Source organism: Larus michahellis, chromosome 1, assembly GCF_964199755.1.
Source record: "Larus michahellis chromosome 1, bLarMic1.1, whole genome shotgun sequence".
Taxonomy (NCBI): Eukaryota; Metazoa; Chordata; class Aves; order Charadriiformes; family Laridae; genus Larus; species Larus michahellis.
This window is the reverse complement of record NC_133896.1, coordinates 136,588,922-136,699,324: the sequence shown is the minus strand read 5'-3', so window position 1 is coordinate 136,699,324 and position 110,403 is coordinate 136,588,922. Positions and strand designations below refer to the sequence as shown.

The window sequence follows — 110,403 nt, the reverse complement described above, 5'->3', positions numbered from 1 at the left end:
GACCTTATAGCGGCCTTCCAGTACTTAAAGGAGGCCTACTGGAAAGATATGGAGGGAATCCTTATCAGGGAGTGTAGCGATAGGAGCAGGGGTAATGGTTTTAAACTGAAAGAGGGTAGATTTAGATTAGATATTAGGAAGAAATTATTTCCTGTGAAGATGGTGAGACACTGGAACAGGTTGCCCAGGGAAGTTGTGGATGCCCCATCCCTGGAAGTGTTCAAGGCCAGGCTGGATGGGGCTTTGAGCAGCCTGGTCTAGTGGGAGGTGTCCCTGCCCATGGCAGGGGGGTTGGGACTAGATGGTCTTTAAGGTCCCTTCCAACCTGAACCATTCTATGAAATACTATTCTAACTTGCTGGTGGTATGCTGCTATGCAATCTTTTGTGATATAAAGCTTTAGCCAGAGGGGACAGGAAATTAATCAATTCTAGCATGTGAGTGTTGGTAATTTTTTTTGCTAATATGAATTTGAAACGAAATGTGCTGCAAAGAATGTTTCAGTTATGGGAAAGATCAATCCACTTGTGAGGCCCCCATCCTTGTTAATAAGTTGCTTCCCTGCGAATAGCATTTCACTGATCCTTAAAAAATCCAGAGGCTTGTATTTTAAAAACATTGATGCTGCTGCAGGCAAGGTGATTGCAGCCATTATTTCCCCTTTATGTCAGGGGAGGATCTAGCATCAAAAAACACAGGATTCCTAAACTGCTTCACCAATGCCTTAAAAACAGAAAGTCCTTATTGTGTTCACAGGAGGAAAATCACTAAAGTGGGAAACTTCCCCTTCATTGATCTGTCTGATGAATTGGAAAATCAAAGCAATTGTAAATGAGAAATATTGCCTAGTTTTCTTATTTTTTTGAAATGCTTTACAGCCTGCGTGCTTGGTTCACGTTTCATACATTCTTCTTGGTGGCCATGAAGAATAAGCCGGGAGACTGCTAAACTGCATGATCACCATGCAACTTTATGGTTTCTTTCTTAGTCATCTGACGTTTTATGTGGTATCAAAGATGTTTATGAAATGGATGTCTAGCCTTTCTGAATCAGAGCCAGCCTTTTCAAACCAAACAGATGTGCTATTAGTACTAACCATAATTATTAAATAGTAATTGCATTGCCTTAAGGTTTAATAATGTTTAAAATACAAATCGTCAGGAAAACTACTAACAACAAAGAATACTTCTCACATAGTGAAACATTCTTTAATGCTGAAGTTACAATGCAGAAAACGGGATCTCCGGCTGATTCTCACTTAGGGAAGTAAAAAATGCACAGCTGATTTTCTGCTAATTTGCCCTAGTTTATTTGAGCTGAAACAATGGAAAAGGTCACTCAGGTGAATTCAGGACCTGTCACCTGTGTTAACAGTTTTAAAGCAATTCTTGAGAGAAAACCTCATCAGGGATGTGGAAGAAAATAGAAATGAGCATGAATTGCAACATGTGTTTCTCAGAGAGAGACTATTGCTCACTGCTCCTGCTGTTTGTCTGAGAACAGACAGTACCATGTAGGAAAATTACTAAAGATGGAGAAATTGAGTCAAGAATAAAAATTCTTCCTTTGCAAAGAAGAATGTGTTTTATTCAGAGCAACTCCAGTTCAGTAAACTTTTGCTGAATTTAGAGGGGAATACCGGACAGCTCTGCTGACATTCTTGGTGGATCTGCCTGGATCTGGAAGAACTGGAGTTTCCCAGCCCTGTGGCTCTGGGAGCAGTTCATGTGGCAGGAGAATGCAGGGACTGAAGATCCCATACGTGTGTGGGAACTGCTCATTTACTTGGTTTCTTATGAGATTCTTAGCTTTTGCAGGTGGTGGTGAAACTGACTGCCAAAATGTTATGTTTGCTGTTTCACATTGCCGGCTTTAACAGATTTTAAGTGTTTGCTTCCAGAACTGCAGTGAGAGACTTGGGTAATGAGGATATACCCCCATCACCAGTTCTGTTTTGATACATTCCTCTTCTCCCCTGCCTCCCTACAGCCTTTATTACTTGCTGAAGGCAGTGTCTTTCTTTCCTGCCCTTCATCTTCTCTTCCAGCTGCTTAGAGTCGTGACCTCACTTTCCTCTTCCTCAGAGGCTCCTCTGGCTGCTGGATGTTGGTGATAGGGGTTATAAGTGGCTGGAGAAAGCTGGAAGAGCCATGGAGTGGGGAAGGGGCAGATGGCTGTGGTAGTGAAGGCAGCAGCAGGTGCTTTGCAGTGATTCTCCCTGTGGTGCAGAACCCCTCCTCCCGTGGTAGAGGAACCTCTTGCCATGGCTGAAGCTGCATCCTTTTGTCAAGAAATAAATGCAAGCTACAAGGCCTCTCTCTCACTTACAGCTTTGCTGCCCAGATCGTCATAGCGTGCCACCTTGCAGAAGGGAGTTTTACAGATGAATTCAGAGCACTGGCAGTAGGCTGCATCCTGACCCCTCTTCATCAGTAGAGACATATCTCCATGGGCAGATGAGAACAAGCTTAAGCATTTTCTTACTGCTCTGTCGAGGAGCTATGTAGTTTTATGACCATGTGCTGTGCCCAAGCAAATGTTTACTGGCCTGTTGACAGCATGGTCTGTAGGCAAAGTGAATTTGGATTGTCTGCCATCTTTCTTTGTAGAATGCTCAACTATAGTCACATTCATTTTCCTTCTAATTTAGCTAAGAGGGTAAAGAAGAAAGCAATAGGAACTGCCGGACCCCGGTCTACATGAAGAATCTTTTTGGCATTAACACCAGTGCAGCTCAAGCAAGAGATTAACTCTAAGTGTTCGAGAAGATATGTTCAGGGTCAGAGAGATGGGCGTGTTCATCACTCATAATGTGATGTGTTGAGAGGAGATAGAAATACTGTATTCCACACAACAATTTTGCCTGGTACATGAAAGGGTTCTGTTCCAACATGGGGGAAACAGAACATCTCTGCACAAAATGAAGTGCCTGGAGAGCAGGTGTTCACATAAAACAGAGCTCTGTGTCTGTCCATGCCCACAAGTAGGAATCTTCGCAGACTGGTGTGTCAAGAACGATGTTAGCAAGGCAAACTACAACTTGCCTTTGCATGTGCAATGTCTTAAAGTGTTGTCAGACTTATTTCTAGCTTGGAAGAATAGATGTGATTTAGTATCTTCCATGGGGGTGAGCTGCTGAGTGTAATGGATGCCTTGGGAGTACTGCTTCCCTGTGTAACAAGTGGTACACCAGCCCCAGTATTGATTATCTTAGGCAGAGCTTTCTGAGCAAGCAAAAATGCAGAAGATGTTACATTAACAATATATCTAAAATTCAATGACATTTAACAACTGTTGTCATGATCACAAGTCTTTGGTTGTTGTTTATGTCTGTCTTGCTAGTGTCTTAGATTTTCTTGCTTTGATTAATTAGGATTTGTCAGAATATTAAAGGTGAAGTTGCCTACTGCTTGTACTCCTTGCAACCCTACTGGATTATCTTGTCAGATACATCTTCTTCCCCATCCTCCCCAACAGCCTGAGACGGTTCACCGGGTTTGGAGTGAGGCTACTTACAAAATATGTTTCTCATGTTGATACTGCCCTGAGAGCAGGACCATGGAAACATGAGTATGTGTGGCTATTGGTAGCAATTAATTAGTAATCTATACCCAATTTGGAGCTCAGTTTAATGTGTCCATCATTGGTTTCCCCACAGTGTTACCTAAACTTCTTCAAAGAAATGCCAAATGAGTAGGTAGGTTTCAGCAGAGTGCATCTGGGACACAGCTGGGCCTGACCTCCAGGCTTGAAGTTGAACAGGCTTTCTGTTTAGAGTAAATGATGAGTGCTGTGTGCTTTGCGCTTCCTAGAAGACCAAACTCATTCTCTTTCAGTGAAACTTTCCCACCCCGTCTGCATAACTAAACATTCATTGAATGGGGAATGGACTCAGCTGTCCTGCGTTCTGTCGTGAGCGCCCTAAAAACCAAACTGAGGAATTTAGCTTGCTGTCTTGAGACCATATTTTTAGGGTAAGTGAAACAGTGTTGATAGAAGACACTGACAAACCCCACTACAAAGACCCTGTAGCTGGGAGCAAGGATCATTCAACACACGTAGGGGACACCAGACTGGTAGTCCTTCCCCCATTACAGTTTAATTATTTGTGTAGCTTCAACAAAAGGGACTGCCATATAAGTTGCTTTGTTTCAGAGGAGAGATTTCTATGTTTTTATAAAAGGAAGTGATTCCAATCGTTTTGATGAATAATCTAGTTTTCTAATTTCTTTTCAAATTCAAACAATTACCTGAAACAAAATGTACAATATGTCCTGGTCTTGGATATATTGTTTTTCTAACTTTTCTGTCCAGAAGGCAGCGTCCGTACTTACTGGCAGGTCTGTGAACTGATGTATGTGCTAGAAAGTGGTTCAAGTGACAGCCTAAACATGACTATCTTGATGTAAAATGTCATGCAGTACAATATTGAGATCCTGAATCTGAATAATCCATTTACAGATTTCGTGTAGCTGTAGTACCTAAATGTTCTAGTAGCTTTACATAGTTCCCAAATAAATGTAGATTTTAAAACTCATATTAGTGCACATGTAGTTAGTGCAGATTTTTTTTTAACCAAAAAACTATCTGGAGAAGGAATCAACATTTCTTTCTAATATCGTTTGTAGAGGAGCTACCAACTTTTTTCTAGTTTAAACCAAACCTGACCAAATTCTGGTCAGACTTTGAGCCCAGTAATTTTTCTACAGCAATCTACCATTGTACCTGAAAATATGAAACTAATCTCTGATATCTATCCTAGAAAATTCCTTAGGGGAAAGATCCTTTGTGTCTCCATGAGAAACAAAAAATATGAACTAGCCAGGTTCCTTCCATCTGGAAATGATACAAAGTTCCTAAGGATTAAGCATTGTAGGGCAAACTTTTGCAAAGGTTGCTGTATCCTTACTTACAATGGGCTTTCATTCCTTATCTTGATTTTATGCAGGAACAAGTAAAGACAGTGCCAAATATATTTAGTTTTCAAATAAACTGATGGAATAGAGCTGTGTTTAGGACTTGGTTAAAGAGAGTAATTTCATCTGAACTGAGAGTGCGTCCTAGCAGAGATGACAAACTGTTACTTATGACTTCAGACAGAGTTATTGAAGCCAGGCTGAGCAAGTGTATTGATGAGGAAAGTTCCCTCTCAATAAATATGTAAATGTGCGTGTGTGTAGTTGAAGAAGATGGGCAGAGATAGTGTCTAAGCTAATAGATGGTTGATTTTTACAGGTAGCGTTTCCAACTCAAGCATAACGTTTTCCTTTTGGCTAGCATGCTAGAGAGTTTGTGTGCTCTGACCTTTACCTGATCTAACTTTATGGCTGTGCGTGCCCCACTGGTGTTAGTGGGAAGAAGCACTGCTAATGGTCTCTGTCAGTGTGTTTGCACTGGAGAGACAGCCAAGCTAGCTGTAATTAAGATAGAGTAGCAGAAGCAATCTAGCTGTGGCCATAAAGAAACTCCGTGCTTTTGTGGGAATAGTGCTTCCATTAGGCTGTCCTGCTGGTTTAGGAATATCTTTTATGCTTTGCTCCACCAGTGCTTTCCACCTGGTGATCCAAAGATGCTCCTCGAGACATAGACTGTGGTCTATGAAATGACTGGAATTGCTTTATTTTCTTAACATAAGTATGCACTACAAAGCAGTGAGAGAAAATAAAAGGAATGAATGAACACTCAAAGTTTGCTCTAATTTTTGCTTGGTTATAAAGGAGCAATTGCAACAATACAGTGAGTCGCTGTGGCACAAGATGGGCAGTGTTTTATGAGGTTAAAGGAGAAACGCTATTCAGCTCTATGCTGTTGCAAATAGTTTGTATCATGTATCCTGCCTGAAGGAAAATGTATTTTTAAGCCTGGCTGTGAGAGAGGAGGAGTGACTGATAGTGGAAAAAACCTCTTTGTACAGTTATAACAAGGAAGAGCACTCCTTGGAAAACTTCTCAGAGATTTTATTTTTGCGTTAAGGACCATACAAATCTAAATGCAGAGTGGCAGGTTGGAGTGGGAACAGTGACACGTTGTGAGCCATTTCCGGCTGTCCATAGTCCTCTTATCATTCTCCACTGAGATGTCAGCTCCTGCGGCATTGAACTATCATTTCCAGGACCTCTGATTTGGTGGAAGGGTAGCCGTTCCTTTGAAGGAGAGTAGGACTTATGCCAATAGTTCAGAAAGGACCACAGAAAATTGCTGCCTACCTCAATCTAATTTGCTGCCATGGCTTTTTTCCCTAGCTATTTTTCAATGGGGTGTGTGATTAGTGGGAAAACAAAGTTGCCTTACATTTACAGCTTGCATCATCTCTGCTGAATACCAGGAATCCCCAAGGCTCTGGCAGTGCTCTCGGTGAAACAGCAGGCTTTTCTGAATGGCTTGCATTTCTCCTGCCATTAATTCTCTTTTAGCTTTTTCTGCTTGTCTGTTTCCCTTTGCTCGCCTAGTAACCTAAACTAACATTATTTACCTCCCTCAGGTCTTTTTGATTTTAGATTTTTCCCTGCGATTAGTCATCTGTGTCAAGAGAAAACTGAAGCAGGTTTACCGCATTGCTAGTGCAAAGGTTGCTCATGTAAAAAAGAAAGATCTAACTTTCCAATTCACTGACAGCATTACGGAAATTTGCCTTTTGAGGAGGTTACTTAGAAGGCTTTTTGTTATATTACTCTCTTTGTGCACCTTCTCTCTTAGTTTTAACCTGAATATGTCGTTTGGTGCTGTATCAGGTGGGTTAGTGCAACCCATTGCAGAATATGTTGCACATTAAATCCGGAACAGAGTGACATTTAGGCACACTTGTGTGCAGGTCCTGCAAAAGGTTAAGAGGTCTAAGCAGCTCAGTGTTTTTAATTTTGAGCCAGTAAATGGCATTTCTATTTATTGTTTGTCTGCTCTCAAATTTAAAAGGCAGAGAGCTTTTCCTCTAAATTTAACCCTAAGTAATGAACTATGGGAGACTGAAAGATCCACCATTCCATGGTGGATCAGACTGTTTTGGCATTGTCTGTAATATCATAACACTGTCAGTGACTAGTAACAGAAAGGTCAAGTAGAAAAGGGGGGACGTGACTTATTTTATAGTAACTTTTAAGAGTAACTTTATGGTGACCTGTACAAAGCAATCTTGGTTCATGTCTGGAGCTTCCAGACATTATAATAATAACAGCTTTTAGAGATAATATGATTTTTCTTTTCATTTAATAAAATTCAAATGCATAAAATTTTCCCCTTGATCCACATCCATGCCATTAATCTTAGAGGTGATGGGAAAGTGAAAGCACAGAAATGGTGCTAGGCTTGATGACTCCTATGTTTAGCACACGACTAAGCCACTCACAGTACACGTACCACAGCTGACACGAAACAGTCCAAATCAGGGTATTTGAGATTGTGCCTGATAATTGGCATCTATCCTTCATGATGTTAAAATGGTTGAACACAGCTCATGTTTTATCGTTTTCAAGAACAGCCTCTGCCCTTGCTGTGTTCAGGCTCTCAGTCTTCTCCTTGGTGTAGCAGCAGGAGGCTGCTCTCAGCCTCTCAGCTGTCTGAGAGGTCCTGCACAGCCTGATTGTGCTAAGTTTGGCCAAGATGCCATTGAGCCATGTAAACCCATGGGTATGGGGATTTTCTTGTTTTCCTTTGTCCCCTTTTTTCTGAATATTCTTCAAGAGGCGGTGCAGTGGGTTTCCTCCACCCAGTCTTGTTAGCTTTAAAAGTCCAGAGTGGGAGGCCTTGAGAAAGCCTTCGTTAAAGGTCCTGGCTATGGCAAAGTCATGGGTGGCCAGCAGTACTGTGCTCACAGTCTTAGCTGGAGGGCTAGATGTGACTGTGGGTGAATGATGAGAAGGATGATTGAGGAGGAGGTTCTGCAGGGCACAGGACCTCAGTAGAACAGATACCTCTTTGTATAAGCTTCACGATCCATCTTTTAAGCTCTTTTTTGCTATTACATGCTTGAAGACAGCTGCCCCATCCCCATCAACTCCCTAGTGGGCTCCTAACCCCAGGAGAGTACTGTGTTGTTATTGCAAAATAAATACAATTTATTACTATTTGCATCACTTTTTAGTTTGTATGTAAAATTTTTAGTGTACTGTGCAAAACTGTCCAATTATTTCATAATCACTTGACGTTGCCAGCTTTCTTGCCTTAAACTGAGGAGCCTATGCAACATAATTTCAGCCTAATGAATCCCATAATATTCTGTGCCTTGATCCAAAAGTTCCTCTTACCCTACTTTGCCCTGAATTCCCATCTCCTCTGATGTCCAGAACAGAATGTCAGTTTGGAATAAAGAGATAGCACAAAATATATGGAAACTGGAGGAGGTGATGAATCCAAGGGCATGTCAGCCTTCTATTTCTGTACTTACTGAAAAAGGAAGTAAGCAAGCCAAACCAAAAGTCCTCGTGTTTGAAAGGCTAACACCAAAAATTGCACAGCATATAGGGGTGGTATTGCAGTCTAGTGATGCTCAGGGCAGACAGAATCAGATGTTGTAGGAAATAGAAAGTCCACAGAAGATGCTGGTGTTGTATCAGGCTCTACTGCTTTCTTGCTGAGGTGGGTGTGTTAGAAGATGGCAGCTGAAATTTCCTGCAAGATGGTTCAGCTTATGGCTGCAGCTGGCAATGTCATAGTGCCAAAGATGATAAAAGATTTAATCTAGAGGATGGTTTGGCACAATAACAAATGGGTGCAAAACTGGCAAAAAGGAAAAAGATTAGCGGTGTCATTAACCATTAGTGGTGTCAGGTTCTGGAGCAATGCTCAAGGTGAGCACTGAGGAGGGGAAAGAGGATGTCAGCATTTCTGAGTGGGGTGTTGTTGCCATTTGATGGGCACTCTAAGGTATTAACAGCGGGGTTAGTAAGGGACAAGACTCTGAGGCAGGGGCTGGCTTCCCAACCCCTCTTCTGTGTTCTTGTCTGTTTTTCTGGTTTTGACCCTTTCCCAGTCAGGATGGCAATAATGATCAACCTTTTCTAATTTTTAACAGGGAAGGATACCTGAATTGTGAACCAGCCTCTGTGTCTCTGTCTTAGGCATCCAATGCGGTAATCTGTCTTAGGCATCCAATGCGGTAATAGTATAATGCCCAAGACACCTTAATAAGCCCCTGTTTCCTGTCTGACTCTGAATCATGATGGTCAATCCTATTGTTTAATAAGTCTTGGAACGAGACCATTTCCTTTCTATCTGCTTACCCAGCTTTCCTGACGGACAGGGCAACAGGTCTAAGCGGCCAAAAACGGGGCTTGTGTCTGACGTTTATTGTGATAAAATGTGACATTCTGAAATTTGCCATTCAGATCTTGTAGAAATGCAAAATGATTTGGGTCTGGCCACCCTGGAGACTCAAAGTACAAGTAAATATACCCATACTTGGCTGGGTTGTTAACAGCTCAGTAAAAATTCAGGTGGAAAAACACTTCGGTTTTCACCATGAATTCATATGTTCTTGCATTTCTGAAATGCTTATTTTTCAGTTGTAAAGAAAAAAGTTGTCTGTATCCTTAGTCTCTTCTCAGAGAAGTCTCATCCACTTTAAGTCAAATTTTGCTTAAGCCGGGGAGACTCAGTGGCCTCCAGTATGGCATTCAAATGCTGCACTTTCAGATAAAGAGCAAGACTTCTATTAACTCAGTAAAAGTCAGTATTCAACAATAGCTCTTTTTTGGAACCACAATGAAATATGCCTACTGTGTCTAAAAAATGGGTTATTTTAGCTCCAAATTGCCACTTGCCTCCTACTCAGTATTCTGACACTTGGGATTATTTCTGCTTCATCCTTGAAAGCTTTCCCAGTACATATTAAGCAAACTGAAACTCATAACCAAAGTCCTGTCCTTACATGACTTTCTTCTGTCATTTAAAAAAAGCCAAACAAAAACACACCAATGAATTTGTTCCTCTTTCCTGCCCAAGGTCTATGTAGGTAGCGCCTTAATGAGTCATCAGACTTTTCAACTGATAGATTATAAATTAAATTTGTCTCTCCCCACCTTTTTTACACATAAAGTACAAGTGATCTCTGCTGGAATGTTAAACATTTTATTTTGAATTTATGCCACTCCACAGTAAGTCATCTTAATACCAGTTACTTTATAAAGTCCAACTGCTTTAATGCATGTACTTCTGGTGGTGTTCTGGTAAATATTTTGTTTGTTATGTGTCTGGTAAATATGGTAAATATATGTATGGTCAGTGCACCATATAATGTTTTCTTTTTTTAAGATCTCTAGACCTGTGCCTATACTCAGACTTGTTTTCTCATCCAGTTTAAAACTTGGGTTTGCCTTTATCTCTTTGTGACTTTACAGGGAGAGTTTCCAGAGCTGTAGTTATGTCAGTTCTTTAGGTCTGGTGCCTCAAGCCAAGGCAATCTTAATGCTTCCCGTATAAGAACAGAGATGGGAGAGTTTTACACATCAGAGCAAAGTCCCACTTTATTTGTTGCCTAGCATGCCCATTCATTTTCAAAGGTCCTTGTAGCTGACTGCTCTGCTATCAAGACTGTAAACCTAAAAGGGTTGTGGCTCTGAATTCAGAGAAGCTTAGAAATACTTGAATAATTTCGTTGACAGTCATATGAAGACACTTAAAAAATTATGGTTTTGGAAGAGCTGTTCAGTTTGCTCTAGGGTAGTGTTGCTGGTCTCCAGGAGAACACAGAGGAAGGCTGTCTCAATCTGACATAGCAGATGATAAAGATCTTCCTGAAAATTAAAAATTTTCAAAATCTTAAAATTTCAACATTAAGGAAATGTTTAAAAATATCCATACTGCTATTTTTCATCCTGCCCTCTCAAATTTGAGTGAAACAGTCTCATAAACATTAATATGCTAATTCTCAGAGTGATACAGCTGGTAAGAGATGAGAAGGAGTGGAGTCCCATCCTTGCCCTCATAGAATTGAAAGACTTTTTCTTAGATAAAAATAGAAACCATTAGGTAGTGTTTGGGAGTTTCTTTTTTCAGATTGGACTTGCATTGGAGTGTAAGAGAACTAGGCAGCCACCTCTCACTGAAATTCAGTGTGAACTGACAACACAATTTTTTTAGCCTCCTCTGAAAAGCCTAGCTTTAAGTCTTCATTTTTTTCCCCTTTCTTTTATTTTCATTTGCTGGGTTCAGAAAGTCCAAATAATTATTGTCTTCCTCCTCCTATACCCCTCCTGATTTTTTGAAGAAACTATGATTCATACTGTCATGGAAGTGCTACATGTTTATGAGTTATGTTCTCTCTCTCTGCGTGTGTGGAAAGGAAGGAAGATCATCTGGGAGGATGCATAACTTGTTTTATCACAGTTGCTGCATTTCGCTTGGGCTTGGGCTGCACTTTCTTACTGTGTGTTATCATCCAAAGTAAATTTCATAGCAATCATTTTTGTCTAAAGTAAAGGTTCTGAAGAAATGTGCAGAAGTTTAACATAATTTCTGTTTTCTTGCAGCTTAGATAACACACCTGAGGAAACCGACCCTGGAAGCCTCCGTATTTGATTGAGAGGCTGGGTTCCTTTTTTCTGTTCCCTGGCTGTCATTTCAGGCAGTAAAAGTCTCCCTACAAGCAGAATACAAGAGCCAAAATTCCCTATAGCAGAGACAGACAACTTCATACAGTTGGATAACTGAGGTTGCTTAGCTGACTGTCTGTTATTTACCTCTTCCTCTAGTCAAAATAAAGAATGAAAGGATTTTCAAGATGAAATTCTGCCTTCATTTGAAGGCCACTGTGAGGGTCCCATTGCCTTTAGCTGGGCTAAGATATCTCTCTAAGCATTTTTAATCATTTATTTTCTTTCTGATGGTTTCAAGCAGGAGAATATCACAGTCAGTAAAAATGTTCCACAAGACTAGGAAATGGCCTCGGAGCAATTTGATCACAGAGAGGCAAGTGTTGATGTTCCAGACCTACTACAGGCAGACTCTGAGAGTGCTTTTTAACCCGCATTTGTACACATTTATACTCTTAAAAAATCTTAATTCTATTGAAATAATGATATGACTGCTAACGACATGCACAGAGATGTATGTGGTCCTCCACTATACTCCCCTACTCTTACCGCTAGTCATTTATACCTGCTTTCCTCTGTCACAGGATGATGACGTTAGGACCAGTCACGTGATGTGACTTAAGGTTTGGAATAGTGGTCTTTCGTAAAAGGACTACTGCCTTGTTGTTCCTTGCAGATCCTTTTGCTATAGAGCAGTGGGGACTTGAAGGGAAGGTCTGAATAGTCTGTAGTCACAAGGTGATGTCCTGCAGCAAAGATTCTTGGCAAGTAAAGATAGCTGCTGTGGGTGACAGATCCTTGAGATCATGCTCTGAGAAAAAAAAAGTAAGTGGCAGAAATTATCTTTAAAATAAGAATTTTGCTGTTCTCTAGCTTACTGTGAATCTTGTTATAGCCTAAAAAATTCAGCCGGTGCCTGTAGCTGTTATTTCCCAAGTGCCCTAGAAATTCTAGCCCTCTGTGAGCAGGATTCAAATTAAAAAAGAATACACACAGGTTGCGAAAGAATTCTAGTGTGGGTGGAAACTATTGTTGTTTACCTTTTGGAGTCATATTGACATTTTTCCTTAATTAACAAAAGATTAATAGGAGAAGTTTTTTGGTTTCAGGGACTACTAATAGAGAGATTTTTCTGGAGAATAAAAGATGCTTTCTGCTTTAACCAATTGAAGCGTCGGTGCAGGGATAACAGGCTTGTCAGAGAGAACTGGAATTACAGAGCATGCATGCTGCCGTGCTCATGGTTGTGACCTGAACTCAAACCAGACAAAGGAGGCTGATTCTACTAGTGCAGGTTTTCTTCTTATGAAATTTTATTGGTCTGAAAGTCTACGTGTGCTTCATGGCCATAAGGAGGGTAATTGATGGAGGTCAGGGAGTTCAGTCAGTAATTCCTTTGGGATAGTGCAGCTCATTAAGCTTAAAAAGAGTAGGGGAGTTCCAGGCATGACAGTTTCTGGCAGTCCCACTTGTGTTTGTCACTTGAAGAGCGCTGGATGTGTTCGCAGTTGAGCTTTCAGTAGTAGCTAATTCAGTGCTGAATCAATCACTAAAGCTTTCAGAGCAGTTGGGCTTTTGGAAAAGAGGAAACTGAGGAGGGAAGGACCCTGAAAAATAAAATAAAGGAGGAGGGAATTCTCAGTGTCTAGTCCCTGGCAGAATTAAGATTTCTCTATGTGTGTGGCAGTTTGAAACAAAGTGGACTAAACCAATTCTTTTCTTGAAAACTCCTTAAAGTGAATCCCAACCATGTGTTTAAGACTTACTGTTCTCACTGGAAATGAAGCATCAGGCAAGGTCAAAAAATCTGCTTGCAGAGAAGTGTTCTAATTAGTCACTTTCTGCATCCCCATGGCACTACTTTTGCAATGACATTGAGGCAGGAGTCAGGTCTGTCCAGCAGCATCTTGAACCATCTGCTTTCGTATGGCTGGTTCTGCTTCATTTATTTTGACTCCTCTGCATTCCATCTGACTTCCAAATTTGTCTTTGGCTCTGGCTATCCAAGCGCTTGTCTAGACATGTGAATGTGCTCTGGTAATGACGCATACCTTTCCTGGGTGATGATGTAATTTTTCCCATCAATCCTAGTTTTGGTGTAGAATTTAGTACTACCGATCATTCAGATGAAGCATTGATAACATCTGCTCATCCTCTTTTTTCCTAGTCTTGTCTCTATTTCCAAGGACCATCTGTTCCAGAATACTTGCAACTCTTCTGAAATGGCCCTTTTCCTTTTAATTTTTGTTTCTGAGTTTTATTCCTGTCTTTCCATCAAGCTCTGTAAAGCTATACATTATTCTGGTTCTGATGACTGTCTACCAGATTTGGATATTTCTAAAATGTCACGTTCCTGTGATTCTGTTGTGCCTTTCTTTCAGTGCCTTGCATCTACTTAGCCTTTCTTACTCTGCTCCCAGAAACTCTATTCAACACTGTTCTTGGGGCAACTGATTATGATGTTTGGGTCTAAAAGTGGCACTTGCAAAGTCTGTATGCTGACAGATATCCCCAGGGTAAACTATATATGTGGTTATATTCAATGAACTACAGCGTTGTTTTGTTTCTTTTTTGCAGCTCTCCTATCTTAAACTAAATACATCTTTGTCTAATCACTACTTAAAGAATTAGTGCCATTCCACAGGATGCAGAGGCTTTTTGGAAAAAAAAAAAATAAATTTAAAAAAATCTGTTCTTCAGAAATATTTTCAGAACTGGCTGACTATTGAAATTTGCTAGACATGTTCTAATATAGCCTTGATTAGGCCAAGATATAATGCTTAAAAATTTTAAATTTACCAGGAAGGGTTGTTTTTTTTTCTGCTAAAAGCTTTGTGTTAAAGGCTCTTAATTTACCCATGAATCTTTTGATAGAGAGAAAAGCATATGTTATCTGTTTCACATTTCACATTTCACATTCATTTGCTCATCAGAGAGAAACTAGGCTTCATACCCAAATAGCATGTTTGGAATTCAGGAGAATCAGGGCTCATTCTCAGGGTAGCCTGAAATGTGCTTTATGATCTTTGGCTTACCATGCCAATACTGGTCAACAATAATACTGTCTTCAACCATCAAATGTTCAAATGTTTGTTCCCTAAACACTTGGAAGATTCTGCAGTGGAATGTCCTCCATGAAGCTCATGGTTAATGATGTCCAGCACAAAGAAAAGATACTGTAAGTCTACATCATGTTTGTTTCAGCTGTTCTTGCAGGTAGTGTCCTGGTTGCATCCCAGTGCAAAATCCTGTTTGGATTTCTCGTGTTCATTTCAATTGGAATAAATGCTGTGAGTTTAGTTACAGAGAGGAAGTACTCAGAGTGTTCTTTTTCAGGCAATTCATTCAGATGATTAAGTTACGAAACTGGTCTCCTTGAACTCCCCTATAATCAGTCAGTGGATTGGGAGGCTCCTCCAGATGACAACTGGTAGCAGGAGCTTAACTAATGTGTCTGTAGCTATAACTGTACTGATAAAAACAGGGAAGTAGAATAGATTGCAGGGAAGTAGAATAGATTGCATCCACGTTGCTTGTGGCAGATTTTTTGTAGCACCAACTAGGCCTCTTCTGATTGCATTGACCATGGCTGGATTGTCTCTGGCCAGCATATAAGGGCTAGATGGTCTTAAGACATAAAAATTTTTACCCCCGGTTCAAATTGTTTCTGATTGGCTGTGACTGACTTCCTTACTGGTACTTACATGGGCACGTAGAGTTTGATGAATGTTTGGTGGTGAACCAAAGTGGTACAAAATATTATGCATACTGTCCAGACAGAGTGGCCCCTAGCTAGAGTGAACCAACACTGGACTGCAACTTGGAGGGGTCTAGTAAGCTCACTCCAGAACAAGCCTGAGAGAAAACTGAAATACATGAAATAAGAAGGAACAGAACACTAGGGTGCAGGGGTAAACACCCAATGTGGATTTTCTGTGGGTTTTTTGACTTTTTTCAGGGAAGCAACAACTGAATTAAGCTGTGATCTTTCTATTATTGCTAAGCCATGGCCAAGTCACCAGTCCCCCTGGCTCTTTTGGCTTCTCCACTGGAGCGCTGAACACGGGACTTCAGGTCTGAGGTACAGCATTGCCCTGTTCTGAGTGGAATGATTTATGTGGAAAAAATTACAAAATAGTAAGGAAGACAGATGGAAACATTACAGGATGCTTTTTATGTAGTTAAACCAAGGTTTTGTTTCCTGTCTGCCAGCTTCCCTTTCTGTGGACTCTTGGCTCTGTCTCACCTCTCTTCCCATCTGGCCATGTCCTGATTTCCCTCTGGAGCTGCCAAGTTTCAGCCTAAGACTGGTCTGAGACTTGAAGCTCTTCAACATTTCCAGACTGCCATGTGCAGTCGTATTGGTGGGAGGAGGCTTTCTGTGGGTTAGTGTCTACCTGCTGGAAAGTTAATCATCTCTTTAATCCTTCATCTTCCTCCTATGTCTTTCTCAGAAGTGCCTTGCTGTGCAGTGCCAGGGCTTGCATGACACTCCACAGTGAAGGCTTTATACCAAGTAGCACGGAGGAATTAATTAGCATCTACAAACACACAATGACAGTTCTGAGCATGAATGTGATTATAATGACCAATCCTCAATACCCGTTTCCTATTTACATATACTGTAGCTCTTGACTATCACGACCATTATGGAGAGCGCTCCATTTTGCTAGGCAGGGAATGAAAATGGTTCCTCCCATGGAGAACTTACAATCAAATTACAAGACAGAGACAGCAAGTGGCTATTGCAAGCAGATAGTGAAAATACACGCTAAAAATAAAGATGTGCATTTGAGTGTTTTTCTTTCTCCTCTTCTCTTTTTAGCCAAGTACAAGACTGGCAGTGGAAGCATGAAGCAGCCCCAGCTCAGGGTCATTACAGTGTTTCCTTTAGGTAGCTGTGTTATTGGTGTTCTTAAAAAAGCTGGTTTGAACTGTACTATAGCAGGAACTTTGTTCTTCATGGTGTAACTTTGCAGTTGGTAACAGAAGGGAAAAAATGGGTATGGAAAAGCCAATTAGGTCTAAGCACTTTTGGAAACCCAGACAGGTTTTTTAATAGTGGTTCAATAGCTTCTTGACTCTTCAGTGTTACAAGTTCCAATTGCAGTATCATAACAGCAAATACAGATTGCGTTGAATTCTTTATTTTACTCTGTTTCCTCTCCTCCTCCAGAATTCAACTACTCACACACCCCTCCTATGCTGCTCCTTTTCTTTCCCTTTTCCCCTTTTCTTCCCTTCCCTGCTTCTTAGATCTAGTCTTAAAGTGCTTCTTTTGGTCAAAATTGATGTGGAAAGCAGAGTGCTTCTCCTCTCCATAATTATAATGATATAAGATATATTGACATGGATCCCCCTCACTCCCTAGAGTTTGCTTCATTGCATTTTGTGTGAAATATGTGAGTAAACATTCAATGAGTCAGAGAGAGGGTCTATCACTCCCTTGGTCTGTGAAAGTCACGCTGTATCCATTTGGCCAAGGATATGTCAACAGGCAGAAATTACATCTCCATTTATGCAGCAAAACAATAAACTGTTTACAAAGATCAACCTGTGGTAAATGATGTTCATTTATTTAAAATACACTCTGTCTTTCTGAGTAACTTAGATGTGAACGCTACCACGTTATAGACCAGATGGAGCACTCAGGTAAATAAAACTAAGTGTGTATAACTTTGAAGGGAGAGGAAATATGTTACCGCCTTTTCATAGAGATGAGAAGTGGGAACATGGAGAGTATATTCTTTGCCTAAAGCTACATTACTAAGTTTGCAACATTGCTGGGAAGTTTCAATGTTTTTCACTCCTAGTCTTGTACTTTAGCCACAGGATCATCCTCTTTCCCTTGTTGGTATTATGCCCTGATATGTAGCGATGCTAATGTGAAAGAGGGGCTCTAATTCTGGATCTTCCTAGATCCTCTTTTATGCCCTAGACTAAGTCACAAGTCCTGGGTCAAGCTCTCAAAGGTTAAAAACCTTAGCCTGCTGAATCAGTGATGCAAAGAAAACTTACCTGTCTGTGTGGTTTAATTGTTGTGGTATGGTTTTTTTTCTCTTCCCACTGCATTCCTTGTCTGTTTACAATTTATTTTCTGTCTCATGTAGTGTAGTGGTTTGTGCCTTATACTATACCAAAGCAGGAAAATTTAAATTTATTTGTATAAAATTAACAGTGACCTCATTGTCTTTTAGTGCTTTTGCACACTTTTCGGTTCCATAGTCGTAGTGTAAGCTTGCCTTCAAGAGCAGAGGAGAAACTGGTTTCATTCAGCTGGCTGACGTGAGGTACTGCATGAAGGCCTGTGATGCCACTGAGTTGAGTTTCCCATTCTTGTGGGGGAAAGTCTCTGGAGGAGGAACGGGGGTTGTCAGTTTGTAGAAGACTTCCCTCCACAATTTGCTTTTACAATTTTGGCTGATGAACGGGTGATGTACATCACTGACAGAGTGCGAGTCCTAGAGCTTCTTTGTTTGGAAGGCCTTTTTTACTCCAGCATCTCTGTATCTAGGTGTCTACAGGGTCTGTTTCATTGTAAATTTTCTGCATTTCTCTAAGGAACATTTCAAAGATACAGTGAATCCAGGACACACCAGGAATTCTGCTGTCCCCTCTATATGACCTTGCCTTGGAAACCTCAGGTATTTGGCATGATACCTAGCTCAGGAGAAAAGAAAGAGAGCAAACTTACCACCTGTGCCAAAGTGTAAAGGGAACCTCATGAACGGTAAAGATTTGTAAGCTGGATAATTCCCACCTTGAAGAGGAGCTGGTCCATGTTGAGTTAAATAAGACACAGCTTTTCCTGTTATTTTCTCCTATGACAAGTTAAGGAAATAGAAAGATTCGCTGAAACAGAAATGATGTTTTTCAAAAGGTTTAAACAAATTAAATTTTAAAATAAGATAATAAAATTTATATGAGATGTTTTGACATGTTTTATAATGCAATTGATACCTGCCTCCAGCAGATAAGCACATTCATCTTTTAGCTTGGAGGCTTCAGTTCATTCACAGTGTACATTAATAGCTTATAAAGCATGTACTTTCATGTTCTCATTAATATTGCTTAAACGGGCCTTTTTCAGGGAGTTTTGTCAATATTTTTCTCAGATAGCACCGATTTAATAAAGTTTACTCCTCTGGCTTACGGTTGAAGAAAATTGTCAAAAAAAGCATGGGCACAGGGTGGCATAATCAGGAATAATTTCAAAGGAGAAAAGGAATGTACCTTTAAGGAGACAATAGATAGACTAACGGATGAAAGGATAATGGTGGTTTAGTCAGGTTCTTCTGAGTATGAGGGAAGAATGAAGACTCCATCTGTTCTAAGTTAGATCCAGCTGCCCATTGCCCAGGGGCCTCTTCTAGCAGTTGAGAGTTACTGGGACACGGGAGTGCTTCAGGAGAAGCTTCCCAGCTGCCTTGCATTGCTATTTTGGTTTCTTGGTACCATTTGCTGAACAACTGGATATGCTGCTATTCCCATCACCCACTGGGTACAGTTTTATCAGGGCTGTTAAGACGGCTGGAGCTTCCTTGGCCAGGCATATGATGTAGGATCACCTTCATACTTCCTCATCCCTCCTCAGGTTTGTGGCTTTTCCGGGTTGTTTCCTGCTTGGTCTCAGCAGCAGACTCACCCCTTTGTAATGACTGGCCCTCCTGAAATGAGTCCTTCATAGCTCTGCTGTATTGTGAGCTCTCTGGGATCAGGGAAGTGGAAAAAGGGTTGTTTCACGTTTGTGTATCACCAATTACATTCTTGGATCTTCCTTAAGATCTACGAACCCTTAGAAAGCAAAACAAAGGAGACAAGCATTAAGGAGAAAGGAGGATGGTGAAAGGAAAATCAGAAAAGAAAGGAGAGGATTCTTGTGCCAGCAGAGTGAGTCAGACCCTCTGTCACTGCTCTCTACAGATACAGAAACAGTGGGCAAAGGGAAGGTAAGTTGGTCTTACCTATGGAAAAAACCACTTTGCTAGCTGTGGGTAATAAGGTTTGTAGTAGGGAGTTGTTAATATATCTATTAAAACACACACTGCTTCAATAATTACATGTTCACCAATAGCTCTGGAGCTAACATCAGGGCATACTCTTACAGCAGTGGACAAGAGCATTATTTTTTCTGAATGTAGCTATGAGGATTGTTTTTAACAGATATAGCATATTTCCCCATGCTCAAATACAGCTATACTTCACGTAAGTTCTGGGGAAAAAAACTGGTTTTTTAATCTGCTAGAAAAAGTGTTTGTGAAAAATCAACTGCTTTTGACCCAACAAATTACTTTTATGGGCATTCAAAATTGAACCTCCATAGTGAGACCTACTCTTGCCTGCCCCCACACACACTCAGGTTTTTAGTACTTCGCACTCCGTAGCACTCCAGTTTCTGTGAGAGATAACTGGTCTCTTTTTTATTCCTTCCATTGTCAGCAGAATGTCAATGAAATACGTCTTATAGAACCTTCCTTTTTATTAAACGTTAGGAATAACTTACTTCAGATGTGAGGTTGAATAATCATCAGATTATTCATCGAATACATCAAATACAAAAATTAGGAAATGTTCCTTCCTATATATTTTCATTAAAGTTCTTGCATGACTGAACTTAATAATCAAACTCCTAACGACTTCAGCAGGGAGAGGTTTGTACCTGGTCTGGAATGTATTAGAAGAATAAGCCTAGAGACTGTGACGGATGCACTGGACCCCTTAAGCAAAGTAGTGGTAGTTTGGTACAGGCTCCAAAGCAGGTAGAAGCCTGAGCCATAGATGGGCCAAGAACTCCTCTAGTTCCAACCTGTTCTCTGAAAACCCACAAAGGAAGAGACTGACGGTAAGTATTGATACATATGAGCTTGGAACACCAATCATGCAATTAACACATGAATAGCAGGTGGCTTTTCCAAGACTCATTTATCAAGGAACAAAGAAAGTTGTGGTTACAAGGAGTCTCATGCGTACCTTTCCCATCGCATGTAATTTGACTACAAGCCAACTACTTTATTCCATAAATACGATAGCCCAAGTGAGCCTTCTTTGAGCTCTCCCTGCTTGGCAGCATGTCTGCATGGCGGTGACCTTGAGCTGGGGCACTTCTCAAGGTTGGTCCTTGAGACAGAGACACCTCTTACCAATTGCAGATCTTTAGTAACTGACTGATATTGTGCATAGCCTTGTATTATAGTGCACGAAAACTTTGTCTTGGTAACTTTGATTATGTCTTGGTAGTTTTGAATCATTGTTAAATCCTTTGTGCGGTACAGTAATAAAGTGAACCTTGCCATCGAATGTTGTTAAGTTGCACTTTTATAACATGCTTCAATAAAACCACTTTTGCCAATACCTTTGGCAGTGGTTCTTTAAGTGGTATAAATTACCCATTTGCAGCAAATTGGCATAGTTGGCAGGATCCTAAATCAGGATTCGCGACAAAAAATTGCAAAGATGTTCTTAGAATCTCTTCTTCAGAACACCCAGACTTTAGGGATCACAGCTTCACTGTAGTCCTATGTATTTATCTTGTTTTTCTGTTGCCCAAAAGATTTGTAAGCAATAGACATTTTCTAGTCATGCAGAGTAAAAGTCATCAGATCACCGGGTTCGCTTCAAGAACTCTTTCCAGAATCATACTATGAATATATATAAGAATATATAATACATAATAATTTATATTGTAATAATAATATACAGTCACTAGTATGAAATATTATCTGAACCAAAAATGGAAACTTTCTAAAACTAGTAATTACTCTAGAGAAGACACTTTTTATGAGTCTCCAATTTCAATTCAATTGGAGATGCCTCAGTGACCTTGCTGTTAGGGCAGTGTTTAATTGGAGATTGGAGGGCCTTGTATCTATCCTTTTTATATAAGTTACTGTTACACTTTTTAGTTTTTCATGCACTAATTTCTGATTAGAAAAAATGTTAATGGTTTTGTAAAATGTTGAAGAACTTTTTATTTTGTGCTTTATGCCCTTAGTGTTTTCATATGGATTAGAAGGGCAATTATGGAATTGTTCTGTATGTTTTGTGATTTACTTTTGAAAGTCATTTCACTTGAGATGAGCGCTTTATTGATCAAAAGAGGCTGCAAGTTTGTGCGTGATGCTTGCACAGCAAACCGCAGCCAGTATTTTGCCTGTCTTTCCGCCCAGAACATGTTGCTCAACACCACGCTACTTTGGCTTTGAATAAGGCCTTAACCTGTGAAGAAAGGCACACATAACCTTTATTCATTCTTTCTATTTTCATTCACAGATCCTCCTTCTTGCATTTGCTCTTCATCTTCCATGCCCATTAAATCTCTGAAACTAAGGTGAAAGGTGCTGCTTACAGCTGAGCAGCACATCATCTCAGCCTTGTCTATACCTATGACCTCATTTCAGAATTGCTTTTTTCTTCATTGAAAATTTTTGAACCATTGGCTTTCTGACAGTTTCAAGCTCTAACCTGAAATACGCTGGGGCAGGCCTTGAATTATGATTCCTTTTTGCATTACAAATTTATTGTTTGTGGATGCTTGTCATGTTGTAATGCGTCTCCACACGGATGACAGGATTCAACTTTTGCCTGTTTTCATTGGCTTCCGGTGGTGGAATGAGCAGTGCTTTTTTTGTTTTCATGAAGGGCATGTGAAATATGCTGAGCAGAAACAAAACACATTACGCTGTAATTCACTGGAGTATCGTGTGCCCTTCATGCAAGTGGCGTGACAGCCACTGCCTTCTCTCTACTGAGGCATTGTTTGAATCTGTGCCTCCCCTCCATTCCCCTGGGCATTTCTTATTTTTTCTCATGAAATGCCAAATTTATTTGTAACTGCAAAACATTGTGCATTCTTGCTAACTGGGACATTTATTTTTCTTCCTTCTTTCCTCCCCAACCCAGTCAGGACACAAGTTTGTTGTACACTACGCTCTCCAGTGATATGTCTCATTCAATTTTAAATGCCTTATATAAAGGAGCTCTGCTTTGGAGACTACTTAATACTGTTTGAGGTCCAGATTGTGACTCGGATTTTACATACCTATAAATCACACAAGCTATCTGAATCTTGGTTTCAGGCATACAGAATTTTAGGTACCATATTCAAAGAGCGGGTACAAAAGAAGTGTCAGAAACCTGTGAACTTTTCACCTTGTTGTTTCGATTCAGATGCCAGAGCAGTGGTGCAAGTGCAAGGTAGTTGCTGCAGAATAGGTCAGCAGTAAATGTGAAAAGTATGCTGACAAAGAGACGAGCAGGACTTCTTTTACCCCCTGTGGCTTCTCTGAGGCTCTTGCTCATTTTTCATGCTCAGTCTGTGTTCAAACTGACAGCTGTGGTGATAAGTAGATGATGTCCCTACCTATTTATACTCTGAATATCATCCTCTGTATCCTGCAGAAAAAGTTTCCTCTAGTTATACGTTTTCATCTTAGCTGTGGCATTTGCTGAATAAACAAAGGCCTTGATTGCCTGTCCTGTGTTAAGTTGGGAATGAGACTCCTGCAATGTTTTAAGCAGTCATGTAACAAAATACAGATGGACTTTATATAACCATGATGTGGAAGCTAGTGCCAATTCATTTTTTCTTTTCCATTAAAATTTTGCCAACAGCTGTGGATAGGCTGTAAGCTAAGCTGTATCATCATGGTTCCTAGAATGATACTGAATTTTGTTATACGTGAGGCTGAGACTGATCAATTCTGTCAATATGCGGTCATCAAGGCTTTGTCTCCAGGGGCTGTGAGTGATGTGTTGCCTTGTGGAATGCAGTGTTTGAAACTGGACTGCAAGATCTCAACTAGACTTTATTTGTGATAGGCTTTAAAGCCTAGAGGCCAAAGTTCTTAGTTTATGGATCGTGACAAGTAAGACTAAAATCAAACATGGTATAAATTTATATGCTATTGGTCTGAAGGGGGCAATAGTGTGTTCACTGAGTCTCATCTGACTGTTCCTTCACCTTCTTCAAATTCCTGTGTGCAGGAAGCAAATAGGACTCACAACTTGTATTCTACTTGGGGCTACCCTTTGCTGGTTTACCTCATCATAAAACTTGCCTGTGTTGTTCTCATAGTGATTTGCTCAGGTGAAAAAAAAAATAATTAGCTTTTATTTTTCTTTAGCTATGAAAACAAGGCTATATGCGTTGACAGTTTCATTTGCTGTATGTAGTGTCAGCTTCCCTTCTTGTTAGATATTCAGCACAATCATAGAAAGTCAAACATCTCAGTAAAATCAATTTTTATGACTATGAATACTTCACACTGGTGAGATTTCAAACAAGCCCATAGGTAAACTTAATTTCTTCATATGGTCCATTACTTTTTTCCTTCTGCTATAGGAGGCTTTTGTGTATTTAAGGTCTCTTAAAGACTGATTTGTGACTGGTGTTTCTTTTTGCCAGTAGTAACTCCACAAAGCAGCAGATAAATGAATTCTTTCCAGGTGGAATGAGAAGTCAGTATGCTGATTATTGCCATTCTGGATGTGGATGAATGTAATGAGGTGTCAAGGACAAATTAGATTTGTGGCGTTTCTTCTCAAGTTGGATGTATTCAGTTCAAGCATAGCTTCTTCTGGAATGAAACAAAACTGATGATGATGTTTCATAAACAGTTAAAAACTGACTTACCTACTAGTTTTTACGTAGAAGGTCAACAAGCTTCCATATACAAAGGAATTGTGTTGGAAACCTATTTATAAGAAAGAAATAGTGTAGTGGTTGTGTTTTTATTGCTATGTTCCTTCCTCCCATTTAAGCCTATCTAATTTAGGATGTGAAGACTTCTGTCTTTAATGTAGTTAGGGGAGGCTTGTTTATCATCAGCCCAAATTACTGCCAAGAACTTTCCTGAGAACTAAAAGCTTTATTTTATGAGACTTTGAAAAATTATGTGACTGACTATAAGAATTAGAAAGGAAAGGTTTGATGACATTCAATTGCTGTTCCTAAGCTCGTTTGACTCATGAAAGTCCATTTGACTAAGGAGCACAAGCATTCAACAGAGGGTTTGTTCTTTGTAATGAAATTATAAGATGCTTTTTATCATAGCTCTTTTCCATCTGGCTTCCTATGACTAGACAAAGCGTGATGGCTGATTCTTTTTTGCTTTTTTTCTTAGGGTTTTGCTAAGTTCTAAAAAACTAATTGTTGGTAATAATAGAGTCAACTAGCCATGGTAGCTAACTCTAAGGACATAATGTAGTATCAATGAGCAGATCATCTGGCATTTTTTAATGCCTCCTAATCCACAAACTCTTTTCTTCCTTCTTTAAATACATTTCTTCTTTTCTAACAAGTGATGAGACAAGCAAATGATCATACTGGCCTGTTTCTTCTTTATTCTGTACTTGCTTCTTCTCAAGATGATAGTAAAACTGCTATTGAGTTCAAACGAACAGGTTCAGGATCTGTACAAACAGTGAACAAACCATCTGTGTATAATCAAGTCTTGTTGGTTTTGTATGCTAATACCAAAACCCAGAAGTGTTGTGTCTTCTTCTCTGGTTTGATTGGTTGGGGAAACACATTTTGGCCATGGGAAATGCTGTGATGAAGGCCCTGGCAGCACATAGAGGAATGTGAACAGTATGGATGCAACATCACAACCTTTTTCTGTCTGGTGAGATTAATCAGCCCCCAAGATGTATTAGAACACCAAGTGGACACACTGTGGCTGTGTGCTCTGTTGTATAGCTCAGGGTAATTCTGCTCTCGGAGAGGTTTATCAGTAAAGAGGACATTCTGTGAGCTGTTACTATAATCTTTTGATCTACCTCCATAAACTGTTTTTTATTTTTTTAACAAAGACCTCCCTTAATGAAAATATGAAATTTGAAATTTTTATTTCCCGGGGTTCCTGCACTCAGTTTTATTGGCTATGCCAAATGTTTTGTGCTAGTATGCCCTGATTTTGGCAAAGCTTCAATATATTGCACCTACCACACAGCGTAGCATGTCTGTTTCTCTTCCATTCTCTCTCTTTTTTTCCTATGCAAAATATTAGAAATTAATTCTATATTTGCTTGATCAGTGATAAACTGCCTTTATCCAATGAACTTTGAGTCTGTTGTGTTCAAATCCCTACAAAATTTAAACTCCAATCAGTACAGTAATTTGCATATATGATAACCTCCAGAACCCAAGGCAGAGTAAATTTCTCATTTGCATTTTAAAGTCAACTCTTTCTAGGACCATATTAAATGAATACATTGGGAATAAGAAAAGACTGTTAAAATGAAAATAAGCAAAGGCACTTGATTACTAGTAGAAGGCTGTCTCTGATAAGATTCTCGATAGGTAAAGGTTTAAAGTTCAAAGGCAGTATAAGTTGGATTGTGGCATGTGATGTGGTCCCTGCTCTTACTGACATGGTAAGCTAAAGTAGTCATCTTGAATTCAGCTTCAAATTTGGGAAGAAAGCTAGTAAGATGAAGGAAGATCAGGATTTGTGGAAGACCTCAAACAACAGCCAATTTTCAGAACTTATTCAGAATAAGAAATACATCTGTGCTAATTCCGCCAGATACAATAAAACAATCAGTGGAGTAAGGTAGGCTTCAATGTATGTAAAGATGGCCATTAAAATTGAACATCAAAACTTGATACAAACTTTATTGAAATCAGTGAGAAGGCTTACATTCTCTATTTTGATTCTTTCTCTCATTTGATATACAGTTATTCTTACAAATATTCTCCATTTTTCTTAAAACACGTCAACATGCACTTATTAAAATGCACCAGTTTTTGATAAATATTTTCAAGCTACTCTATTCGTGTGACCATGGGCATGCCTGGATCTTGGCAGTCTTGAGATCTGGATCTGAGTCTTCCTGCCTAGGGTATCTTTAGTATGTGCTGTAAGAGAAATAGGGGAAAAATCAATGGCCGATGAGGGATTTGCATATCATATGAATGATGTTAACAACTGTCTCAGCTCACTACAGTACACTGCTACAGGACAAACTCAGTCTAATGAGCTCTCCTTGTGAGTGTCTTGCCATTGTGTGCCAAATGCCTGGTAGGAAAAGGACGTAAGGAGACTTGGTGATACCTCTTGTTGCTTGTGATGATACCCTTGCATCCTCTGTGTCCATGCAGCAAAATTACAGATCTTTTAGGATCAGCATTTAAAATTCTCCCTATGTCTAGAAGTAATGCACACTTCTCACAGCACTATCTAATGACTGGGAGATATGGACACCAACCAAAACTGTGTGTCATATCTATTTTAAGGTGCGTGAATACATTCAGTAGTAGAACAGCCAGCAGATCTTGGCTTTTTAGAAGCATTTCAATTTTTTTCCCCAGATGCTATCAAACTTTTTTTTTCTTTAAGCTTAGATAAAGATACCAACTGACTACTGATCCTTGAATATAATGAATAATCTACATATGTGTTTCCTTGATTCTAATGGGAAAGAACAATGTATGATAGTGCAAGAAAGCACATTTATTTGCCATTGGTAAGGAAATATGAGTTTTCTGCAAATAACTGTATTTTCCTCACATGAGATTCCCCCCTTTCAGAGGCAGGATTCAGGAATTTCCCCTTTACTAAAAGCAGAATTAATACTGTAATGTGAAGTCATGTATTAGTGGGAATACATGTACAACTGCTTTTGTATCTGCATTATTATGCCCAGGCCAATGAGCACTTGCATAGATGATGGCACGTATATGTTCTTTAGTTAAAATGTCAGTTCCGAAAAATACTGCTGATTGGAAATGGTTACATACCTCCGCAATGTATAAGGAAAACTGCAATAACTCAGAGAACTGGAGGACATATTCACACGGAAAAGTTTTCTTGCCTGATATGACCTGTTGATAAAACATTAGAAACTCAGAAAATGTAAATATCCATCACTGCGGTTGACTTTTGAAAGAAATAACAAAAAGATTATACATTTGGAAGGGTTATGAAAAAGTTGTGTTTCTTCTAGAATTTTGGAAGAAGATTTTGTTTCTGTTTGGTATTACTGTGGAGACTATTATCATGTGGTGGTGGAGTAAGTTCATGCAGAGAATGACAAGTGGGGGCTAAGCTTCCTGGTTTATGTGCTTGGTTTGATTTCTTTAAGGTTGGCTTGAGTCAGAAAGATTGTAACAGAATAGCACCGATCTCCACAATCTCTGCCCAGGTATCATGTAACCTGCATTGCAAATTGTGTCCCAGCTAACTGAGACCCCACTCTAGAAGTGTCATATTTTGTTCATACTGTGGTAGACCCTAAAAGGGTTCAGCCCGTGGCTGTGTGAGGGCTGTGCATATGTAGAGCAAAAAAAAAGTTTATGGTCTGAAGAATCATAGAATCATAGGGTTGGAAGGGACCTCTGGAGATCATCTAGTCCAACCCCCCTGCCAGAGCAGGGTCACCTAGAGCAGGCTTTACAGGAACGCGTCCAGGCGGGTTTTGAATGTCTCCAGAGACGGAGACTCCACCACCTCTCTGGGCAGCCTGTGCCAGTGCTCTGCCACCCCCAAAGTAAAGAAGTTCCTCCTCATGTTTAGGTGGAACTTCCTATGCTCAAGTTTGTGCCCATTACCTCTTGTCCTGTCCCCGGGCACCACTGAAAAGAGCCTGGCCCCATCCTCCTGACACCCACCTTTTAAGTATTTATAAGTGTTGATAAGGTCCTCCCTCAGCCGTCTTTTTTCCAGACTGAAGAGACCCAAATCCCTCAGCCTTTCTTCATAACAGAGGTTCATAAGAATATGCAGTTCATCCCTCCTAAACCATGAAAGTTGACTGAGGCGCTTCCATTCAGAGCTGAGATGCCTCAGTCTCCCTCTGTAATTCCTGTGGGAAGAGAGAGGGGCAGCCCCGTGGGGAGAATCAGGTCTCAGATGTGTGGAAGTGGGATGGCAGACATCTGTTCATAACCCAAACAAGTGAAGGAACACAAGTGAGAAACCAAAAGGGACTGCACCACTGATGTAGTTTAATATGGTGATATTGTCAGGGTGTTTTTGTTTGAGTGTTTGTTTCAAGGATCTTTGGGATCTTTTCCAGTATATTTCCCTGCAACCTTGTGTCTTTGGCTGGTAGTAGAGCTTCCTCCTTACTTGCCCTTTGGTCTGCCATTAGTGATAGTGGGTAAGGAGCATCTGAATCAGTGGAAGATGTGTTGTGTGGGATCCCAGTAGTGAAAGTTGCAAGGTGAAGAGCTTCGTCAGCGAGCCCATTTTTGGGGCTAGCTATTTACCCTATACCTGATATATTCATCTTGCATCAGGAGAGTCAGGGAGTGCGTGAGATGTGACTTGATGTATTTAATTGGTCACCATGACAAAATTGCTGTTACACAGTATAGAAATTCCAAATACGGGACAGCAGGACAAAATTACCTTTTCTTCGAAGGAGGACAGAACTTTGCCTAAAAGATCTTGCAACTATATGATGTCCCATGCTGTGCTGCTTCTGCTGTCTTCAATTTCATCTCCTCATTTTCGTTTCCTGTGACCCAGAGACTGTTTCCTTAACACTGGTGCCGAAACTCTGTTCAGAGCACCACAGTCCCTGTTCTGCCTTTGTTGGTGTCCAAATGATGCAACTCGTTTTTCCATCTTGCTTTGTTGCAGTCTCTTATCTTTCCCTGCTGGCATTTGAACTTACTAAACAGCTTCCCAGGTCTGACCATCACATGTTTTAGTATAGCATCCTCATTAGCTTGTAGATTGCCTTTATCACCTCTCTGAGAGAAAGGATTGTTAACATGCTAGTGTGCATGTTCCACATTTCCAGGCAGACTAATTGCCACTTAAGAGAACATAAATAACACCATAACACACCGCTTAAGATTGCAGCAGCGCAAGCTATCATGGACAAACAAGGTCGTGTCACCACTCTGTGTTACATTCTGTTTTTTCTATTAAACCAGCCTGTACATTAGCAATCCGTAACAGAATTGAATCAATAGCAAACCTTTTGTTACTAGTACAGAAACAACTTAGGGATATTTTACAACTCCAGTGCTTAGTGCTTTCTCCTCACAGTCTGATGGAAATGTTAAAAATGCTGAGGTGGCTGTTGATCAGTAAACTTCTGGGGTTTTTCATTATTATTTTTATTCTATTGTTTGAAACAGTGTTTGGATTGGGAGCGTCGAAGGGGCACTGTGAGGAAAGTTTGTTTCTATAACAACATGGTGAACAAATGGAGTTCCCTTTCTTCTTTCTTGAAGTGGAAAACTACTGGAGTTTATTTCAGGTGCAAGGTACTGGCTAGCACTAGTGGTGTGTGAGACAGTAAGTAGAGACAGAAGGAGTTTAAAGCAATGCTTGTGCGTGTGGAATGTTGCTCTAGGGAGATAAAGCTGACATTTTTTTCCCTAACCTTTTTTAAAGCTGCATGTCTGTGTGCTCACCTGCAACCCTGTTGCTGGCTTTGCTTTCTAACCCCTCTTTCTGCTGTTAATGTTTTAGGAAGGAATCACGTTAGGGTATTGTACCTCAGTGAAGTAAATTCACTACCACCTTAGCATTTGAACATCACTGGAAGAGCACGTCCTAAAAGTGAAGGGGGCCACCTGTTTTCCCAGTGTCAAACAAAGAAGGAAACAGAATGGTTTGGGGGCTGCCAGGGTGAATGTCTCTGAGTCAGCTGAATTTATCACCTGCCGCGGTGCCCCTCACGGATAAACAGCTCTCATCTCCACATTTACCTCTCCCTCTGCATGCCTGGTACTACGTCTTCATTCTGTAACCTGCAGGACCAACCCCTCCCCCCCCGCCCCAGACTATTCAGCCAGAGGCTGGAATAGTCCTATTCCACTGTCACAAAACTACTAGTAGGGTTTAGGAAGATTCACAGTGTTGCTGATTTGATGTTACCTTTAATGCTGTCATCTCCACTTGCACACATACTGCCACGTGGGTGTCTAACTTCCATTGAAACGTACACAAAATACCAATTTAGAGAAGCCTTTTCCTGGCTGCTGAAAAGCTGTGGTTTGGTGACTAAGTTAGGCTTTGTTTTTTAGCTGTTTTTGCATGGTTACTCAAATTCATGGGAGATATTTTAGGTGATGTGCTCAAAGATTGCACTTCCAAACCAGAGACTCTGATATATTAACTTCCTGTCATTGCTCCCATTACATTTTAATTAGTTTCTTCTGATTTCAGCAAGGAACTGCCAAATTTATTTAAACTGTCAAAAATGCAAAATTAGAATATCCTAGCTGTGATTGCTACCTATGGATAGCTCTGTCCTCTTTCAGGTCTCCTCTAGTACCTCTTCTCTTTTTAAGTTATAGTTCTTGTGCCTTTACCTGTTGTGCATAAGACTGTAATTTTCACTCCTTGTAACTAGCCCCTGCGAGTCAAACCAGCTGCTCTAACTGGTTTGCAGCTTATCCCATCAGGATTCACTGGCCAGCGTAGATTTTAAAACCAAGTTGTGTTCAAGAGGAAACAGGGAACAACCCGCAGCGCAGAGGACAACAGCAGGCAGTAGTGGGTCAGTGGGGACGTGCGCTGGCGTGAAGTGTGCGGTGCTGGGCCTTCTACTGTCCAGATCAGCAGCCTGACCGGGTGAGTTGGGTCCTTGTTTCTCCTCGGCAGGGAAACCTGGGCAGGAGTGTTGTGTGGAGGAGGTGGTTGTTGAAGAAGAAGCTGATGTTCTTCGGGGCTTTGCCCCAAGATGCAGTGGGGCTGTGCCCCCAAAGCCTTGTGAGATGGAAAGACCCTTTGGTCGACAAACAGCCAGAACCATCTCCAGGGAGAAGCAGGTGCCCGTTTGGTCTTTTTCTCTTAATTGTCTCTCATCTTCTTTATGGTAATGGGTGTGCATTTTATCTAAGCGGTGAGGGAAAGAGGTGTGCAAAAGGTGGGAGCTCTGATCTTTGGTGTTGGTAGGCTGAACTCCATTTTCCTATCTGAAAAAGCATTAATATTATCTGCTCCATCAAAAAAGCATGTATTTGTTTTCTATAGGAGGAGACCTTAAGCTTAGCTTCACTTACTTAGGCACCATCTCCATAGAGAGAAGACTTATACTGGATCACAGAGAGAGCTCCTTGTGGGCAGGACGCAGTGAGCATGTCCTCAGGAAGAAATGGTCTTCTAACCCCTGTATCTTCTTCTCATGAGGAAGTGCAGACAGCAGTACCTCTGCTGAACTGAATGCAGGGCTCAGTACAAACAGAGGAGTCTTTTACAATGAGAGTCTTTTCCCTTCCACTGTGGGGAAAAGAAGAAAGGCCACGTATCTGGGAGGTTTGGGTGGGGTTTTTTTTTGCCACAGATGGGATGTACATCCCCTCTTTGGAATCCTAATTCTAGCTGAATGGTACGATAGGACTGCATGCAGTTGGAACAGTACAAGCTTGCACACTGACAGATCCGGCTTGCTCTTTCCAGATTGGTAAAGCTTATTTTAAAAGGTCTCAGTATTGGAGATCTTCCATTGTGTATTTTAAGCCTCTGATATCTTGCTGTCAATTAAATGAAAACAAACTGCTGTTACTTTGTAATTTAAGGGAGACCTCTCAATAAAAATATGTTTACTAACAGTTACACATAAGGAAGTGTTTTAAAAATATTTTAAGTACACTGAAATTAACTAAAGGTGTGAAACGAAGTTGCCTGTGTTCATTGCTTCACAAGCAAGGCCTTACGTTCAATGACTATCAAGGTTGCTGGGCTGCTTTTCCATATATATGGCCAATAGAATTAGAAGCCTTATCTCTAGGCAAAAGATGTTTATATTTGCCTTCTTTCAGCTAGGAAAGTTGTAGTGTGAGTAGCTTAAGCAAATACTTATCTCTTGCAGTGAAACACTATCTGAAACACCGATGCATTGTTCTATGCTTTTTAGCAATTACTTTATACAACGTACCAGTTTATAATGCAGGAAATTTTGAAAAATGGCTGTGGATTTCTGAGAAGTACCTTTACTTTTAGCTCAGAAAAATGTTATTGTGTTTTATGCAGTCAAATTATAAAGAAATAGATCTGGTTTTGGTGGAAAACGCGTTCACATTAGGACATGTGAGTCTATAATTATAAAAGTAAGCCTCCTGTGGTTCATGAAGCTAAAATACTCGTGGGTGCATAACTGCGATAGTTTTGTGCAGAAATAGAATGCTGAAGCACATGTACATTTCTGCATGTGAGTCTTAGGTTCATGTCAGAAAAGCTGGTTAACTTTTTTTGTAACACGTGTCTGTGTTGTGGTATTGTTATTCCTCTCCTGATACTTCACAGCACTTGGAGATGGCTGAGGTGATTCACTCGCAGAAAAAGCCCACATGGGACTTTAAGCATTTCTAATAATGGAAATAGTGACAAGGGAAAATGATTATTTCCAAATCGGTTTCGTTGCACAGCTCCTAAAGTTGTTTTGGTTTTTTTTTTTTAACATGCTGGAGCAAGATAATTTCACTAGAGGAGTCACTTCAGGTATGTGACATCTAGCATATAAATTACTTAAGTCTGTCAAAAGACAATTCAAGTCATATAAACGTGCATATTATTGGTGGTGTTATAGCCATGGGCTCTACTTGTCACGTCAGTCATCTCACTTCACCTGAAACTGACTTTTTTGTCTGAGAAGACTGAACAGATTCTGCTGCATTTGTACAATCATTTAAATACAAGTTAAAAGGGAAAGACTTTGCATTCATGATATTTCAGGTGTACTGGGAGCTCGAAGTGAGGCTACCAGAGACTTTGTTCCATAAGCACGACCAGATGTACACTAAGAGACCTCATGTATCTTGTAAAGTTTCACATGACCTACAGGTATAGTATTATTTAATATTTCTTAGGAAAGTAGCAATCATGGGAAGTTTCTTCCTTGCTGCTATTGATAACGTCAGCATGGTTCTATGGTTCTTTTTGCCTTGCTGCCAACTTGTTGCACATATATTTTTGTACATCTTCCTCCTCTTCTTGAGATCACTGGGACAGCTGAAGTCCCGTACATGGGGCCCCACTAACATCTGTCAATAGCTCGGTTCCAGCTTGCATTGACGTTGGCAGGTGACTTTGGCTAGTCGTGTGAAATATCATCCATCTCTAAGAGTTGCTTTTCAGATATCCCTCCTTGTGTCCTCGGCATAATTGGAACAGTGATCTGGAGGAACCCGATTCTTTCATGCAAATTCAGACCTTGCTCTTCTTTTCCTTCCCAGTGAACTCATTGCAGGTGCAGCCAGGAATTTCTTAAGTACATCTGGCAGAGACATGTGCTTAGAACGTACTGCTCGGAGTTGAGATAAAGACTCTCTGACACTTTTCTAAGTCTGTTTCTATTGTATTTCTAGTGAGAAATTATAAGATATCCAAGAACTTTGGGGCAGTTCGCTCTGCTGCTCTTCTCCCATACTCAAGGTCTCTTTTGTTATTTGTGTTGCCACACTGTGTCTATAGACCCCAGCTGTGATCAGGTTCTCGTTGTGTGAGACACCATAGAAATGGATTGTATGGCACAGTCACAATGTGCCATACATGCCACACAATGTGCCACAATGACAGCACAGTTTAGTGTGGGAAGACAAAAAGGGGTACTGAGGTAACAAAGACATGCTGTGACTTGTGTAAAGTCATCCGGAGAGCAGCAGGAAGGAGCAGGAATAGGACCATGGTCTCCAAGTCCCAGTTCCCCTGCAAAACTACTGACAGATGTTTCTTTTTAAAGGAGGACTCTCATTAGAAAAATAAAATGTGATTTTTTGAAATGTTCTTGCTGCAGGACCTTTAGAAATGCCAGATAGAAAAGGAGCTCAAAAATCCTAGATGAATAATTTGAAGAATTAGGTATAAATCTCCCTGAAACTGACTGGAAATAGGACTTGGACCACCTTTATGACTTTCTCCCAGTTATCAGAAGATTCAGTGGAAGCTTACCATTCTTTCCTTATATTTAGCTAACTTAACAAACACCCAGCCCTACCCTGATAAATAAGACATAGGAAATAGGCATAAATAAGGTATATTTACCTTGAATGAGGTATTGAAAAAAATTTCACTCACAATGACTTGTTTTTAATAAAATGATGTCAGTATTTTTATTAGAAACAGTGTTTTCTATTGGGCTGGGAAATGTATTCATTTATATCAAAGAGAATCTGACCCCATAGATTAAATTTTAGTCTGTTTACCATTCCTCTTGTGAATATGAGAATTTATTAGCAGATTGGTAGAACAAAAGGAGAATGAAACACAAGAAGCAGTCTTGTAAAACTCTTTTAGGTATGTGCTACAAGTCCACAGTTTATAATGACATTAAATAGACAAGACAGTGAAGAGAATGGACAGAGGGATGAGAACAGCGAGATGGTGAACAATGTGAATGAGTCTTCAGTAAGTCTTTATTGACTCCAAGCTCTGGTATGAATAAATGTCCAAAAATCTATATACTTTCCCAGTCACCTGATTTTTTTGCCTAACTAGATCTTCCAGCAGGGCTGGAAAGCCTGGCTCAAGAAACACTTCAGAGGTCCTGCTCATTATCTTCAAAAAGAGCAGCTATTTGACTCATTTGCAGGTAGTGTCTTTTTGAGGTATCCTGGTAAAACATTGGGTTCTGTTTTATAGCACTAATTCTAGAGAAATTCTATTGGATTTGAGTAAATCTATTGTTCCTTATACTTTAAACATGTAACTTACACATTATGTAAAATAGGTATGACATGTAATAATATTGTGCGTAATTTCTGTCGAAAGAATGAATCTTCCAGCCTCAGAATATTTCACGGAAGTGTGTTGACTGCCTTGGTAATTTAAACTAAAACTAAAAAGCCTGACCTGCTGCATTTTTTAGAATTATATTGTATCTTTATCCATACAAATCAAAGAAAAGTTAATAGAAAATTGCTATGAGTTACGAGTTCCAAACTTGTATTCCACTGGCTGCTATACCACCTGTCAATAACTAAACCAAGCACAGTTACCACATCACTGAGAATGACCTATTTCTATAATGATTACCAGTTAGGATATCAACATAACCAATGTTCTTATTCAATATTCTTGCTGTCCTTCGATATTGCTCTCTTATTGTAAACTCATTTTAAAGTCGTATGGCAAAAATGTTTATTTTGCAGAACAGAGAGAATGATATCACAAAACTATTTCTATCTTTTGAAAAAATAGATCCATGTCTTTGAAATGAAAGGGGTTGATGAAAAATATATATCTTTCCAGGGCAATATTAACATTCTGATTTATTTTTTCTTATTCAGAATGCATAAAAAGAGATAATTTCCTACCATATGGCAGTGCTGGCTTCTGAGTAGTGCTTGCGCTAGGCACTTTACTGCCTCACTTACTCTGTCCTGAAGATGTTACAGTTCAGCAGAACCCTACTTCCATTTGCTCCTCTAATTTTAGTTCAGACAAACAAGATAGGCGGGTAGCACAGAAGAGGGATAATAAAATCTTGATATGCAAAGGTGGGGAATATTCTGTGTATATTTTTTCACTTTCCCAGTTAGAGTCCTCATTAACATGTACGACTGTGGAAGAGAATAAACTAGGATAATACATCGGCCACAAGCCATGTTTCTTCAAGCTGTATAGCTTACGGTGCTCCTCCTGACTACTGGTGAGTAGGAAATGGACATTCTCCTCATGGTGACAGTAAAGTCTTCCATACCATGCAGTGTGGTGGCTTCTCTGCTAGGCTTCGTCTGTGCTAGAATGGATTTCACAGAAAGTGAGTCATGAGACCATAAGTCTCATCTCTATCAGAGCTCTGCTTAGGGCAAGATCTGGCCTACAGTATACGCGTAGTTATATACCTGGCAACAGTGTGTTTTCATTTTGGGTGCTGGGTCAGATCTTCCCTTTGCCTCCTTTCAGTTTGGCAGTTTTGACGTTGAAGATGAAGTGCATACTTGTTCCAGGGTTTGAACTTTGAATTTTTTCCCTTTTTTGGGGGAACCTGTTTTGAACATATTCTATGGTTGTGGTAATTTGTTTGATGGCAAACTTAAAAAAAATAAATAACAGAGAGAGAGTAGCATCATCTCAACATGTGAAACGGTTTAAATCCTGTGAATGGTGCCATGCATGTAGACAAGGAGTGCAAGGTTTCTAGTTAATGAGTAGAACAGGTTTGTCTTTAGAAAGCAGTAATACCACCTAGCCTAGCTGTCCGCTTTCCTTTACCACCTTCTCCCCAGAGGTCCCTGGTGAGATGATTGAGCTGCTCATGAATCACTTGCTGAATTGCTGCTATTGAGAGACAGAGGTATAAGGCACCATTTTGGTGCTCTGTAAGCGTACTAGGCTGTAAATCCTGGTCATTCAATAATGGCATTACAGACAGATTAGGAGCTTCAAGTCCTTCAGGCTTTTGAATCAGAGCTGTTAACCTGGCTGGTACACTGTTAGCAGTGGAGCTGAAGAAACCTGGAGCCCAGAGCAAGCCAGGAGTTGGAGCTCATGCTCAGGAAGGGTTCATAACTGCACTGCACTCTCTTGTTACTGCAAACACGCTGCTGGAAGTGCCTGAGCTACCAAGTTTGACTCCTGGTGAGCAGCAATGTAACCAGCATCTAACTTGCAGAAGAGCTGTTTCACAAGGCCGGGCTTTCCAAGGTGAAAAGAAATTAGTACTTCCATCTAAAAGGACTTGCCCTGATGAAGACTCTAACTTGTAGAAAGTAGAGATAGTTAGTTTTTATACCCTACAAATGCTTTTGGGAGGAGTGAGCCATTTCAGATTCATGTAGCAAACTGGAGAATATGTACCTCATGCAGGCTTTCTGACATACCGTAAAACTCTTGGTTCGTGCCAAATATTGTGGTGCTTTCCTAGCACATAAAAGGAAATATGATTCAACTTCACACTGAGTTTCTGAAGCTTCTACAGATCCTGAAATAAAGATCATCTTCACATTGCACACAACGCTGACATGTTTGTGTAATGAGTACTTACTGCAGCAGAGAGCTGTGTACAGATAAACTATGTCTAAACCTCTTAAACCGATGAAGGGTACTCAAAGCTGTCTGATAGCAGGCCTGTCATCCACGGTATTGCTTCAGGAGGAATCCCTACAGAGAACCAAAAGGAAATGGAGGTTGAATGTTGGGTAAGATGTGCTTACAAAATATGCCCTCTTTTATACAGCTTAGCAGAATATTGTGGCAGTATGAACTGCACAAAGGCCATTTATACAGCATTTATAGAGCACAAGAGCTGTAAAGTCAGGAAAATCCCCCCCAGCAAGGCCCCTGCTTGCCACACTGTGAGCCAAAGAGGCGAGAAAGGGCCTCCCAATCCAGAGAAGGGGAAAACAAAGGCTCTGTATGTTCCCAAATGCAAGATTCTTGGGGGATAAAGAAACCAGATCCCCTCTGTTGAGAAGGTATTATCTGCAAAACAGCTCACAGTTATGCACAGTCCCAGTCTCATGCAAACAGAGAACTTACTGCCCAAGAAGGTTTATTTATACTTAGAAAAGACAGAGTGTAAGTCCACAGTAAAAAGTAATATTTCTTCTGGGATACACAAATGATTTATGAAAATATTGTTAACTTACTGCTTACATGCTATACTGTAAACAGCAAATGTAGATTTTACATAGAAAATATGGGTGATATATTTATTATTTTTAAATACGTAAATGTAAACAAGGACATAAGAATGTCTGTTGTAAATATAAGCAAACTTTGTTTAAAGAATCCTGTGGGGTAAGTGATGTTCAAATAGAATTTTTTCTAAAGGAAGGAGAAAGGACGGGCTTGATAGTTGGGTAACGTAGATACTCCCTCCCCATAAGAGGCTTGAGGTGTCAAGAAAGCAAGTGCTGAGGTTCCTTAGTAATTCTTCCCTAAGTTAGACTTATCTCAGCAGGTGTACAAGTACTACTCTGCTGGATCTAGCAGTAGAGATGGATCCAGGAAAACAAGACATGTTGTGGTTTTGAACATCCTTAGCTTCCCTGCTATGCCAAGATGGAGTTTGAGTTGAGCAGTATTTCTACAGAGAAGTGCTCCAGGCACTTAAGAGGTGGAGAACTTCACTTACCCTTGAGCAGAGTGTCCCTAGAAGGCCTATCACAGAGAAGAGATCATTGAATTGGTGGTTGTTTCATTTGACAAGGATAAACTATTAGGGAATCTATATTTTTACTTGAGATGTAATTCAGTTTTATGTTCAGTCTCTAATTCAATCTCATTTTTTGCATAATAAGGATATTGTGATTAATGAAAAAGAAATGGCCAAATGAAAAGGCAGTGTGTTCTTCCTTTGTTCAAGGTTGAACATGATTGGAAATACTACTGATCTGACTGGACAGCAATAGTACAACAATCATAACATTGATTACTTCAGAATGAAATTTTGCATTCAGACTGTGATCTTACTGGTTTTGATTCAGTTGAACTACCCGAGCTTGGATCTGAAGTTGTCTGCAGCATAATTCAGCTATCTGATTGCCCCCCATGTGTGCGGTTAAGCTACTCGATCTTCTTGTGATCTTCTTTCTTTTTCTACTCTTAATTAGAGCAGCTTCCATCCTACGATTCCTTCTCTCATTCCTGTTTATGATTTCAAGTTTAGTAGGGTAATAATAAACACATTCTTTCATCGCTTCTCATTCCTTGACTGAAAATAATTCTTGAGATGCATTACTTCAAATAAAATTGATCAAAGCCCCTGTTCCACCTCCTTCACTCACAGGAGCACTAAATTCACTGTGAAACTTGTGTTAAAAACTCTTCCAGGACATAGTTGTTATGCTTGAGTTCTGGTTCATGCTCCTTCAGGCTTTGGTTTCAATTATTTTAGCGAGTGGGGTTTTTTTAAACTTTCCCATGTGCAAAGTGAATTTTATTTTGGTGAAATGTGGGATTTTATCACTGTGTCTGTGGCCTGGCATGATGCTGTTTTAGTGACATGCATTGATCAGCCCAGTTCTGCTACAGGTAACTCTTTCGCTCAGAGCATCTGCCGATGTTAGCAGTCCATCAAGCAGCTGATATTGCTAAAAGATCATTTGAGTTCAGCCTCTAGCATGACAAGAATTCTTGCAAAGAGACAAGGATTTGCTGTTAGTGCATTCTAGATCCCAGAGTTTTTTAGCTTTCAATTTTTTAATCCAGTAGAATTTTTTGTCAAAACTAGCTAGCTGTGAGTGTGCATTAGCAAAACTGTATCTAAAATGTAGATGATTTTTTAGGCTCCCTATGTATTTTATTAATACTTGAAAAAAAATGAATTCCATGTGCAAATAGTCTGAGTCATTTTCCAACGAACAAGCTGTTATTTATGTATTAACATTTCCTGAAGAGACAGTTTCTATAGAACATCAGGAAGCAGCCATAAAAGTGAATGTGGGAAAAAACTGGGACAGAAAAATGTAGATGCATTTTGCAATTGGCTATGCAGAAACATTCCATAGCAAAAGGTAGGATCACATGCAGTACAAATCGCTTGCTTTTGTGAGTTGGCAGAAAATACAATTAAAATAAAGAAGTGACATCTTATGTGACAGAACCTGAGTAGGCAGCACAGCATTTATCACCTCCTGTTCACTAGCTTTTCTTTTTTAAAATTAGTGAGATTTATCTTATATGACGCCTACTCATGGTCTTGTTGGCATGAACGAAAACAAAAAAAGAAATGTAGCGATGTAAAATAACACCATGAGTTACTGCAGCCAACAAGAAGGGACAAATTCGTCCCTTAAGCTGTGAAAACGAACTGTACAAGGGTGGATACAGGCCCCAAAGTGTAGTACTTCCTGGGGTTATTTTTGTTTGTTTTTTTGGCTTTGTGTTCATAAATTCTACTTCTATCGAGGGAAAGCTATATATTGAGCTATTTTCTACAAAATGAGGATTGGACTGTGATCTTGATTTCAACTGTGTGAATCTGAAGTTATTCTGCCAGAGTCAATGAAGTCATTCTGGGTTTATATTTGTAAGCCTTTAATCAGAGTATGTCAGTGAGCAGGAAGATGTGACACATGAAAATCAATGGTTGATGCTGCTGTTTTTCTTTCAGGCTGAGCATTTTGACATCTTGCTTGCTTGGTTTTCTGCACTATGCACTGAGACCAATAATATTCTCTATTAGGAGACATGGAATCTGGGAGGTTTCTGAAAACAAAACCAAACAATATCAAACCAAACCAAACCTAACTTAACACATCATTTTAGAAGACTCAACAATCAAATATTTGGAATGCTGAATGACATTACTTTAGCAGAGAAATGAAGGAGTGCCATCACAGAAATCTGCACATAAGAGGAGGAGCAGAGCAGGGAGGAAGATGAATTATTTTATGAATGTATTTATTAAACCAGAATTTGTAAAAGAGCTCAAGTAAAACTTGAGTGGGTGGAAGGAGTGGGCACAATCCATAGAGTAACTATATACATGATATATCCTACTTTTAGGAAGGGGGTGAGATGAGAGAAAAGTGTGACCAATATTTATATTTAAATTTTTTATGTTGTTTCAGATGAGTCACTTTCCGATACTCACACTTGAAGAATGTCTGTAAATGTACCCTTGGGGTGCCTGGAAGCACACACTTAATTACAACCTGGTGTTGATGCAGCGGTGCCCTCCTGAGCAAATGGGATGGAGGCCAATGTCCCTTTCCCTCCTACTGGCCTTAAGTTGCCAGTTACCCCAAAAAGTAGAGGCAACCATTACCTGCAGTCCAGAGAGAGCAAGAACGGCTGTTCTCCCTTTCTCCTCTCCTGCCTGCTGCACCCGCAGCGTCTGACCTGCAGTCATTTGGAAACAAATACACCGAATCTGTCCTTGTGTGAGCTTTGCAGGGCCCTTACATGGAAAGCAATGGCTTGGGCAGTATGTGGGTTGTTCTTTTTCAAGCCCTTTTATTCCAGCAACAAGTACCTGTGGTGTGAGTGTACACAGTTTGTCTGTGTACAGTATCGTGTACTGCACATTGCGTTCTTTGATATTTTAAGTAAAGAGTTAGCATCGCACAGGCCTAGAAGAAAGGAAGGTACCTGAATACAGCAATGTACCTGTACAGCACCTCAGTGCACATTTCACTGGGAAAAAGGAAAGCAGCTCAGGTGACAGTCTGGGTGTTGAGCAGTTCACTGTGTGATTTCATTCTGCACTGGGTGCAACGAGAGTTTTGGATGACTGATGACAGTTCTGCTGTACAATTCAATTACCTTTTACTCGTTATCTTGCCTGTCTTTTCTACTTATAAAGCAAGCCATCCTCTGATCATCTGTGGTTTTGTAGTGGCCCTTGCAGCCTTGAAAGTAAACCTCATAAAGGCATAGTAAAACACCTGTGGTTGTTCGCTAGCTATCAAGATATTTTAGAACATTAAACACCAAATTGGGCGGATATTGCAAGGTCGTGAAATGTACAGGATGCTTATCACAAAGTTCAAGGTGGCTGAATGTCCGGTAAGATGGGTTGTGTAGCGGTGTGCTCTTTTAATGGGTCTCCCCAGCAGTGGTCTTACTGCTTTACATAGAGATCCATGACATGCAGCACTGCTGCATTCCTGCAGGTTACCAGTCTTATAGTCATTCACATTCATTCATGTTTTCATGATCAGGGTATTGGCAACAACGATGAATTTCCCCAAAGAAATAAAAGGAAAAAAGAAAGAAAAGAAAAAGCATTTGCAACTGCAAGTTATTAACTGACAGTTCTCATTTAAGCAGTGTCACTTACAGCCAAATATTTGGACTCCAAATCAGGATAATGAAAAAACATTTTCAGAAGTGTGATGGAGCTTCTGTCTAATTGACACTTGTACTTCCCTGCAGCTGAGGAAGATAAAGTTTCACAGAAGTATGAGCAAGTTAACAGCCCGAGTTCCTGCAGCCTTGTTGTGCTTTGTGTGGACATATTTAAACAAGTAATGTCCTTTACTCTAACTTCTTGCTAAATTCTCTGCTTTTGCTAATACGGAGATAGGTGAATACATAGTTTGTCACCTAGCAACCTCAGATGAGTGCTCTGAACAGTTGAATGAATAGTTGCTGACGGGTTCTTAAAAATAGCTAATTTTTTTCTTTGTTTTGTTTGTGCAAGTGGAAGGTGTGGTCCCCCATATGTGCTTGTGTGAAACGGCAAGGAGGCAACTGAAGGGAGAGCGACACAGAAGAGGAAACAAAAATGGAATCATACGGTGTAATTGGCATGCATATATATAGAAATTCTGTTTCTATTCTTTTAAGTCGACTCTGCATAAATTTGCATGACATACCTCAAGTTCCCTGTCTGTTCCATGGCATGCTAGTCAAATTCTTTCCTACAGAAGAAATGGGAACATAGATCCTTTGGTATGTTAAACAAACCCCTCCTCATCCCACTAGGTAGAAAAATTAGTGCAGGGACTCATTATTTGCTTACGGTAGGTTGTAAGATTGTTAATTCTTGCCTTGCATTAGACTTCACCCTTGGATCTTAGACTTAAATAGCAACTGGCAGCAATAATTGAAATTGCATTAATGGCAGCAGCTGGGTGGATGGCTCAAGGGTAGATGTGGCCAGCTGCAATCAGGATGAAGGGGGGCAGCTGTGGCCAAGGACATGTATCATGTTCTCTGAACAGTGCTCGTGGGGAGGAGGCTAGAGCCCCTTCAGCTTGTCTAGTAAAATTGCACCTGGACAGGGCAGAGTCACTGTTAGCCCAGAGGAGGTTGACATCCTGCAGCAATTTAAAATTCTGTTAGTCTTTGGTGACTGGATTTCCTTAATACTCTCCGTACAGTGGCCAGCCCAATGATGCAAAGCACCTACATGACCACTTTGTCTGACCCCCAGCGAGTCTCTTTCCAAAGAGTAGTCTCTTGGTGACAAAACTAATCGAGCAGCTTTACATGGCCCTGCTGTCACGAGATGTTCCTATGAGAAAAGGAGTGTGGTCATACCATAACCAACTTCTGTTTGTACCCGACTACTAGAAAGGTTTGTCTGGGACAGCGTACCCCACCTCAACATCTTGACAGACTGCATTAATAAATTAGTGTGAGGTCTTAGGTTAAGTCTGCCCCATGCTGTGGGCATAATTATGGATGATTGTGCCCAGCAATGAAGCGAAAGGTTGATTTCTTTAGAAACCAAATGTATCTGATTTCCTCAAACTTAAAAGCCAGAAGTAGTGCAACAGCTATTTATTTTTGTAAGTGGAGGCACTTCTTTCATTCATGTGATAATTTAAAGCACGTTATTTTTGTTCAGTGTAGGCACTTGAAGAATAAAGACAGCACTAGTGAATGCTTCTGAGGTCTTCAGAAGCTTTCTTGGCTTTTTCTTTCAGCTTCTGATGTTTTGTTTAAAAAATAAGAAACATTATCATGGTGAAGCCCATAGTATGAAGCCTAAACTGGAGGACAAAGGAAGTTTTTACAGAAAGTGTGAGAGAGGTCAGGTGGGCTGGTTAACAATAAGCTGTCATTAATAGTTTTAGCTCACTGTCTCTGGGATTATCCTTATTGGCTCTTATAACGGTGATGCCGCCTGTGCACGTGTGTGAGATGTGTGTGGCTGTGCCCGCACAGGCCTGTTGGGGTCCCTGAGCACAGAGGCAGGAGCACCCACCCGACGCAGGAGTGAGCTCGGGCAAGGCTCGTTGCGAGGCGCAGGCAGGGTCTCCCCAGAGCTCAGACAGGGCTTTGAGGCTGCTGGGACACTGGCCACAGCGTGGTGGCAGGCTAAGAATGGCTGAGGTTCGGGACAAACCGTGAGATGAAACCCAATGACCCCTTACGGCACGTTTGCTACCATCAGGAGCTTGCACGAGAAAAGGGAATGTGGCCCCCTCCAACCTCATTTTCACTGGAGGGGAAAAAAAAGTTTGGCTAGTTTGTGGCAACTAATGGGAAGGAAAATCTCAGCAAGGTTTAGGCAGTTTGCAGAACTCTCTTAGCAAAATTATCAAAATAAAAATAAACTTCCTGTAGAGGCAGAAAATGCTTACGTCAAAGTGTATCTCTGAAGTTGCTGACTGGGTCCTTTCATATGCTGGGGACTGGCAGTTTCTTCTGAAAATTATGCTGGACCTTCCTAACGTAAATTTTGAGGCCTAATCAATTACTATCCTGTAGCACAGTGTGTGCCTGGCAGTACTGAGATGTTACATTTCATCTACAAAGCTAGTAGCAGACCACCTGTAACTGATTGGTATGAAGAGTGGAAAAAGTTAATGGCAAGTAAGTTCATGTGGTTATTTAAACCTTGACTTTATGCTGAAATATATTTGTATTTCCATGCAAATGTGAAAATAAGCAAAGATGTAACAGTGACAAGCTAAATATTTCAAGATGTTTGGTATAATAATTTTGTGCTGTCTTTTGGGTCGGGAAAGAATGATGGATCATCTTCATTCTTCTTTTCTTTTGCATATTTTTAACACCCACTTTGCCTTGCATTTTTAATTCCCCCTCCCCCCCAAATATTTATGTTGTTATTATTCATTCTTCTTTTGTAAGTGATAGATTTCAGATTTCCTCTCAGATTCTTCTAGTTATTTTACATTTTTCTCTTCATTTTCCTCCTCCTCCAATACTTTCAGAAGAAAACTGGACTTCCATAAGCTAACAGGTCTCAGTGCAGGGTCAGAAGTTTTTCTACATGATTTTCCTCCTTGTTTATCCATGCAGGCTGCAATCAGACTTTCCCTCAGAGTTACTTAACAGTATGTTGTCAGAGATACTGTATTGATAGTATATTGTACTTGTGTGTGTGTGGATGTGGGTATACAATACTTCACTCAAGACAGGTACTTCAGTCCTCTGAGTTGAGAGGACCCCCAGTAGCAGCCAGCGAAAGCATTGCCAGATGTCTTATGCCGGTATGACATCGTATGTCATTTTCCTGTGTGAAATTCGTATGGAACATCACATTTTTTCACCCAAGCTCAACTTTTACTGCTTGGATACTGAGCTGCTCAGGCTGCCTGGATGTTGGAGAACTGCTGGTTATGTATCCTAACGTATCATGCCTGTGCAGTTCGTTTGCTGTTGTGCAGTGTTTTTCTGTGACTTTGCCGTGCATCTGACTGTCCTCACTTGCTGAGCAAGGAATGTGAAGACTCTTCTGGGGGGCAGTTTCTTGCTGTATGGCTGGGGGCTGCCCCTACATGGAAGTGTGCTTATGGCCTCCAAAATCCTTACCATGGCTGTGGTAATGGTGTAATATTTCTGAATCTTGTCTGTGTCCCCCTTATCCTAGCTATGGCTGATGCTTATCTTGTCTTTCCTGCATGCCAATTAATTCATCTCTGAAATCTGTCTCCTCAACATGTGAAAATCCCTCAGTTGCTAATCCACCAAAGGAGCTAAGTGTATTTTTAGAAATCCTAGGATCTTACTTGTTCCACCAGTGGATTTAAATTTTTTAAATCTAGCTGATGTCTATATTGAATGGTGCAACTAGGTCTTCCTCTCCATAAAAGACAATACTGAATATTCATTTTTTTATCGATATAACGTGGAAATAGTGTTAATCCAATATTTTGACAGTTATACAATGATAAAACCTGTAGAAAATAAGAGCTGAGTATTCAAGTCTGAACAACAAGCAGTAAGGTAAGCATTTAGTTCTTTGAAGCATGAAGTGCATGAAGTCATTTGAGTCCAAGATTGGCCTTACTGACTCAGACCAGAGGTCCACCTAGCCAAGTACTCTGTCTTTAACAGCGACCAATAGAAAATGGAGAAAGAGCAAAAGACAGGCATGTTCCCCTGGGTATGCCTGCTGAACTTCCAGACACCCATGTGTCCTGGTTTGAGGTAAAACAGAACCAATTTTCTGATTTGTAATTTTACTTTTTAGCTGGGCCTCTTCTAACTGACTAAACTCTGAAATTAACAGCGTATTGTTCAGAAACTGTTCACTCTCAGAGTGATAAGACCTGATTATACCAAGAAACGCTATGCGCAGAGGCTCTTGCTTAGACTTATTGCTGTAACAACCAAGGTCAGGTAACTTCGCTGTTTGCCCCATTAGAGGGTCAGAAGCAGAGAAGCGTAGAGGGGTCCCACCTGCAGGGAGGAGCGGACGAGACAGGTGACCCAAAATGGACCAACAGGGGATTCCATCCCATCTGCATCACGCTCAGTATAAAAGCTGAGGGATCAAAGGGGCAAGGCTGCTCTGGCTCGCTTTTTCTTCAACGGCCAAAGTCTGAGGAGGGCCCTGTCTGTTCGTCTGCCTTTGATCCGAGCACTCCTGACTCTAGTTCCAGAATCCAGCTCCTGTCCGTCGCTGACTCCAGTCTGGGACTTTCCCTGTGCCTGCTGGTGACGCGATCATCATCCTGAGAGCTGGATACAGTTTTGTATATATTGTATACTTTTTTAAAATTTTATTATTCTATTATTATTTACTATTTTCTTATTTATTATTATTTTCATTAACGTAGTTTAGTTATTTTTCTAAACTTGTAAATCTCCTTCTCTCTTCCTCTCCTCTGGGAGGGGGTGGGGGGGGAGGGCCATCTGTTGTTCTGATTGGCCAATCCGGCCAAAACCACAACACCATGGTTTAGGCACTTCTTGAGCTAGAGTATCTCTTCATGTCTAGTAACCCTTCGTGGATTTTTTTTCCATCCAAAAATGTGTCTAAAAGTTTCTTGAATTCATGTAAACTGTCCTGTACACAATACCCAGACACAATGAATTCTGAAGTTGAACTACATATCATTCCAAAAACTACCTCCTTTTTCTTGGACCTGTCCTCTGGACATTTTATTTGATGTTCCTACTTTTTAAATTATGATTTTGTACACCTCTATCATATCCTCCCTTGATTTTGTCCTTCCAGGCTGAAGACTTCTGGTCTATATACTGTTTTCTTGTCCAGATGCTGTATCTGCCGTGAGTGGTGTTGCTCTTCTCTGCATCCTTCTCTGTACCTGGTTCTACTGTATCCTTCTGGAAACAGCATGTAGTTGTGATGAGTGATTGCTACTTGAACAAGGATTTCTCATTCATACATGAAGTGATTCCACTTCCTTCTAATGAGTGCTTTTCCCTCTCTCTTTGTGGCTGTCACGCATTTTGCATGAAAACGCTTGACTCTTAATCTTTCCTACCATTTATAACTGTATTTATTTTCTGTTGGGTTTATGTGTGCCTATAATAGTTCTTGGCAGATTACCATGGCATTTGTGAGAAAGGGAATCTTCTCCCTTTTCTGTGTCTCTTTTTCAAGCTGTTTGTGTGTCTGAATCCACCAATGCTGAGCCACAGTTTAGTATTACTTTCAGAGTGTGTGTGAGCTATAATCAACAACTTTGAGCTGCAATTAAGAATGGTCCATTGAGTCCATTAGAAAGAAACAAATACAAAATGGAAGATAGAAATACTATGAAATTGGATTGCTTCACTGAGTGAGCAAGGAAGCTAATGGCTGTACATTAGCAAACAGGTAAGTGTCCAGGAAATAACGAATAAAGAATTTTAGACTCTTCTTGTCAGTGCGGATTTCCTTTGTAATGGATGGTAGTGATCACTTCTTAGTATGGGGAAGGAATTAGCAGCAATATTTGACTTCAGTTCTGTTTTGTGGTTTGCAAGGGTTGTTACAGAATAATCATAATTCAGACTGGATCAAAGATAAGTTTAATAAACCAGGGACTTCATTAGCATTTTGCATTCTATATCTCACCACTGGATTAAAAGGACTTTCATGTTCTTTAAGAAGAAAATGTGTCGGCCCTCCAAAGGACAGCCTCAGAATCCCAGTTGGGCTTGGTACCATAGGGCCAAGATTATACAGAGCAACAACAGGCTTTATCCTTTCCACTTTGCCTGCATCTCCACTTCAAAAAAGTTTAATGATTCACATATTCGTGCTTAGCTGTGCAAACTGATTTATGTTTTTATCCCTTTTTTCCCTGGACTCTGTAACTGCTGGGTTTGAATGTGCTTAGAATTTTCTTTCTCTCACACTCTTGCAATAAAAGGATTAAAGCGTTACAGGTATGTGTATGTGTGTGCATATATATTTATATGGTTTTTATTTTTGCTTGAGAGTTTAAATAGTAGAAAACACTTTGTTCTACTTCTTCTGTCAGGGAACAGCTGTTGTTTTTGCTTTGCAGTCCAGCCTGATTTACACTGGTGTGCAATGGGGACTTGAGGGAATGGGAAGGTGCCAGGAGGGTCCTGGGAAACTCGTCTCATTTTGCCACAGTTGACAGAGGAATAGGAAGGGTCAGGATGGAGACTGCTGTTTCTGAACGATGATGTCCTTGCACCAACCACCTCTTCAGGAATAGTTGCCACCCAGTATTTACCAGTCAACCCTTGGTGGCAGAAGCAGCAGCCAGTCTGGCTTTCTGGAGCTCTGCTGGAGGCAACGTAGGAGCAATGATGATCCACTTTCACCTTCTACAACCTGTTACCCGAGATGAGAGCTCAAGTTGCCTATGGCTGCACCCTGCAACACCTTATCAGAAGTATTGTATTCTGCAGCCCTTCCCCAGAACCTAGATCACCCGAAAATGTAAGGCAAGTCAGATTCTGAATTGTTAGTGAGGAAGAGCACATTTTATGAAGTTTCTAGTAAAAACTGTATGATCTCATGCAAGTTGATACAAATTGCTGTGTGCTTCGGTTGGACTTTAAAAGAGAAACATCAAACTACTGCATTTCATGTACTTGTTTGGGTGAAGAAAAGTGAACTAGGTGGTTGGATGACTGCAGAGAAACTGCTTTCATGCCAATTGACAGTGGAAATTAGCTAGGAAATTGCTCAAAGGACTGGAGTTTAGTTACATAAACTTAAAATTAGAAGAACATTCTGTACTGTATGAAGGAAAACATATCTAACATTTGGTACAAGCTAACATTAGTCAGGGTAATTAAATTCAATGTTTTTTAAAGATTAATAGATGTTTTACTTCAAGTGCTTTAGCAAGCACAGAAATGGGAGGAAAAGAGTGTTGCTCTGCCACATTTTCTTCTTTCATGTGTTCTGGTATGTTAATTTGCCAGAATCAGAGAAATGGCCAGCTGTGTGGATTCTCTTGATTTCAGGTAGTTTTCAAAAGCAAATTACTTCCCTAGGAAGATAAACCACGTTTTTGAAAGTCATATAAGAGTTTAAAAATAGAACTGACTGAAAAAAGATTTTCAGTTCCAAGAGAAGTATTGATTGATTGTTTACCTTGGAAATCATCAGGAAGATAAAAAAAAAAAAATAAACCCCACACTTCTCCCCCATGCTATTTCCAGAAGATTGACATTTTTCATTGCAAGGCAAATTCTTGACACCCCCACGTAGGGAGAATTGAAAGAGAAGTTGTAGAAAGCTGTTTTCCTGTGTTTCCTGCCTTCCAGGGACTTGGAGGGACAGGTACCCATGAAAATACTGAGGCCAGCAGGAATGGTGTCATGCCTGCTTGGCCAGCCAAGCTCTACAGCCTGCCACCTGAGGATGGGGCTGTGACCTCTGAGACAGGTAAGGCAATTCTTCCAGTCAGTTTTGGGAAACAGGGATTTCAGTGCCTTTCGGAATCTTCCATATCTGCATCCTCTGTGCAGCCAAGCACGACTCTGCAGCTGCTTGATAAAACCCTTACGAGCTAGCCTGCTCACACCAAATCCCCAGCACAACAGTCAGCACAGTTAGAGTGAAAGCAATAAGGTAACCCACACTGATAAGCATATGGCCCACGCTGCAAGCGAGATAAAAGTTTCTCTGCTGTTTCATTTCGTTAAACTGTGGCAGTATTTGTTATTTAGTTCTTATTTTTACGAAAGCATCGTGCAAGTATAGTAGCTTTGTGATCATCTGCAGTTTGAAAACGCTGAAAAATAATTTGGTCTTTGTGGGACTGAAGGGACTTACATTCACTCTGCCAGCTCCTGTGGTAGCATCACTTCGGCTGATGCCTCACAAAATCATCTGATTACATGAAGAAACACTGAAAACTGTGATGTCTCGTTACATGGCACTGAGTATTCCCCTCAGCCGTATGGTAATTGGCCAGGTCTCTCCTTTTACTTAGGAGCTTGTACTATGTCAGGAAAAGCCCCAAAGCAAAGCATTTCACACAGAATTTGGAGATGCACGATAGCAGACGAGCCTTTTATCTCCCTTTCTTCAGGTGTTTGTAGGAGCCAAGGACAAGCTAGCCCACAGTATAGCAGAAGTGTGCGATATTTCTTCATGTAGATACATAAAAAGAAAAATTTTGATCTACAAAATTTACTATTTAAATTAGACTAGTAACAGTATGAATACTGACAATAGGGCTATGCTAGATAAATGGGGTGATTGTGGTAAGTGTTTTTGACAGTAATTTTATTAAAAGAAATAGATCTTATAATTAATTTTCTGTTATGTGGCATATTCCTTTTTTTAAAAAGCAATTATTCCTTACCTTTCTGTTTTTAATGGGCAGGCAAGAGAGTGGGAGTAGATTGTGCTAGAAGTGAGCAGGGGAAAGCTCGTTTGCTGGAAGCGGTAGATACAGGGGGATCAAGCCAAGTTACACCACTCATCCTGGCAAGTGGAACTTGTTCTCATGCAACCCAGTTTTGTGAGTTAAAAGTCTTTGCGTTTGGAGTATTGCATGCGTGTTGTTAGGGGGCGAGTTGACGCCTTCTATATTTGGCCCTATAACAGTACACCGATGAGTTCAGAAAGGAGCCAGGAGAGATGTGTGCAGCCGTCTTGTCAGAAGGGCAGCTTAAAATATCGGGTTTTCCAGCCCAGCGAATCAGCAAAAGAAGTGACAACAAAACACTTAATACAATGCATGTAGTGTTACTTAGGACCGCCTCTGTTAATCAACTAGAAAGTGAAAAGAAGACATCATTTGAGATTGAAGCAGCAAATTCACAAAATAGAGAAGTAATTTTTTTTGGTCGCTGGGTACTGGAGAGAAAAGCAGGTACTCGGTTAGTAAGCAGTAGTCTATTAGAAAATGTAGGAACTGTAAGTAGCTGTTCCAAAGAGGTGAATCAGACAGCGTCAGCTAATGAATACCTGCAGATATCATCTCTATCCTATATTTAAAATCAATTCACCTTAGTAGAAAGCGTGCGTGGATCTTTGAAAAGATTTTTATGTAGGCAGTTCTGAGAGTGATTGAAGCTGTATGCCCCTTACCTGACTCTATATAAGCCTGATCACCAAGAGGTCAAAATTGTTGTCTCTGTCATAAATTTGGATAGTAACTTTTTTATTATAAAAGGTTTTAGAAGGATTTTAGACAGAAATATTGACCTAAGTATGTAAGTTCACACAAAAAACCTGACAAATATTTAATGATGAAAAATAAAAAAAAACACAGACATGAATTTTCACGGAAATATAGAAAATGATGGTAACAGAACTGGATCAAAGAGAGATGTTTCAAAATCGCAGTGCATTTCCAAAAAGAGGAATTTTAATGAGGGAGCACAATGGAGAAGTGAGCAGGACTGTGGCTGAAGATTTTTGGTACCTGTGAATTTAAAGCTGCTTCTGGACTTGATCGTATTCTTGCTGTGTTCAGTAAATTTATTTTGGCATACAGAAACAAGGGCTGGGGGGAAAAGCTGTTTGTTAAAAATTATTATTATGGAGAATCAGAAATGGCTACTCATTACTGAACTCTGGGAGAAGATTAGTCAGCATGCAGCTGTCTTTGACCTTGAAATGCAAAGAAGACACAGGACTGCGTGGGAGGGAGTCGGGGAGAACTCTATCATGACTTGACTGACATCCACCCACTCCTGTAGATGCGTTTTAGATGCACATTCTGTCTTTCTTTGGAAATCAATCTTTTTGGGGGCCTGCTTCCTTAAAATGCAGTTAAATTGCTCTGCAGGAGGGAGATATGCTATGAGGAGCAAATGGGATGTTTATAAGATCATTTATGTTACACAGCAGTACAGGAGACAGAAAAATACCCGTGTCAACTATTATGAGTTTATTAAACACCTAATGATTGACTGTGACATTGATTTTAATATGCAAATTGAGGTACACGTGTTTAGTGTCAAGGGAGAAGAACGACAATGAGAATCAGTGATGACTAAAAATCCCATACTATGGCTGGGAAGGAGAGGTATTCTGCTTTCTGTGATAGGTATGGCTGACAGAAAACGTCCAATGAGCACAAATGAAGAAATGTGTATGCTGTGCTTTTGGAAGAGGAATAAGGCACGGTATGAATATAAAAAGAAAAATCTAAGAATTGTTGTCTTTGGACTAACATACATGATATTGGTCTGTGAATAAAAGAAGCTTAGTATAAAGTATCTGTAGCGTCACTGCATTCTGTAGAAATCAGTATTCAAGTGACAGAATAGATCATGTTGGGAAAAAATGCCTTTTAATTTTCTGGTTTATGTACAATAACTATTCACATAAATGCTATTGGTTCCTATTAGAATTTAGATGTATTTCCTATAGTGATCTGAATTTATTATGCTGCCCTGTAAGTATGCCAAATGTGAATTGCTGTAAAGTGAAATTAAATTTCAAATAGCTCAGAAAGTAGAAATGTAGGAGATTATATTGTTTCTGTGCTACTAACTGGATTTATGTTGAGGAACTTTAAGCAAGTATATGTAAATGTCTTTTATGACATGATAAATGAATTGCATAAAGCATCTGTGATCAGTGTAAGTCTTAATTAACCTTAACTAATTTGGATCACAGTTAGCCTTTACCCTTCTGCAGAGCAGAGCAGAGACTCGACATTCTGTGATGGGACAGCCCTTATGCTGAGAGTTGCAAAGGCTGTGCTTCCCAGGAGCAAGGCATTGAGATGGCAGCGCCCTGGTTTCAACAAGCCGGCCACTTGTATAGGGCAGGCTTGATTTCTTCCTCCAGTAAGAGTCAAGGACATAGACATCACCTCCAGGACAACTGGGAACTCAGGTGAGACAGAAGGGCATTTCTCCTCCCTCCTGCAGGACACCGTGACTATGATGCCTGTTGCAGTTCGTGGCTGAATACCACAGTCTATTCCTGAGAAAGCGCTTTGCGCATTTGCCAGGCAGATGGTGACTGCTACAGTTAAGAGTGATGATTCCAGTTAGGCTATTTCCACAGATGTTTGTGGGCAATGTGAAATATGTTGTACTTTTCATGAGATTTTTCTATTACCCAGTAAAAACTGCCTTAACTGGGTGCAGGGTGAGAACAGAAATATCTCTTTCAAAGGTTTTAAAGGCTCATCTGCTGTATGGTTCTAGAAAAAACCTATCACTGAGAAATTTCATGTTGGAGCTAGGATGAGGAACATCTGTATTTAGACTCTGTATTTTGAAGTAATTTCTTATGATTTTGTATGAAGTGTTTGCGTTAGTGAAGGGCTGTCCATCACTAACACATTGCTGCACCTTTAACATCCAGGATTTATAGCTTCCTTTGCTACTTTTTATGCCACCAGTGGGACTGCACATATTCTGTGGCATGCCTTCAATTAATTAGTCCTTATCCATCCTATTTGGGGACAGACAGAAGAACTTAATATATTATTACTAACTAATGATCAATTTCTACTTTCTGATGATTAAATTTTCAAAAGTAATTTGAAATATAGATTGTACGTCCTTCACAGGGAGACATCATCAGATGGACTTCATTAATTAATCAGCAACATTCAGTGCATAGCTTGGCTGTGTAGGTGCTAGAGTAACATAACCGTTATTTGAAGTTGTTTTTCATATTTTTCATTGTTTCATAGGAAAATGGCCCAGGGCATATTTTCTCTGTGATGTTAGCTCCATTTATGTCTCAAATTCCATACAGAAGGAAAATGCCTTAACCTTAATGTGTGTTTGTACTTCTGTGTTGAACTGTTAATCTGAATCGCCCAAACTGATCTTGCCTCAAGTTAGTATGGCTTTTTAGACTGTGTGGATGTGGACTGTATCCTTGTTGGTGGTGCAAGTCATGTGTTGGTTTCCCGTAATTCCTCCCTTCCCCATACAACAAGAGAGACAGTCAATTTCTACCAGAATTCATTCTTGGAAAAGAAAAAGTTGTGTCTTATCTTATTGCAGCAAAGTAGGTTGTGTGTTATCACTTTAGAAATGCTTGTGCCCGATGCAGCCACTGGTAGTGCCTTTTATGGGCTCAGCTCTCTGCGTGCTGTCCTGCAGTGCAAAAACGACAAGCTGACTCTTGCAGTGAAGACCAGCTCCCTACTTTATGCTTCCTCTCATGAGTGAAAAAGTAAGGAACCAAACTAGCTCGCTCGCTTGCTTGCTTCTTTCCTTCCTCCCTTCCTCCCTTCCTCCCTTCCTTCCCCGCTTCTTTCATCCCTCCCTCCCTCCGTTCCTTCCTTCCTCCCTCCCTCCCTCCCACTTTCCCTCCCTTCCTCCCTCCCTTCCTTCCCTTCCTCCTTTCCCTGTGAGGCTGGAGTAGGCATCCGTACTGTGGTCTCTGTGTTTGGAGGAGCCCAGGGCTGCTACAGCAGAGCTGCCTTGCAGAGGGTGAGGCGTGAAGGCAGCACAGAGTAAGGTCAGACACTTGTGTGTGCGGTCAAAAGAAAGGGCTGAGCTTTACACTATAAAGCATCGTCTCAGATGTTTCATCCCCATGGTCCTTCAGCGTGGAGGACCAGGACCTCAAACTGGCACTGGAATGATGGCTGAAGTTCACACCACGAAAGTCTTTGTTGTTTTGCGAGGGTTCTGTTGCCGCAGAATGGTTCAGGGCCATTTCTAGGGAAGCGGTTAGGTAAAGCTCTCTCCTGCCCCTGAAATTCCACTTGCTGGCGGGGAACCTCTGCACCTGGCCGTGAAATTCGTACTGCTGATTTTTCATCGTGTACTGTTGTTGAAAGTCAGATTGTTAGGGGCAAAAATTAATATGAACAGAAACATACTGACTAAACAAAAAGCTTGGAATTAGAAGATGCGAGTTTTAGCCCTGGCTCTAGAGTACTTATAATCAAATAAATAAGTTACTTGGTGACAGTGATAAAGACAGCCTCATGGAGATGGCAGAGATCACACTGACAGAAAAGACTAGCATCATGCGTAACCCCAAGAGGGAAGAGTGAATGTCATGATGAGATGTGTGCTGCAGAGAACAGTTTTTAAACCCTGGAAACGACTGCTTCTTAAAGCAGTCACTGGAACAAGACCAGGAGAAACAAGTCTTGAATTATCCTGATCCAGGACTGAATTCAGAATGTTACTGCTAAATAGCCACAAAACAATAATTATCACAATACACTCAGATTTAGCCCTTTTCCCACAATAACGCAGGACTACATAAAGATCAATAAACTACTTTCAAGAGATGAAAAGGAACAGGCAAAAGAAAAAAAATCATATGTGGCATGACATGGAGATTGCCTAAATATAATATATTGGAACCTCAGAATAAATATAGTTCATTTATGGAGAAAGAAAACTTGGAAAAGAACTCCAGAGAAGTCTTCAAAATTAAACATCAGAGTAAGGGGGATTACTAGGAGTTAAAAGGCCTAAAATGAATATCACATTCAAATGGAAAAAGAACATAAACAAGTTAAATGTAAAATTAATAAGGCAGGAAAAACAAAAGACTTTGGGGAACAATTTTCTAAAGGCATAAAAATTAAAAATATACTTATTTGTCAAACATATTAGGAAGCCTGCCAGAAAGACTGTGGGGCCAATAGATGATCATGGTTTAATAGGGGTTCTCACAGGGCAAAAATGCAGAAAAATTAAACCAATTCTTTTCAGTGAGCGTCATCACCAGGAAGACATTGAAACCAGAGGGCTTTGTGTTACGTGGTTCTTAGTTTAAAACAGACTTTCTCAAACAAAGGTGTCAAAAGAATAAGATTTAGAAGAAATAGATGCAGACAAATTACCAGACCCAGGTCCTATTTACTTGGGAGCCCTAAGGGAACATAAATATGCAAATGAAAACTTTCAGCTATGCTATGGGGTCTATTGATAAGATCAGTTGTGGTACTCCATGAGAGTGAAATGGCAAATATAAATTTACCTTTTAAAAAGCATTTAAGTGGAATGTGGAATTCAGAAGGCTTAAGACAATCAATAAATTTATTAGTGTGTGAACTATTAGAAGCCATCCTAGGACTAATAGACACAAGGGTAAGTACAATATAATGAGGAAGAAACAACACAGCTTTTGAAAGGGGATTAAGTACCTTGCAAATCTATTAGAGTTGTTTGATCATCACTGAATATACAGAAATGATCCAGTGGATACTCTGACAAAAAGCTTTTGACAAGGTCCTTTGCTGAAGGCTCTTACAGAAATTAAGCTGTGGTAGGTCCTCTGCATATTAATAACTGTTTAAAAGGTAGGAAATGGAAAATAGGAATAAATGATCAAGGGAGGAAGGCAACAATGGAATTCCTTAGGCATCTGTGCTGATGTCTTTACTGTTAAATATACTAATAAATTATATACATTATATAATTAAAGTGTTTGTGTGTCTGCATGTATAATATACATGTATGTGTACTCATATCTATATTTTAATCGACAGATGACAACACGACACAAAATTTGTATTCTCTATCTGCATATACAAAGTAAAGCACACAGGAAAACCTATCCTAGCTATACACCCACAGTGAGAAGGTCTAAATCAGCATTACATTACCATGCAAGACAGAGAGCTCCAAATCACTGGAAATTGTTCCGTAAACACATTGGCTTGGTGCTCAAGACTGTTCAAAAAAAGCAGACAGAACATTAGGAACCATTAGGGGGGAAAAAAGGAATGTTTACTGTTATGACTTTTATGTCACTGTGAATAATCATAGTTCATCTACACCTGAGTACGTTTGTGGAGGGCTGAGCATCACTCCCTGCATTTAAACAAAAGTGTAATGTAATTATAAAAGCATTATATCTCTCTCTCTCGACAGATATGTACTGTATGTGTGATTTATATAAGGTGGAAAGGATGGCTAGGGTACAGAGCAGCTCCTATACAAGGAGACATTAAATAGCCATGTATGCTTCAGGTAGGAAGGGAGAGGGTTGAGAGAACAGAGATGTCATCAGGCAGCAAGTTTCAGACAGGCATTTTTTCATTCAGGGCAGAATTAGCCTTAGAACTCACTGGTATTTGTGGGGGCCAAAAATATGGGTGGGTCCAAATAGCGACTGTGAAACGGGTATACGGAAAAATGTCAATTGGAAGCTGTGGCTACGGCCTCTGGCTGAGAAAAGGCAAAAGCATGGTCCCAGAGCAGTATAATTCCATTGACTAGCACTGCTATGGTCTTGCCCCATCCAAAATCAGGTGTCCATCTGCCCCTGCCACACAACCCTGTTGTGCTGGCATCAGCATACACCTGATGCTGTGAGGAGCTGTTTCAGGTCTCTGAAATGAAGGACAATTAATCTCTTAGTTGTAGGGTTACTTTTTTGTCATCTTTGTGCTGGTATATGTCAATGCCAGGACAGAGTGGCGAGCAGGACTACGTTGTTGGGGAGCAGGGTGGTGTTCTGGTTTATATCGTCTTAGTCTGCCGTATAACTGCACCCTGAGCTGGGAGAAGGACGTGGAGGAAGTCACTCTGTCTGTTCTTACGCTTCTTGCCTAGGCACTTTGCACAGGCTGTTATCACCAGCAGGCTGGATGGGGTTCAGTTCGGCTTGCTTATGTTCTTATGGCTTGTGTCACGTTTGTTGGTACGTCTCTGTTAGGTTTACCTTCTGAGGAGGCGAGTCAGACTTTTCGCATCTTGGAGAGATAGCTGCAAGGCTTCCTCGAGCACAGGTAAATTAATTCTAGGACAGGCTTTCTTTTTTCAGGTAGTACTTTTGCCTCATCTAGGTTAACTGGGGCCAGAAGTGACAGAAACCTGAAGGTGCTCTTACGTTCTTGTCTAAATATAAGGCTATACACTGCAGTGTTACCTTTCATGGCCCTGGTTCTATTAAGGGTGAGATAACACGTTTTGGGTCAGATCTGGCTGGTCTTGGCAGTCATGTCTCCAAACTGTTACTTCATATCTTGGATCCTCTCTCCCCTGAGAGCGCCGTTCCTGCTTGCTTTGTCCCTGAGTGGGACACAACAGACCTGCATGAGTCTGCTCAGGAGCAGAACCTATCTTACCTAAACCAAGCTCCAGGCTCCAAAGGCATGCGCCAAGCAGGCAATGGTGGATCCAGCCTTACTTATCGCCTCATTTGTGTCCCAAAAGAGTGTAATCTTACAGAGAACACCCAGCAGGTAGATATGATTTGTAGGAGCATTGATGGCTAATTGGTGGCTTATGATAAATGCATTTGGGAAGAAACCACACACTTTACATACAGGTATATCTTCAATTAAAAAAAAAAAGGTGTGAATGCATCGAAGAGCTGCTTGTTGCAAACTATTCTCTCATCTCTTCTGAGAGCCAGGAAAATTCAGAAACCCTCTGCAATTTCTAGCTTGCAAAATTAAATAAATAAATAAAAGTGTTAATTGAAAAGACAGTTAACAGTAACTGTCTTGGTATCATTTAAGTATTGTGATCTTCTTAGAAAGGCTGACATCTCTGAGAGGAAACACTGCTGCTTTGCATGAAATATAGTGGTTTAACACCAACATCAGCACTCTATCTGTGTTAGAGCCAAAATATTAATTTCCCAACCTTTGGAATATCACAATCTTGCATCATTATGTAGTATTCAATGCAATAAGGATCAGCTTTTCAATAATAGACAAGTTTTAAACAGACTGAGAGAGGAAACGAGTGTTTGCACAGACCACTAGATTTGTCTGAAACCATGTGCACCTATTTCTGGTCCTTTGTTTCCGTAAATAATGGATTGACAGCTTCATGGTTTCCAGAGGATCCATGGTACATATAAATGTCAGACAAATAAATTCCAGCATTCCATTTCTTTTTCATGAGTAGCTCAGTGTAAGGTTTTTATGGTTCTAAATAAAACTCATAATTTAATTTGCCTGGTGCTTTAAATGAGTCTGAGGGTACTGTGACAAAAAAGGGGAAAAAAAGGAAAAAAAAGTTGAGTCTCATAATCCCTCCTGAACAATTACGGTTGCTGCATGTTTAACAGAAGGTTTCCTGAGTAAGACACGTTTATTTGGTGGAAATATTTAGCTGATTTCTATTATTTACTGGACCTTCTACCAAGCCCAAGTGACTGCTTTAATACAGGAATGTATTTTTTCTGACTGCTGAGTGTGGAGAGATAAGGACGCTAAGCTTGAATGTTGCTCCCAGAACAGAAGCCAGGTTATAAGGCACGCTAGGATGAAGGATAAAGCAGGAACCAAGATAACATCATCTTGTCATCGTGCACTAGTAATCTTCGGGAAGTAGTTTTCTCTTTCTGATCTACTCCCCCCAACTGCTTTCCAGTGGAGGTGTGGACTCCAAGTTGACAGCGAAAGTCTGAATGAAAACAGACGTGTTTTCCTTATCTTTCCTGGAATCCTTTGAAGGGAAATATGGATTAGTGATAGCCAGTGCGCTTGAGGTACTTCTTCATACTTTTTAAATACTAATTTTTAATGATTAAATAAGATGGCTGGCTTTCTATGGAACCTCCTGGCAAGTGGGGAGAGGGATGTGGGAGCCTGTTCAGGGAAGAAGACAGCAGGGCTGGCAGGTCACTGGCCAGGGCCGGGCTCCCTCAGGGAGGCCAACGCAGTGGAGATGTGGAACGAGCAGACAGATCTCAGAAATAACGGAAACTTTCTGGGGACCGAGGGCCTGTGCAGTGGTCGGGGCACCTCAGAGAGTCACTGAGTTTGCTGAAACTTGTCCTATAAACAGAGATACCACGGACAGGGAGAGACTGGATTGTAAACTTTCATTTGCACTCAGAGATAGTGGCTTTAGGGTTTTTTTCTGTTAAAAAAATCACATTTCTGCTCTAACAAAATGCAGCCTTTTTTTTTTTCTTTTTTTTTTTTTTCTTCTCCTAGCTGAAAAGTCTTTTCACCCGTTTTGGGGAGCTCACTTTAAGGAGATGATCTACATAGATCCTCCTCAGAGCTCTAGCTGACTTGGAGGTCCTTCACATACTCATCTTGGCATGTTACAAATCGCTGTGCTAGCTGGCATTACTAGTTACATCTCATAGTTAACACACAGGTCTAGTAGTTACAACTGATTAGTGAACACTAGAAAGGAGACATGCAAGGTTATGAAATCCAGTTGCAATCCATGGGTTTGGGTGGTTCCATGCAGTGCAGGATCTATGAGTGCTTGGAAGAATTGGGCCTGTACAAAGCAGAAGAATTGTTTCAAATCCTGTGAGAGAGGCAGGGTTTTAGTAGGGAATCATGATCCTAGGAGTCTCCTTCCTTTTTTGGGAAATGTTTGCTCTGAGCACATCCTTAATGCAGAGAACTCATGGCATGTTCTGCAAATGGCCACAGAGAGAAGGTCTCTTGTTTTCTTCTTTGCCTCTTCATGTACCCAAAAAAGGAAGTTTTGGGACGGAGTAAGGCTAATGGTGAGATATTGCCATGCTTCTTGTAGACCAAGAGTTCAGAAGTGAAGCCCTCTCTGTGAAATTCAGAAAGGACATTTAGAAAAGGAAACTAACCAACTTTTTATGTACACACAGAAATGTTCCACAGAGCAAAACTGGCTATGCACCATCTGCTTTTGATTTTTGGACAAAACTCTCAGTACTGCCTAGCATTCCTAAACCCAGGCCCTCTGAGACTTCACTTATAAAAGCAAATAAAACTAACTTTCAGTGTGAAACATCCTCTCCTTTATAAATTATTTGTAGCCCAACACATTTCCATGAAGACTAAAAATGGGTCTTCTCCCCATGTCTCAAAATGAGCTCCAGTGCTACCCACAATAAAGTTTGTGATGACACCATCTTTGGCATTCTGGCATATTGCTCATGTAACAAAGGCACAGCTTATTTCTAGTAAATTTATTATAGAGATTCTTTTATTACTGCTGGCAGCACTTTCATCTGAGTTGTATCAGTGGACAAACATCTACAAGTACCTCTTATGTGGTGAGAGGAACAAGAGCCATCTAACATGTCTGTGAGCCTTAAGACAGACGTGACCAAAGTCGGAAACTGTAGCTTAGAGTTAAAGGAAAATATTGTCTAAGAACTTTCTAAAAGCTGACACCAGTGAACTAGAGTGGTGTTTGCCATCCTGTCTTGTGCAGCGCTGATTGATTCACTAACAGATACTAGACCTGCACGAGTTGCTCGGTGTGGATTAAACACATAAGTTAAAGGAAGTTTTGAATCTGGGGCCTCTTACAATTCTGTCAAGGTTGAGTTGGTGACAGTAATAGCTGGGTGGTTTTGGCATTTTCTGTATCCTCTTTTAAACAATACCTTTATTATAAATATTTTATATAACACATAACATAAAAATAATGGGTACTTTGTCTCCAGTACTTAGCAATGATGGCTCTCCAAGAGAGACAGGTGAATATTAGCCTCCTGCTAATGAGAAGGTGGCTGCTTTCAGAACATACCTTGTACTTCCTATCTTTTCTCTCTCTTTTTATTGTATTATCTTATTAATCAGATGCATGTTTTGCATGATTCCCAAAGTCATTACTGATTTGCATTTTGTATTTTCTTTGTCTCTGGAGTTTAGGGTTCTTGGGCTAAAGTTTGATGTACTAAGCATTTGCAGGAATAAACAAAGACAAAAGCAAAATTGATGTAACAGTAGCTGAGTAAAAAAACCCCGCTATCCAGGAGGTAACTCAGAACTTCAATGCATTAAAATTGAGAGCTTTCCAAGTGAGAGGTAGAAACCTAACCCAACTTTGGTGCACAAGTTTATATAAATTAATACAGTATTTTAAAGAAGTGATAACAAGTTTAAGAAAGAGGTTTTGGTAACTCTGGAAATAATTTATATGGGGGTTGTGGAAGAAATGGATATAGAGGTAGCACAGGAAGTGTGAGGGTGATAGACCACAATCAAAGCATAAGAAAAAAGTGTATCCAACCAAAAAATACCTAACTATTGTGGAACTCACTATGAATGCTATCAGTATAAGAAATGCCGTTTAATACTCTTGGTAAATACTAAACTAACATTGCATTAGGTGCTGACAGAAGAAATGGGTAAAAAAGCGTCTGTTATCTTTTCTGGAGAATCTCCTGCAATGAACTATTGAAAAATTCTTAAGCATTTGTGGGTTTTTTGCTGTGGAAGTATGTGTCAGCTGAATTTGTGCTAAGACTTGAAGGTTTATGCTGACCCATAAAGCATACTCCGATCCGATTAAAAAGAAAAGTTAAATAGACTTCAATTGTCTAGTGAGGGATGAAGAGGAAAATAGGGTTTTCCCTTTTTCCAGTTTTCTATTCAGATTGAAAACTGTCTTCACACGCTAAAGACATTAGTGTGATTGTACCAAAATGTTTACAAAGCCAACTTCTCCCTAGCACCCTGAACTATAACTTACTTATCCCAAAAGGGATAGTGGAAATCTAAAGAATTATGTGATGGCACAGCACAGAAAATGGATGCTGTCTAGACTACGTTGTCCTCAGTTGGAGAAAAACTAGAGTTGGTGTTTTCCTCTATTATGGCCATAGGAAAGGAAGCAAAACCATCCAGAGATGCTCAGAGGTCTGTAAACAGATGTTTTCAATGGTGGTTCAGGCCTGGACCTTTGGAAAGATACTTGAGCCATAACATGAAGAATCAAGACCAAAGCTGAGAAATGTTGAAAGCTGGACTAATTTTCACCTCCTTGTTGTAATTTCATGGAGACGATGTTTCAGTGACATGTTGAATAATCACCCAAACTCACAGGCTATTGGACAACCTAAAGGAGACCTTAGCGGTCAGGCTACAGAGATTCAAAGGTGCTACATGCATGTTTTACAAACTGCTAGATGACTGTGTGTTAATAAAGCCATCAAAATGCTATTATTATTATTGTTGATGTTATTTGTAGAGACCACATAATGTGCTACTTTGTGTCAGGTAGCTGCTGTTGAAGAGCGATTTCAGAAAGATTATGCCCCGAAGGTACATTTAACAGCAATGCAGTGTATTATATCCCCTAAAAATAATACAGGGAAGACCAAAATTAAGGCAAGTAGAGCAGGATGTGATTGCTGTGTAGAAAGCGCTCTGCAGAGCAAGGGCTCACACAATGCCAACCCTTCCCAAGGCAAACTTTATTACTGCAAGTGGTGTCTCTCAGGGAGCAGAGTGGTGAATAGCAGCTGAGGCTGGTGAGGGTGAGATTCTTGCTGGTGCTTTGCAGGATCAAGCCTCAGGCTTGTGGCGGTGTTGTGAGCTGCAGCGTCTCAGATCACTGCTGGGGGCTACTGTCACATTGCTGTACAGGGTGCCGCCGCTGGGCGGGTGGGGTGGAGGGGGTGAAATCCTTCCGTTTAATAAGCTTGTTTGACATCAGCGATTATCAGCTGCCCGCTGTCTGTGAAGCGTTTCCTCTCCGTCGGCAGCTGGGGTGGTGCTTTCCCGGCTTGCTGCAGTGCCATGATTAGATTGCTGTCTCCAGCCCAGCTAGCGCTGAGATGCTGCAGGCTGAATGATAACTATGGTAGACAGAAAGGGTTATTCCTAAAGTGCTCCCGAGAGTCTTGTTGATTTATTTATTTATTTCCCCTCTCACTGGTCGCTGGTAGGAGGCTTATAACGGGTGCAGCTTCAACAATCACTCTAGGTCAAGCTGCATTAGCCCTAGTGCTAACCTTCTAAAAGATTCAGATTTATGAATTCAATTATGGGAGTTTACAGCCTGCTTAGCTTTGTTGTTGCTGTTATTATTGTTATTTATTCCTGTCTGTGTTTAGCTGCACTCCAACCCATTTCAGGGCAATTAGGGAGTTTGCCTTTGATAATGTTTAGGCTGAACAATATGATAACAGGACTGCAACATAAACCTTTCCTTCTGTCCTTCCCCCACCTGACAGCTGCTGGTGTGAGCCTATGGGCCCTGCATGTTTCGGTATCCTTATTTTTTAGCAGCTTTGGCTGGATTATATAACTTTATTCTTTTTTTTTTTCAAATAATTCTGACACTAAACAGCAAAGAAAGCATTTGTTTTATCTAATTGTTATGTTGAAGTTATAAAACAGATCTTGCCAGAAACAAGATAAGAACCTCTACACTTATTCTTTTGAAATACTGTGGTTTGTTTCCCCTTCCAAACTCATAATTTGGTGGCTTAGGACTGACTCATGATTTTCATACGCTTGGGACTGGCAAGAGAGACTATGTCTGTACAAAGGGCAGAGAAACAGATAATCAGATTTGCGATGTGTGCAGAAAAAGTCTGTAACATTTAAGATCTTTAGCAAAATACCCCAGGAGTCCAAGCAAGTTACAGTAAGCAAATTATCGTGGAACAAATTATCTGATATCTAATTGAATTTCCTGCCATGGCTCCCATCAATCTTGTCTGCTGAAGACTACCTGTAGTGTGTTCTGCACTCGATAACAATTACAGCTGGTGATTAATTGTCAGACATAAAGCAGCTGAAAGAGTATATATGGAGGCGTATTATAGACAATATTGCTAGGTTTTTCTTGTTGCGGGTCTGAATGTTACCAAACAGTCGTGTAAACTATTAGTGTTCAAGTCAAAGAACATTTTTAATCTGTCAGGAAAGCCACATTAAGGAAATTTAGGTAATGACGGCCTACTGTTAGGGGAAGGAAGCAGTTGGGGTTTTTTCAGTTTTTCATATATTTATATGGCATAAACCTTTTCCTCCCCTTGGCCCCCCTTTCCATTATGAGTATTTGTAAATTGCCACTCTGATGTTTTCTAACTCACTGAGATCTGTTCTTGATGACGTCTCCTGCCTTCTTGGTCAAAATACTCTATAGCTACCTAATGAAATTCACTGTGTACTCAGTTCCAACTTTGTGTGAGTTAGTTCAGAGAAAACTAGGACTGCACCTAAATTTCTCTCCCAAATTAGAAACAGTGGGTTGAAATTGAAAGGTTAGAGGTACATTGTCCTTCCCTTTTGCAATTTTTCATCCTTTTTTAATTTTGAATAAGAGGATAACAACAAATCCAAAGAACAAACTGGCTAAACCTTTTCTGTGTTCCCTTCCATATTCATCTATAACCCCGTGAATTATGAACCATCTGATGAGAGATTATTTTCTTCTGAGATCTCCTTGGTGGAATCACGCAACTTGGATACGTCAGACCAATATGCTGACTAACACGAGACAAGACTTAGTAGGATGGACAATCACATACTAATGTGCCTGAACAACTCTGAGATAGAAGGTGATTCACCTATTGCAATCCTGGAGAGCTGGCAGCTAGGATATAACCATCTGCTTCTTTTTGCATAGAGAAGCACAAAAGTTCAGAGGATTTCTTGGGCAAAGCTTTTCTTTAGTCTTATGGAACTAAACACTTAATGGATGAAACACAGTGGAGAGAAAGGCAATTTAGGATAGGCGAAATACCACATACCATTTTTCTGAAAAGATGTGTAGAGTTCATAGAAGAATTGTACTCATTTTTAGCCGTTTTGGTAAATAAAACATGAGAGAATGGAAAGAAAGACGGTTTGGAGTGTTTCACTAAATAAGCAGCGAAAAGTTTATGGGAGTATATAGTCATAAGTTGCATCCTCTCTTCAACCCGAGTTTCCCTAGTTCTCTATGGTAACGTGAAGGTGGCAGTATTGTTGACACAGGCATTTGGTAGTTTTGAGCAGCTACACACCAAAGAGCCTCAAGCAAAATTAACATCACTGTTTAAGTGCTTCATCTTCCTTGAGAAATCAGCTCCATTTACAGAAAAGCAGAGTCCTTTCTCTTTGGTATGGTTGTAATGCAGGGGCTGGTGGAGTTCCATGGTTTCACCCTACAGATTCTGTTGTTAATATTTATTTAGATTTACTTTCGATTGAATAGTTGTTCAGCAATAGCTCTCTGAAGCAGAATGAAAACAATCTTCTCACAGTTCTCGGAGAGCACTGTTTTTACATATGGCAATCAGCTTGCACCAATTATTTGAAAATGTCCCTATTTTCAGAACCAGTATGGTTAAAACAGTGTGATTACCACGACCGTCAGCACTGCTAACAAGCAATGACTCCAGTATCTCCAGCATACCAGTCCTTGCACTGTAAGTTGTAGATCAAGTTTAGCTAAGGTTCGTCTGATACAATATATTACAAGTCCAAGAGAGTACACTTTCAAATGCAGTCTTGTGTTTCATTTACAATCAGCTCCCAGACCTCAGGAGATTCAACTGCACGTCAGTTACCTCTGCTGGATCTCCATTGCAGGTTTGTTGTTTTTTTATCTTGAAGCACAATTTAGGTGAAACGTCTTAGGTAAAACACCTTAAAAAAAAATTTAAAAAATTGTTCCTGAACAGCTGTTAGAAACAAAGAGTGAGTTTGGGAACTAGTACCAGTTGCATAAGATATCTCTTCAACAAAAGATAAGTCATTATCTTCCTACTAAATCAAAATTCAGTATTATTCCTTGCAAGACATTATTTCCTTAAGATGTTTCTTCATTTTTAAGGCTGACATATCTTGACACGATGGCAGCTGATGATAGGATTAAGAAGGACTAGTCAAGACAGCCTAACATTTGAATAAAGCTTTGACAGGGAGCCTGTCCCCCCTGCATGCTGATATTGCACAAGCCATGTTCTTGCATATTATGTTACGAAATAGCATTTTTATTACATTTCTGATAAATATAACAATAAAAGACAGGCTAGGTATTATTTAGTGCTTCTTCTTAGCAGCTGCTCTTCACGGGGTTTCAGCTGAAACATGTTCATCCTGCTGGTAGGGAAGCAGGCCCTGTTTCTGCATGGGGGAGATCACAGTTTCAGCCTGCTGCCTTCCAGAAATAGCAGGGAAATTCGTCAAGGTTTTCTGTACATTCTCTCCTTTTCTCCTACAGACAAACCCATGCAGTCTTCTAAGGGTAGTGAGAGATGCCAAAATGAACAGGGTGACGTAATGGTCTGTGATGCTGGGGTGAGGTGGGACTGACTTCCCATCTCCTTACGGCAGCACGCCGTCTGCTTCTGACATGGTAGACCTGTAAACCGAGCCCAGTCACCATCGTATGGTCAAACACCACACCATCTGTAGGGTATCTGGTGACACACAGGCGGCCAGTTGTAAAGGATATCAAGATCTCTGCTGTCTTACAGGAGAAATGACCGAAAATAGAGTATGTTTGTTCCTAGGTAAGTATGTTTGTTCCTAGGTACACGGCACAGGGGACACTGAACGGAGACGGTGAAGGCTCTGAAAATATGAAGATTATATCTCCTATTGGAAAATATCTCCTCACAGGACTATTTGGAATTCCACCTGTGGGAGATATAGTTTCAAGCATGAAACTACCTGTGTGCAGAAAATTAAGTCTATGTCAAAGATAAGCTAGGAAATATTGTGCTTGTGTGTGTAGTACAGGATGATATTTTCTGTGGGTTTACTTTCAAGGGTATTTTACTGCAAAATAAAATGCGGGTTTGTTTTTGTTGGTTTTTTTTTCCCTTTTTTTTTTTTAAATTGGGATTAGTTAAATGATGAGGCAATGATGTATTAACAGTATCAGACTGGCTTACTTATCTTAATTTCTGCTGAGATCTAATTACACACTCCCCTGTTGGACTTTGCTTGAGTGAAGAATTTTCTTGTGTGCTGTTATGTACAGGGAGTTGTGGTTAAGTGTCAAGTAGAACCTAAATCAAAGTAATAATCAGGCTTTTTTCTACCTAGTTCTCTGGGTTAGGAAGAGACTCTGATTTCAGTAAATGTAAGAGGCTAAACCTTGGGGACCTTGTGTGGTCTTCCTCAAAATCTCATGTGGAATGCATTCCTCTGCTCCATGTGTATGTCAAAATGTGTGGGGACAGGTAGCATTGCCCAGCACGGTGGCTCCTCAATAAGTACTGTGCAAGGTAGTGAATTTGAACAGGGTGGGCTTGCACTGACTGAAGGTCAAGTGAGGTTAGGAACATGCAAGCCCTAGTTTTCTTGCTGCCCCTAAACTCATGGACTTCATTAACACAATGCAATCAGGGTGAGGGGCCTTCTCTTCTAGGAACCTCAATTTAAGTGGGAGCATCACATAGAGGTGTTACTGGACTTGAAGCAAGAGGTAGTTTGAATGTCCGAGAGCTTCAGGAATATCTGAAGTTAATGTCAGGCTGCCACTTACCTGAGAGGCCAGTGTTTCTCCTCCCTAAGCATTATCACAGGCAGTTAAAACAGAACTCCACAGTATATCATTGTAAGGGGGGAGTAAGGGATACGGATCCTCAGCTGTTATCCAACCCGAGGTGAGGTGAGAATCCTATGTACGACATAAGCAAGGTCTGAGGTATGAAGATGTGAAGTGCTCAGGACACTGCCCCAAAAATTTACTGCAACATCTTAGCATTTGCATTGCTTTCTAAAATGCCTTTGTGTATTTTTTCGAAGTTATCATTAGAAGATGCAAATTTTATATAGATTTAACTATAAAGCATATTGTCATTTATTATTTGAATTATCATAATAGCAGATGTTTTCCATGCTGTGGTGGCAGTGCAGATTTTATGTCCTTAACACATACCAAGGTGGCCATAAATATTTGTACAGCTATACTGTTGTTCCTATGCAGCTGAGGAATCCAAAGACTAAATTTATTCTTCATTATCAATGGAGACTGTATTTGTAATAGTTCACAGCTAAATTAGTGGGCCAAACAGTAGCCGTATGCAGCGCTGGGTTGTTTGCTGGGTTGTGGATTACTTTAGAAACAATTTATGAAAGACAGATGATTTATCCAACAGCGGATGACAAGTGCAGACTTACCAGCTTACTTCTAAAATATTTATCAAATATACCTGTGGTGAAGGTATGTTCTCAAAGAACCAACTCCTTCTGTAATTATAGGATTTACGCTTCTATTTGCAGCTTGGTATTTTGGCTCTGCTAAATTTGCCCATGGTTTAATGTTGCCACCATTCACCATAATATCTGAGCAATTTTCAGACAATAAAAGACAATGATAAATTCCTGAAAACGGGAACATTTGTAGGTTGTTGCATTACAAATAGGAACTTGCTTTACTTTAAATTACTCCTCAGTAGCCTTTTAGATGAAATTCCTAAATCCTCAAGGATCCACGTGCTGAAGGCTCAGAGCCGTTGACTAGGAGGGCTGGTTAGAGTTCCTGTCCCTGTTTGACTCAAGAAGTTTGTTTTTCCTTTGCTGGTAGGGGTTAAACATTTGCAAAATGAAATGATGTAGATGTCATTTGAGATATGTTTAAAAGATTTTCCAGTAAAAAGATTATGAGTGAGCTTACTGATGGTAAGACTCTAGGTTTGTCTAACTTCTCTGGAAGTTCTGTTTGCAAACAGCTGTAAAGTTTAGTCCTGACCTCTCAATGCTTTCATTTTAGGTTCAGCATGAACCCTGACAAGCCTAAGTGATTTGAGGTTTGCAGCTGCAACAGTGCACCAAAAAAACCCCCTAACTGAACTTCGTGAGAATGTTATCCTGCAACAAATCACACACAGAATGATGAGATATATGTAAGTAACCAAGACACCAATAAAAAAAAAAAAATTACTGCTGCCAGAATATTGTTTTCAAATGTTTGTGTGCAAGCTGGGAGGCAAAGAAACAGGTCTCAAATGACAAGAGTTTTTTTCCTACCACTATTCTGGAATAGAAAATAACGAAAACTAAACAAAAAACCAAACCCCCTGTATTGAATAAGACTAAAGTTCCTGTCAAAGAAGTGCTATTCAGAAATCAGAAAGGAAAGAAAATCCATCTGGAAGAGCTGTGCTGTAAAAGACGTGTTTGTAAGCAGAATTTTCAGGGTAAGTTCATACTTGTGTGTGTTTTTAAGGTAGAATATAGAACAGAAATCTGCAGCACCAGGAAGCTATAATGCTTTCTTACCCATATTGTAGTTGTGTTAAAAGTCTGAGTCAGAAGTTGTTGCAAACCTGAAAGTTAAGGCTACTTCCTGTCCTGAAGAAATTTGGCAGGTTAGAAATTATTTTAAGATTAGATAAAAGACATGGTCTTTTATTGAATGTTTCCAGCTTCAGGAGAATATTTTGAATGCTTCTTAGGTATATTAAGACCAACACAACTAAAAGTACAGGAAAGTATGGGATGTCTTTGCTTTCCCGTTACATTTGGGGTTACATCTGCACAGTGTCTCAGGTATAACTGTGCATTGTGTAAACTGCATTTCTTAAAAGTACATCAGCGAGTCAGTATTGAACTGCTTCCCATTGACCACAAAATCCACTAAGTTTCATCTAGCTAAGAAAGGATGTCTGCTTCCTTGACAAAGACATTTCTTGTTTGCATGAGGCATCGCTTTTAGCCTCTTAATCTTTAGGTGACTCTTGGGAGGCAAAGTGGTGTTCTGCATCAATAACCCTTCACATTAAATATCTATGAAGAGTGGTTCTCTGTACCTGAGGTGTTTGTTCCTGCTACAAATACTCTTTAGCTTTTCTGTCCTTGACTCAAATCTCAAGGTCCTTCAGTTGGCCCTCTGCTCATCTTTGCCCAGATGTAGATGTTACGGTTAACATTTCCAAAATTATGGTTCTGTAATAGGGCTTTCATGGAGGTGTGTGTGGGGATGGTGCTTGACTTCATGTTGCCCTCTGACAGTAAGCTCAGGTTTGGTGGATGTGCGATCGAGCCATGCTATAAATGAAAGTGCCGAACTCCTGCATGGGGTTTTTCAAGAGGCATGCTGTGCTACTTAGCAGTGCGAAGTGGAGGCACAACCGTGACCCACCACCTGCACTTGGGGAACAAGATGGTAAATGGGGGCTGCTCAAAGAGCAGTAAGGTCAGGTGGAGTGTAGAAGGGTTGCTAGAGAACCAAGAAAATCCGTGATGATTCTAAAGTTTCCCCTATTGCTCTTGGTGCTTATGGCATGCTTATGGCTCCCCTCGGGGTACTTCAGAGGCTAGACAGCAGGGGAAATAAAGGAGATCAATCACCAAGTTACTTTGGAAGGCATTACACCGGGTCAGCATATGCAAAGGCCATATGTCTGAAGGAGTTTCTGAAGGCCTTCTGCAGTTCTAGGAAGAAGCCAGATGCTTTCCCATATCTGTACAAAAGCTACCATGATATATCTTCCTTTCTTAAGATAGCTACATTCTAGTTACCTTCCATTTTAAGAGAACTTGCCTCCACAGTTTTATTCTGGTCTGTTCATATGATAGCTTATGTGAATGACGCTTTCTTCCCATCTCCCTGCCATGACGCCATCACTTTTCTCATTCTCTCTCTTTGTGTCTTGAAAGAGTATTGGTCTTCAATTCTCTGCCTGTAAAAAACAACTTTATTTGATTTTTGTCTCCAGGGTCTAACAAAGAAGTACTAGTACTACCACAGCAAATGCAGATTATTATTAGCTATAATAACAACATCTAGGTGTTCACATCCATTAAGTGCTACAAGAATAAAATAAAGGCAAAAAATTGTTTTAATGCATTAAAAAAACCAGTGTACAATAATATTTGTTCCTTTTGCTTACTACACTTTTGATGCTATCCACATTCATGGAAAGGCACTGTCTTGGATCCATTAGATCATGAGCAAAATTTCTGGTTAATTGAGGAGATCTAAGTTTTCACTTATCACTCATCCCAAACAGTCAAAAAAGGAAATGTAGTGGAAGTGGGAGAAACAGGATTAAAATACATACATATTTTCATTTAAGCTTGTAATCAAATGCAAGGTTTTGGTCATGAGTGTTTGGATTGGAATACCAATGAAAGGAGCACTTTTGCTTTAGATCCTTTACTGGACATTGATGCTCGTTAACTAAAAGTCCAACATGGGGAATGTGTTACAAAAGAAGCCTATTCAAATAAATCATCTACAATGGCATACTTCACAATAGGTACTAACAGTATAATGTCACATGTTCAGGAATGTGCAAAGTTATTAGAACAATAGAAGGAAAACATTCAAGGGAATGATGTACAGTCTGTGGACGAGAGATAAAAATAGAACAGCCTTTAACTGGATGTACTTCTTATACATTCCAGTGATGATAATACCTTCATTTAATAGTCAGATGATCTACAATGCTGTACATCTTTAATTTATTACTTACGCATTCCTCAATGCCTTGTTACTTACTCCATTATAAATAATTAGACAAGCAACACTAATGAAGAGTTAAGTAAATTGATTATGCGTAGAAATATTTCATTTTGTTGGATGAAAAATGATTCACAAGCAAAAGAGTGATGAACTGGTTGGCTGTGAGCTTCATGGTCCTAGTCACATCGCCCCTAAAACTGTTGAAGAGCACCCCTTGTGGAAAAAAGTTCTTCTACTTCTGTGTCTAAGCCTGCTATATCATCTGGGATTTAGATGCTATTTCTCCCACTTTTTTGGCATGGGAATTGTTTACAGTGATTCACATGAATGTGAAGTTATTTGGAAGCTTTAATTTTATTTGAGGTTTTTTCTTACACAAGTGAATGAAAAGTGTTTTTTTTTTCTTTGAAGGCTGGTGCAAATATCTTGTGTAATTCCAGTCAGTGTAGCTTCCTTACTAAGCATCAAAGTATTCTTTTGCAGAGACATTTGAGGAGGAAAAGGTAGTATTTATTTAAGTTTGCACGGGTTGTTCTAGAACTACAGTTTAGATGCCATCCAGTGTACCTATTAAAGAAAACAGTTCATGCTATTTTACACTCATGCAAGTCCACAGAATCCATCTGTACACTACCCTGAGAAGATCATTTCAGCTGAAGAAGAATACGAAGACTTTCTGAGTCAGACTTCGGGAATAGTGCAAGGCACACATAGAGAATGGCTTAAGTGGCAAAACATATACATTTATTTAACCATTTCATTAGGGAGACACCTAAAAAGTTTCATAAATGCACGCGCACACACACAAAGGCATTTCTGTCGTATTTATATTGCATACTGTCATGAAAAGAAACAATTTGTGTGTCCTTATTCTTTCCTAGGGCTGTGTCCTTGAATCTTTGTTGTACATCAGCTTCTCTCCACGCAAACCCACCACAAAGAAAGGTGCTGAGACAACACCACTAACTTCCCTTACCAACATTCCACTTGGGTTGCAAAGCACTGTGACGTTTGAGACCGTGTGATGCTGGGTGAGGTACAGGCACATAAAAAATAACAGTCTTGCATTCTAATTAGCAGAAGCTATGAGTGGTGAGGATGACAAGAAAAGGATGAAAGAGCAACACATGTAAAGGATGATGTAGTGAGCAACTGAGTGGTTCCAAATAATTTCCTGGGCTGTGGGAAGTTTTGCAGTTGACTGCTGTTTGATTGGTACTAATAAGTATTACAGCAAAACAACCTGAAGAAACAATCCTAGAACAAATTGAAGAAAGAAGAGCTAATAGGTAGAGGACAATTATCCACGATATGCAAAGGAATATTTTATTATGCTACTATCTCCTTGAAAATTGATTGTGCTAAATAAGTTATTGGTTGAAAAATAATGACAGATAGCAATGAATGCTCATACTAAGTACACGCAGGATGGAAGCAGGCCTTAGCAGTTTTGTGTGTCGAGCCTTCGGATCTTCCATGTGACTTGTCAGGAGAGACCCCTAAGAAAATAGTTACTGCTCATGGTAAGGTAGTTGGGGAGCATCAACCAATATGGGAAAATCTCTCACTAGTTAAGCAAATTATAGACAATGCTGCTCCAGTATCTTCTATTCTTTCAAGCTGAGGACTTCACAGCACAGGCAATAACAGATGTTCTTGATCTGTAATTTGACAGTCAACATCACAAGACTACACATCACTTCCACACCAATCCATCTGTTGAGACAAGAATTTGTGCTTCCCGTGGTGCACTGCCTCTGCCATAAGTGACTTCAGGAAATTTCAAACTTCATTTTGAGCCAGACTCAAATCAAAGGGTGGATCAGACCTCCCTGGAGGAGGGCTGAAAAGAAGATCCTGTGCTTAACTTTCTTGTGTAATTTTAAGGTTGCTTACCTGCCACCAAAGACTGTACACATCAATAAGTATTTTTGGTCTTAAAGGATGATATGATTCTTGTGTCCAGTCCTGGAAGCAAGAAGAGGCCAACAAATATATAAAAAATATAGAGACCTCCATGCTAAGTAATCTACAGAATGAATAGGACTGACAATGAGGCAACAGAAGTTGCCTTAAGGATGCTGGCAATGCCTAGGGAAGGAATCTGGATCCTCACTTATGGCATGAGCCTTGTCCATCAAGAGCTTTTTGGAACAGATCCAACCTGGAAGAAAGGTGATTACCATGAAGAAAAGATTCTCCCAGACTGATCCAAAATCAGGCAAGACTGTCATTTTGAGCTTTCTCACAGACAGGAATTATTATAAATAGAAGAATGGCCCAAATTGCAATAAGGACAATTCTGTTTTCATTTTGGTTTGGTTTGTTGGGTTTTTTTTGGGCTTGGTTTTTTTTAGTATATATTAGATTTGCAAGGCCTTCAGTTCAAGTCCCAATATACATTTATGGTGAAATACTGTCTCAAGTACTCAAACCTAGTATGTAGGATGTTAAGGAGGAATTATTTGTGGCCTTTCTTTTGGTCTGTTCCAAGAAGTACTTAGATTATCATTCCTCTGTGCTTGACATAACCTCATGAAAGTATTTGACAGATACTTCCAAACATAAATTTTATCCCATGTTCTAACAACTACATAAGTATTATACTGGTAAAACCGCCATTGACTTCTACGGGAGCAATGAAATTCTGTGTTTTGAGGAAATCTCAGCTTCAGAATCATATTCATGTGGATTAGAATTTTAAACTCCCAATGACTCATTAAATGCAAAAATCAAACCTTCTCAGAAGCTTTTGAGTTTTTTAGACTCATAGCATGTGCACATATGCTTATGGGGGTGAGCCAAATGCTCTAACTTTTGAATATTTGGAACGATCTTACCCTTGAACTATGGAAAATTTTGACATTTAATTTTCACGTTGTTTGAGAAAAAAATAAAGAGGGAAAAGTAAACAGAAACAGAAAAGGAGTATTAGATTTGTCGTGCTGTGTGAAATGCGTGTATGTGCCTAGAATTTTGTGCTGAAAGCATTTGCAAAACCACTGGGGAAATTTCTGTCAGTGACTTTATGCACTTACAGCCTCTTGGAGGCACACAAAGAGCACTGTCACTTAGCAGAAATGTCATGCTTGGTATTCACCAAATACTATTTTACTGTCAACTATAGCTCAGTTTGGTTTATTTATTTTTCTGAAGAAGCCTGGAAAAACTTTCTGTTGGGAATGCATGAGTATGAGAAAGTTTAGTATTGTTAAAGTCAGCCATTTTTGAGTTATATGGAAGTGTATACAGTGTACTGGTATCTTAATTAGTGTAATGTGAGTCGGGGCAGTTGCTGACCTCTGCCAGCAATTCACAGGTGAAACATTTTAGCTGTTTGTCACCCAAAAGACAGGTCAGCCAAGGTAAATCAATTTCATTCTACTCATCTGCAAGCATCCTCCTTTGAAATGACTCTTTCCTCCTGCTCGAGACACATTTTAACCTCATCTATATTTTTTGATTCCTTTGCTAAGTTTTATAGGCGTATTCCCAGATCTGTGTGCCACATGCCACTTATTTTCTCAGCCCTAGAACTGGCAAATAAAGTACAAGCTGAGTCATCATTTCCCTAGGGCCTTAAACAGCTGAAAAAAATGCCTGACCCTTGGTTTTCGGTCTTTTATTTTCCAAAGAACGTGTGGATATTTGAAGGAAAACAGGCTGCCTTCTAGCTGATTCACTGCTTCCTTGCAAGGAATCTGTTTCCAGCACCACCTACCTGCTGAGGAGTCCTCCCAGACATCTTTGGGCTGGGAATCCCACTGTGTGCCTTTGCTCCCCAGTGGCAACCCCGGTCAGCAGATGGCTGAGCGAACCCGGGCGCTGCTGAACAACAAGTGGCTTGTTGGTACGTTAGAGCAGCTCATATGTGGGTGACGGGTCCCAGGTGACAACCTGCAGTTGCAGCTGCCAAAGATTCTCCATCAGGTTCCTTTTGTCTTTGTGCCTGTGGATGGCTCAACTCCTCCCAGTGCAAATGGTCCTCCTTTTTCTCACAAAGAAAGTTCTGTCACTTCTCCCCTTGTTGCTCTTCTTCTTTTCTCTCACTTTCTCATTCTACTTCTTCCTTCTGAAACCTGTGGGTTTTTATACTCTTTTCTAGCTTTTTTCTTCTTTTTTCTATTTTTTTGTTCTGGAAAATATAGGCTTAGATTCTTCGTTGTTTGTTCTTCTCTTCCTCCATGTCGTAGCACCCCTTTCTGATACAAAATGTCACTGTTTATTTTCCGTCTCCCTTTTCTCTCACATGCACGCATTTCGCTAGGTATTTATTGCTTCTTTCCAGGATTTCATGCCCGCAGAATCAGCTTAATGTTCAGGTCCAGAATAGAGAGCATTTAATGACCTTGCATGCTGCTGTGCAAAACCAGATCGCAGATGCTGGTGTAAGATGTTAGCAAAAGTGACTGAATGCTATAACTTCTTTGGTCACCTCAGGCAAGTCATCTCTCTGCTTTGTTTCATCTCTAAAATGGCTCTAATGATATTTAATGCCTTTTTGATTTATGGATGGAAAACTCGATGCACAATCTGTTGTTGTTGTTGTTATTATTATTATTAATTATCTCCACAGCCTAATTGGACCCTTTAGCTCCTTCCAGTTAAATTACTATCTCAAGATCCTAAAAGTACATATAAGATTATAAATAAAGAGCAATTTGTTGTTGTGAGGCCTACCTTTCACAAGTCTAATGCTTAAAGGGAAGACTACCTTTCTGAGATGTTGCTTTTAAGGCACATAGTTAATATTCAGAGGTCAGCTATGAAACCTCCTAGTTGGTCAGACAAGTTTTTGTTCTGAGAAGGTTTTTTCTAAGTAGTTAGGAAACAACAAAACACATACAAGATACTTGGAATAATAACGCTGACTGAATTCTTTCTGGTATGGTGGTAGTTTGTTTCTCTTTCTAATCCGATGAGATAGAGAGCTGTACCCGAGAGGAATGACCTAGATACAGACTCCAACTGACAAACATTTTTTAAGGGAAAGGAGATCCTGTTCCATGTCAGTGATGGGCATTGAACTGCACTGAAGAACTGAGGGTGTAGTTTGTACAGCAGAGCTAATGAGTTAGACCCCCTCTTGGTCTCTTGGTTTCGCGAATCTTACATTCTTGAATGCACACCTTCAAAGAAGCTATTAAAGGTGGCTTCTGTCTGGATTATTCTACAGGAGCTGTGTATTTGAATGCCCTTAATCTGCAGACTAATCAGACCTGTGTTACACATATGCCAGGTGAATTGTTCAACCAGTAGGTCACTACCCACTAGGAAGGGAGTCGCCATCGCTTTCAGAAGTCTCCTGAAATGGACACTTAAAGCACCTCAGCTCACACTATTATTTTCAGCTCGGCATCTGAGTTGCATAGAAGCACGTCTTAAGGCTGCAAACATGTATCCTTGTCCAGGAGATGGATAGATTTTCATAGAACTCCATCGGTTAGGATTTTTGTCTGAATCCTGGTTTGATCTTAATTTTTAGGTATCTTTCCCCACTCCCTGTGTAACATGTTTAGGTGTCTAGTTTTATTTTTTTTTCAGGATACACTCCTCCTGGATTTGATATCCTGAAAGAAAGAGTGAAGACACTGCACATCATCTTGTCTAAATACCTCTTTTATATTTGGTTCTTTAATCTGAACAACTGAGAATACATCTTAAAGCAGTTTGTTACAAACCTCTTAAAATCCACATCCCACATAGTTCATTAGATGCCGAGTGATGAACACATCGTGCATTTAGCAAAAATGGCTTGTCTAATTAGCAGCTGTAAAAGATAACAAATGGAATGAGCTGTCTCATCTCCTCCAGCCATCTAAACGTACGACAGTGTGTGCCTGTGGTCTCGTGCCTTGTTAGTCCTGTTCAAAACAATTTCTTCAGTGATCAGTGAAGTCAGCAGGAGTGAAGGCAGTTCAGCATCTCGAACGATCATGCTGCCTTTTTAGGTGCTTAGATGTGGCATGCACCCATGTTTGACCCAAATTCTGGAATGAAAGCCCTGCTAGCCACTCCTCTGCTTAACCCCTGCACATACCATTAGAAATAAGGCAGATTTATCAGCGCTCATGAAGCTTCCCGTTAGACTGTTTGTGGCTTTGGGCAGTCCTCCACCTGCCGTTGTGAATGATAATGCAATAACCCAACCATTACCATTTATCGTACGAACGATAAATCCAATTAAAGAGGAGACAGTGAAAACCACATGCCATGACAATTATCCACGTGAAAAGAGCTTGTGTAATATGTTACTTAAAGAAACCGTGGGATGAAATTAGCAGACCCACATATGTATTTTTGAAGACCCTTCCAGATCACACTTGACTGCACATGAATTGTCAAATACACTGCTATTCATCAAGTAAATATACACATTAATTGTCATCATCGGTTTTAAATACATTTACCAACCAATGTAAAATACTGTTTGTTCTTTAAATGTCAATAACAAGAAAGGATTACCTGTTTGTCTTTTGTGGTTTTTTTCCCCACAACTTTCATTAACTCAGAACATCTTTGTTTAGCCCAAAATGTTTTCGTCTCTTTAGAAACGTTTACTTCAGCCCTTCTGAGTTTATCTGGTTTTGTTTGTCAGATAATCTTTGGAAACTAGTACAGATGGTTTGTACTCTGGAAACAGTACACACTGTGATTCTTCAGATTAGAGATGGAAGAGGTAAATGTCAATCCATGGTTAAAAAGGGGGGAAAAAAAATCTGTTCATTTTAGATCTTCCATAGATCAGACACTGAGGTGGTGACCTCAGCTGTTTAAAAGGCAGGTGTCTAGTCTAGATTGCCTTTAGGGCCAGTGGTCAAGGTGCACCACGGGCTGTAAACACTGGACTCTCCCTCGGTAAGCGCCTGTATCTTTCCGTTAAAAACCAACCAGATGCCTAATTTTTGGATTGCTAAAATTAGGTAAAATAATGTTATCACAAGGCTTTAATCCTTTGCAGATCTCTGAGGCTTTGTGGAGCTCATGGTGGTCCCAAAGATTTACATTTCAGTGGCTTAATTCATTAGCACGTACACATCAGTATTTCTACGCACTAGAAATAAACAAGGAGCTATCAGTGGCTAGAGATAATACATTTTATTCTTCCCATATTTTTGCTAAACGCTTTGTGCCATTTTATATGCATTATTAAGTTAGTTTTAAATAAATGTTGACTATTACTTAATTTGCTAATTTAACATGTTCAGAATTCTTTCCTCAGAAATGGTAGCTTTTTCCTTTGCCCATTGCCTGCCACTTTAGATCAAGATTACCAAATCTACACAAGGCACATATTGAAACTTCTATATTTTAATCTAGGATTATTTTGGTTTCGCATGGTGGCACAGTGATAGGCAGCATATTTATGATCTCAGAAGTAGGCTCTAGTTCAGTAGCTCACCCCCTCCCTGTTTAGCATTGTTTATTTTAAACCCACGATGAAGTTCAATTGAACGCATGTATTGGTAATTTTGTTAGTGTCTGTCAGAAAGGTGCAGGTGGGTCTAGCTGGACTTTTGCTCTGACCTAGCACAGCAATTCATATATTCGTCGTAGTTCAGGTGAATAATGACAGGACCAGAGGAAATGGTCTGAAGCTGCGGCAGGGGAGGTTTAGATTAGACATTAGGAAGAATTACTTTCCTGAAAGAGTGGTCAGGCACTGGAACAGCCTGCCCAGGGAGGTGGCTGAGTCACCATCCCTAGAGGTGTTTAAGAATTGGCACTTCAGGGCAGGCTCTAGTGACAGAGATTGTAGCGGGGAGGGGGGGAGGGTGTTGTTTGGTTGTTTTGGGTTTTTTTGTGTGTGTATGGTTGGACTCGATCTCAAAGGTCCTTTCCAACCATGAAGATTCTATGATTCTATGATTCCTTAAGTACCTTTCTAAATCAGGACAATGAAATGTATTTTATAAAGACCGTATAGACCCTCTATTAATACTTTACAATTCTTATTTAGTAAGTGAAAATAAAGCAGTTCAATGGCTGGTTTTCTTAGAAGAAAAACTATTCGGTTTTTGGTAATTTTTTTTCTATAGACGTCTGCGTTAAATAGCCTGTAAAATGAATTGTTGAAGGCAGATGAAATGATGAATCCTGCAAATCTGGCGTACAAAATTTACTGCATCTGGACCTCTTGTATTTTTTCACATTTTTGGTAAAACCTGTGAACAATATTCTGCTGTGAGATACTGCATGTGGTTTATATGTAGGTAGCGAGTGGATAGCAATAACAGGAGGGCAGCAAGCCAACGCAATTGGCAAAAGCTAAATTTCATTCAAAAGCGGGATATTCAAAAGCGGGAATGCAAATATTTTGGTTCAAAGTTTAATTTATCAAAATATAATAGTTGGCACCAAAAGCTTTGTTAAAATTATTTTCCCTACTCTGCAGTCATGAATCAGTCCAGCGGTAGGTATATGCGTGAATGCATTGGAGCTACAAACTGTTGGCTGATGCAAAAATGTAGCTGTTACGATGATTTGACATCTAGCTCCACATCTTGAGTAGACACCACTACCCCATTTAAAACTAATTCCTCAGGAGTGACATCTCATGCACAGGGATTATGAGTCATTAAATAATCATTTGGTAACACGGTGCACCCCTTGCCTTTGGAAGTGGTGTTCAGCATGGTGCATACTCAATTAATCAACCTTAAAATAATGCTTTCCATTCTCCTAAATTACACTTCCCCTCCTAAGTTTGCAGAAAAGGTTCATTTAACTAGAACATTATTTTAAAGGTAGAAATGAGCCTGGGATTCGGATCTGAACTTTGTCAAAGGGCTGAGGGATTTGCTCTGGTGCCAAATGCTACTTTATGGCTGATTTGGTACAAGTCGGAAGGAAAATCATCAGACCCAGCTCCCTGATGATGCCTTTTGCAGAAAGCAACCTGTGGAGCATGGAAACGGCTGGTGTTTTGGGGAGCTTCAGCTGTCCTCGTTTGTTTCAGTGGCCTTTTGGGGCTCTGAACATCAACGTGCATCCCGGTGCACTTGGGGTATCCCCGACTGATGACCGCTCCTGGACAAGGCTGTGCTTGTCACCGAAGGAGGAGAGCATGTAGTTACCACGCCCAGTCTGCTGGTAACAAATGCAGCCTAAACCTTTTAAAGCAGAGATTTAAAAACGATTTTTACAAGATAAACCCATGGTAGTGGGGGTGGCAGGTATCAGGAAAAGCAGTATAAGCAACGATAAGGGCAGATCTGGCTCTGTATCAGCTTGTGTATTGCTTGAAATAGCTCATGCACTATTAATGGTACATCCATTACAGCTGATAACTCCTAATAGCCCCCACTTTGCAACTGAAAACTTCTGCCTGTCTGGTTCCTAGCCCTTGACTATTCAATTCACGTTTTACAACTGTAACATGGTATCCAGGGCTGAGTCAAAATTCCTTCAGAGCTGGCGCTCTGGCATTGACTTGGCACTATTAAAAATGAAAATACCTGGAAATGTCATACTAACAGTTTGTACCAAATTAGTGTCGTACATACTTGAAGTAATTTTGATTTGACAAAACGCTTTTGTTAAAAATTCTGATTACATAAATATGTATAAAAATAAAATAAATATGCACTTGAAACTATTTATTATATATAATATATATAAAAATATATATAATAACTCTATATATTATTATTAACTGGTTTTTAATTGTGTTCCTCATCCTATGATCTTGCATGAAATAGCAGTGATTTCAGCAGAGTTTTGCTGCTTTATCTCACCCAAAGACCCATAGGCGGAAAGAATGTAAAACCACTTATGTGGGTGAAGTTACAGGATGTGAGCAAAGATTGCTGTTGCCATAACGATGAACATTGCTGTTGTTCCTTGTGATTGAACTTAGACTAAATGACAAAATCTTTTAAACATTTTTTTTTTTTTTTGGTAATGAAATTTTGAGTGGTGTCAAAATCTTGTGGACACTGCTTCAGCAGTGTTTGGTAACATGAACATAAAGGAAATCATATACGTGATGATAAATAAGAGATGATAGAATGGTATAATGAATGGCAAATGGTCACTCTAAAAATTCCCGGTCTATGAAAACTATTTTTAACCTATGCAGTTATTTTGATCATTATGAATAATTTCATGCAATGCAATTTTGTAAAATTAAATTTAACAGGAAATAACAAACATTCACATGTGACCTATTGGTACTTTGTTTTTACGGCGGAGCGCTTTTTTTCTTATTATTTCACCTGCTTAAAAATAATTGTCTGGTTGTCTATGCTTACTCTATAATCAAGGAAAGAAATGGATGGGATGAATGCTCATCTGGAGACATTTATAATTTTTCAAGTGATAATAGAGAAACTTGCAGGAGCCAGCTAGTTTAGGCTAACTTCTGGAAATTAAGTTGGAAAAGGTAAACCCCACTGTAATGTACAGATCATATTCCATCTGCTCATTGCCATTTTGCTCTTCCAGTGGAACGGGACAGAATTTTGACTGAATTTCTTTCATTACAGAGATGCTTAATTCTTCCTGTACTACTTGTAATTTGTTGCCAGAGAGGAACAGCCTGGACCTCCTCTACAGGAAGGACATGGGACTTTGCTAGATTAATTTGTTCGAGAACGAGACCACACCTCTTGAAAAACTACCCAAACCTGAGTGAAAGGTGTTAAAAATATGCACCTGACATTTTTTGCCTGAACAGCTTGAGTCTGAGCTTCCAGCTGTAGCATCTTCCCAAATCTTTTTCTGTTGGTTTGGATGCCCCTCCATTATTGACTTGTTTTCCCTTATATGTACACTGAAGATTACATTCAGCTCAGCTCTTAGCCACTTCAGGTCTTCGAGTCCCCCATTATAGGATGTGTTTTCCAATCCTTTAATATTTCTCATGGTTCTGGTCTGATTCCTTGTCAAAACGTGGATACCAGCAGTGGACTATATCCCAGTGCCAAAAATATGCAGATGATCGAGCTTCCCCAGTGTGTTAGTTACTCCTCTTGGCTACAACATTTTACTGTAGCTCACATTCAACAGATTATCCACTACGGTTTGCAAATTGATTTCAGAATTACCACTTTCTAAGTCATAGTTTCCTATCCTATAAGGATGGCATCTGGCTTCTTGTCCTGTTTCCGCATTAGGCTATTTTAAATTGCACAGATTTCGCCTTCACGTTTTTTAAACAACCTCTTGTACATGATCTGTTCCCTGCTTCATTTGAAATTCTTCTGGTATCTGTACACCCACAAGCTTTATCAGTAACGCTTTCGTACTGAGTCATCAATAAAGATGCTACAGGGTATGAGGACAAAGACAAATTCTGGGAAAGCCAAACCAGGACACTGCAACTTAGTAGCTCCTTTGTTTACAATCCAAAACCTGTCTTTCAGCTGTTTCTGTAATTTCAGACGTGTGATTTATGAAATGGAAGTGGCTGTTTGAATAACACAGAGTTCCCACGTTGAAGCTGTATCGGCTTCTCTCGGCACCCAATTAGTCATTCATGCTGCATGGTTCGCAAGGCAGGCCTGTGTCAAAGGGACCTTCAGATATTTCAGACAAGTGGTCACCTGCAATGGCTGGATGCGAGGGGCAAATATCTGGCTATGCGCGGGTTACGGGCGTGAAGCTTTGTAGCCCTTCTCCTTGCCGTTGCTTGGGATGCTATGTGTGCAGTATCAGTAACCGGGCATATCCAGCTGCAGACAGAGCATTTTTTTCACAGAGGGTGCCGGGTAAGTACTTTTTTTGGTATTGAATCAAAGTCTACTGTGAAATGACCCCAAGCCTCTTCTGGGCTTTGCTGCAGTGTCCTGGTGGTGAAGAGCGGTGGGCTCTTGCACGGCTCATATAGCCTCTAAAATAGCCACACAGGGAAACAACATTTAAAGATGTGGCTGCCTTACAGATTCTGTGTTCACGTTTAAAATGTGACAAATCTCTGAGGGTATGAGTTTTGGGTGCTGTTTTGGGCTTGATTAACTAATGTGTACATTCCTCTAGGGTCAAAATCAAACCTGTTTTTACTGAATGAATGGTGGGGAAGAAACATTCAATTCGGAGAAAAGATGACATCAATTCACTATAAACTCCTTCCTTATTAGTGACATGATAAAAGATCAAAGGGCTACTGCTGTATGTTTCCCTTGTCAGTTTTTGCTGTAATAAAGATAGATGGCCGTACTGTCGTGCTGAAAAATGTCTGGCTGTTGTACAAAATTGTTAGAAGGAACACTTTGTGTAAGTTTGTTTTATTGTGAAATGATCTGTCTTTGAAAAATAATAGTAATCCCTCATTATCCAGAAAAAGGAGGAATTCTGCAGCCTGCGGTGTCTTACGTTTAATCTTTCTGTTTAAAGCTCCACACCGGTGACTGGCGACATTTATTTTGCTCCGTTTTAACACATGCTTCCTTTCAGCAATGCTATCTGCCCATCAGGAGTCAAAGCAAATCCAGATGGCCCAAGAACAGATGGCTTATGGTTTAAGAAGCATGGGTCAGATTCAGCCATACAGCATACCAAGTTCACAGGAGTGCTCTTCTTACTTCTAGAGATTTTGAGTTGCTGAATAATGATTTTTCTTTGCTTTGCTGTTGTCAGGCTGTCAAAGTTAGCATGCATGAGAGAGTGAAACCAGAAGGTGCTGTAAGAGGGAAAGTTCAACATGCTCCGCTCAAGGGAAAGAATTAATTTCTCATATGGTAAAAAGGCACAATGAAGTGGTTGCAAAGCCAGAGATCTGAGAGTTATTTCAGAAATCTGCTTTGCTTTGAAATTTGAACCAGACTACTGGAATAAGTCTGATAAGCAAAGCTGGAGACAGCCATGGTGTTGCCAGGGAAGAAGAGAAAGGGGGATCTAGCAACATCACAGCCCCTTCCCTGTTACACGACCAGAAATGTGTCTCTTGCAGCTACAGGAAACGAATTTGTGCCTGATTATGTCTAAATGCAGACTTATTTGCAGCCATATAACTGTGGTATAGAACAGCAGCAGCCATTGCAGGACACTATGGCTACATAGTACAGTAATGACTCAGGGCAAAATTCTGTTTCAGAGTTCTAGAAGGCATCTCACGCAGACTACAGCAGACAAACTCATTCTCTTACCCCTATGATACGTCTTCAAGGCAGTGTTCATCACTATTCTTCACTGTCTTCCTCCACTCTAGAGGGAGAGAAAAAAGCACTATGATAGCGTCCACGTGTGCTTCAGGTGTTTCCACATCCATGGGGTAATTAAAGAACAGGACTTGATTAGTACAAGCAGTAAGACCCATGATGCATATACGTACTGCCAGTAGAGATTAAGTGCCTTGTTTTGCAAATACATTTAAAGACAGAGTCCATATAGTATTTTTTATCAGTAAATCCCAACTTTAATACAAACAAAGTCAGAATTATTATCCCTATAATACATATGGAATAAGAAACAGAGGGAAGTAAACCAACCTAGTCTTTCAAGATCATGCAATAGAAAAGCACTTGGAAAAGAAGCCAGCTCTCTTAAGTCTTACTTCAGTGCTCTGTTTATAGGCCATAAAAGGGAATGAATGCAATTTTTAAATTCTCAATACCTGTTTGTAGAAAGGGAGAGTTTTGAGAAGGGAGCTTAATGAGCGGGAAGATTGAAAGATAATCCTACTGAACTAAACTTTGCTTATATTTGGTTTCCCTCCTTTCAAAGACTTTCTGTTGTCGCCTTTGTTCTGGATTCTTCACTTGGAGAATTTCACCTACTGAAGGATTTTGGTGATGGATATGCGTGACTCTATCCGTATTCTTCCCTCATTCTCTCATGATGTGGGAAAAAACATAAATTGAGACATATCAGTCTGGTATATCCCTCCTACGCTGCATATTCTTTTGCCATGTGGTATCACAGAATCACAGAATAGTTGAGATTGGAAGGGTTCTCTGGAGGTCATTGGTCCAAGCCCCTGTTCATGCAGGGCCACCCAGGTTGTCCAAGACCACGATCAGGCAGCTTTTGAGTATCTCCAAGGTACCCTCACCCTCACAGTAATAAAAGTGTTTCTTGATGTTTAGGAAGAACCACCTGTGTTTCAGTTTATGCCCGTTGCCTCTGGTCCTGTCAAGGGGCACCACTGAAAAGACCACTGTCTCCATCCTCTCTGCACCCTCCCTTCAGGTATTTATATAAATTGGTGAGATCTTCTCCTGAGCCTTCTCTTCTCCAGGTTGAACTGCCCCAGCTTTCTCAGCTTTTCCTCATATGAGAGGTTCTCCAGTCCCTTAATCATCTTCTTGGCCTTTCACTAGACTTTTCCAGTATGTCCATGTCTCTGTTGTACTGAGGAGCCCAGCGCTGGACACAGTACTGCAGGTGTGGTCTCACCAGTTCTGAGTAGAGGGGAAGGAACACCTCCCTTGACTTTGCCTAATGGTGCCCAGGGCACCATTAGCCTTTTTTGCAACAAGACCTCATTGCTGGCTCGTGTTCAACTTGACATCCACTAGGACATCCCAGGTCCTATTCTGGCAAGCTGCTTTCCAGCTGGGTGGCCACCAGCATATATTGGTGCCTGGGGCTGCTTCTCCACAGTTGCAGGACATTGCACTTCCCCTTGCTGAATTTCATGAGGTCCCTGTCAGCCCAGTTCTCCTGCCTATTGAGGTCCCTCTGGATGGCAGCACAACCCTCTAGTGTATTAGCCACCCCTCCCAGTTTTGTGTCATCAGCAGATTTGCTGAGCGTACACTCTGCCCACTCTGCCTCATCATCCAGATTCTCAATGAAGATGTTAAATAGACTTGGACCCAGTATTGTCCCCCGGGACACACTGCTGGTTACTGGCCTCCAACTAGACTTCATGCCACTCTACCATGTTTTTCTTATGTCTGGATTGCTTTTCATACTTACCTGTAGACCTTATACTAACAAGAAAGACTTAAGAAGAGAAAAGGGGTAGGAAAAAAATCAGCTCCCATATAGAACTTGAACATGATAATTTTATTCTTTCTTGCATTGTGTTTGTTATCTGCTGGATATATCTTAATATCTCCATTTGGTCCCTGCCTTCTCTCTCTCTTTCCAGACCTGTAGTGGAAGAAGAGAAATAGCTGGAGGAGTACTACCTCCAGGAAAATCCTTAGAGATCAGCATAAGCAGGCATAAATTAGGAAGATCTCTAAGATACTATATTTTAGAGCGAGGACCAGGCTAGCCTATCCCAGTACTAAAGACATAATGGGGATGATTTAGTTGCATCAGGGCTCAGCTGGGCTTGAGGACCAAGCCTCTGATTTTAGTTCTTAGACACAACATTTCCTTGCTACAGCCTCTTATCTGACTGAACTTTACAAAACCATCTTATCTGGCAGGAAGTGCAAGGAATAATATTAAGTGTCTGATGATTTGGTTTCAGAAATCTTGCTCTTTTCGTACATATAATTGACACAACTGTGACTACCAGCTGTTGTCCTGAGTGCGTCTTTTTCTCCCAAATACATAACCAGAATAAATGCTCATCTGCTGCAGAAAGGCGTGATGTTGACATGACATGGGTTTACAGGAGCAGAGCTGGTAGAGCAGTGTGCGAAATGTGTTCTGCCTAGCTCTACCTAATATTCTCAGTCTCCTGGTTATTACAAGATTTCTAAGATTTCTAAATGTCATCCCAACTACAAATTAGATCACTGAGGGAGTTACAGATCTCTCTGTGTATGTTCTCCCTTCCTCTTTGCCATTCCTTTTCAGCAAGCAAAAAATTCAGTGCTTCCAGGGAAGAGTTGTAACATATTACATCCAGTTTGCATAGTTTACTATGCATAATTTACTATAAAACATGTAGGGCGATGGAACACAAAAAATCTAACGGCAGCATCAAGAAACACCCCTCCAAAACTTGTACTACAAACTGATTCTGAAGTATTCCAGGTGTCTCTGCAGAACTTTACAGCATTTTTATTTAAATAGTTCTACTCAATAAGCACTTTTTCCCCAGGCCTTTAGTATTTCCTTAAAAGCAAGTGAAATATTAATGATAATTTTAGTCACAGATAATACAGCCAGAAGGGCTCTTATGATGAGATAATCGGATGGTTTGGATGCACAAGCCATGGAGTTTTCCTTGTAAATTGAATTGAAATATTCCTTGTGTGGTACGTCTACATTGAAAGAGTATGTGTGGTGCAGGGTTACCCAAACTAGCTCTAAGCCAATTAGCCTGGGTACCAGCTGCTGTGTAACTATGTTAGCCGAGAGCTCCATCAGGCCTAATGAGTTCTGCTAAGAAGCAGGCAGCATTAACTCAGGTAAAGCACCCTGCTGCTGTGGTATTCTCTTACTTCTAATTTCATAATTTGGCTATTGTGCTGATTTTCAGCAGCTAAAGACCTGTTATGTATAATTTGAATATTGTTTGTGTGTATTTAGGCTTTCGAATTAAATAATTCAGAATCAAATTTAACTCTACTCTGTTTATTTATGTATATGGGGTATAACAAAAATAATATATTTCATTTTAACAGGTATTTATCTCAGTGAAAGTAATTGTGCCTAATGTGAAGGGAAGTATGGAACCTGAACTGACCTATCAGAATATTACTGAAGATAATGTGGAACTCTCTGGCACACTCACAACTTCCATAAATACACTTCTCATTGTATTTCCCTATGAGTGGCTATACATTTTTTTTGGGGGGGTAAGGTGAAGTACAGCCTTTCCCATTCTAAGATTTAGCCTGCCAGGGAGTTGACAATAATACGTCATTACTGACTTATAAGCAGATGCATGTTGTAACCCTGCTGTACGTACAGCTTGGGGACGTTGTAAAAAGCCAAATTTTCCATTAGATGTTCTTGGATACCCAGTGAGAGTAGACTTAGTGTGCTGCAGAACTTCCAGGCTATTCTTCAGCTTGTTGTATCGTATCTATCCTAGGTTTTTATCCCAATTGAATGGCAAAAGCTATGTCTGCATCAAAGATCTAGAAGAAAGGGTTTTTTTGAACTTCTGCTAAAAGTGATAAAATCCAGTAGGTCCTATATCCTGTGCAGGTCACAAACGAAAGCCATTTAGGAGAAACTTTGTGAAGACTCATACATAGATACTTAGAAGCCATTTTTAAAAGGAAGAGCTTTTAAACTACAAACGTTCTACAATAATTCTACTGGTATTTGATTTCTCTGACTTTAAACTTTTTTGGCAAACGTTTTGTGAATCAACGGGAAGGAAACGTGTGTATGGAACATGATTTCTTCTGGACCTGCTCTAGTCTGTAGATTCTTATTGAGTCTATAGATCTAGCCTACAGATTCTCATAGAAAATGTCATTGACCAGAGAAACAACCAATATAAAGGACATTCCTTTAATATCCTCCCCTCTTACACACACACATGAGAAATAAAAAACCTTCCTATAACAAAATATATATTCTTCTCAGTAATGGGAAAGGAAGAGTCAGGCCATGAGAAATATTTAGTTATTTCTATTTTTCACTAGGTGCACTGAGATACTACAGTGGCAGTGGTCAAACAGGGGCCCTGCTAGATGTAACTGTGTAGTTAGAGGCAGACAGACTTCTCTCCCAGATGGCTCAGCCCCCACAGCTACTAAACGTTTGGCCTTATGACAAAATCTAAAGCTGTATGGGTGTTATATGCAGAAACATAACACTCCATGTCTCCTCTGCCTCAAAACAAAAAATCTACTTATATCTAAAGACAACACCACATTGGCATGCATTTGAAATTGAGTGCCGAAAATCACTAGTCTTTTGGAAAATGCAATTATGTGCATAGAAAGCGCGTGGGAGTGTAAGAGCTTGAGAGACAGAGCCACATGGAATGGCTATTTGCAAGTCCTCCAAGCTTTTTTCATTTGAATCCCTTTTACTTCCCAGAAACTGTTCTACATAATAAGTGTCACCTCCTCTGGGCATTTCCAATTTGCCAAATTGAAAACATCACCAAGATTTCCATTTTTTTTGGCTGATATTCAAAGGATGGGAGTTGCATTAGCTTCTTATCCAGAACAGCCAGCTGAATAACAACTGTAGCTTTTTAACTTTATCACAATAAACTCCAGTGAAATAATAGAATTCTTTTCTTGAGCTCAAGCAATTTATGCGTTATGCATTCGAAGTGTTGTGAATAATTTTTGGGAGCGGGACCATAATAACCAGCCATTCAGCTGGGTGAACTCTCAAATAGCACAAGCTGCAGAAGACAGCCCTGCAGTCCTTTGTCAGGTCAGGTAACACCAAGTTAAGCTAAAGCATACCTTTCAGAAAGGCATCCTCTAATAGGTTGAAGATTCTGAGTGTGAAAAACACCACACAGTCCTTTGTGAAGTCCTCCAATGCCTAATTATGGCCTTTCCCCCATTCAAGATTACTGCAGTGGAATTCCTGTTATCCATATTGTTGTCCCCTAGGATAAAAAATACCTTATAGAATAAGGAAAAAAACCCAAACAATTTCTCACTCCTGCAGCAGCAATTTTTCAAGTTCTGCGCAGTTTGCGAAGTGCCCAGATATTGTAGTGATGGGCACATCGTAAATACCCAGAGATTGTATCTCTGGGTATACAGATACCCAGCGTATCTGGGCATATGACCGCAGCATAGGCTAGCAAGCTTCGCTGGCTGAACGGAGGTAGCACGAGCACAAGTAACAACGCAGATGCAACCTCAGAGGCTTTGTCCAGGCTTTGCCATTACTCAGAACACATAGCCTGGGGCTCTGCGGAGCTCCTCTGCTCTGGACCCCGGCCCAGATGCAGTCCCATGCCACTTTGTCTCACTGCTGTTGCTCCACACGCTGCTTGGCTGAGGGTGAAGGGATGCAGGGCCAGGCTAAGGCTGCTCTGCACTTTGGGCAAAAGTCAGTGGTGGCATAGAGGGTCCCCAGAGGTTCAGAGCGCAGGCAGTGAGCAAGCAGTCTTGTCCCGGGGGCCTTGCCGACTGCCTGTACCAGTGTGGCTGAAATAGCATTCACTGCTGACTGGAAGGAAAGCTGGGAAGTGACCAGCTTCCTCTCCCTCCCCTTCCTCTCATGGGCTTGCCACTGCTTACTGAGCTTTCTCCTGGTGGAGGAAAAACACGGACTCATAAGAGGACCCTCTGTTACTGGGGTGACTGGGGAGCTGACTGCTCAAGTGGTGTGTGGTGCTGCTGGTGCTGCCCTTCAGAGTGGACTTGGAGCCGTGCTAACTCCCATGAAAATCAGAGCTCTTTCTCCAGTGGTTAAAACTGATTTTTGCCTGAATCTCCTGCCCACTAAGGCATATCTTGCCTAACCCTAAACATGCTGTGTGCCACGATCACATCTTATTTTGCCTTATGTAGCAAAATGAGGTAGAGACATGCTCTGAAGCGGAAAGACTTGTGCTTTTTGCAGGACGAGATTCTTAGTTCTACATTGCATTGAAGGAAAATTAGATTCACAGTGTTGGTTACATTCACTGTTGTGAATGTAAGGAATGTTTGAAGGGAATTTAATAATTAAGCTGATTTCAAGGGCCCATCAACAAGATTGTCTGCACTTCAGCTCCATATCGGAGCCACTTGAGTGGAGAGTGTTCGTAAATATACAACGAAGTTGACGGATTAGAACATGGTTGAAATTACTATAGATTAAAACAAAGTAGGCAATAAAAATGCAAACACTCTGAAGCATTTTCATAAGAGTACACTATGTCACCCTCAGACAGTATTTGGCAACACATGCCATGGGGATTTTGGGCTGCTTATCCAAACTGTCCTGTGTAATATTGTCCTTTCCTCACCTTCTCTATAAGAAGTCTTAATCTTTGCTGAAAGATTCAGATTTACCCCTCTTTAACTCCTCCTGTATGTTCCTTTAGATTACTCTGAAGAAGCCCTATATATTTAGGCCTCATTAGACACAGAGATTGACCTGAAGTCATTTGAAATCAATTGTAATCTGTGGAGATAGATGAATGTTTGTCATGATGGTAGCCATCAAGATTAAAATGCTGAATGGAGGCTACATAGCTATGTCACTGTGCATTGAATTGAATGCGCACCACCTTCTTGTCAAGGTATTAAATATGTATTGTACAGATAACTATGAGATTTTTATTTTGGGTGGGCCTTTTAACAAATTATCTTGCATTTTGAACAGTTGCCAATCTCTCCTTTGGCTCAAAACAGCGTAGATTTTTTGGCTTTGCTTATAGGCTCTTTGGCTGCAGAGGGTTTTCTTCCATTTCTTTTTTTCGCTGAAGGCAAAATCTGATCAATTTAGCATCTTTAACAACAACAGCCTTTGAACAGAGCTTGCTCTTCATTTCTCTAGCATCACTGCCACCCGGCAAGTCACTTACGAATGGCTTCCCCTTGATTTCTAATACCTGCTGCACACAAAAGCGTTAATTGTCTGATAAGGCAGCACAGATACGGACAGCAGTTTTGTTAGAAACGATTGCACCATTTATTTATTTATTTGTTTGTTTGCTGGGGGCCTTTGTTAGCACCTGGAGGTGAGTCGCTTCGGCATATTATGCACCAGCAGCCCTGCCGAGCAAAGTGATGAGTCAGTCAAGCCCTGAAAGGTTCCTGCGGGGTGACCATATCTGCTCACAGCCACCACCGCCGCTAATGGCAGAAAACGAGCTAGAAAATGCACAGGCCAGGTTCTGGTGCCAGCCCGTGTAGGGCCTTGCCACCTGTCTCAGCCTTCAGGGCCGTATTTCTCAAACCAATAGCTAAAAGGTGGTCTGCAAAAGGACTGCAACATTTTAAACGCTACATCCTGACCCTTACTCCCCTGCCTTCCGGAAGGAGGCAAACCTTAAGGCAACCTGTTTTGACTAAATGTTTTTGAAATATCACAAAAAACAACCTAAAAAATCCACTGCCCCTCAACAGGTTTCTGATAGCACCTGGTGCACTGATAGCATTACTCTATCTCAGGTGAAGCTACAGCTGATTCAGACTGGCCTCAGTTGCGGGATCAGTTACTTGCTGATAATTTGTCATAATCGATGAAAAACATTTTTTTTTTTTCCTCCATGAGTTTTCCCAAGAAGCCCTAGTCCCCCTCATTCCAGTTTGAGTGCTTCTTCAGGTTGCATATCACAGAATTACACAGAATGGTTGGGGTTGGAAGGGACCTTAAAGATCATCTAGTCCCAACCCCCCTGCCATGGGCAGGGACACCTCCCACTAGACCAGGCTGCTCAAAGCCCCATCCAGCCTGGCCTTGAACACTTCCAGGGATGGGGCATCCACAACTTCCCCGGGCAACCTATATAATTCAAGTATTTGTACGTTCAGAACTTACAGCATTCAGAGCTTCTGAAGCAATGCGTATGAGCCATGTGTCTCAAAGTCTTTTTTTCTGGGGATTCTAGCCAAACAAGGCTTTCTTTGTCTTGGGTTTTGTTGGGTTTTTTTTGGTTAGGTTTTTTTTTGTTTGTTTGTTTTGGTTTGTTTTTCTTTTTTTTTTTTTTTATGCCTCTGTAAAAAGGTAAGTCAGAATCTGAAAGGCAAATGCCTTAAATTTGAAACTTTGCCCTCAGGTGAAGCTGTTCCACTATTGAAAATCTTGTGCTTCTAATTTATTTAAATACTAATAGATTTTCTGAAGGCCTGCATTTCTCTTAGAAACAGAATGAAAAACATTGGATGTCAGCACTGAATCCAGAAGTTTCAGAGCCTGAAATGACTCACAGAAATACAGGATGAAGAGAGAGGAGCAGGGGCAGGTAAGGACTGTGAGAGCGCTCCATCATAACAGAGCAGGTCACTTCACTTGCATGTTGTTGAGGGACTCTGGCTGAAAAAAGGAGAGGAAACTCCAATTTTCTTTTGGAATGCTATGTCTCAAAACCATAAGTTACTATTTATACCTCATATTACAAACAAATATAATGGTGATTTCCCTGCAGCCACGATAATAAAGAATCTTTGAAAAATATTGATTAGAGGAGAAAGACAGACTGAGGCAGTGAAAGGCAGAAGATGAACAAGAATTGCTATGCAAAGAACATTTCACACCTAATACTCCTGTTTTGTTCCATACAAGTTCCTGCAGTATGCCCATCCAAAGGGTAAGTTTTGGGTTTGTAAATAACCAGTAAGTCTTCCCTGTATTGCTTAACAGAAAAGCTTTTCTTCTCTTTTCTTAGTTTCTCTATTTATATTGTGTAGTTATGGAACATTTGAAAAGAAGATGAGTGGCCAAGCTTTTGACACTTTAAGAGCATGTTTACTTTTTAATAACATTCAGACCTTATTTAAGAGTACATAGAGAAAGATACAGAAAGAAATTGTGCTGGACAATTTAATGTATTCACATTAGGAAATGAGGAGATCAAGGCTGGATATATACCCGTTTCTTGTGGGTCCAGACTTTTTGAAGGCAATGGGAGCTCTATTTCAACCTCGACATGAGAAAGCTTGAAGTGTTAGCTGAGCCAAAAGTTTACCAGCATTAACATACAGATGTGATTTTTTTCTTCAGTTTTGATGCTAAATCTAAAATTGGGGAGGGATCTATTTTAGTTTACTCTTGTCCATAAAATATTGTTAAATACTTGAATCTCTGAATAAGTATTGGAAGCGTTACCCATTATACTTGGTAATTTGCCAAATCAGTAGCTGAGTGTTTCGGTATTTGAATTAAGTACAGCAAACATATAAAGTGGTAATATATCCTATACTTACAAAAGATAGACTGACACTAAAAATAAAATTGGCATGATAAAGCATTTTTGTAATTAAGGAAAACTGCTACAGATATTGTTTTGCTGGAATATATCACTTGACTGTGAGGCTTCATTTCTATCCATCTTTTTTCTTCTCCACATCCCTCCACGCACCCACCCATCCTCACTTTTTCTTTCGGACTGGGCAGCATCGTTCTGTAGCTCCAAGGGCTGTTGCAGTCATTTGGGGTGATGTAGAATGGTTGCCTACGAGAGCAGCTGTCAAGCTGTAGCTGCAAAGCTTCTCTAGGGGTGATAGACATCACCTGGGGAAAGACCGAGGTCCAGCAGCCTCTGTGGCGGTGTGGTGTGATGTTAAACAAACACAGTTGTAACAACCACGAAAGGGCTGCTCATGAAAACAGCACTGTACAGCTAGTGGTTTTAATTCAGACAAGTGTGGCTGATAGTGAATCATAGAATGGTTTGTGTTGGAAGGCACCTTAAAGATCATCTTGTTCAACCCCCCTGCCAAACGGGCTTCAGTCTCAGCAAACCAATAAGGCAGGTTCAGCTTGAGCATGGGTCACAGTCCAGTTTTGCATTTCAGATGGAAGTGAGTGATAAAACGCGCAAGTGGCTAAGAGGTAAAACGCAAACTGGTCCAGTATATAAGGAGATGAGGCCTAATTGTATACAGAGGGATGGAGGAAGAAGAGGATGTCAACTGGGGAAACAACAGGACTGCTGTTGTGAGCTGCCCTCCTTTTCCAAGTCTGAGGTGTCCGCCTCGAAAATGTAGGGCAGATGTCAAAAAAACCCCATCACCGTAATATTCTGGCCCAGCAAAGCAACATATTTTCCCTTAGTCTCATTCTCAGAAATGGCTGACCGTGGTTTTGGCTGAAATTTCAAAACCACACGCCCACAAAACCAGCCTGAAGTAGATATACAGCTTTGGAAATTTCAGCACAGGTGACTAAAGTTAAATTATGTTTAAAAAGTTTAGAATAGGCTCAGGTGCTTTGGATGCTAGGAAGTGACACTGTCCCCACCAGTAATTAAATAGGATTAATTATGTTGCATTTCCTGTGTGGTTGGCCTGTGGTTCATATTTGTTGATATTCCAAACAATACACACAGTAGGGACTTGAAAGTCTTTTTAAAAAATAAGCTTCTTCCCTCGGAAGCAAGTAAAAAACTGATACTGTGGGATTTGATGTTTATTGTCTACCTTGAGAGGAAAATTGAACCACAAGTGACAGGTATGAATTTTTTTACTTTATTCATACTGGAAGATGCACTGTTCTGATGTTGATAAGAGTAGGACAAGAACAGAATAGAATATCCTTTTTTTTTTTTCCTCATAGAAATTATGCTTATTTTCACTTCTTTTTCCTTTTAAGTTCTCATTGCCAGCTCTGGGAATTCAAGCAGGGAATCAGACCAGGGCTTAGTACATCCTCACAAGTACAAGGCTATGCAATTCAGATTGTCTCCTCATTACACATGGGCAAGTCTTGCTCTCGATGAGAAAAGAATGCCACAGAAAACGTAACATCAAGCCGCTATGAGTAATCAGGTTAATCAGTGCTGGAGGCAGTCAGTAGCAACTCAAAGAAGAGGAAGCGGTTTACATGGAGCAGCTTTTCACGAAAACGCACACATTCTTTTTTATGTATTTATAAATGTATTTATAACGCCAAGCCAGATGTAGGGAAAGAAGATCCATTTCATGAGTTGTATCTAGCCCAGAGCAAGGAGGATTGAAGTGGTGGAATGGAAGAGAAAATAGCAGTGAATCTACAGTGTGTCGCCTGCTTCTCAGCCAAAATTGCCTGTAAACTAGGCAACCGATACACCACACTTACCATCCTGCCCAGCAATGACATACTCCTTCATCCTCTGTTGACTTGAGAAAACATACCGTTAGATCACTTCTCAAATATTTAACCCCTGATTCTACCATTGCTTTCTCATGCCGGACTCTACCTGTCCCAAAACCCGCACCACACCTATCGACCTTAAAGAAAATCTGTCTGAGAAAACTTCTGGGAAGATATTACTTATGTCATAGCTAGGGCAGAAAAATAACATCAAACGACTAAACTTAGATGTGGGAAAAAACTGTTGTAGGTAGTGGTCCAACATGGCTGTAACTCCTCACGGTCTTCAAATAACACCCAAATGTTTATATGAGGCTAAATGCTTGCTCTTTCACCACCAAGAGAATTTGCTGAACTGCTATATTATGGACACTTGCATAGTTATTTACAAATACAAATCACTATGGACTCTTAGTCTTTTTGTTCTAGTTCCTGCTGAAATAACTCGCTGGATGAATGAAGTCATCACTTGATGGGGGAAGTGATTTTGGTAAAACTGATGCTGTAGAGGTCTGTGAATTCAAGCTGACTTTCTGAAAGAAAAAGTTTACATGAAAACACGGGCCTAGGACAGACTTGAATTTCATGGTAGACTTAAATTTCACAATAAATTGTGCTTTGATTTAGATAAACCTTTATCTTTGAAAAGATAAACCTATGACCTTCTGTTCAGTTAGGTTGTACCAAATTGTTCAACTCAATTTGAAAAGATAAAGATGTGACTTTTTTTTTATCCTGACATGTGAAACATGATTTAAGAAGCTGATGGATGCATGACTACCATTCTCTATAAATCCACAATCACTTCAAATTTTTAGGGTTGTGTGTTCAGATGACATATAATAGCTGGTATTTAAGAAAATACTAGGACTTTAGGCAGGGATTTCCTAAATTAATGTTATCCTGAAGGTACTGGCAGGCAGACTTGATATACTGAGGGGTATATCAATATACGCCTGCTTTACTGACTAACCAGAAAGAGAGCTCCTCCCAGGAGGAGTAGGCTCAAATTGACAGTGCCGGAGGTGAAAAGAAGGATATGGGTCTTGCCTTTCAGCTCAGCAAACTATCTCAAAAAGAGTGACGTTCGAAGATCCAGCAATTGACTCCCTCTGAGAATAGGATTTGCAATATAACTGTAATTCATGCCAGCATTTGCACTTTTCCTGCATTTATAGATACCTGCTGGCTTGAAACACTGGGTTTGGCTGTGAACTTACCATCTGATTGCAGAGGTCTATTCCTAACCCCTGCAAAACGGAGAACAAAATGTGTTAGGGAATTCAAACCCTTCAAAGAATCTTCTCTTTCATATTTTATCTTTGTATTCCCGCAGAGATGTAACATACTTTTATTATTGTAGAGTGTGAAAAAAAACGTGTGCATGTATGCATGAGTATATGAAAGCATGTGAAAATGTATCAGGAGAATAGAGCCCCAAAGCTAGACTGAGCCGAAACTCTGCCCTGCAAAATTATTGAATGATTAGTTGTCAGTTTTCTGAAAGACACGAGGGAGGCTGAGCCACCACCCGAGTGTTGTGTCTCATTTGAATGTTTCTGCTGAGGTGTCATCTATGTTTAGAGAGGGAGATGGGAAAAAGAGAGGAGACTGGCCACCACAGAAAATAGCGGTCTGGATGATGGGGTGTTAGCAGCTTTCAGTCTGTGGCTTTTGAGTACAGAATAATTTGGTTTCGAAAGTGAAATATTCTGATGACACAGATCATTTCCCTGCCCCACATAGAGTTTTCAGATTGAAAAGCAGTATCTGCATTTATATAAGCATCAATTATTTTTAATTAAATAGCGAACCACCAGTTTTCAATCTTACTTTAGGACTTGTACAGATTCATTTTTCTATCATGTCTGCCTGGTGACTGGACTAAGCAATGTCTAACTGAGTAGTAACTCACTGATTTACTGACCTATTTTGATAACTGTCTGTTTTAATCCTTGGTTAGGGCTCAGATGTAGGGGTTAGTTCAGGATAGCAGGTTACTTTGTATCACAGGAGCCCTATTAGCTGTCCAGAAACACGCTTTTGGTCAACAGGAATTCAAGATGCTACAAACTTCATTTCACCGTCTTTCACTGCCACATTTCATTCTATCAACTTCTTTGCAAATCTGAGTGTAAATCATTACGTCAAAAGCTAGATCCCATAAAGTATTTAGCCGATGAAGTGTAAACATGCTAGCACAAATCTTTTCAGTGTTCTGCTTTTGGGGTGGTGTCCAGAGCCCTAAGTTTATGTTCTCTCTATAGTGCATGAGGAAAGCCAAGAAATGGCTTTCTGAAAAGCCACCGTGTTGAGGATGGAGCTGTCTGTGCTAGACAGGTCTTCTACTGACCTGTAGTATTTATTAGTGAATTGTCATTCAGCCAATGACTGAACGAAAGCATCTTGAATGCTTTACCTTTTAATTTTCAGTGAAAAGTTGTAATACAATGACAACTTCCTATGAAATGGATTGGATTCCTAGACTGACCGTGCATTAGGAAAGAAAACACAAATGCAATCAAACCCATCAGATGCAGAGGACAGCTGTAATTTCTAGGTGAGTTGTAAACATATTTAGGAATCTGGGACAATTTCTAGGTAAGTCCAACACGTATGTAGGAATCTGGGACTTGACCTTTGATCTTCTGTCTGGGGGAGATCTTCTGCCTGATTCCACCTGAATCAGACCTCCATTACCACCTGAAGTAAAGACTTCCTTTAACAAAGGATGGGTGCACACGCAAGGTCACAGTTCTGTGTGGAAATTCCTGATCTATGGCAAGGAGTCAGATGCATAAAATGACTGTTTATAATTTAAATAACAAAATATCACAGAGCACATGTGAATAGAAGATGAACAAACTGTAGTAATTTTTTTCCTTTCTGACACTATGCTATTAGCTGAATGAGTCTTGAATTGTAATATGAAGTGAGGAACAAACAAGCACAGACCATCCCAATGTGTAGAAGTAAGAGTGATTTTGGTTTATTGAACAGAATATCCTTCTGAAGTACAACCAAGTAAAGTCTATGTCTAGTAAGGTTTGGTCAAATTTTTGTTTACTCTTCTGTGACAATAGGTGCCTAATTTATCAAGCAAGCACAGAGATTTGTGTCTATAATTTTCCATAAAGTTAATGGGAGTTCTGGAAACACCTATGCGTCAGTGGGCCTGGATAAACGCTGACTGCTTATGACCCCGTGCAGATTCTTTAATGCATAAGAAATACAGACAAGCATTTTATGCTTACTTGCTCATAGAAATGAGGCAGATTCTTTTTTCCTTTTTTAATCAATGTATAAAAGAAAACAGACATACTGTCACCTCATCACCTCTGATTCTGGAGAGAACAATAAATGGAAAAAGATTTCAAATAAACACACATCAGTTGTTGGTGTGAGTCATCCTTATGAATAATGGTGATAATGAGAATAGTGTATTGTGTATCTAACATGATATCTCTATTTCTGAAGTAGGTTGTTATTCTGCTTTTTTTTTTTTAAAAAAAATCTTTTCTTTATCTATGTGGATTTTACAATGGCTCTATCATAAAGTTCCTCTGTTACAGAAAAGATGTATGGAAGGCCAAAGAAATTTAGGTAAAATTCAGTATTTTAAGCATAATCTTGATGCAAAACCATCCTAAGTAGTTGCTAACTTTCCCTGGCTTTTGTGGGCTTTGAACCCATTCTGTATAGAGTTCTGTAAAAAAGACATATGAACGTCCTCCATTTAAAAAATTGAATGGAAAAAGCATTGTGCAAAATGTCTTTTTGCCGCAGTAGGCAATAACAGGCCTTCCTAAGTGAAAAAAATAGGTTCGTTTTCTTCATTTCTGAACACAATTATATTCTTACTATGAAAGTTATTACCTGACATAACTGGTAATAGAAGACACCATCAGAGATGAATTCTGCTGCCTGTCATGTACTTCAGTCTACTGAAGTCTACTCTGGTACACGTGGTTTAGGCAGAGAGGGGCATGTAGATGAACACACACAAACACATACTGCGATCTTTCCTCTGAGCACGCTAAGTTAATGAACTCTCTTCGTACCTATTCAGGGAAAAGGGCAAGATATAACTGCAGTTAAAAGAGAGAGAAATTGGTTCAAACGCTACCGCATATCTAGATATATCTTTTGACTTAAATGGTGCACGGTAAAATAAGTTTTTTCCTCCCCCAAGGCAACTTACATTCCCCAAAAGGATTCATGGGAGCCATTGACGTCATTCTGGATTGACAGAAAAATCATCTCAGAAGAGAATTTGACACGTCAGTATAACCTTAAAAAATGTTAGATACACAGAAACATTTTAATTTTACCTGTTATTTACTGGAGAAGAAGGAAGAAGCTAAATCTGTTAAGGAAAGCATTTATTTTTTTGCAAATAAGGATTCTTGTACAAAAATTCTTGCAGAATATAATAGAAACATTGGCGGATGTTAGTTGTCACAACAGTAAATTTATACTCAGGAGAAGCAGGAAAACAGAAAAAATAAATTGGTTAATAACCATATAACTTTGAAATCCTCCTGACCCAAAGACAGCGATGTGTAAAATCATTTGTTGCTGTAGCAAAATGTCAGTTTGGTACTGGTAGGCATTTAATCAGCTTTCTGCTTGATACATTTAATGTGACTTCAGTGTTTTACTTGAGATACACAGTTAAGTGATTGATGATGAATTCAGGAGAGCACAAGTGCCAGTCACAAAGAATCAGGTCTGTTTAGTGCTGACATTAGCTTGGCTCCCATGAATAATGCTCTATCTGGCAGAAGATGTTGAGTAACAGCCGCTAACTCTCCTCAGCAGCTATGGATAACTTCCAGCAAACAACTGAAACCAATGGGCAGGGGGAGTGCACTTTAATACGTTCAGGCCAGTATAGAACTTTCTCTTTCCAGACTTATTTATGTACGAAAGAAAAATAAGTTCTGTGCTGGTTTTCCCTTCTTCTAATTCAAAACTGAGTATTTTAACTGCCTCATTTCTGCCTCATTTCGGACTACGTTACTCACCACTCAGGCCAAGACAACGCTCCCCACATTAACAGGGGGACGTTGGGCACACGCTCGAAGGAGAGCAGCAGCCTCCAAGGCCAGCGTGGCACGGACTTCCATGTGGGCTCGGCTGCACCCAACCTGTGCCGTCCGTGTTTTAGAGGCGGATTCGCCAGGAGAGTGGTGACATGACCCAAGGGGGCATCAGAAAGTGGTGGTGGAGTCAGCAGCAGAGTGGAATTTCCTGGCTGTCGGCCCCGTGCTGTCCTCTTGTGTCACCTATTGCTCAGGCCACACAGGCCTGCCACAGCCTGGTGGCCTCCCTCGAATGATGTACCTGAGATAAAGGCAAAACTGTAACAGTTGCAAAGCTCCAAAGTGAGGAAATGCCAGAATTAAGGTATCCTTTACCAGCAGAATTAGGTATATTCCATGCATATCTACTCATCTACACGCACATTTATGTGTTTGGTTTATATTTATGCTGTAGTACTGTCTTTAATTACGCCATAACATATCATTTTTGAGAGCATTGCCTAATTATAGATGATTATAAAGCAATAGGCTGGAGACAGAGCGCACGGCTTGCCCCTGTGGCCTCACGTCTACTTTGCAGGGGTCACTGCAGCACCAGAAGGTTATCTACTGCTACCTTGATTAAAAGGCACTTAATTACTCTTAACAGGGTATAAAGGACCTGGGTGAATTAAATTCTTTTCTTTTTTTAAAAGACATTTTCAATCTCTGACTGCGTTGTCGTAGTTACAGCTGGGGAGTTTGGGAAATGTACTAGTGAAATTGGTTACTCAGACATGTGTGACTATGATTCATCCGAGAGCTTGGAAAAGAAAAGATGCACAAGTTCTTCCCCAGCCCCATCATTTCTTCCGTTATTACTTTATTTGAAAGAAAGCTTGGACAACACAAAAATAATTTGATTTTATGATAGCCATAGGCAGAATAAAAGATGTTCTTTTATACCTACTCATGACAGAATTGAAGGCTCAAGATTCAATTTGAAACAATGGTTTTCCTCACTTCATTTGCTAACCGTTATGAGAGCATTACATTCTCATTTCTTTCAGGCAAACATAGATTCTGGGGACCGGAAGATTTGTTCTTGTATTGAAACAACAGGCCAACTACTCTTAACATATTTTGTCTGGCAGTAGCTAGTTATCAAGTACCCTAAGAAAATTTGAAAAGATGATCATGCAATTGAGAAACAATCCACCCTTGAGGGTTTCAGAAGATTTTTGCCTAACAGGTAAGTATAGCTTGTGGGATGGCACATCAAGGCAAGAGTACTGCCAAAACACTTGTGTTTTGTTTTCTCCTAGATAAGAGAGTTCTGGATGTGTCCGTGATGCATAAACACATCGTTTCCTCTTTAAAATCCCGTTAAAGTCTAGAAACATTGACACTTCTAAATGCCCACTTCATAGGCATTATCGTAGTTGCCGTATGAAAAGTATCCCTGAGTTATCCAATCTTGTAAATAGTTTTCTCCTCCTCTTCCTCCTAGGTCTTAGCCATTTTCTGACTTAGATGCTAACTGTGCACTTTCCTCCACGCGGGTGTGTGAGCCGATGCAGGCAGGATGCAGGAACAACCACAAACCACAGATGGAAAGCAAAGAACAAATTTAATCTCCATACCTCACAGACTGGGGAATCTCCGAAGCAACACCCGGGCAGAGGCACGCAAGCAGGGACCACGGGCACCGCGGCGCGAGAGAGAGTTCTTGTTAGCAAGAGTCCTTGGCAGCGAGAGAGTCCCTGTTAGCAAGAGCGGGCACAGACTCCCTGTTCTTGCTGGTGTTTAAAAGGGTTCAAACAGGCATAGTTTTCCCACTGTGCTTTGATCTTCTTCAACAACTGGCCAGGATTCTCAAGTGGCTACTAGATAAGGTGTCCCTGAGTCCATCACAGACTTCTGTTATCTAAGTGCAAGTGTTTTTCTTGCAAGCACCCGAGACCGAATAACAATTAGTGTGATATATGTGTTTTCCAGCACCCCAGGTGCGAGTCACTTGAGCGTATTTACAATCCTCCTCGCCGATCTTCTGTTGCTTTCCCACAGCAGGCATGACCTGGGACACGACTAAGTGAAGCTGTTGTTCCTGACTTGTAGTTCTTAGCTATTAACTGTGGGGTCTTCTGCATGCTTGATGGCAGCTCCCTTCCCTCTGAGGGCAAGGGTAGTGAATAATGCAATGAGCAGGCAGCCTCTTTAAAGTCTTGTTTTTCAGGGCAAAATCACTACCGGTAAAAAATACCTTTTTGAAACCAAAATAAATCATGCCCATTTTTAAGGTGTCTGTCCACCCCTTGCATGGGGACCTTGGAAGGACCAGCTCCCTCTGGGTTTTCCCACAGAGCCTCCCCCTATCAACTTGTCTCCTTGCAACAGCTTTTGATCTGCCCTGGGCATTCCTCAGTGACTCACCACCATTTAATGGGGATTAAGATGTTTTTAATTGTTTATAATCCTTTTGACCTTCTGCCTCAGCTGAGAACCTGGAAACTTGCCATCGCACTTCAAGCAGGAGCTGTGGTGGCTTAGGGCAAAGTAACGTTTGTAGGCAGAGGTAATATTTTTTTATTGGACCAATTACTGTGGTTGGAGAAAATAGATAGCTTTCAGGAATGCAAGGCCTCGTGCAGGTCTGAAAAGAAAGCAGCAGACTTCAAAGATAAATGCGGGTAGAGAGCAATTACTCTGAACTTAATTTCTTTATGTTAACAAGTTAGATTACCAAAAAGAAAAGGCAGCTGCTATCTCTGAAATGGAGGCAGTGTGTTAGCAGAGGGAGGGGTGATAAATTGTTAGCTCAAAGAAATTATTCTACTTTATGAGGTTATTCCAGGAGCTTCCTAGAGACGTGACCATCAGTAACCATTCGACTAAGATTCACCATTCCAAATATGCTATAGGAGTTATCTATGAGAATGTGAAAAAAACCTGGAAAATAATTTCCTTTACCTAACCACTCCAAAATGATGAACTAAAATAAGAAGCAGACTAAAATGAAGTGCTTCTGAAGTTTCCCCAAACATTTTGCAAGACTCCAAAATGCTATAAAAATAACCATGACAGGCACTGAACATGAAAACCAACCAACACGTCAGCTGCCCCAGCCTCTACCTGATCAAGAACCATGCAAACACCTTCAGTCAATGAAAGACCTGCTAACCTAAGGGGAACTATCTGCTCCAAAAGCCAAAATGTCTCCCTAGAGGAACAACCAGGTGACATATTTGTATATGGGGAATAGAATTATTTTGCTGATACTTTCCTTCACACTCCTTCCTTAACGAACCAGAAGTTAACTTCAGTACCTCTCCTCCTATGGCAACTTCAGGAAGAAGACAAGGAAACATGTTGGATTTGAAGCCTCAAGACAAAAACCTCTCCTGGACGGCTATATTGACTACTTCAGGAAAAGAGCCAGAAGAGAAATGACAAACCAGCCATCACTGCAGCTTTTTCCTGTCTCACAAAGAAAGTCTATCCTAAATCACAAGTAGTGCAAACATGCAACTAGATGACACTATGACTAATGAAGTCAAGGAAGACTCTGTGCAGAAAACAGCAGGTTTTCTCCACAATGAAACAGTTATTGACCATAACTATATCCCCACTATAGTACTCTCATGTCCACCAGGAATATTCCGAGCCTGTCTACCACATTCCACTCTCTGAGAGCATCCCAGTTTGTCCTCATTATGTCTCCAAGATGAATATCAACCTTCTGTGCTCCAGCCCATACAAATCAAAAAGTCATCTAGTTCATCCCCACTCAGTACATCTTCATTTCAGTCAATTTTCTTCAGACAATGGTCACAGTGTGAGCACAAAGAAACAGGGAAAATGTAAAGGAAAATAAAAAGAGGTTCTATGTTTTTATATCACTAAGCCTGTGCTCTATCTTATATACTTAAGTGAAAGCTTTATCATTTACACTGAAAACATTAATTTCCTCATTGATTTTTATCAAATTCAATAACAATTGTCCCTCCATCAAACTCTCTTGAATACCACTGCACTGAAATCACCTTAGATAACCTGATCAAGTATCAAACTGTGGTTTACCAATTGTGGTAAGAGACTCACAGATAAATATGCTTGCCTGAAGAAAATCAGCCACTATGCAAAAGATCAGGGCTTTTCAGACCCCACCTCATTTGCTCTGAAGAGATCATTTGTGGAGATCACTTTAAATATTTAGATGTCCTTTACTGGGCAGGTGGATGGCATCTGTGAGTTAAAAGGACCTAAAATACTGTCAAACACTAAAGTTACCAGCCTAATCTGGGACCTATGTAAACAATAATTAACAACTTACAAGATCCTAAATCAAAAAAGATATGTCAGCACCAGAACTCCTACCTTTCATATAGCCCCAGCCTCACTAACTTCAGCCCCACAAACAAATACTCGGGGCTAGTACACACCAAGGAGACTGAGACTGTATTTGAGCAGGAAACATTGAATTTGGCAACACATCTTCTCACAACAGCAATCATGCTTGGAGCCTTTACAAGACGTTTCTGCGGCCCATCCACTGTGCCATATGCCCTCCTGGACACAACAGCTAAGGCTGAAGAACCGTGATGCACCGGGACGAGCTCAGCCAGCCACTGGTGGACAGAAACACCCATCTTCCAGTGGGAGATAAATCTCCCAATGCAGCCACACCACCTCTGAGATCTTTGGTGTTATTCACACAGAGACACAATGAAATACCTCCAAAACAGGAGTACAGGTCCCAGAATTCATCTCTCTAACAAATACTAAGATATTAAAGCCTCTTTTGAGGCATGTTCTCCTTTAACACCCTCCAACCCAAGCTAACCTCTCTAGCCTTGAAAAGGGATAAATATATTTCTCTCTCTTTTCCAGACTATTTAACAAGCTTATTGTCTCCACAGGTAGTTACTACCTTTTTGTTTCAGACAGTCTGAGGGGTTAATTTCAGCTTTTTCAGCTGCTGTTTCTATTTCAGACCTGAAGAGGGGCTTGTGTGTCCAATCACGTCTCTGTCGTTTCCAGTTTTAGCAAACTACTCTAATGAAACATTTCACTTTTCCCCGCAAACTTTGCTTTACTTCTGCTCTTAGACCATCATGGCTATACTACTACTTCTGCAATATTCACCAAAAAATGGTTAGATCTCTGTATTCATGATATTCTTACGTTTCAGCCCCATGTCCGTCGTGCCGACTGAACTCCTAAACTGAATTGTTTATGGAATTACTGCTGGACTTGTGGGCTCCTGTGATCCCTGCCTGGTGTTATATGGGATTAGCGTGCATAGGAACTGGAATATTTCAGAGCCACCTCTTCTCCTGGGGCTGGCGGCTCTGTGGTACCTGGCTGCAGGCTAGGAATCTCTGCCCTCCGAGCAGCCTCTGAAGCCAAACTCGCTGGGAGCCTTCTGGAGCCAGCAGCTGTCAGAAACATGTTCATTGCAGAAGCAATGAGAAACTAATAACATCCGGCATTTGCTTAGTGTTTTCCTAAGTGACAACCACTACGCTCCTATGAAGCTGGTAAAACTGTTGTGATCTCTGAAATGGGAAAAACCAAAGCATAAAGCAGCCAGAACCTAAAAAAAAAAAAAAAAAAAAAGAGCATGAAATATCTACCTTTTTACCCAAATGGCTTGATTTTCAGAGATAACAGTCATTCACATCTCCTGCTGAATTTGTTTTTCAGATGTGGAAGTCAGTGCAAGTTGCAGGTGCTCAGCACCTCTGAAGATCAGGCCACCCAGCTGGCTGACTAACTGCCTGGGGGGAGGTACTTGAGGGGGGGATGGCAGGTTGCATCTCGTTGAAGCTTCTGATTTTGACAGTGCGGGCCAGGTACATGTGACATTTCAGTAACAACAGTCTGTTGAATGAATTACTTCTCATCCCAGTGTTAATTCGTAGAATCACATTGCCTCTCAAAGCAAGACTTTATTTTCCTGAAGAGTTCTGAGCACAAGCTTAGTTAAATCAATTAACATACTGTTCTCTGCGCACACACGAGAGCTGAAAATCCCTTGCATCTCAGAGGTTTTTCTAATTACATAAAAGCAGCATTCAGGAACCATAGAGCCACGTGGTCCATGTGAAACCGAGTAAGGGAGGAAGTGTGAGGAAGAAAACAGCAGCCCGATGTAGTGCAGGCTCACCTGCACCTTCCCCACTTCTTCCTTGGAATGCGTGGTAGCAACATTGCTTTCACGTTCCAGAGAAGGAAAATGCTTTTGTTGCTCAAAAGCAAATAGCCGAGAAAACTGTGAGGCAGGCCTGTGTCCATTACCCCTGCTGTCTGGCAGTGAGGGATCTCCACCAGCCAGTCTGGTCCTCGGGGAGAGCAGGACGGGGACAGGGCTTTTTCCAGCAGGAGTTTCCAATTTGGCATTTGGTTGCAGCCAGTCCCTGAGTTTTGTGGCTTGGAGAGGATGATGTAAATTTCATGTATTGTGTTTAGCTTTTGATGGATTTGTTTTTTGTTTTGTTTTGTTTTTTTAATTCTAGTTAATTTGACTGTCAAGGTTTTCAATGGCATCAACAGCAGTAATTTAACTTCTGCTACCTGTTGTGGGTGGCTTATGTAATGTTAAATTTTTACTTTCGTGCAAAGCATCCAACTGCCAAGATCATAAGCATTATATAAATTACTAAATTAAATAACTAAATGAGAGGCTTTTCAAGGACTCAAAGGAAATTCAGAGCTTTGGTATAGCTCAGGAAAGAGGAGAATGACAGGAATAAAGCTATTAGGATATGATTTCCATTCAAAGCAAATTGCATGCAAATACTATCTCCTTCTAGGAGTGTGTAGATGCCCCCACCAGTCACAGCCCCTTGTTGCTAGGCTTTGTACATACGAGAAGAGAAAGATAACAGCTGCTTTAAAAAGCTGTCACCACTCCAGGAGATGTTATCACATCTGTTGTACACAGAGAAGTCGAATGATTTGCCCAGCTTCAGGAATCGGTTCCTGAGCCAGGAGTTGACCCCTACTTCTGTGTCATGGCTCACTCCTTGTTCCTCCACGTATTCTTCCTGCTTATGCACATCCTCTGGTTCTTCCTTTACAAGGGAGAGTATAAACTGAAGTCAAATCTGAGCCCTTTTTTATTGCAGGACTGCAAGCAATTTTGAGATTTTCCGCAGTTTTGGATTTTGAAACAAAAATTATGCCACTCTCCATTTGACATCGCTGTCACATTAGAAGGACGCAGAATCAGTGCAAGGTGTGCCAATTCCAACTCTGGTCTCTCTGAGAGCTTGTAAACTGACTGTAGTTTTTTAAACACTGCTACAGCCCGCTGCCCAGTTCCACTGGCCACACAAGGGGGTCCAACATATTTTAGCTGATTTGCACTGCTCCTTAACAGATCTTTACATGCTAGGACACAGTAGGGTTTGGAGTGAGAACTGAAACTGTAAACAAATCCCACTGTTCCCAGATGGCATAGCTTAAGACTGTCATCTCCATCTTGTCAAATCTCATTTATTTGCTTTAGTTTAATGGTACAGCAAATACATAATTAAGAATTTCACATTCATGGAAATAAGAAGGGAAATTTGGTGTTTGGAAAAATTACACCACCCTGTATTAAACACATGAAAAATCCACTACTAGCTATAACAATAGAAACAGGGTGAATTAACTCGCTGGAAATGAAGAGATATTTCATGAAAAAGGTCATATGTAGTGGAGAAGAAACCTATGAATAAAAGGCAGACAGATATAAAACGTGATGGAATGTCTTGATTGCAATCTTTATGGACCTCAGCTATTAACCATGCTATATAACAGTGCAAATAACTTTCCTGCAAAATTGTAAATCAGTTTTGTGCCATTAGAGGAAATACTACATGATACTTTGAATTAGTCTTTAAAATGACACTGCTCAGATATGCTCATGTCAGGGATAATAGCAGAGCTCCCTGTGAGATGATACGCATTCAAGGAAAATAAGAGATAATGACCATGATCACTTCAATAAACCTGTGGTTAAACCACACACAGATATATGCCAGACTAAATGTAGCCTGACAATGAAATCAGCCATGGTGCACGGTGTGAAGAACATAGCTGTTAGAACAGCAGTCAAAAAATGACTACCTTTAAAAAGTGCTGCCAGATAAGAGGAGAAAAAGTATGGGCACAGCATATCTGTCACATTAGTTCACCATTTATTAATACATCTTTGAATGGAGTGTTTGGAAATGTAACTGTAACTTATAAGGGAGCTGAGCACACAATAGAAGTTATTCATTTCTTGCTCAGCTTGATTTAAGCAACGGCAGGGACAGTGCTGTTATCAGTGCTGCAAGCTGAAACACAAATATACTGAAAGCCTCTGAAGTAATTCTTCCGCTGTAGGAGCTGATGAGAGAGGAAAGTCGGTTT

The 110,403-nt window shown here is 40.3% G+C and overlaps 2 long non-coding RNA genes across 4 annotated transcripts; both read left to right on the top strand.

The window, feature by feature from the left end:
• The first annotated feature begins 54,488 nt into the window (after window positions 1–54,488).
• Window positions 54,489–78,002, top strand: LOC141750284 (uncharacterized). 3 transcript variants are annotated; one of them, XR_012589629.1, is made up of 4 exons: window positions 54,506–54,620; window positions 58,077–58,149; window positions 69,773–69,905; window positions 73,351–78,002. It is a non-coding gene; the product is annotated as an uncharacterized LOC141750284 (long non-coding RNA). The 3 variants fall into 3 exon arrangements; XR_012589630.1 differs by lacking the exon at window positions 58,077–58,149 and adding an exon at window positions 66,577–66,636 and having other exon boundaries at window positions 54,541–54,620; XR_012589628.1 differs by lacking the exon at window positions 58,077–58,149 and having other exon boundaries at window positions 54,489–54,620.
• A 15,301-nt stretch (window positions 78,003–93,303) lies between these two features.
• LOC141750290 (uncharacterized) lies at window positions 93,304–105,896 on the top strand. Its single transcript, XR_012589631.1, has 5 exons — window positions 93,304–94,145; window positions 94,329–94,490; window positions 99,407–99,533; window positions 103,068–103,249; window positions 103,508–105,896. It is a non-coding gene; the product is annotated as an uncharacterized LOC141750290 (long non-coding RNA).
• Window positions 105,897–110,403: the final 4,507 nt, after the last annotated feature.